The 124,590-nt window shown below is 38.5% G+C and overlaps 4 protein-coding genes and 1 non-coding gene across 13 annotated transcripts; 3 read left to right on the top strand and 2 right to left on the bottom strand.

The window, feature by feature from the left end:
* Positions 1-4,794: 4,794 nt before the first annotated feature.
* TRMT1L (tRNA methyltransferase 1 like) lies at positions 4,795-28,647 on the bottom strand. Of its 6 annotated transcripts, XR_004973423.1 has the most exons (17): positions 28,086-28,518; positions 24,466-24,576; positions 22,925-23,038; positions 22,228-22,292; positions 20,347-20,476; positions 18,623-18,746; positions 17,749-17,828; positions 15,572-15,821; positions 14,958-15,170; positions 13,505-13,695; positions 12,014-12,092; positions 9,673-9,839; positions 8,949-9,011; positions 7,740-7,866; positions 7,388-7,636; positions 5,028-5,105; positions 4,795-4,940 (listed from the first exon to the last, which is right to left on the bottom strand). XR_004973423.1 is itself a non-coding variant. In XM_036344631.1 (16 exons), coding segments are annotated over exons 1-16 (2,157 nt in total). In that variant the 5' UTR covers positions 28,279-28,518; the 3' UTR covers positions 4,801-5,104. The 6 variants fall into 6 exon arrangements, 5 of the variants coding, with proteins under 5 accessions (XP_036200524.1, XP_036200526.1, XP_036200523.1 ...); XM_036344631.1 differs by having other exon boundaries at positions 4,801-5,105; XM_036344633.1 differs by lacking the exons at positions 4,795-4,940; positions 5,028-5,105; positions 28,086-28,518 and adding an exon at positions 28,534-28,647 and having other exon boundaries at positions 6,635-7,636.
* Positions 28,645-94,953, top strand: SWT1 (SWT1 RNA endoribonuclease homolog). Of its 4 annotated transcripts, none has more exons than XM_036344627.1 (19): positions 28,645-28,817; positions 32,430-32,513; positions 34,086-34,166; positions 36,245-36,303; positions 41,385-42,126; positions 43,456-43,515; positions 44,902-45,031; positions 45,794-45,895; positions 46,221-46,409; positions 52,415-52,508; positions 54,402-54,547; positions 56,920-57,083; positions 58,856-58,994; positions 64,477-64,625; positions 68,204-68,391; positions 70,054-70,185; positions 78,095-78,161; positions 81,114-81,178; positions 91,850-94,953. In XM_036344627.1, exons 1-19 carry the CDS (start codon positions 28,701-28,703, stop codon positions 91,977-91,979), a joined length of 2,838 nt encoding a protein of 945 aa, XP_036200520.1. In that variant the 5' UTR covers positions 28,645-28,700; the 3' UTR covers positions 91,980-94,953. The 4 variants fall into 4 exon arrangements, 3 of the variants coding, with proteins under 3 accessions (XP_036200520.1, XP_036200521.1, XP_036200522.1); XR_004973422.1 differs by lacking the exon at positions 91,850-94,953 and adding an exon at positions 73,221-73,250 and having other exon boundaries at positions 28,648-28,817; positions 81,114-81,142; XM_036344628.1 differs by lacking the exon at positions 28,645-28,817 and adding an exon at positions 30,986-30,997.
* Positions 32,692-32,883, top strand: LOC118673855. The gene has a single exon (XR_004973517.1). It is a non-coding gene; the product is annotated as a U2 spliceosomal RNA (small nuclear RNA).
* Positions 94,954-97,345: 2,392 nt separating the features above from the next.
* On the bottom strand, positions 97,346-117,349 carry LOC118672658 (influenza virus NS1A binding protein). Its single transcript, XM_036342223.1, has 15 exons — positions 117,210-117,349; positions 111,850-112,078; positions 110,809-110,937; positions 110,457-110,626; positions 110,030-110,105; positions 108,678-108,851; positions 108,224-108,349; positions 106,778-106,885; positions 102,982-103,111; positions 102,534-102,758; positions 101,972-102,093; positions 101,749-101,875; positions 101,535-101,666; positions 101,229-101,402; positions 97,346-99,434 (listed from the first exon to the last, which is right to left on the bottom strand). The coding sequence occupies exons 3-15, from the start codon at positions 110,917-110,919 to the stop codon at positions 99,181-99,183; spliced, it is 1,929 nt and encodes a 642-aa protein (XP_036198116.1). The 5' UTR covers positions 110,920-110,937; positions 111,850-112,078; positions 117,210-117,349; the 3' UTR covers positions 97,346-99,180.
* LOC118673268 (verprolin-like) lies at positions 116,815-117,948 on the top strand. The gene has a single exon (XM_036343862.1). The coding sequence runs from the start codon at positions 116,830-116,832 to the stop codon at positions 117,946-117,948; it is 1,119 nt and encodes a 372-aa protein (XP_036199755.1). The 5' UTR covers positions 116,815-116,829.
* The last annotated feature ends 6,642 nt before the right edge of the window (positions 117,949-124,590 follow it).

Below are 124,590 nucleotides of genomic sequence, written 5' to 3'. Positions count from 1 at the left end.
TGTTTTGGGGGTAGGTACTGTTTATCATTACTACCAGCTGAGATTTTATAAAGTATTATCTAAATAAATTCTGTAACCACCATCTGTGTTGAGGAACAAAAGGTTCATCAAATGTGGTGAGGCCTTTGGATACATTATCATTTAAAAATTTACTATGGTAAAATACATATAACCAAATTTACCATTTTAATTTTTTAAATATACAGTTTAGTGGCATTAAGTACATTCACAGTATCATGTAACCATCACCACTATTTCCTGAACTTTTTTTTTATCATCCCAAACAAACTCTGTATCCATTCAACATTAACTCCTATTTCATCCCCCCACTCTAGCCCCTGGTAACCTCTGTTCTACTTTCTCTCTTTGAATTTGACTATTTTAGTCACCTTATGTAAATGGAATCATAAAATATTTGTTCTTTGTTTCTGTTTTATTTCATATATTATGTTTTGAAGTATCATCCATGTTGTAACATGTATCAAAATTTCATTCCTTTTTTTGGCTGAATAATATTCCATTTTATGTATATAAACATTTTGTTCATCTGTTGATGGACACCTACGTTGATGGACATTTTTTGCTGTTGTGAATAATGCTGCTATGAATATTTTGTGTGTGTATCTTTTCAGGTCTCTGCTTTCAAATCTTTGGAGTATATAGGAGTGAAGTTGCTGGATTGTATGATAATTCTGTGTTTACTTTTAGGAATCCGAAACTTTTACAGAGTGGCCATAGTATTTTACATTTCCACCAGCAAAGTACAGCAAGGATTCCAATAGCTCCACATCCTCACCACTTGTTTTTGTCTTTGATAGCTACACTAATGGGCATAAAGTGTTATCTTATTGTGGTTTTGATTTGCCTTTCTCTTCTGGCTTTTGATGCTAAGCATCTTTTCATGTGCTTATTGGCAATTTGTATATCTTCTATGGAGCAGTATTTATCCAAGTCTTTTGCCCATTTTTAATTATTTTGTTTTGTAGTTCTTTATATATTTTGAATATTAATGATCTGATACATGATTTGCATCTAGCTTCTTATCTGTGGGTTGTCTTTACACTTTCTTGATAGTGTCCATTGATGGACAAAAGTTTTAAATTTTGGTGAAATTCAATTTGCCTTTGTTATTGTTGCCTGTGCTTTTGGTGTCATATCCAAGAAGACATCGCCAAATCCAATGTCATGAAGATTTTCCTATGTTTTCTTCCAAGAGTTTTATAGTTTTAGCTCTTACATTTAGATTTTTATCCATTTTGAGTTTTGTATATGGTGAAAGGTAAGGATTCAATTTTGTTTGCATTTGTTGAAAAGACTGCCCTTGCTCCATTGAATTGCTTTGGCAGTCTACTCAAAAGTTAATTGACTGTATGTGAGGGTTTACTTCTGGGCTCTGTATTCCATTGGACTATATGACTCTCCTTTTGCTAGTACTGTTGTTGGAGAAATAAGTGGGCCAGATTTTCCTGTTGCTTGTGGGTATGGGTTGGCTCTTGCGACATTTTGAGAAGATGAATTTTCTAAGATTCTTATTGGTGTGGACTTAAATTTCTCTGGTTGCAAAGTCGTATGCCTCTTTAACCCAGGCCTGAAAAAGGTATAGGTAGGGGTCAAGCAGAACACAAAGGAAGGCCAGTGTCCAGAACTTCTGTTCCATGGTGGAACTGGTTCTATACAGCATTAGGCTAGTCCTTAAGTCCATTGTGTGAAGTCCATTGTGTGAAGTCCATTGTGTGAAGTCCACATGGCCCTGGGCCTCGTGGGCGAATGCAGGGGAGTGCATACCATGCAACAGGAGTCTCAAGAGAGTGAACTTCCTTTGTCTAGGAGTTTAAATACTCAGGTTGTGTGCCCCATTCTGGCCTCTGACTTGTTCCTAGGTGTGACTGACAGGTAAGCATCTTTCAAATCATTCAGACCTTATTGGGCATGCATCTAAACTGCCTTTGTCCAGTCCCTTCCTCCATGGTCAGCAGGGAATAGACTTGGAGAGTGTTAAATTACAGCTTTCTAGCTAAGCTGTATAAATGGCATGTCTGTATTATCTAGTCTTCTCTTTATTTCTTTCCTGTTAACAATAACCAGGCTATTACAATGGTGTCAGTACCATACTGTTTTCATTACTATAGCTTTGTAATAGTTTTACATATTTTAATCCTCTGAACCCTATGAGGAAGATAGTATTTCCCTTGTATATTTGAGAAAACTGAAGCTTAGGATTCTGACTTGGATAACTAAATACAAAATAATTAAAATGCCAGATGAGAAAAGGAATTTTTTTTTTTAAATCCTCACCAGAGGCCATTTTTCCGTTGATTTTTAGCGAGTGGAAGGGAAGGGGAAAGACAAGAGGAAACATCGGTGTGAGAGAGACATGGATTGGTTGCCTCCCACACGCACTCTGGGGATTGAGCCTGCAACCGAGATACATACCCTTGACTGGAATCGAACCTGGGGACCCTTTAGTCCACAGGCTGATGCTCTAACCATTGAGAAAAACCAGCTAGGGTCCTCATGCAGGAGGCAACCAATCAATGTATTTCTCTCACATCAATATTTCTGTCTTGCCCTGCCTCTTGCACTCTCTCTAAAAATCAATGGAAAAATACCCTTGGGTGAGGATTAAAAAAAACATGCAAATAAAACCCCGGCTAGGGTGAAAAGGAGTCATTTTAAAAATCCCCATCACGTTTCTATTTAGAAATACTTGGCTTTTTAAAATACTAGAAACAGTATAAGAAAAGAATATTAGTGTGCAATTGTTGTAACTATAAAAATGGCTTCCTTGAAGTGCTTCTGAATTAATGTAATTAATTAACTATGAAAACCTGCTCTTCCATAAAAGCATGAGAACTATAAAAGTTGTCAAAATCAACTTAATTTATTCAGTAAAAACTATCAAGTTTTGTAGCATTTTAAATTGCCCTATACCCATTTTCTCAGTTCCAGGGTAGACCTGAAAATGAATAGCCTTGTAACTATAGTAGCTGTGAAAGCCAGCAGTTTTGTAGCCTGAGAAGTGGGTTGAAGCTCCCCCTTAAGCCAGTTAGATTGGACCTGTTTGGTGCCTCACTGAAAAGCTCTATTCTCAGAGCTACTCTTTATTTGACCTGATACCCCTCACTCTCTGCAAACAGCCCCATCTTCAGAAACAGCTGCAATTATTTAATGTGGCAGCTGCCTTGAGGCAGTGCTAAAAAGAGGCTGACAGAAACAGAAAGGAAAAGCCGAGGGATGACATACCTGTAAAGGTTTGGAAAGGCTCCAAGATATTCTTGGGACTCTAGAGGGCGACAGGCATGTGCAAGGTTGCATGCACACCCAAGGACAAAAGGAGGCACCCATCGAAGCTATAGCAGAACTTGAGGCTCTTCAAGCAGGAAGTGAAGGTGAAGGCACAGTGTAAGCTTCATGTTGGAGTGTTGAGGGCATATTTGAAAACATTCTCAGAGCACTTCATGAAGGCTGGGAGAGTAACTGTTTCAGGGCACCTAATGAATTTTCCGTCCAACCTTTAGCTGACCTTTAAGCTAACAAAGCAGAATGTAGTGCTCATATACAGCAAAGAATGCTCACTTTGCAGAATTAGTCCAGGTAGATTACTAAAGAGCAAACTTGACAAATCCCAGGGATGTGAAGGGATTCTTTTATCCAACATTGCCCAGTCATATTTCAAATATCTAGTTTCCAACAAAAATTTGCATGTCATGTAAAGAAACAGGAAAGTGTGAGAAAGCCTAGGTGTTGGACTTAATGAAACAAAATGTTTAAATCAGCTTTTAAAAATATGTCCAAAGAACTAAAGCCATTTTAAAATAACTAATTTGAGAACAGTCTTTCACCAAGTAGAGAATAACAATAGACATTATACTAAGAGAACTAAATAAAAATACTGGGTTGGAAATATACAATAAGTGAAATAAATCCAACAGAGGAGCTAATAGATTTGAACTTTGAACACAGGAAGAAAGGAACAAGGGAGAGACCTGTGGGACACCATCAAGTGTACTAAAATGTATAATGGGAGTCCCAGAAGGAGAGGAAGTAAAGGGGCACTTTATGCATTTGAAGAAATAATTCAAATTTCAAAATTTGGTAAAAATCTACATCTAAGAAGTTCAACAAAGGCTAAATAACAGAGAAACTCTTGGAAATAGCAAGAGAAAAGTGACCCATTGCATTACAAGGGATCTTTGATAAGATTAACAACTGGATTCTCATGAGAAGTCATGCAGGCCAGGAGGTAATGAAGGTGTTGAAAGGAAAAGGCAGTGAACCAAGAATTCTACATGAAGCAAATTCTCAAAAGTTAAAGATATTAAGGTATTTCATCTGGAGTGTGGCATTCTGAGAACTGAAGAATTTTGTAAAGATATGGATGAATCTGTATCCTAAATCCTTTACTCCAATGAACCTCACTTAAAATGGATGTTTCCTGTTTTGGTGGATGACCCCTTCAAGGAGTTAGTTACCTTGCAAAAAGCATCCCATCTGTTTTATCCCTACAATCCCTCATCTTCAGATCCCAACATGTTCTGGGGACAAGTACAAAGTGCCTCCTGAAAGAATGCTTTTTTTTTTATCCTGTATACCAGTGGTTCCCAAACCTATTTGGCCTACCGCCCCCTTTCCAGAAAAAATATTACTCAGCGCCCCCTGGAAATTAAATTTTTTTAAACTTTAATAGCAATTAAACAAAGATATATGTATTAATGTTTCTACCTTTTTCGTAAAATATAGTAAAGGAAGGTGTAAATTAGAAACATTGAAGTTTGAAATTATGAAACTATTTATTGAACTCAGAATAGAAAGGTAATACAAAAAAAGTTAAATGCACCTGTGGCCATCACCGCCCCCCTGGATCGCTGCAGCGCCCACCAGGGGGCGGTAGCGCCCACTTTGGGAATCACTGCTGTATACTGATGATTTATGGAGAATACCTGTGGAAATAGATTCCGCGTATGTTAGATCTTGAAGTAAGAAACAATCTTAAAATTGGGTCAAATTATCAGTATGGGTACACTTACACGAGAGAGTACATCAGTTTGAATAGCTGGGAGTGGTTCTGTTTACTTGGTTGAAATTTTGACTCAGCAGTGCTTCATCTAAACGGGCGATGAGGTGCCAAAAATTCCGATACATCATAGAGAAAGGAAATCAAAGACTTAGAAGGGGAAATGTTGGAGAGGATTTATGTGATTGGAGCGACTATCATCATTGAGAAATGCTCTGGTGAGAAGAGAAGTAGCACTCTAAAAAGCTGTAATATAGTCTGACAGGACTTTTTGGCCTTGGCTAATTGGTCATATGATCCAAAGGACCAAAGTGGTCCCATTTGATTTATCTAACTGAAAACTGCAGGTCACTACAGCTACTATAGAGATTAAGATCCCTTATCCATTTCCCAGGCCTGATTTAATTCACATTTCCAGAGCCTTTTGAGAAAGGACCCTGCTGTAAGTTTGTATTATGTATATTCTTAGCCTTCTCCAAAGTAACCTGTGGCCATTTACCAGAGCAGTTATTTTTACACCAAGGAAAGAACTCCCTAGACTTTTTGAAATTATTGAACTCCTGGTCTTAGTCTCATTTCTGCAAAATATTCTCTGGTGATTAATGAAGTTTTAACCAAAATCCACCACAGTGGCACCCAAACCCTTCAGGTTACTTCTCCCATTTCCTGAGTCTATGGTTAGAGTATTAAGATAAGCAACTAGCAGAGCCAACACACTGTAAGAACCAGTTTCTTGTGTTTACCATATTTTAAAGGAGTGATACAGCTGCCTTTATGTTCCAAATTGTTATGCAAACAAGGTGCTAATGTAGAATTAGATGGAATTTAAAAGGATTTCCTCTTTAGATTGATGTAGTTCCAAACTACTTCCTACCAAGTAGTGAAGTTAATATAGAAAAACATGTATTTTAAATAAGTTATTTGCATATTTTATATCAGATTAAGCTCTCGTAAAATTCAACTTCATCAAAAATGTTAAGCATTTAGCAAAATTTTAAACTGATATTCAACAACATACACTAAGTCAGATGGGCCAAGTACTGATTTGCCTTTGGATTTGTAGTAATTTTTATTTTTAGTTATTTATATCTTTATACAAACAAAGTAATACCATTTCTTTTTGTGCTCATCTGTGAGTTTAATTGTAATTGGCAAGAATTATAGTTTTATTATGGTCATAATAGAAACAAATGCACTTCACATATTTCATTATTTTACCAAAATGTATGATTCCATTAATTGAAGGGGAAAAAATCCTCCAGGACTATGCTGTAATAAAGATTTTCCCTGGATTTTTGTGTATGTCACTGGAGTGCAGTGTATTAAAAACCTTCAGTTATTTCTCCCCCTTCATCCCCACGCTTCATGCTTATAAAAAAGTTACTTCCTTTAACAAAGACTTCAGGATAAATATGGATTAGATCCTTGAGACAAAAATCCAAACTTTATACTAAATCCTTTCATCGAAACTCATTCAAATGAAGAACAGTATTTATTAATGGAAACAAGATTTTTGTTTCAACTAATTTTCATAATTATGTTAGCCTGGTCTACTTTATACAAAAAATGAGCATATACACACAAACCAAACAACCCCCCCCCCCCCCAATTCAAACCCCCCCAAAAAATCTACCCCCAAAACAAAAAATCCTCACTTTGTAAGTGGGCAAGTTTTACATCTGAGGTAGCACAACCAAGCAAATGAATATTTACATGCATTAACTGAGGCACTTGAGATCACCCAATTTGTTTATAACAAAATCTCTTGAGAATTTCAGTGCTTGTGAACAATTATAATTGGAACAGTCACCTCAATTTACTTTGGCAAACTATTACTCTCAAGTGTAGTCATCTAGACCTGAAACTTAGAAAAAAATGGATTTCTAGCTCAGGCAAGTATTTAATTTCTCAAAAACTAAAAATTAAAAGATTAATGTGGGAGAGATGTGAATTCTTAAAATCAGGAATGTATTTTAACTTCGTAATTGTGAAATATATTAGTGACCTGAAAGGATACTGTTCTTCCTATTCAGCATCAATTTAAGCAGAGATGTAACTTACGTGACATACATAAAATTCCAAATACTTTGCATGTGAGAATTTTCTAAGTTATTAAATAGTAGGTGATCTCAGTCAATCTTGGCTTCATATGAAATGTTTTCCTTACAATTCTAAGTTTTCTTTAAGAAAAACTTGGAAAGCCTAACTCCCAAACCAGTTAAGTTAGAAACTGCTACTTTTAAAATGAAAACAGCACTTTTATTTTTACACCACTGAATTGAAAGAATAAAAAAAGAACTACAGTTGGTATGGAGAAGTATTAGACAGATGATCTATAAAGATGTATGGGAATAAACACTTCTCTACTTTTACCATCTTCTGCAATTGCTTGCTTCTGCTTTGTCATTCACTGACATTTCAACCCTGTCAGCTACTGTATCTTCTGATGTAGATTGGACATGGCCCTCTGACTGTCCTCCAGTGTAGGTGGGGGTGCTGTACTTTAAAAGGATAGATTTAAACTGCATCAGAGGTGCATCTGTACGAACACCCATTGGGTCAAAATGAGTTCGGCTTACTCTAAAGCCTGCTTGAGAAAGATAGCACAGAAACTTTTTTAACCTGCAGCAAGAAAAGGGGAAAAAAAATGAGGTTATAATTTTATTTAAACCATTGTGTCATTAAATTATAAAATATACACGTTGCCATTGACTGGCTATCTTACTTTGGCATATTCATCCCTTTAATGCTGTGTCTGTGGATGTTGTAATAAAAGGGAGGATGTTCGGTACTGGAATCAGCCTTTTGTTTCTTGGCTAAATTTGTGATTGTTTCAGTACATTTTCTTTTTCCTGAAACACACAAATACACACACACAAAGTTAGCATTCTCTTAAAAATTACAAACCTAATACTTTTATAACTCTATGCTATCTCAAGTCTAAATCCTCTGACACACACCATTTCAACCTATCCAGTCTTAATTCTTAAGAGAACTCATTGCAAGAATATGATATTTTCATTTCCACTATCCTTAACTGATGTAATTTTAGTATTTAACTATTTGCTGAGTCAGAACTTACTTTCTACCTTCTTGAATGTCAAGCCTCAATTCTATTTTCATCTGAAGAAAGCTATTTGAATTCTGGGCCAATCACCTCACAGACTTCACTACTATCAATACTACTCAGAGTTTAAGTTCTATCTTCTTTGATTGTTTCATGTGTGTAGGTCTTTTCTGTGTGTAAATCCGCCGCCCCGCCCCCCCCCCCCCCCCCGCCAGATTATATTACATTATCCTGGGGATAACGCCCTTCTGTTTTTATACTTGTACTCTCTACCGAATGCCAATATTTGATAAATAGGTCTTCAATGAATAACCTGTCCGAGGTTATACAACAAACAACACAAAGCAGAATGATGCTCTTAAATCTAATGCTCATTACTGTATACCATACTGCCTTTTTCTTACCCCTGAAAAAGAAATTAAGTGTGCACACATCCCAAATTATAAGAAAGGCCATACAATACATTCTTATGACTAGAGAATAGACCTTCTGGGTAATCAGTGGAATTGTTACGCATCATATGGTGATGAAAAAGTTTAAAAGAATAAGAATAATAAAATGTAATCAATTCTATCAAACAGAATTTGATCTTATTTTGGTTCACATCATTCTTTCAAGATATTACAGTTCTCTCAAAGGGATGCATTATATATTAGAACTATGAGTGCAGTACATGTTCATAGAAATTTTGAACTGTGTAAATGCCAGATAAACAAGTTTTACTGTAATTAGGTTGTCAGTATAATAAAAAAAAAAAATGCACTGTGAAATAGGCAACCAAAGAAATCTCTTCCTACTCTTTTGCTGTCTGATTTTTGCACTGATACATACACATGTACATACACATACACACATATACATACATACCTTGTGCAATGTAATTATCTGTTGTGGTATCATCTGTAGTTTTAATAGATATACCACATTCTTCTAAAATAAAAACAAATGGGAATCAAAATATTTTACGGACGTTATCAAGTAACAATTCAAAGTTTAAATAAAAGCTTATTTCTAAATTATATCCACACCGCTTTTCTGAATATATAGATTCTATGGCAAAACAGGGCAAGAATTACATTTTCAATCCTCTACAACAACTGCTGCTTCTAATGACTTATGAGAAATGCTAGGATGTCTAATCGGCCCACCCTCAGGACAATGGCCAGATAAAAACGACAAAAGCCTATTTATACTAAAGAGAAAACGGAAAAAAACCGTAGTTTTAATGAGTGATAAGTGTATATCTTAAGTTTCTGTTGTCTCAATGGCTACACCTCTCAGAATTCCCTAGGGTTTCTCTTTTTAGAAAGCAGATAAGTGTAATAAAATCACAATAGACAGTACTTTTAATGTACTAAAATTTAAAAAATACATACTTTTATCTTAATAAAATCACTATTCCAGGTTCTGAATATAAACCTGAAGAAAACTATGCAATTAAAAATAAAAATTAAGCAGGTTATGATCAGACTCAGAAGGGATTTAAAAGCACACTACTTATACTCCTTTTGATTATAACATCAAATAAAGTTTAAAAAGATAGAGTATTTTGGTAATTTGTAAGCTAGTAAACTAGTGTTAAATTGGTTACCTTGCTTGGTGAGATTTGAAGGTGAATGAACTGAAAACTGACTTTGAGGAGTACACTCTGACTCAAAGATTAATGTCTTTATTAGGGGCTGAATGTCATCTAAACCATGGTGAAGAGATTCAAATAGCATTCTTTTGAGAAATCCAGTATTGAAGAGGGAGCTTGACCTAAAAGAAACAAAAAATCCCAAGAAAATACAGAGAATTGGGTTTGAGAGAAATGTTTATCTTAAATAATAAGATATATAATTAATTATATGATTGATTAAATACTGAAATTAAAAAGAATTTATGATTTAACTTAAAATTGTTTATTTTCTATTTCTCCATTCCTTTTTATCATGTTAGTTCTCCAAACTAGTGTTAGTCAAGGAAATTTCATTCACAGTTAAATCAATCCTCATAATGTGTATAACTCTGTGTTACATATAGGTGTGGAATATACACCAAAGTATAAAATACAATGTTAAGCCTATAAATCTAGACAGGGATGTAATATAATGCAGAAGTTTTAATGCATATTCCTGTAACAGTAAATACATGCATAAAATCTCTAGAACAAAGTATATCCTTAATGAATGGTAGCTATTATTACCAGGGGTAGCAAATACATGTGGAAAGCTATATGATTTTAAGTGTTAAATGAGCGATCAATGTAAGATTTACTAAAAAGGAATTTAGAAGTAATTTGGGTTGAAGCATTAAGGAGAGACTTCAAAGAAGTGGGGAAAGAGGAAGAGATTCTGGATGAGAGTAAAGATAGGACTATGGCTTTGAGTGAGGAAACCATAAGGCATGGGAACTCAATCCTGGGAGTGAGACAACCCAAGTTCTTGCCCTGCCTGAGCTGCCAAATTTTGGAGGTCAATTTTAGCCAGCACTTAAAAGCACTTTGTTTTAATTTTCTCATCTGTAAAATGAAGGACTTGGGCTAGATCTTCCTTCTGGATGCAGCAGCTGTTAATAATTCGTTTCCCCAGTTCTGAGGTCAGTGAGTAGGATCAACATGTAGCAGATGACATAGGAAAGAGAGTACCAGAACGTAAGACTAGCTAGATCATTCTTAATCTAAGGGTATTAACATAGGATAAAGATGGGGTGGTGAACACACAATACAACATACAGATGATATATAACTGGAGGCCCAGCGCACAGATTCGTGCACCAGTGGGGTCCCTAGGCCTGGCCTGTGGGATTGGGCTGAAACCAGCTCTTCGACACCCCCCGAGGGGTCCCAGATTGCGAGAGGATGCAGACCAGGCCGAGGGACCCCACTGGTGCACGATTGGGCCGGGGAGGGACACGGGAGGTTGGCCAGCCAGGGAAGGACTGTGGGAGGGCTCCAGAGCGTGTCTGGCCCATCTCGCTCAGTCCCAATCAGCCAGACCTCAGCAGCAAGCGAACCTCCCAGTCAGAGCGTCTGCCCCTGGTGGTCAGTGCACGTCATAGCAACTGGTCAACCGGTCAACTGTCTGCACCCTGGTGGTCAATGCATGTCATAGCAAGCGGTTGAGCAGCCTTAGCTTATCATAAGCTTATTAGGTCTTGGTTGGTTGAACTGCCGACCAGCCGACCGGACACTTAGCATATTAGGCTTTTATTATGTAGGATTGTACACCTGAAACCTATATAATTTATTAACCAATGTCTCCAATAAATTAAATAAAAAAGTAAAAAATAACAAAAAAGTTAACTAGACATGAAAAAAGATTAAAAAAGGGCATCAGCACAAACATTTACCATTTGTGTTAATGTTTAAGTTTAGTAGGTGGCTAAACCTTGACCTTGTAAATTAATGAAGTAGATATCTGCAATGATTCTTGTCACAATGTTGTTAGGAATTGCTGTGTACAAAAGCATGCATACATTAAAAATTTGCAATTGCGTCCCATCTAAACAACTTTACCCAAAACAAAAGGCATTTACTTGCATTTGCCCTTTTTAAATTAAATTCCTTAAAGACTTTTTATATTAGTTGGCTCTTCTTTAAAAAGTTACTGTGATCACTTTTTAACCACACCCTAGAGTTCTATAATTATCAAATAAAAATAAAAAAGCCTAATTCTTACTATTCAGAAATGAATTATAGTTTGCAGAACAGCCAGGCTTCTCTCTAATTCCACTGCCTCTGAGCACTGTCACAAACTTGGGGGAATAATGTTATAGAAAAATCTGAAAACAGAAAACACCTCAGGCTCATAGGGGGAGAAGTCATAATTATTTGCTTAGACTTTAAAAAGATTTGATCAAAATTTGCTTGTCTTTTACATCATCAAAAGTCAACAAACAAAATCAATATATAAATCAATTCTGAATATATTATCATGCTTGGGCACACATACCATAGAGGTCCAAGTTCTATTGCTGTCTTTCCAGGCATGCTTCCATGACAGTTACAGGGCAGCTGTCTATACGGGTTTTCTGTGAAAAGATTCAAAGAAATCAAAGCAGAGATGACAGATACATAGTAGTAATTGTTATACTCATAATAATTTGCAGCTACTATATACTGAGAATCTACTATGTGCCAGATATTGTGCTAAGTATTTTTATAAAATCTCAATTATACAGATCAGAGGATTAAAGCTTAAAACAGATGATAGAAATCCATGTCAAACAGATTAGAGATCTTTTAGTTAGTACATGAAATTAAATAGGAGAAGGTCTTACAAAGTCCACAAGATATCTGTATTTTAAAATCAGTGATTGTGGTAAAATTACATGCAGTAAAATGTATATATTTTATGTGGAAAGATTAATGAACTTTGACAAATATATATATATCCATATAACTGCTATCCCATCAAAATAAAGACATTTCTCATATTAACTCTTCTGCAATTGGGAAGAAAATAATTACCCTGTTCCCTAGACCTGATTCATAATCAGCCCCAAAATGTAAGCTAGAAGAATCTAATTCAATGTAAAGAGCAATAAGGCCTGATAGAATCACAAGGAAATTGGGGAGGTAGTTTCCAAGATGGGGCAATATTCTAGTATGAACTTTTCCAGTTCACTTAAGGTCCAGAATGGTCATTTTAAATCAGACTCTCTGCAACAGATTTCGCCCAGGCTGTTCCTAGGTGGATCATGCACTTGTTTGAAATGGCTGGATCGGATCAATCAGTCTTAGAGATACCCAGAATCCAAGGCTGTGGTGGTAGGGATACTGGTCTTTAGCTTCTTGCTATCTGATATCAATGTTATTCAGTGCAATTAAATGGCATAATACACAGTGTGAGATCTTATTTTAGATTTACTTAAAGGCTCTGTCACTGTTTTTCCTAGGGCAACTGTTTCTATATCCTGGAAAAGCAAAAATAGAAACACCTTTATAAGGGCAAAAGCCAAATTATTTTCCTTGGTTCCCAGGCCTGGCATATAGTAGAGTCTCAGTAAATATTTATTGAATGAATTTTATAACTGATGGCTTTTATATTCAGCCAGAAACAGAGAGGTTATCCTAACTTATGTTCCTAAAATTAGTGACAGTGGAAACTAAGTTATTTCTAGATGTTTCAATAGAGGAGGGCAGAGCTGGAGAGTATAAATTGTATAGCACCAGTAAATAAACTCACACAAATGCCTTTTCTGTTGATGAAAGGAAGTCCAGGATAGGAAATAAAGTTAGCACTGTCATCTTTAAAACCAAAGGACAATATGTATAATTAGGGATGTGATAAAGGCTTATTTATTGGAGGCTTATACATAAATTAGACACAATTTATTGTGTCAATTAGGGGGAAAAGGAAAAATAGGTAATACTTTCAACAATAAAGATTTTTAAAAAAATAAATTAGACACAGTATACAGTCAAAAGAAACTTGAATTACCTTCTACCATATTACCATCCTTCTGAAAAATTCTCTCTTCACACCACTGACAATGTATCAGATACTGTATCTTCTTGGCTGTTTCATCTGCAGAAGTAGGCCCCCTCAAAACTCTCACAACGACCAAGACAAAATGTTCCAGAGCCACTGCAAATAGTACTTCTATGCCTTTGTTACATCGAGCTGCAGCTCTGGAAAAAAAAAAAAATTAAGTTATTTTGGGTGCTTATCATTTTTCTTTGACATTATATTTACAATACTAACCTGGACAGTAAACTATGGGTAGGTGAAGGGAAAATAAGAAAAATTCAAGTCTTGGCAGCATACTTTTAAAAGATAATTTCTATAACTCTTACACAAAATGAAACACAGGAAATAAAGGATGCTTGCCGGAGTCTTCAGTAACTAGACATTTTCTTTATGACAGCCTCTCAATAGGACTACAGGCTCTGGTTTTCAATGTCACTTTCTTTGTTGTCATCATCACCACCTTTCTGCCTTTTTACCTGTTTTTTCTATAAAAGCTTCTTTTAAACAATGTTTACTGAATACTAACTATATGCAGGGTAGTAAGCCAGCTGCTAAATATTCAGGGAAAAGTGAATAGGCAGTCCTCGCTACTATTAATTTTACACACTTCTGGATTAAATTCTACTTGATGCAGTATTTATGTACTTAGTTTTCTCTCTGCAGTTACACACTAAACTTGGCTCATATATATTAATTAGAATTTGTTAGTGTAAACATTTTTAAGTAGGTCATGGGCATGTATAAACTGAACATCAGAGTTTTCAATTAATTAGGAATAACACAACATCTATTTATGCTGAGGTAGGAATTTCAATCTAAATGCTGTGAAATTAGTTTTGAGGCCAGTAAGTGAGCTGGCTGATTATCCATTATATATACTTGCAATGTCTATTTATATAGCATAAGAGATTCTGAACAAGAGAGGTGCTCAAAAAAATATTCCTTCAAATGTTTAGAAATCTAGATGAGAAAGAGCTTTTTTTGTAGGCAAGATTATTCTGCAGAATCAGGTTATAAGCCATCATTTTGCAAATTATTTGTTTAAATAAAGATTAGATGAACATAAAACAATGTTTCTCAATCTAAAAACAATCTTTGCCTTCCCTTTTCATTATGCTATCCTCTCATCTACCCTACATTGTTGAAATAACTGACTTAAAATTAACTTTCATTTTTATCTTTCTTACTACATTAATTGCTTTCATAATATTTTTAATTGGAGAGTAAACTGACTATTTTAAGCACAAGCTTTCAAATCAAATTTTAAAAGATACAACATAAGATCACAAAACCAAGGAAGATTATAGGTATGAAATACAGGATTTGCATTTTGTGCATATTTATAAAATGAGCGAAGCACTTCTTGAATCTGTTTTTAACATATGCCCAAACATTAGGTGTTACACTGTTGGCAATTCTGTACCTTGCCACTGCCGCTACAACAATTCTGGCTGCGAGTTCCTTGTAATATTCAGTTCGGACAATGTTACAGCCATAGTGTCGCCGGGCAACATGCTGTGCCTTGGCATATAAAGAACTGATATCTGTAGAAGTCACTGATACTATGCCAAGGTTTCTTATATTTCTGAATGCAGAATCTAGATAGTTCACGGATGTTCCAAAAGGGTCTAGGTGTCTAAAATCAGAAAGAATATAGACATATTTAAAATCATACTGGTAATAAAAATTATATGATTGTCATTATTTCTAACAATAAAATTCCATGTGTTCATAAGTACTTTACAAATCTATTTTAAATACATAATTCTGTTTTAAAAGTAATAACATTGACCTTATGCTATGTTAGGTAAATAAAAATAAGTCAGGATTAAAGGAAAATTGTCATGCCCAGGCATTTTATTTCAGGTGCTGGAAAATGTTCTTATTGCATTCCTTAGGCCAATGCTAAAAACAAAACTCTATTTACTGAAATAAACAAAAAGCAACAACAAACTGTCTTAATTTTTATTACCCCCCCCCCCCCAAAAAAAATTCCAGACCAGTTTAGAAAGTGACACAGCAAATTTTTTCACTTACATGAAATCAAAAGATCTCAAATGCATCAGTACATTGGCATCCATTTTGGTCACCTTAATATTACCAAGCTTTCCTTCTCCTTCTTCAAGAATGTCATCACCCTCTTCTTTTTCTTTACTGTCCACCACCACTTTCAATTTGTTTAAATGGCAGTTTTCCTGAATCAAGGTCACAGAGTTTTCATTCAAGTCATTAATGGTAACCTTGACTGCATTTCCAAGATGTTTTGCCCATTGTAATCCCATTATCCCTTAGGAGAAATGGGAAAGAAAATATGTTTTTAAATTGTAACAAAAAAAAAAGTTGTATAACAATAATATAGAATATAATTCTATAAATAGTTTCAAAATCTTAGTATTTTCATAAGTAATTCTTTTTCTACTTTCTCACTACAAAGCCTCTGAAGAAAAGTTATCAAACAAAAAAAGTTTTACAGATTTTCATTAGTATTTCTTACAAAACTTTTCTATGATCCCAGTTCAAATAAAATATCTAATTAGGAACAAGAACACACATGAAAGATTAAATCTCACTGGAAAAGTAATTATGTAGTAAAGGAAACTAATTACTTATAAAGCTAGTATGAAGGTTAAAAGACAAAGGTAGTAAAAATAACTAGGTTTATAATAATTAGTTAAGGGATATATATATATATGATGTGAGATCAAAAACAAAAAGTGGATTGGGGACAGTAATCATGTTGCATTTTATAATGGGATCAAACTTAAGTTGCTATTAACTTAAAACAGGTTGTTACAGATAAAGCTTTATGGTAACCACAAAGCAAAAACTTATAGTAAATACACGAAAGATAAAGAAAAAGGAATATAAACATGCCACTAAGCAAAGTCATCAAACCACAAAGGAAGAGAACAAGAGATGATGAAAGGAACAAAGAGGAACTACAAAAACAACTGGAAGACAACAAAATGGCAATAAGCAAATGCCTATCAATAATTTTATGAGGCCAGCAATACCCCCATACCAAAATCAGGTACAGTATGCCACAAGAAAAGAAAATTACAGGCCAATATTCCTGATGAACATATTGTAAAAATTCTCAACAAAATATTAGCCAACTAAATTCAACAATACATTAAAAGGATCAAACACCATGATCAAGTGGGATTTATTCCAGTGATACAAGGCTGGTTCAACATCCAAAATTCAGGCAATATGATTCACATTAACAGATGAAGGATAAAAATCATATGAGTATGTTAATAGATGCAGAAAAGGCATTTGACAAAATTCAACACTGATTTATGATAAAATTCTCAAAAAGCAAGGATAAAGGGAATGTACCTCAAAGGCCATGTATAAGCCCACAGTTAACATACTTATGGTGAAAAGTTCAAAGTTTTTCCCCTAAGATCAGGAACAAGACAAGGATTGCCACTCAAGTAATTATCTCAGACACATACACAATAGGTATATAGATTGATGATTAGGAGACATATTAACTGAAATAAAGTCTTCGTCTGGATTCTGATTTGATAAAAAAAAAAATGAGATAGTTGGGTATATCTAAACATTTAAAGAATTCTTAATTTTTTAAGGTGTGATAAAAGTATGGCTGTATTTTTTAAAAGTCCTTATCTTTTACAGATCTAACAAATGTTTACAGATGAAATGAGATATTTATGATTTGTTTCAAAATGGGATGGAGGATGGGGACATGAGGTCTGAGATAAGTGCATAGGATAGTTACAAGACTGAGTGTGAGTTGATAATTTGTGAAGTGAGTGATGGATACAAAGGAATTCATTTATTATATCCTCCACTTTTTTATATATTAGAAATTTTTCCACAATAAAAAAATTTTTATCTTGGATCTTCAATTTTTTATTATTTTATTATCATTTTTCAATCTTTACCCGAGGATATTTTTCCATTGATTTTTAAAGAGAGTGGAAGAGAGAGGGAAAGACAGAAATATCGATGTGACAGAGACCAGGGCTCAGGCCGAGGTGGAGCCTGTAATCAAACTGAGATACGTGCCATCGCCCGGAATCAAACCTGGGACCCTTCGGTCCACACGCGGACACTCTATCCACTGCTAGGGCAATCTTCAATTTTTTATATCAAAATAGTCTATGATAATCACATACATTTTCTAAGAAAAGATAGTGTACAAATCTAATTAAGCTGAATTCCAAAACAGCTTCATTACTGACCAGTGGCTCCAAAGGCATCCAGACATTCCAAAGGTTTTCGCTCCTCAGCCAGAGCAGCCAAAGTACAGAATATTAGCTGCCTAAAAGAGAGTATAATAATCTGAAATGACTTTACTCTGCCATGGCTTCCCCATTATAGCTTTTATTTTATTTAATAATAGTGTTGGCATTCCTATTTGGAAAAAAACAAAGGCCTAATAGCATATTCCCTACTTAATAGTATGAGAACTAGAAGCTTGTGAAATTAAACTATGAATCAATTGGGTTCTATTAGTAAACATTCACTATGAAAAATCATTTTATAAGCAAATTTTATAAATAAAAGTTTTATAAACAAAATTTTCCCACAAAAGCATTGTTCATTAATTCTATAAAGTTAGGTCTACTTTACTCTCGGAGAAAGAAATTGGTCTGGCAAAAAAAAAAAAAAAAAAAAGAGAGAAAATAATCATTCTGAGAAATGCTAAGATAGATGATTTTCATTCTGTACCTAGTTTTAAGTTTCAACACATTAGACCAGCCATTTTCAACTGTTTTCATCTCATGGCACACATATATTATTCATTAAAATTCTGTAGGCAACCAAAAAGTATCTTGCTGATCGGACAAAAATAAAAGTGTCATTTTGATTCATTCACACTGGATGGCTATTATTGTGAAGGCTGTTGTCATTTTTTTATTTGACAATCTAAGGGAAAAGAGGTCAGTGTCCCTGACTAAATAGGTACTGCATATTTTTAAAATTCTTGTGGCACATCAGTGTGCCTCTTGCGGCATACTAGATGAAAATCGCTGCACTGGAACATAAAGATTAAGAGAGGGTATGTTTGTAACGATTTGAAACATCCCATATCCTTTTCACAATTTAGCTTACCGATTTAGTTTCATTTTGGGATTAAAATAGGAATCTGTTTTCTGTGGTACAGAATAATTAGGACAAACTTGTACATCTGTGTCTACCTCTTTCAAAATTTCAGTAGGTGGTTTAGCAGCAGAAGCTAAGATAAAAAAAAGATTTCAAGTTAAATACAAAATATTATTAAATATCTAAAACAATATACACTTAAAAAGTAACTTTCCTTTATAATAATGTGTTAATGTAATTAATTGTGTTAAAAACTGATCTACTCAGCACTGTCTCTGGAAAAAAGTATTTACTGAATTAAAATTTATCAATTCAAAATTGTAACTGCCTACTCTATCAATAATGATACCTAGTTAAGAGCAATCAACCTAAAAACAAACAAAAAAAAGCAAAAGAAAGAACAATCAACCTAAGATAGCATTGAATCCTAAAATACCTTTATTCCTCATCAAATACTATATTACATTTACATGGGTTGGCTGCTAAAGATGTTATTGTGAGATAATTGTTAGAAAAGTGGTATCTTTATATGATTACATTCATTAGCCAGCATGAGAAAGAATCATTGTATTTCCTGAACATGCTAGATTTCAGAACACTTTCCCATAATTATGATTTAAATCACAAATTACATTAAAACAGATATAAAGTAAAGGGAAAAATTCCTACATTTGCTATACATTTGAATAATTTAGCTATAAACCCAAATGAAAAGCTGATGTATTTAAGTATGTTTTGCATATTTAAGAAATGAGACACATATAATATGTGTGGGGGAAAATAACAGACTATATTTGGATTTCTTGATTATATTACAATCAGAATGTTAACTAAATAGCAACCATACTTTTCTTTTTACAATGCCAAGTAACAGCACCCTCTCCCAGCGTTGTTAGACATCTTCTCTATCCACCAAAGTGGCATCATGTACCTCACAAGGTCAGCCTTTCTCAAACCAGAGTCAGTGAGAAAATTAAGCGCTACGGAAAATTATTTTAGTGGCTTTTTTCAATTCTTAAAAGAAAGGTACATAATACCATTCTAGATGTATAGACATTACTTCTTTACATACAGTGGGTGCCTTAGGACAGTGGTCGGCAAACTCAGTCAACAGAGCCAAATATCAACAGTACAACGATTGAAATTTCTTTTGAGAGCCAAATTTTTTAAACTTAAACTATATAGGTAGGTACTTTGTTATTAACTTAATTAGGGTACTCCTAAGGCTTAGGAAGAGCCACACTCAAGGGGCCAAAGAGCCGAATGTGGCTCACGAGCCGCAGTTTGCCGACCACAGCCTAAGGGCAATGAGGGCTTAATTCTTGAGAAGGGCTGCCTCAGTAATAACTACTAATAACTTGATACCACTCAGGATAATAAGCGGTCGTTATGTCATTTTACATACTTTTTCTAGTGTGTTTTGATAAGTATAACACAATTACTGGTGCAGGAACCATCATTAGTAATACAGTCCTATAATCTTTCATTAAGATACCTGTATTTACTTGAGCATCGGTTGCTTTTTCTACCCACTTGTGAAATATATGGTAACTGAGGACAGAAAAACATTGTTGGGAGGCTCACAGAAAAAGGAAATCTGAAGTAAGGGTGTAGTAGTCAGCTCAGTGACTTAGTTAAGTCACTATCATTATCTCATCAATGTCTAAAAAGAATAATTGGACCATTGTTTAAGGATTTACTTACTAACATGTTAATAAGATTGCTCAACTTACCAGCAATATACCTGGATTTAGTCTCTCCTTTATTCACATGGCGCCTAACATGTCCTAGCATATCAGTCCTTCTGGTGATTGTTGCTGAACAAATGATACAATGATAATGGGCGCCCATTTTACTGGATATCTAGCAAACAGAGTATTTAATTTAATACATAAATAAGTTACTAAGACAATGAAATAGAACTTGATTCAAGGTTGTAAATTTACGTATGCGTCTTGGGTTTAATGGTATAGAAGACAGTATTAATTTTGCCATGTGACATATACTTTTTAATTTAATTTTATAATAGACTACAACTTTAATTTCTAAGATTTTCCCATTCATTCTAATCAACAAATAACTGTATCCTCTTTTCTATAAGCAGCACTTACAGATGGTATAATATTAGTAGCAGTGTGCTGGTAGATGTTTAACTGTCTCACCAGGAAAATAAAGTTCTGATTCGTAGAGTTTTCAGCTTTCTGTAGTATAAATACTCTACAATATCAAGAAAATATATTCTTTAATTTCAAGCTACAATTGTGACAAATTTCAAGTTACCAATGTGACATCACTGAACATGTATTTGGGAAAAGACAGCATTGCCACCATGTAGATATTATATACATAACTGTAAGAGCATAGATAATAGAAATATGCAATAAAATAATTAGGAAGTAGTGAGCTTTGAGTATTCATCACCTTTGTTTTTAATACAACTTATTCACTTTTAAGTTCATATAATTTAATTTTTTTACATATGTTTTTATTGACTTCAGAGAGGAAGGGAGAGGGAGAGATAGAAACATCAATGATGAGAGAGAATCATTAATCAGCTGCCTCCTGCACGTCCTCTACTGGGGATCGTGCCCTTAACCAGAATCGAGCCCTAGACCCTTCAGCCCGCAGGCTGATGCTCTATCCACTGAGCCAAACCGCCTAGAGCTAATTTAATTTTTAATGATGACCACATTTAGTAACCAGCTTTCAAGATTTCTGAAAATTAATGAAACATCTATTTTTCCAAGCAAAGAATTCTCACTTTATAATTCCTCACATAGCTGAGGACCAAAAAACTACTCCAATGGCACTCCTACTTTTGCTGTGTCTACCTCCTATTTACTTGGAATCACATAGCAAGTTGAGAATATTCAAGAACATTGCAAAAGATTCCTATGGTACTGTGGTTATCATATTCAAAATATCTTGGATAAGGTTCATGGACAAGCATTGTCCTGACTACTGCTTAAGAAATGATTTTTTGTAATACTTTCAACAATAAGAATAATAATAAAAAAAACACAACAAAAAGAAATGTTATTTTTTCTCTAGAAAAATTAATAATAATAATAAGCTAATATGTACTCAGGATAGAATCACCAAAAATACTTTATAATTTTTATTCCCCAAAGGTCAAATCTATTCTAAAAATGAACATATGTACTTTTAAAAAAAGTTATCAAAGATTTCAGGAAGTTTCTTATTCTGTCCTTTGGCAGATTAATGGAAGCACATAGGAAGGATGGTAAGAATGAATCAACGCATTTATTAAATCACAGAAACTGAAGGTTCTTTTTCTATAATCAAGATTTATTTTAAAAGAAAAAAATTACTTTCTATTTAATTCTCCATTCTAAAATTAGTAAATAATTTTCCTTTTGAACACAAGACAGCAATATATCGGACTGAAATTAAAACTATAAAAATTTCAATACAGCAACCCTTTTTTTCATGTATTTTATATTTTTCCCAATATGATGATCTGAAAACATTCAGATACAAAATCTTAAAGTTAACCTCATTGCTGAATATAAACATTTTAGTATTAAAGCAAGTAAAAACTGCACATTCTTTAAAGAGGGCTAAATTTCAAAATAAATCTAACATCTGATTACCTGTTCTCCAATAATATTTGGTTTCACTGGTCGACAAGGTAAGTGGCAGATGCACATTCTGTAACCTAGAATGAAGGATGGATGGTTGTCATACCACGGTTCATTAAATATTCAATTTTCACAAAATTATTGGCAAATTTAATAAGAATAACATATTATTTTTGTATTTGTAATATCATTTATTAATTTACTTAATGAGATAGCCTTAGTTTGCTTGTTATATATGGTACAGTATAAAAACAAATATGGGTGATCCGAGTGTGAATTCTGGTTCTGCCAAGACTCTGTGTTATCTTGGATTAGCCACTTAGCTTCCTTAGAACTGAATTTTGTCATCTATTCTCTGCCACTTGATTTTTTCTTAGGCTTCATCTTCTCTGCCTTATGCTAATTTGCACTACACAGACTCTTCATTTATGACACTGTCCAAAATGTGGATCCCCCAGGGCCATGCAGAGTACATAGTACAGAACAGATGCTTCATAAATGTTTGCCAAACAAAACTACTTGTGTTATATATTGCTATTGCCTAGAGAGCAACATGATCTTTTACTAATAAACACATTAAAAGAAGGGTTTGAATCTCTCAAATTTTTAAACTTAAAACATTTGATTAAATTCACTATAAAATTCCCAAACTGGTATCAAATCCTGAATTTCATTTACATCACTTTTTAGTAAGCACAAAAATACTAACCTTCAAATTCAACTGACACTTTCCAATGTAAATTTTGAAGGTGCCGACGAAGCTTATGGCTATTACAAGCTCTAAATTTTTCCTTAGGACATAATGGACAAGCTTGTTTATTTCCTGATAAAGAAAAAAGAACCGATAAGGCACAGAATATACTACCAATTGATGCTTCAATTCAGTTACAAAAAAAGTAACCGAGCACCTCAGTCCCACCCCACTTCTTACATAATGTCTTCCTTAACTTCAGTAAGACATCACCCCTGTCTCAGCGGGTAGTTAACAAAAATTGTTTTAGCACAGGGTGATTTTTACCCTAAAACTCCCCTCTCTGTGACTAGCTGCTATCCTTACTGCTACTGAGAACAAAACGGATGAAGAATGATAATCTATGTATCCTTCCGGCCAAAGTGCCTGGCAGAGTCACTCTGTACTTTGCCCAGGGGAAAAGGCAGAGGCTGTCACCCTCCCAGAGGGCCAGGAGCTGGGTAGAGAGAGTAAGTAGCTGCTGTGGCATTCTTCTACTCTGGCAGCAACAAAAACAGTTAACATGTGGAGTTAGAAAAATGGAAGAAGAAACTCAAAGTAGTAGGAGGAATTTAATATGATTGGTATTCTGAGACTGGAGGCCATGATTAGAAGCACTGTATCCTACTACTGAATTTGTGAGGTCTTCCTTCTTTATTAGTATGTCCTTGAAAAGATTTTGGATCATCAAAATAAAAGTCTTATTTAATTAGAAATGTATCTCAAATAAAAACATTGATAGTGTACCAAAGAATTAAAACCTGAATTAAAGTTCAGACTTAAAGCAATAAAAATATACAGAAACAATCAATAACCCACTTAATAAATTTTAATCCAACAAATACCTTTCACGTATAGCACACTGCAAGTATAGACACTATTTTTTTAAATATTGGGCCTACTTCAAAAAACCATGAGGTGATCTTAAGGATGGAATCCAAGCACTAAGGATGGCAAATCAGAAAGAGAGGAGCTTAGGGCATGGACAGTACTGTGGACTCTTGTACCAGCCCTAGATTGCTTATCTTGGTACTTATTTTACATGAGAGAAGATAAGCCTCCATATTTTTTAAGGCAATGTTTTTTTTTAAGGCAATGTTTTTTTTTGTTACTCCTAGCCGAATGCAATAGAAATACACATAGAATACACATACCTTCATGCACTGGTAGGATCCCTAGCAGCTGCTAGCTGCTTGCCGGGTACTCTCTCCCTTTCCCTGGCTGGCCCCGCCCCCTGGTTGAACTCCCAGAGGAACTTCTGATCCAGGGGACAATTTGCATACTATGCTTTTATTATATAGGATTATATAGGATGAGACTGTAATTTCCCTGAGTTATGAAGTAACTCATTCCACAGAACCTTTGCATAGAGATGACTATCAGTTTCCTGCATAAAAATATTTACTACTCCTCTAGTTCAACAGAATATACAAGTCTATTTCTAGCAAATTTTTCACGCTAGATAACAAACCATTAGAAATTAAGAAAACACACACACACAGAGACAAACATGGAAATACCTGCATCAAGATGATCTGAGTTCAATGAACTAGCAGAGTCAAAATCCCCTTCATTTACAAAAGCTAACTTCTCTAGATCAGCAAGCTGCCTCTGAATTGAGATGTGTCTCTCTGAAAGAAAATTTAAAAATTAGAAAATTAAGCTTTAACAATCTATATTCCCGTTCCATTATTAATTAATTACTTCACCTAGAGTTTGACAATTTTATTTCCTATAGCATAATGCCCTAATACCTAGATGGAGAATACTGCTGGGACTCAGTTTATAAATGACAAGTGTGCCTCAGAATGCAAACAGGATAAAACTACATTTATGCAACCTGACAGCTTTAAAATTTACTTATTCAATATAATTCTTTAAAAATGTTTCTATTCTGTACAAAACACTGAAGAAACTTAAGCCATGTTTCCTATCTTCACAGAACTTTCAATCAGGTAGGAGAGATTAACTGATGCTAATGATATGCTAACTATAACACAAGGCAGAATGAAAGAATACTTGGGGTGAATATAATGTGGAGATACTGAGTAAGGGGCAATTAATTCCAACAAGAGCCTCTGAGAAGGTCTTTACTGAAGAAGCGCATTAAGGTATGAACAGAATTCAGTAAGATTTGGTGGCTGGCCTTATGAACTTAAGTAATCTCATGAACAAAGGAATGTGGTATAAAAAATACAGCCACTTCTATCCCACACCTGGCTAGATGGAGTCGGTAGAAAAACATGCAGCCTCAATGTAGTACAGATAGTAAAAGGCATAAATTCTATGCAAGTTGGTTTGATCTTTTTTCGGCAATGCTAAGTCTTTGCAGGTTTTTGAGAAAGTGAATATGATTTGACTGTGTTTTAGGAGGGTATCTCTGGCTATAGTACCAAGGATCAATAATTGAGGTAAGAAACAGATAGGTACAGGAGACTAGAAGGTAAAACCAAAGGAAAAAAAAAAAGCAAAGAAATTGGGATGTGGGTGTAAAGTAAGACTGAAGAGTAAATTCAAGAATGAATCTAAGATTTCAAGTTTACATGGTTGAGAATAATGGTACCATTAACCAATAAAGGAAGAAGAAAATACTTTTGGCAGAAAGGAAGAGGAAAGGAAAAAAGGGAATTTAGTTCTTGACATAGTGTGTTTGATATACTACTGGTATTCATGTGGTCAAGTCCAGTAGGCAGTTTTGTTTTCGGAGTTCAGGAGGGATTCTGAATGGATATAAATAATAAATTCATATGTTAGGTGAAACTATGAACACGAGGAAGAAAGCCTAAGGAAAAAAGAGAAGAAAAAAGTCAAAACCCAGGCCCAGAAACACATTTTCAGGTTTCTCAAATATTACACATCCTTCAAATTACATACTTCTAAATTTTGAAAGAGAACCATTACAAAGTGGGGGCCTGAATATACAAGACTAGGAGGTGATAACTTTTAGGGACAGATCCCCAATGAGATCGGAGATGATGGGATAAGCCATAGGCTCTCTAATAGTCATATATAATTAGGTTATACAATTTAGAACCATCAGCCTTTTAAATTTTATTCTTGACACTGCTACTGTTCTGCCTAATTCCTCTCTGAGCTTCACTCCCAGCTCCTTTGTCTAATTCGTGGCCTTGTCTGTCTTCCCCCATCAATAAGCAGTAAGAAGGCAGGGGCTAGGTCTTATTCATCTTCGTAATGGCTAAGTGCCTAGTGCAGTAACTTGCACACAGCAGGCACTGACGTTTGTTAAATAACTTTTAAACATCACTAGTCTTTTTGGATGCAGCAGGACATTCTATAATTTTGGAACTTAATACAGTATTATTAGCCATTCCTTCTTAAATTTATTAAAATACAAATTTTTTACCTTACTTTTAAATGAGAAAAATTTGTTATCATAAAGGCTTTTGGCTTCCATGGTTCAAAGGTCTGTATATACGAAACAAGATATAGATATAGATATAGATATAGATATCTATGTAAAAGTGTGCTTTTTGAAATCATCCTAACTACTAAATAGTACAAAATAAAAGGAAGGGGCCTGGTAAGTTAGAAGAGAAAATGGAAAATCCTGTGGTCCACTACTGAAGAAAACTCCCAAAGACCTGTCTAAATAAAGATTCATGATATGCCTTACACCTCTGAAATCACTTTGTGGCTCAAGACAGTAGATATCAGGCAATCTGCACTTAAATCTACTCAACCTTTCTGGAACACACTAATAATCCAGAAGTCAAGAGAAAAACCCCTTATTAAATCAGATGCTAGAAGGCTTTGTTTACAACTTCTTCTGTTACTTCTTCCTCAATTTTCAGTTCTATTTCAGAGGTGCCATCTTCATCTTGTCTATGTAAGACAGGCGTCTAAGGACTACCAGGGGTGGGCAAACTTTTTGACTCGAGGGCCACAATGGGTTCTTAAACTGGACCAGAGGGCCGGAACAAAAGCATGGATGGAGTGTTTGTGTGAACTAATATAAATTCAAAGTAAACATCATTACATAAAAGGGTACGGTCTTTTTTTTTTTTTTTTTTTTTTTAGTTTTATTCATTTCAAACTGGCCGGATCCGGCCCGCGGCCGTAGTTTGCCCACGGCTGAAATAGACCATCAAGAGATAATTTTTAAAATGCGATTAATATATATTTCGAATGCATTTCCAATTTCTCAGTTGTTACCTATGTGTCCCAGGTTTCTCAAAGATTGCATTCTTTGAATTACATACTTGTAAACTTTAAAACACATGAATAAATCTTCCCAAAGTACTTAACATATTCTTGATGAGGAGTTAGAGAAAGCATGCATTCCCCTAAAGCTGCTACACCACACCCGATGAGGGAGACTACTCAGCGAACCCCCTCTACCCTCTACCCTCTACCATTGTACAACTGGCCTTATTTTGCACCTACCTAGCTCTGACCTTAAGATGAGGAGGGCCTACCTTTGTCCTCAATGGCCCAATAAATCACCACTTAGAAAACATGCAAGCACATTCAGAAGCACTAACAATAATATGGGCTATACTTTTCAACAGTTGACTTCTGATCTAATGAAATACAAAACTCCATTGGTATTTATGTCCGAGGGAAGACATAAATCCATAATTTAGTAGACTATTCACCCACTCGTCACCCTCAAATTCTTTTTGGAAGCAAACTGCTGTAGAAAATGAAATGAGAAAAACTCATCTTATTTTGTGTGTGTATGTCCGGACATAAAACCTAGTTGAGAGCAATGGTTTCTAAATCTTGACAGCTAGGATCTGCTACAGTAAACACCGGTTGCCTCGGTTACTATGTTACATTTTCAAAGGACCCCGTGACGGAAGCTTCAGAGAAACTACCAGATCAGGTGGAACTTCCTATTTTTGCACCAGAAAAAGACCCCCTTTAACGAAGAAGCCCTCAAGCTCATTTTGCAGCACCCCTGGCCCCCACATAACCTTCATCGCAATGTCCTCGAGGCTGGTGGACATGCCTTCTCCATTCGGTGCCCGTTTGCCGCGCAGCGCGGGTCCCTCCTCCTTCCCCATCGCCCTACCCCTTCCTTTCCCATGAAAGCCACCCCAGTGAAGAAGGGCCTCCCCCGCAAGACGCACTTTCTCGCTTCTCCTGCAGCAGAAAGACCTGGGCCTCCTGCACTTACTGCTTTCAGCTTCGTCAGGGGCAGAGGCTGGGGACGGGGACAGGGCCGGGGCCGGGGCCGGAGCCAGGGCAGGGGCTGGGGCTGGAGTCGGAGCCGAGTCCGGGGCCGGAGCTGGGACCCGAGCCGAGTCCGGGGCCGAGGTCGGGACCTGGGCTGGAGCCACCTCCTCCTCCTCCTCCGCCATATTCTCCATAGTTACCGCCTCCGTGCGAGACCCGCGCGGGGAGCAGGAGTGAGCTCCCGGCGGGGTCAGAAAACCGGCTGGAATGCCCCGAGGGCTGGATCCGAGGAGTGGGAAAGCTAGTGGGGAGGGCGGGCTGCGTGCAATAGACAAAAGAGGAAGAACCAGTGAGCAGCGCCTGTCAGCAGAAGAATTAAAAGCCAGAGGCAGCGATTCACGGTTCTATCCGCTTCCCTTTCCCCGAGGCGTTACGACGCCACCACTCACTGCGCAGAAGCGACCTGGGGACGGCGACCAATGAGGTCAGAGAGTTCTGTTTCCACTGTGCGTACCGGTTCCAGCCGTCAACCACCCAACCGAGCCAAGACTACAATACCCAGCGTGCACCGGTCCGACGGGGGGAACTTGGCGTTCCAAGTCCTAGGAGAGAGTGAATGCTCCCGAGTAGTAATCTGGAGCCGAGTGCAGAACTACATTTCCCGGCGGGCCTCGGGTTCAGGGGTCTCTTTCCCCTGGCGGGGCCTCTGGAGTCGCCACCGCCGCCGGCGCTGGTAAGGTGGGGAGCTGGTGGGGGGGATTCGTTGACGTTCTGCTGGGCAGGCTTCTCCGGTTAGTGCGGGACCTTGGCGGCAGCCGGCCGTCCTGGGGGCTCCGGGGGCCACTCTGAATGTAAGATGGGGCGGGCGATAGGTGGGCGGACCCGGGGTCCAGCGGGCTCCGTGAAGGGTGTGGTACTGGCCCGGCCCTGCCTCTGGGGCTGCCCTTGGCTCCGCGTAGGTTCTAGTCCCCGCGGTTTAGGAGCCGCTGGCGAGTTCGCCTGTCAGCCCGGCCGCTTCAAGTTGGTGTCCGCTCCGCATTTCGCACCCTCACCCGCGCCGGGACCCGATCACTCTCGTTTTGTTTCTACGTTTGCTGTAACCTGCGTATTCCCGGTTTCTTCCGCGCTGCGCCGGGGTTGTAAGCGTCCGGTGACTAGGGCCACCCGCCCCCTCCCCCCTCACGCTGGTATCTAGGCTTTTAATAACCAGAACTCTGAGTGTGTTGAGCTTCGGGCAGTTGATGGGTGCCATGCGGGTTCCCTGGGGCACATCCCAGTGAGCCCCCTCCCCCACTTGGTACTTGTCTTCCTTGGACTCGGGGCCTGCAGGAGCCTGAGCCGCCCGCACTGAGCCCGCGGGGCAGGCACGGGGGGAAAAACAAGTTTTTCGGCCCTTCTGTCCAGGACGGGCTCGAGCGTTCCAGGCCACAGGAGAGGGCAGCTGCTTTGAGTCTCAGGTGCAAGACAATTAAAAAAAAACAAAAAACGGGGTAAGGACACATTAAAACTTACGAGGTGTGGCTCACTCTATTTGTCCATTATCCAAGAATCGTTGCAAGACTGGAGGGCGAGTGGAAAGCTTGATTCGGTGTGCCCGGCTACTCCAAATCATGATTCCAGTGGTTGGTTCTCAACCTTCTGGCCCTTTCAATACAGTTCCTCATGTTGTGACCCAACCATAAAAGTATTTTCGTTGCTACTTCATCACTGTCATGTTGCTCTTGTTATGAATCGTAATGTAAATATCTGATATGCAGGATGGTCTTAGGCGACCCCTGTGAAAGGGTCGTTCGACCGCCAAAGGGGTCGCGACCCACAGGTTGAGAACCGCTGGCACTCTAATCATTTCATACCAGCTGGAAAACAGAAGATGACAAGGGTTAGGTTTTAGCGCGTACATTCTATGGGAGCTTTAGCAAGATTTGTTTTTCTTTAATTCTTTATTGTTTAAAGTATTACATATGTTTCCTTTTTCCCCCATTGACCTCTCCCCGGCCACCTCCACCTCCCACATGCCCTTACCCCCCTTGTGCCTGTGTCCATTGGTTATGCTTATATGCATGCATACAAAAAAAAAAAAAAAAGAATTTGTAAGCACGGTTGCTGATCTTGAGACATCCTAAAAAGGAATCTTCCGAGTTTGAAGAATTATATTAAGTGAGTGTATTACTAATCTCGTGCTGCCTAAATTATCCCAAAGTTTAGTGGCTTAAAATGATAAACATTTTTTTTACACCTCGGTTTCAGTAGGTCAGAAATTCACAGGTGGCTTTTAGGGTGTCTAGCTCCGGGGTTTGTCATGAGGATGTGAAGATACCTGGCAGGGATGTTGCCATGTAAAGGCTTGATTCGGGCTTCAGGATCAGCTCCCAAGGTGGCTCACTCACATTCCTGGCACTTGGTGGTTTTTTGGGAAGAGGTGGGCATCTCCATGGACTCCTTGAATGTGCTCATGACCTGGTGGCTGGCTTTCCCTAGAATGAACAGTTCAGGACAGAGAAAGGCAGAAGCCACAATGTCTTAGGTGACCTAGCCACATACTGCCATTTAGCAATATCTTACTGGAAACACAGATCAGCCCTATTTATTATGTGAGAGGAGACCATTCTGGAGGCTGACTAGCACAGGAGGTCTTCTCTCATTTAGTTTATATTTTGATTTTTACAAAATCAATGTGAATTTCACATTTTATCCATATATATAAAAGGCTAATATGCAAAGTGTCCCCTCAGGAGTTCCACTGGGAGACTGGGAGTTTGATCACTGGCTATGACATGTGCTGACCACCAGGGGGGCGGCGTGGAATGAAGGAAGGCCCCGATTGACCCTGATCGCTGGCCAGGCCTAGGGACCCTATCTTTGCACGAATTTTGTGCACTGGGCCTCTAGTATAAGTATAAAGCACTTGTCATGGTAAATATACAGGTGTTTTTCCTTTAATAGTTCACTATCTGCAGTGTTGTTTTTCAATTTGTCTTTAGGATAAGAGGTTTAAATTTTAGCATTATTTTGTTGTTATTGTTTTAAATATATTTCGATTGCTTTCAGAGAGGAAGGGAGAGGGAGAAATAGAAACATCAATGATGAGAGAATCATTGGTCGTCTGCCTCCCATTGGGGATCAAACCTGGGCAGGTGCCCTGATCAGGAATCAAACTGTGACCTCCTGATTCATAGGTCAACGCTCAACCACTGAGCTACACCAACCAGGCTTTCCTCTTCATATTCATCAAAGCATTCTAAAAGTTTGCTTTTATAATCGATCATTCTTTCGTAGAACTTCACTTACTGTGATCATGACGGACCAGAAGTAATTGCAGTTGCTTGATTTCTAGCCTTTCGGTCTGTCGTCTCAGTATGTGTTACTACCGGCAATAAATGCTCCTTTGGGCTTTGATCCTAGCCCCCTTTTATATTTTCCTGTCCCAACAGTCCTGGTGATGTTCCCAGTTTGGGGCCTCTATGTTCCAGCACAGGATGCTTTCGGTATACGATAAGTGTTTATGATCACAAGGAATGACTGTATTTGTCTTAATGCTTTTGGGGGGGATGGGGCAGAGGTTCAGAAACGAACAGTATTGACTTGATTTGGAGCAGGGCTGGAAAGGTGGGACTGGTAAGGGAAAGTGACAGAGCCTGAAATGGGCCAGAGTTGGTAGTGGCTCAGAATTAGAGTAAATATTCTAAGGAAGAAAACAATCACGTGTTCTCTCCCTCAGCAAGCATTTCTGAGCACCTCCTACGCTTTTAATACTGCATACTCTTCAGGGAGCTCAGGGTAGTAGGAAGACAACCATGTAAGCCAGTATTCATTTAGGCCCTGCTCTGCTCTACTTGGTGCAAGGCATTTTAATATCCATTGTTTCATTTAAGTCCCTCAAAACCCTCTGGGATAGGTTATCTCTGTTTTACATATAATGAAACTGGGACTCAGAAAGTGTGTGTGATTTGCCTGAAGTCTCACTCAGTGAGTGACAGTGGGTGTGTCAGGAAAATGAAGACTTAGGACTAATTGGTTTTGAGGTGTAGGTGGGACAAAATCCAGTAGTCCTGCAGGCAGTAGAAAATGATGATCAGATGCTCGAGAGAGAAGTCAGGGCTACGGGCATAGTTTGGAGAGCCATTCCTAAAGTGAGATAGATGAAGTTGAAGGAGAGGATAGATCATTATGAGGGAGAATCCTCATAATGGAACAGTGAGAGAATCCTATTATCTTAAGAAAGGTTAGCAAATGGAAATAATTTTGTAAAACTCCAGTCTTTAAATAACTGAAAGAGAATAATTTCTAATGTATTTTTTGTGGTGGTGTTAAAATACACATAATGTGTTTTTAATGTTTATTTTAGCTTTTCAAAATGTCCAAAGAAACTTGTGAAAAAGGAGAGACGTCTCAGAGAAAAGATACCACCTCATTACCCAACTTTGATGAAGTAAGAATTCTTTTATTTACTAACCCAAGGACACCCTTTTAACAGTTTATTTTTGTGTAATGTAAGGCATACTCCTCCATTTTAAAATGACATATGTAACTCTATCGTTCTGCCCTTCTGGCCCAGAAGTCATTTGCTTTTCCCATTCTCAACTTTTGTTATTTTATTTATCCCTCACATCGCTTCTTGGCCTTTTGGCTAAGATCAAGTGTAGTATCTTCTTATCAGTTTAATATTTATCCCTCACAACTCCATCAGGGAGGTACTGCTATTGTCCTAGTTACATAAATGAAGAAACTGAAGCTTAGAGAGGTAAGTAATTTGCCTTGGCATTCCTGACTTCAATTCTGAGCGTCCTCAAAATCCTCCTTTTCATAGAAATAACTCTCCGTTAGACCATTTTCCACATCTTCCTTCTGCATTTACTCAGCATTGAGGTTATTTTTCCCATTGACTTTTAAAGAGAGTGGAAGGAAGGGAGGAAGGGAAGAGAAAGAGGGCTGGGGATTGAACCTGCAACCCAGGTACGTGCCCTTGACCGGGAATCAAACCCGAGACCCTTCAGTGCTGTGAGACACTTCAACCACTTCGCAACACTGGCCAGGGCCAACAATTCCTAAATTGATCTCCTGGCTTCTACCTTTGCTTCCTTGTGTTCTCAACACATCAGCCAGAGTTATCCTATTAAAATGGAAGTCAGAGCATATCACCCCTTTACTCAGTACTTTCTAGTGGTTTTCCACCTCATCCAGAGTGAAAACTAAAGTCCTTGCTGGGCCAACCAAGTGACCTACTCGTCCCATCTCTTCCCCCTTTCATTCCAAACCCTTTGTTTCCTCCACCCCATAGCTTCCTTGCTGTGTTCCAGCAAGCCGGCATTCCTGCCTCAGGGCTTTGCCCCTGCTGCTCGTCCCTGTGAACTGAAAACACTTACCCTACATAATCACATGGTTTGTTCCATCCCTTCTTTAGGCCTTTACTCTTCAAAATTGCAGCTCCCTCAGCCCCCGCCTCCCAATATTTCCCGATTCTTTTCTCTGCTTCCTCCCTCATCCTCCATAGCATAGTGTGACACACTGAATACGTTATTTGTAAACTCCTGCTCTAGATTTTAACCTCCAGGAGGGCAGGGACTTTTATAGTTTTTTCATTACTCTGTCCCCACTGTCTACGTCTTTTGCATATGGTAGGTACTCACAATATATTTGTCTTGGATCTGTTGAATCAGTACCCAGGGACAAAGAACTGGATATATGGGTTTTATTTATAGAAGACTGGTTCCACCATGGCTGAGACACCTCCCAGTGCCCTTACCTGCGCCGTCAGATGGCCTTCTGCTGTAACACTTGTATCCTACCTCATCGCTAGTTTTAGAGCACCTAGCTCTCCTGTTTCTGGTTGAGTCTCCCTTCTAGTTGGGTTACCCTTCCTCTTAACTATTTGTGTGCCTTTGAACATTGTTCTCCTCTGAAATTTATTATTAATGTAGAAAGAATGTTGATTTGTAATAGTGATGAAATAATGCGCTTTATTTTGTGCTTTTCTTTCCTTTTTTCCAAATGCCATTCTTAGGATAAGAAAGAAAAAACCTCAACAAGTTCCACTAGCTCATCTTGCTCTGTAAGATCAATTTCATCAGAGAAGAGAAAACTGGTGAGTGTTTAAATACTATAAATAACTCGGAAAATTATTTATATTAAAGTTTGAATGTACACTTAGGCTTATAATATAAATTCACCCCTATTTTTTCATTATTTTTTTTTTTTTTTTTTTTTTTTGCTGTGTGTTTATACTTACTTTTTGATAGCCAATGGAAAGAAAACCAGGTTGATTTTTTTTTCTTCCTTCTACTCACCAAAAACCATTTATCAAGTTCCTTATTTCTTTGTGCTGATAGATCCTATCGTTTGGGATTAGACTACATGGATATAAATTTAGACATTTTTTAAGTCTTTTCCCATATATGGTTGTATTTATCTTTACAATTTCCTTTTGAAGTAGCCAAGGCAAGTAGCCAAGTTCTCAATGTCCTTGGTAGGTTCTGGGACTTTAAATGAAACAATTTATAATGAAATCAATTGATACAAATGAAGCTAATTGATACAAATACAGTTAAGTTCCTACAGCATCTCATCAATGTTATAACAAAGCAATGAAGGAAACAATGTTATTCGAGGACCTGTTGTGCCCAGTGACAAAGCCAAGTTCAAAGTTCTTTCCATCCTCACACAAATAATTGGAAGTAGTGATAGCAGACGAAACATGTGAAGCTGGTGCATGGGTGATTGGTGAAGTGTACTTACTTCATTCAAGTTGAAGTTAGGTTTATGTCAAGATAGCAACAGAGTTGTGGGTAATACGAGAAATTAGTGAAAGTTCCATGAATGCAGAATTGTGTTTTTAAGAAATTGTTTTCATATAATGAAACTGCTATTTCAACTTACTGTTACTATATTAACCTTTTTAAAACACTGATTTCATCATATTTTGTCTGTGTTAAAAACCTTCACTCATTTTTTAGTTTGTCTTTCAGGATGCTCTTAAATTTGATCACACCCTAACTCTTCATTTTCCTTTTTTCTTCTGCCTCAAAACTTCTGCTTCTAGCTAGGCTGGTTAATTTTGTCCCTACTGAATTTGTTCTAATCGTCTTTAGCTTTTTAGAATGCCTAGTACTCCTAACCAAGAATGCCTTTTTCTTTTGCTCATTAATCTTTATTCAATGCATATTCAATCTTTAGCATATATTTTGCCCACTTTTGTTCCAGGTATGTTCTAACTTTTGGTGGTTGATGTTTTAAAAATATACATATATATATTTTATTGATTTTTCACAGAGAGGAAGGGAGAGGGATAGAGAGTTAGAAACATTGATGAGAGAGAAACAGCTGCCTCCTGCACACCTCCTAGTGGGGATGTGCCTGCAACCAAGGTACATGCCCTTGACCAGAATCAAACCTGGGACCTTTCAGTCTGCAGGCCGACGCTCTATCCACTGAGCCAGGTCGGTCAGGGCAGTGGTTGATGTTTTAAACACTTTACAACTTATTGTCTCCTTTTCTGCTTTGATGCTTAATTGTTTCCTTACATTAGGCTATTTGTACTTCTCTTCTACTTCTCTTTATTGTTTTACTATATAAACCAGGGGTCCTCAAACTTTTTAAACAGGGGGCCAGTTCACTGTCCCTCAGACAGTTGGAGGGCCGGACTTTAGTTTAAAAAAAAACTATGAACAAATTCCTATGCACACTGCACAGATCTTATTTTGAAGTAAAACAAAACGGGAACAAATACAATATTTGTGTTTGCATGTGGCCTGCGGGCCGTAGTTTGAGGACCCCTGATATAAGCTCTTTCGGAAAGGGACTATATTCTGTTTCTCTCTTATTTTTCTTGTGTCAAGCCCTGTTTCATCAAAGTACATAGACAGGGTGGCAGAAGAGAGAGTCGACTGATCTGGTTTCAAGTCATGGCTCTGCTGCTGCCCTGCCCTGTGACATTGCAGAAGATAATTTGCTCTCTTTGAGCCTTGCCTACTTTATCTGTAAAATGGGGATGATAAAGATGTCCATTTCACAAGTTTATTGGAAGGATTAATTAAACTATTGTGTCAACCAATTCACTACCACATAGTCATGGGAAAAAATTGTCTCCCAGTCTCTTTCCCCTGTAACTGTAGTGCCACTGCACACCTTATATTTCTTTAATGATAGATTTTTTTTCTCCTCCAGAAATCAGATTGTATAGACGTTGTGAACTGTAATGTAAAAAGAAGACATGAACTGAAAAGGTAACTTCCCCCCTCCTTACTCTTTTGGTCTAGAATTGTGAGACTAAATATTTAGACTTGAAAAATCCTTTACTTACTTTGATTAGTACTGTTTTTTTGTTTTGTTTTTTTAAAATATATTTTATTGATTTTTTACAGAGAGGAAGGGAGAGGGATAGAGAGTTAGAAACATCAATGAGAGAAAAACATCAATCAGCTGCCTCCTGCACACTCCCCACTGGGGATGTGCCCGCAGCCAAGGTACATGCCCTTGACGGAATCGAACCTGGGACCCTTGAGTCCGCAGGCCGACGCTCTATCCACTGAGCCAAACCAATTAGGGCTGATTAGTACTGTTTTGAATGCAAATATTTCTAGGTGCATCACAGATAATGACTTTTTGAGTTTTGTTAATATAAGTTCAAGGAAAAGTGGAGTGAAATAAAAAGTCTATCAGAATTCTACACTATATAAAAGACATTTTCAAATAGAATGTAGATTAGAATGTAGATTTTGATCTCAAGTGATTTGATTTTTCACACCTTTATAAGATACACTAGAGGCCCGGTGCACAAAAATTTGTGCACTCGGGGGGGAGGGGGGGCCCTCAGCACGGCCTGTGCCCTCTCGCAGTCTGGGACCCCTTGGGAGATAACGACCTGCTGGCTTAGCCTGCTCCCGGGTGGCAGAGCGCAGGCCTAATCCCTAGGTGCAGCCCCTGGTTGGGCTCAGAGCAGGGCTGATTGGGGAGTTGGGGCGCCGCCCCCTGTCATGCACAGAGCAGGGCGGATTGGGAGGTTGCGATGCCACCCTCAGTCACTCTCAGGATAGGGCCTATTGGGGGATTGGGGCACCCCCCTGTCACACTCAAGGCAGGGTCGATGGGGAGGTTGCGGCGCCACCCTCTGTCATGCACAGAGCGGGGCCAATCAGGAGGTTGGGGCGCTGCCCCCTGTCATGCACAGAGCAGGGCCCATCAGGGGGTTGGGGAGCTCCCCCCGTCACGCACAGAGCAGGGTCGATCAGGGGGTTGGGGAGCTCCCCCCTGTCACTCACAGAGTAGGGCCGATAGGGGAGTTGGGGCACCGCCCCCTGTCATACACAGAGCAGGGCAGATCAGGGGGTTGGGGCACCGCCACTGTCACACTCAGGGCAGGGCAGATGGGGAGGTTATGGCTCTACCCCATCACACACAGAGCAGGGCCCGTTGGGGGGGGGGGGTTGGGGTGCCACCCTCTATCACCCACAGAGCAGGGCCAATCAGGGGGTTGGGGCGCCGCCACTGTCACACTAAGGGCAGGGCCGATGGGGAGGTATGGCTCTACCCCATCACACACAGAGCAGGGCCCGTGGGGGGGAGGGGGTTGGGGCGCCACCCTCTATCACCCACAGAGCAGGGCCGATCAGGGGGTTGGGGCGCCGCCACTCTCACACTCGGGGCAGGGCTGATGGGGAGGTTATGGCTCTAACCCGTCACACACAGAGCAGGGCCCGTGGGGTGGGGGGGTTGGGGCACTGCACCCTGTCACACACAGAGCTGCAGGGCAATCATGGGGTTGGGGATCTCTCCCCTATCAGGCACAGAGCAGGGCTGATCAGGGGGTTGGGGCGCCTTCCCCTGTCACGAACAGAGCAGGGCAGATAGGGAGGTTGTGGCCCCGCCCCCTGTCACACACAGAGCCACAGAGCAATCAGGGGGTTTGGGCGCTGCCCCCTGTCATGCTGATCCCGGTGCTGGGAGGCATATTACCCTTTTACTATATAGAATAGAGGCCTGGTGCATGGGTGGGGCTGGCTGGTTTGCCCTGAAGGGTGTCCTGGATCAGGGTGGGGGTCCCCACTGGGCTGCCTGGCCAGCCTGGGTGAGGGGATGATGGCTGTTTGCAGCTGGTCACACACCCTTCAGGGTGGTGGTCCCCACAGGGGTGCCTGGCCAGTCTGGGTGAGAGGCTGAGGGCTGTTTTCAGGCTGGGACTGAAGCTCCCAACTGCTCCTTTTTTTCTTTCTTATTCTGTCTGGGCCACCTTTAGCTCTGAGGCTCCAGCTCTTAGGCCTCTGCTGCTGAAAGCAGGTATCTGGTTTGTTTCGGTTCTATAATCGAAACTCTGTATCAACTCCAGCTCTGAGATCCCAGCTGGCTGAAAGCTGGTTTCTGAGGTTTTGTTTAGCTTCTATATTCGTTACAATGTTTCTTAAACTGCCCGCTCAGAGGCCTGCAGCGGCAGGCGAGGATCGTTGGTTTCCTCCGTCACTGAAGCAAGCAAGCCTCATGTTCAGTTTAAGCTGCCTGGCTGCCGGCCGCCATCTTGGCTGGCAGTTAATTTGCATATCACCCTGATTAGCCAATGGGAAGGGTAGCGGTCGTACGCCAATTACCATGTTTCTCTTTTATTAGATAGCATACCTTCATTACGTAGAGTAATAGAAGTTAGGAGGCTGATTAATAAAATTTGGATAATTATCTTTTTAAAAAATACTTTTATTGATTTCAGAGAGGAAGGGAGAGGGAGAGAGAGAGAAAAGCATCAATGATGAGAGAGAATCATTGATTGGCTGCCTCCCACACGCCCCCCATTGGGGATTGAGCCCACAACCCAGGCATGTGCCCTTGACTAGAATCAAACCGGGACCCTTCAGTCCACAGACTGATGCTCTATCCACTGAGCCAAACCAGCTAGGGCTGGATAATTATCCTATCCAATAAAAGAGTAGTTTGCAAATTGACCATCACTCCAACACATAAGATGGCCTCCCCCATGTGGACACAAGATGGCCAGCAGGGGAGGGCAGGTGGGGGGGACCAGGTCTGCAGGGGAGGGCAGTTAGGGGTGACCAGGCCAGCAGGGCAGGGAGGTTGGGGGTGACCAGGCCTGCAGGGGAGGGCAGTTAGGGAGCAATCAGGCCAACAGGGGAGGGCAGTTAGGGGCGACCAGGCTGGCAAAGGAGGGCAGATAGGGGTGACTGGGCCAACAGGGGAGGGCAGTTGGGGGTAACCAGGCCTGCAGGGGAGGACAGTTAGGGGCGACCAAGCCGGCAGGGGAGGGAAGTTAGGGGCAATTGGGCTGGCAGGGGAGCAGTTAGGCGTTGATCAGCTGGCAGGGGAGTGATTCTGGGGTGATCAGGCTGGCAGGAAAAGCAGTTAGGGGCAATCAGGCAGGCAGGCAAGCAGTTGGGAGTCAGCAGTCCTGGATTGTGAGAGGGATGTCCGACTGCCCGTTTAGGCCCGATCCCGGTGGGATCGGGCCTAAACGGGCAGTCGGACATCCCTCAAGGGTTCCCAGATTGGAGAGGGTGCAGGCTGGGCTGAGGGACACCCCCTCTTCCCCCCCTCCCCCGCACAAATTTCGTGCACTGGGCCTCTAGTTACCTTTTGCTTAAGTTAAGGGCACGTTTTCTAGCCTTTGGTTATCCCATAGACTTGTCCACATAGTCTTTGTGAGGAAGAAGAAAAACATTTTAAGAATAGAATATAAAATTTTTAAAGAATGCATTGAAGTTCTGCCCCAACTGGTTTTGCTCAGTGGATAGAGCATCGGCCTGCAAACTGAAGGGTCCCAGGTTCCATTCTGGTCAAGGGCATGTACCTCGGTTGCAGGCTTCTCCCTGTCCTGGGTCCTGCTCAGGGTGCATGCAAGCGGCAACCAATTGATGTGTTTCTCTCACATCAATGTTTCTCTCTGTCTTTCCCTCTTTCTTCCACTCTCTCTAAAAATCAATGGAAAAATATCCTTGGATGAGGATTTAAAAAAATCTAAATTTATACAAAAAATCCATGATGAACAAAATTTTAATTTAATAAAGGCAAGTCCCACAGCATATCAGAACCTGAAACAAAAAATATGCACCTAATTAAAATAAAAAAGAATTCAGTGAAGTTGAACTCGGCTTCAACATTTACTCAAAATCTGTTATTTAGTTAGCTTCAGCCCTTGCAATGCTGAATAGTTGAATGCCTCCTTAAAAATATCTGTGCATTTATCACATATTTGATAGACTGACATGTTTCTTAGTCATTTCTAAAATTTTAACATTTATCTTGTACTTGATGCTTTGCTATTATAAGTAATCCTGAATTGAATCTCTTTTTTTAGTTTATTACTTTTTTTTACCATGATAATTTCTAAAATGAAAATTACTGAGAAATCAAAGAATATGAACATTTTTAGAATCTTTAATTATATTTTCAAATTCCTTTTTGGAACTGTAATCATTTTGTATTTTTACCAGCAATATATGAGAGAGGATCCATTTTTCAACTCCTTGCTAATATATGTTATTTTAAAATCTTTGCTAATTTGATAAAAGAAAATGGTATGTTCTAATTAGCATGTCTGTGATTGCTAGGAAGTCAGATTTATTTTCCCAAATGTTTATTAGCCTTTCCCTTTTTCTCTTTCATTCTTGTTCTGTTTATGGGCTATTCTAGAGTCTTAATATTTTTTGTTGAGCTTTTTATCTTCTAAGGCTAATAAGCTGCCATATACACACACACACACACACACACACACATACATATATACATATATCTACATATGTACATATAGATATACAAATATTGATACACATGTGTATCTGTATATGTATATATATTACATCAAATTCCATTTTCCAGTCCTTTAAGTTTTATTAATTTTTAATATGCTAAAATGTGAAAGTAAATAGTCATTTACATTTATTATTTTCCCTTGTGATTTTTCCCCATGGCTTTTAAGTTTAGGAAGTTCTCTACTAAAAAATCAGACTAAAAAAAATAAATTAGATAAATATTTTTCCCCTGTGGTTTTTAAGGGTTTGATCTGAAGTATAGCAATTATGATAATAATTATTTTGCGCTTAAATGTTTAATCTATTTGGAATTTATGTTCTTAGGTTATTTTATAAAGATTTAAATTTGTTGTGTTGTTCTCCAAATAGCAAACCAATTATTCCAATACCAGTTGTTGAGTAATCCTTTTTATTTAATTCCTAATGTAGTAATTTCTACTTTTTATGAAGTATGTGTCAGGCTAGTTCTGTTATTTCCTAACTAAAATGATACAGTTTAAATTATGTATAATCGTGTACAATTGTAATGTAACCTAGGTTTCTGTGCTGCTTTACAGACTGAATGTAGACACTGACACTCTAAGAAAGAGACCAAAAATCAATTCGTCATCCCAAGAACCTATTAAACTTCAAGAAGCATCATATTCAAATGATAATCAAATTATTTCACAAAGTCCTTCTTCAAATGGAACTAAAAAAGATATAAGTAATTGTGTAGATTTTAAAGATAAAGACATTAAATTGATAAATGTTAGGAGTAACCTTGACCATGGAGTTATAAACCTTAGCATTCCTAAAATTGCCAAAGATGTGAAACCTAAAGCTGAAGGCCAGGCAAATGAAAAACTACGGCCTCATTTACTTGCTCACAGGCAGAAGATGAAAGATCTCAAGAAAGAAAGGCACAATAAATACAGAGACAGTTTTGAAAGGTGTGTTTTGGAAAAGTGCAAGAGAATCCAATTTTCTCAGGATTATAATTCCAACAAGATATTTAAGGAACCCCAAGATCCTAGAAGAAGGAAGGTCAGTTTCAAAATCCCAGTAAAATCCCACGATACCCACCAGAAGCCTGTAGAAGAAAATATTTTCCTCTTAGAGTCCAGCAAGTCGACAACTAAGCAGAAGAAAAAAGGATGCCTCGAAAACTTTCAGGTTTCATTAAATTTGATGAAGCAAAAAAGTAAACATTTGTTTTCAGATTTCACTTGTAAGCAGGCTGTTTGTGAGTGGAAAGGAAAATGTCATCTTGAGCATCAAGAAAGTAATGATTCAAGTTCTAGTGAACACCAGACCCAGGTAAAGTACTACAGAATAGAGAATGTAGGTTTTAGCAAATAGTAATATTCTTCCCATTACTACTAATGATCATAGAGGACTGGTTCAAGTTTAGTCAGGAAGATATGTGCTGGTTCCTGTATTTGACCCCTTTAATTCCACGTCTTTAGGAAGATATCCTGGCAAATATCAAAGATCCATAATAGAAGGGAATGCGTAAAAATGTAGAAACACGCAATTACAGATAGTCCTTTAAAAAAAGCACTATTACCCTTTACGTTTTGGCTCATTGGATAGAGCACCAGCCTGCGGACCAAAGTTTCCCAGGTTCGATTCTGGCCAAGGGCATATGCCCAGGTTGCGGGCTTGATCCCCCCAGTAACTGGTGTGCAGGAGGCAGCCAGTCAATGATTCCCTTTAATCATTGATGTTTCTATCTCCCTTCCTCTCTGAAATCAGTAAATAATAATAATAAAAAGCACTATGGCCCTGGCCGAATGGCTCAGTTAGTTGGAGTGTCGTACTGTACACCAAAAGGTTGGGGGTTCGATTCCCAGTCAGCACATACCAAGGTTTGGGTTCGATCCCCAGTTGGGTGCATTCAGGAGGCAACCAATCGATGTTTCTCTCTTTATATATCCCCCTTCCTCTCTCTAAACTCAATTAAAAAAACATATCCTCTGGTGAGGATTAAGAAAAAACAAAAACTCTGTGGCAGTCTCTTTTACTCTTCTTGAACCCCAGGTACTATAGAACACCCAGAAAGATAAATATTAAGTTGTAGAGGAGACATTTTTGCATGATTACTTTCTAGTTATTGGAATTAAAGTTCTTTATAAACTGTTCCTTTGATTTCAGCTTTATCTGACTTAAAGTCATTTAGACATAGAAGCAGTAAGTAAACATTGTTCTTATCTTGAAAATACTGTCTTCAGCATGTGGTTGACAGTAGAGAATCATCTTAGTATTATGTTGTTTTGTTTTCCTCACAAATTTTTCAGTACATAATAATTTTCCTAAAATAATGATTGTTCTTTACAAGGAAATAATTGTATTTTCTGGAAGTAGTAATCCTGGTATGCTTTCCTAAGAGAAAATACTCCTTTTGTTGCCTAGATTTTATAGTCCTTTGATACAGACCTTTCACAGATTGCACTCTATCTCCAGCTTTACAAATTAATGTTCTAGAAATTATGGTTTATATACTACTTTTATAAACTTAGTACTTAAAAGTCTAAGGTAGAAGCTCATCATGGTTATCTGACCCCAATGTCAATGTTGCCAAGGTTAGACAATCCCACTGTAGGCATAAGCTTCATTCTAAACTAATAAAATTACTTTTCATTTCAGAGTTTTGAAGCACAATGTTCTTCAGTGTCATATGAAAGTATTCCAGATACAGATCAAGAGGTTAATAATATACTTACCTACTTCTAATGTTTTTAATGAAATTAAGTCAAACAGTTTCTATTTTAATAAAAAATAATGATTTTATATGAAGTATATACGGGTAATATGAAAATAACACCAATATCTGTCCTAAATCAGTATGTAAGTTCTTATGAAGTCATGAATAACTTTTTGGAAAAGTGTTTACATTTTCTTAATCACCTTTTTGCTTTTGTTTCTAATCAACTTGAATCTGTTTTTGAATAAAGAGCATAGAGCCCATTGCCCACAAGTTACATAAATTTTGATTTAATTATATCAGGCTTTTGCATGCTTTATGCCTAGACTTGCCAAAATGCAGTTGGATGCTAACATTTTTTTTACCATTTTTAAAAAATCTGAAATAAGATGAAAATGTTATTCAGTGAAAGCAAGAGTACAGTCATATTTATTATTTTTACCTCCTGCATCATTTTCCCAGCTAGAATCTCCTGATTGAACGTCATAGAATTATTGCATATTTTGTGTTCCCTAGTCCTGAATTGAAATTAGATTTATAGAACAATTTATTTTCCTATTTTTAAGAAGACTTTAAAACCCATATTGATTGTGATGGATTTTTATTTATGACAGTCAGTTGTATTTTTCTGTCTTGTGGGCAAGTAACCCTTGATTTTCCCCTTTGCTCTAAAGCTATATTTAGATTTTCGTTTTTCTTAGAAATCTCAAGCAGAGCACTCATCATCTAGATATAAATACATTTGTCTTCTAAAATACTTATAGTAAGAATGGGGATGAGAATAACTTAATGTGAGGGTCTACTATGTACTAGGCCAGGGGTGGGCAAACTTTTTGACTTGAGGGCCACAATGGGTTCTTAAACTGGCCCGGAGGGCCGGAACAAAAACATGGATGGAGTGTTTATGTGAACTAATATAAATTCAAAGTAAACATCATTACATAAAAGGATACGGTCTTTTTTCTCAATAGTTTTATTCATTTTAAACGGGCCGGATCCGGCCTGGCCTGCGGGCCGTAGTTTGCCCACGGCTGTACTAGACTCTGTGGGAGGAACTTCGTAGCATTTTATTTAATCCTCCCAAAAATAGTAAAAAGAAATAGATATTTAACATTCCTATTTTGTAGATGAACAAACTGGGACCCAAGGTGGTTAAATACTTTGCTTGCCTAAGGTTACCGCAATATTAAGAGAAGAGCTTTTTTAAAAACCCTGTATATGTTTATAAGTCTGTATTCTTTTACCATGCTACATCCATATTTTTGTCAATGTTTTTCTTCCCATAAACCATCTCATCTTAAGTGAATTAATTAAGAATTCATTGCTTTCTAATTAATCTGCAGAGTAAATAATTGAAAATATTTTACTGCGGGTCTTTTACAATTTAGATGCAGATAGTAGAAGAGCTTCATGCTGCACGTGTGGGGAAAACTGTGGATTTGCCTGTGGTCCCTCCTCCTGGAGAGTTATCGAGCATGGAGATTGACTTGGTAGAAGATGCTGTGCATTCCTCTGCTGGTATATCCGATATCCATATGATGACCATATTTATAGTCTCCTGTGCTTTCTTAAGAATGAATATGCCGACATTCAATTTTGATAATATTTGGATGAAAAATGTTAAAATGTGCTCATTTGAAATTATAAAGAACGGTGTATTTCTTTTAGCTACAGGAATAGGTCTAATATTTGTCTTATCATCATTTGTTTTTATATTTCTCACATTATTAGGCAGATATATCTTCTGTTTCTCCTTTTGCCAAGGGGCACTAATCAAAGTCAAGTTGTTTTTTATTTCTGCTATTAATCATAACTTTTAACAACTAAGTAAAAACACTGATCAGAAATAATGCAGATTGCTTGAAGTTATTATATGCCTGGATTTCTTATTTATATAGTAAAGTTTTGATCATTCTTACTAGTGGGAGAAGATAATGATAGATATTATTCAAAATCTATTAGTATTCTATTTTGAATTGTATATAAAAATAGTAATGATATATCACATTAACATTGAATTTTTCAATTTATTGTTTTCATGTATATTAACCTGATTCTCTCACAATGGCCCTATAAATTTATCCATAAGCAATTCATAATATTCTACTGGTAGACTTAATTATTACTGTTCTCTTAAAAATTGGAATAAATATATTTTTGATTTTGTTGTCTGAAGGACTGCTTCTCTTAATGCTATCAAAGTTCTATGATATCAAAATTTTAGTTTTTAAAGAAGTCTATTTTAAGTGTCATGAAATCCTAACTTGTCTTTTTCTCTAGCAAGTACTGCTTCAGACAAACATCTTCTAATTGTTATTGATACAAATATTCTGATGAATCATCTCAAATTTGTTAGAATTTTGAAGACAACAGAAATCCCAGGTATTTATGAAACATATTTACTGATTCTGACTTTATTTGAGTTGATATTTTATGTTAACAGTAATATGGGTAATTCTCCTTCCCCTAGCACATTTCCTTTTGGATATACTATTAAGCATATATTATGCATAATCAGTTTAAGTTTAAAAAAAAAAAAGAGGTCCTTCGAAGGTTACCTAGCTATGGACTCTTCTTTAATTTCCAATAGTATTTACTTTTGTAACATTCTTTTGACACAACTGTTTTTTATTTCCATTTTTCATATATGTGTGATTTAGTAACTAAATATTTCTTGACTTCTAAGACATCTTTTTTATTTTTTTAGGCTTTGACAGGCTTGTGTTAATAATTCCCTGGGTAGTTGTACAAGAGCTAGATCGTATGAAGGCAGGAAAACTACTGAAATATGCCCAGCACAAAGCTATACCTGCAGTTCGTTTCATCAATGACAGTCTCAAAAGTCAAGATAGAAAACTATGGGGTCAATCAATACAACTTGCATCTCAAAAACTTTGTAGGTATTGTTCTCTCGTGTACTTCCTGATTAAGATTTGTTGGGCTTGATTCATTACTGGAGGGAAATGGTGCAAAACTTATAAAAAATTTATAACCATTGCCATGTAAAATGGCAGGACATAGTGATGGGTTGGGGTATTCTATTAGGCTTGGTTTGGGGATCTTTGATTTTTAATTTTATGCTTCTCCTAGACCTTCTTAGGTTATGTCTATATTTCACAGATAGTGACGTATGGTTCTGTGTGCATAGTTGTATATAATATACTACTTTGGATTCTTTTTTAAAAAATACTATTATTGCCTTGGCCGAGTAACTCACTTGATTAGAGTGTTGTCCCGATAATGCCACGATTGTGGGTTTGATCCCCGGTTAGGGCACATACAATAATCAACCAATGAATGCACAGCATAAATAAGTGGAACAACAAAAATTGATGTTTCTCTCTAAAATCAATTAAAAAATAAAATTTAAAGTTAAAAATATAATAAGAACAATATCATTATAGAGTGATCAGAGCTATAAGTGATCTAAGTTGCTAATCCATCACTACATGCAGTTAATACAGTGCAGAGGCAGGCATTGTCTCCTCTAGTTTGTCAGAATCTGTAATAGGGAGGTGTCTTTATAATAAAGATCTGTAGGTTTTCTCTTGAGTTTAATTCATTTTTAAATCATTCTAGCCTTAGAGCCTTTATGTTGTATAGAACTTTTTTTTGCGGGCGGAGAGGAATGTGTATGTAAAGAACACTGTCTGTCGCCTCTGCAGAGTTTATACATCCATTTACAAGATTTATTTAATTCTTAAAAATTTGTTTCTTCCCAATTCAGAATTATTTATATATTAAGATTTACATTATTATAAATATCATGGACTTATATTGTCTACATACCCGTATTTACCACAAGATATGAAAGAATTCATTCTAATATAAATATAATTATGGTATTAATGCTGAGAGGGCTTTTGGCACAGCTGTTTAGTCTTAGATGTTTGAAGAAAAGGGGCCTCCACCATTTATTTATTCATTCCATTTATAAATATTTATTAGTATATTCCAACTACAATACTTATGTACTTTAAATAGGAACTTCATGTGATTTGTTTAAGAGCCTTCAAAGGAAAATCTCAAGTAAGTATCACTTATTAGAGTTAAAAAAATATTAAAATGTTTGAGTACATTAAATTGAACACCTTAGATGGTCTTTTTCTTCTTTTTATTATGCAAAATTTCAAATGCAGAAATAGAGAAAATAATATAATGAATCCCTTTGTACTTATCACTCATTTTCAGTAATTATCAGCATTTGCCATTCTTGTTTATTCTCTCACTTCCTTTTTCTCTTCTCCCCTAATTCCTGGAACTTCTGTAATAGTTTGAGGTTAATCCCAAATATCATATCATATTATTTTTATCCATAAATACTTAGGTATGTGTTGCTAACAGAAAAGATTCTTTTTTAAACAACCACACAATTAACAAAATTAACCCCTTATGTAATCCATAATTTCAGTAAGGTCCCAGTCCTTAATAAGATAAAGGAATTTTGTTACTCAGTCTTTTTTTTAGTTTTTTGACACAAATGACATTTGATTATATAATAATACTAGAGGCCTGGTGCACAAAAATTTGTGCACTCGGGTGAAGGGGGGGTCCCTCAGACCTGCCTGTGCCCTCTCACAGTTTGGGACCCCTCGGGAGATAACGACCTGCTGGCTTAGGCCTGCTCCTGGGTGGCAGAGGGCAGGTCCAATCTCTGAGTGCAGCCCCTGGTCGGGCTCAGAGCAGGGCCGATTAGGGAGTTGGGGCGCCTTCCCCTGTCATGCACAGAACAGGGCAGATTGGGAGGTTGCGATGCCACCCTCAGTCACGCTCAGGGTAGGGCCGATTTGGGGGGTTGGGGCACCGCCCCCTGTCACACTCAAGGCAGGGTCGATGGGGAGGTTGTGGCGCCACCCCCTGTCATGCACAGAGCAGGGCCCATCAGGGGGGTTGGAGCTCCATACCCTGTCATGCACAGAGCAGGGTCAATCAGGAGGTTGGGGAGCTCCCCCCTGTCACTCACAAAGTAGGGCCGATAGGGGAGTTGGGGCGCCGCCCCCTGTCACACTCAGGGCAGGGCGGATCAGGGGGTTGGGGCGCCGCCCTCTATCACCCACAGAGCAGGGCTGATCAGGGGGTTGGGGCGCCACCACTGTCACACTCAGGGCAGGGCAGATGGGGAGGTTATGACTCTACCCCATCACACACAGAGCAGGGCCCGTTGGGGGGTGGGGGTTGGGGCGCCGCCCTCTATCACCCACAGAGCAGGGCAGATCAGGCGGTTGGGGCGCACCACTGTCACACTCAGGGCAGGGCCAATGGGGAGGTTATGGCTCTACCCCATCACACACAGAGCAGGGCGCGGGGGGTTGGGGCGCCGCCCTCTAACACCCACAGAGCAGGGCAGATCAGGCGGTTGGGGCGCACCACTGTCACACTCAGGGCAGGGCCAATGGGGAGGTTATGGCTCTACCCCATCACACACAGAGCAGGGCGCGGGGGGTTGGGGCGCCGCCCTCTAACACCCACAGAGCAGGGCTGATCAGGTGGTTGGGGCACTGCCACTCTCATACTCAGGGCAGGGACAATGGGGAGGTTATGGCTCTACCCTGTCACACACAGAGCGGGGCCCGTGGGGGGCGGAGGGGTTGGGGCCCCACCCCCTGTCACACACAGAGCTGCAGGGCAATCAGGGGGTTTGGACGCTGCCCCCTGTCACGCTGATCCCAGTGCTGGGAGGCCTCGCGGCTCCGCTGAGCCCGGTGCTGGGAGGTATATTACCCTTTTACTATATAGAATAGAGGCCTGGTGCATGGGTGGGGCTGGCTGGTTTGTTCTGAAGGGTGTCCTGGATCAGGGTGGGGGTCCCCACTGGGGTGCCTGGCCAGCCTGGATGAGGGGATGATGGCTGTTTGCAGCTGGTCACATACCTTTCAGGGTTGGGGTCCCCACTGGGGTGCCTGGCCAGCCTGGGTGAGGGGATGATGGCTGTTTGCAGCTGGTCACACACCCTTCAGGATCGGGGTCCCCACTGGGGTGCCTGGCCAGTCTGGCTGAGGGGCTGAGGGCTGTTTTCAGGCTGGGACTGAAGCTCCCAAAGGCTCCTTTTTTTATTTATTTTTTTTTTATTCTGGGCCAGCTTTAGCTCTGAGGCCTCGGCTGCTGAAAACAGGTTTCTGGCCTTTGTTTACCGTCTGTATTTGATACAATGTTGCGGTCCGGCTGGCTGAAGCCCCGCTGAGTAAAGCAGGTTTCTGGATTTTTTTTACCTTCTATATTCGCAACATAGTTGCTTAGAGTTGCAGCTGAGAGGCCGGCAAGTCAGGCGGGGAACATTGGAGTTCTCCGTCACTGAAGCAAGCAAGCCTCCCTGCTCGCATCAGCTGCCTGGCTGCCGGCCGCCATCTTGGCTGCCAGTTAATTTGCATATCTCGGCCCTAATCTGTGAGTGACAGGGGGATTAGCCAATGGGAAAGGTAGCGGTCGTACGCCAATTACCATGTTTCTCTTTTATTAGTGTAGATAGATAATTATGTCCATTATTTTCCAGACCCTTTTCCAAACGCTTTACACCTAAATCTCATTCAAACCTTATAGTACCATGGAAGATAGTCATATTGGCCCCATTTTACTGATGAGGAAATGAGACAGAGAGATTAAGCACTTGTTCTAGATAGAAATTTCTTCAATAGATTAGCTTTGATAATTAGTTTAGAAGAGTTCATTTGAGAATAGATATTTTGGCCACACTTACTATTTTTAGATGCTTACTACGTTTCTTTTGACTTTTCCATTTTCATGTGCTTTTTTGATGCTTTGACCTCTTCAGCCCGTGCTTTTTGATGGTTAAGGAGGACAAATCATAGTAGCTGTCTTAAACTTCTGTGTTGTTTCAATTTCTGGATGTCTTCCTTGAACTCCATGTTTCACTTTAATGTTTGAATCTTATTTGGCCTTAGTTTTGTTAAGTTGCTTTTAGTTATAAAGTTGTAGATATAATAATAGATTATTTGTGTAATTGTCTATGTCAGATAATATATAAAGTACTTAATGGTTTATGGCCTCAAGTAGGTGATAATTCTTGTATCCTCATATGAAAAGCTTATACAGATTGATTAGAAAAACTAAATATGCCTTTCCCCAAGTGAATGAAGATTAGTAATAGGTAATTCACAAAAGGAAGAAATACAATTAGTCAGCCCTTTGTTCATTGCATATATCTTCCTGTCTGTTGGCTATTTTGAATGTTGTTAATTTCTTTAACATTTTTTAAAATTTCTTTTTATTGCTTCTTAATTTAGAAAGTTACTTTCCTCCAACACCTGCTAGGAACACTTACATTGCTTTAGTGCTTTGGGAATTATGAATTAGTAACTTTTCAGGAGAGCATTTATCTGTGTATATCAAGAAGCCTAAAATATAATTCTCTTTCTAGAATCCTAAAAAAATAATCAAAGATGCTCACAGTGACTTATATAAAAATGTTCATCACAGCATCATTTATACAGCAAAAAATTTGAAACAACCTAACAATTGAAGTTACATTTAATTCTATACTATATGAAAGAATACTATATTTTGAGAAATGTTAATGGCATAAAATTAAAACTTGTTGAATAAATATTTCATGAATATTCTTGTGGTTTTAGGTGTGTTTTCCAGCCCCAGGTATTTTAGAAAAAGTGATAGAATAGATATTCTTGAACTTTGATACCTTTAGAACAGTACATTATAACTTTTAAACCTTCTTTTGTCTGTTGGATTCAGTGACTTAAACTTATCTAATGATTTCGAGCTGCCGACTTTGCATTACTGTGTTATTTTCTCTGTGAGCTAAAAGAAGGAAAATTGGCTGCTGTAGTATATGTCTGTCTGCCTCAGTGATTGTCTGATTAAAGAATTGAATTAAATCTCCTTCAGGCTCATGTTCTGAGATCAGCTGAGTTATGTCTAGACTTCACGATAAGATTATGAGCTCCTAAACAGTTTGTCTTTGCATATCCAATTACTTAGCACAGTGACCTGGCACAAATTCAGTCCTGTATAAGTATTTATTGCAGAAATGAATGAGTTTTTTCATTTGAATGTTCAGAGAACTAAGTATCATATGGTAAAGTTTGAGGGAAACAAAACATAATCTGGTAACATTGCTCATTGGCTAGTATGTTTTGAATTTTAGTGTGTAAGGGACTTCCCAAGTGCTTAACTCAGTCTTTGGGTCCAGGCTCCAAAAATTATTATCCAGAAGTGGGTCTGAGAGTATGGTCATGCTATATCTGTATTATTGGCAGGCACCCTGGGAGTTCTGAGGCAGGTAGGATAAGGACCTAGGAGAAGCACTGTTTTTGGTTCTATTTCTGCACATTCCAATATTTCCATTAAAACCAAGCTTTTACCACCTGTTTTAAAGCTTGGAGAATGCCAGAGGACACCCTGTCATCCTCTGTTAAACATTTGTTAGAGATTATTTTTGTGTTCTCTGCCTTCTCCTGTACATCTCTAAATGTTATTGCTTTAGAGAATAAGGAAAAGCAGACCCATGAAAGTGGTTCTGTTCTGGTAGAATAGTTGCTTATAATCTTTACAGATCTCTTTTAAGTTGACATCATTTTAAGCATGATATAATCATAATTTACTAATAATCTCTAGTTGACTGAATTGAGACTAGAATTCATAGCTTTTGGTTTCTAACCCTGATCATATTTTTTTGAGTTTATTTATAGGTATATCCCATTACATTTTAGTAGAAAACTAAAAACTTTTTCAAACTCACAACTATATGCTACCTGAGTTCTAGATCTAAAATTCTTAAGGTATTACTTTGCTATGTCGTATCTTCTTTTTATTTACAAAAATTTTTTTGTTTTATATGTTTTTGGTATATATGTACAGTCCAGATTATACATATAGTACCCAGATTTCTAGTATGCTGAATGATAATTGCTTTTACTAAATTTGCAGATGGATTCAGTGATGAGAACAATGATGATCGCGTATTAAAATGCTGCCTTCAATACCAGGAATTATTCCCTAGTTCTCTTGTTATTCTGTGCACGTGAGTATCGTGGTCATTTTCTTCTTTTTTAAAAAAGTAGCAAAAATTGGCCCTAACCTGTCTGGCTTAGTGGATAGTGTAAGCCTGTGGACTGAAGGGTTCTGGGTTTGATTCTGGTCAAAGGCACATGCCCAGGTTATGGGCTCGATCACCAATGTGGGGCTTGCAGGAGGCAGCCAATCAGTGGTTCTGTCTCATCATTAATGTTTCTATCTCTCTCTCCCTCTCCCTTCCTCTCTGAAATCAATAAAAATATGTTTAAAAAAAGTAGCAGATTGTACCAAAGAATTTTTAAAAATCATACTGAATCTATCATACCAACGATTAAAATAATGTATACTTTATAAGTCTGCCAGTAAGCATATTCAATTATATTTCATGTTCTTTTTTTGAATTTTATAAGGTTATTTGAGCCAAACTGATGACATATGCTGGGGACCAAGATTCCTCTTTTATTTTTCTTATTGAGGTATAATTGACACATAGCATATTAGTTTCAGATGTACAACAATGATTTGATATTTTTTATATTATTAAATGATCACCACATTAACACATCCATCACCAAACATAGTTATAAAAGATATTTTTTCTTGTGATGAGGACTTTTAAGATCTATTCTCTTAGCAGTTTTTGAATATGCAGTACAGTATTATTAACTACATTCACCATGCTGTACTATCTCACATTTTTGCTATGAAAGATTGAAATCTCAAGTAAATGAAGTTTCATTTCAATTTAATTTATATATAATATTCAAAAAACTTTTGAAAAGCAAGGAAATACCATTTTAATATCCCAATGAAATAGTTTAGAAATAAGACTCTGACATTTTTTGGTTATGAGGCAGAAGGTTAATTAATTGGTACCTGAGAAAGGAGTCATTTATGTTGTAGTTGTGTCCTTGGTGCCTGGATTCGAGTCCTGGATCTACCACTTAGCAGCTCTGTGACTTTGGAAGGTTGCTTAACTTAGTTTCCTCTGTGTAAAACAGAGAGAGAAGAAGACCTGCCTCGTGAGGTTATTGTATTTAATCACATAATATATATGAAGGACTTAGTGCCTAGTATACAGTGTGATCTCAGAGGTTTTTTCCCTTTCTCTCTTCTTCCTCGCTTTCCTCCATTCTCAACTAATATTTTCATAACTTAGCTCTGAGTTATGAAACTACGATAATGCTAACCAAGATTGCATTCATCATGCATTTTAAAGGCTCTGGGAAGCATTTATTGCAGTCTGTTGAGGTCTTGCTTCCAGGCATATACTCTGTTTAGCTCAAATAAACTTTAAAAATTCAAAAACAGAAGAGAGCGAAAAGGCTCTGAAAGAACTGAGAAGAACAGTTTTAATTTCCTTTTTTAGTCTGAATTTTAATCACTGCAAAACAGAGTTTTTACAGTTTCATGATCATGCCTAAATTCTCTGAAATGGAGTGATTATGGAAATGAATGACTCTTAAGATTTTTTTTGTAATGGGGCTTTGTCAATTACTATTTTAGCTCTCTTTAGCTCTCTTTTGGTGTTAAAGGAAACATCACAGATTTCTATCTCTAGGTTTTAAATTATTTGGTTTTTTTAAATCTATAACATTTCATCTCAGAGTTTGTTGAAGGCTGAAATAGAATTATTAATATGCGAATTATTTTGAATTTAGATTAGCTAACTTTGAGCACTCAATACATAATAATTATTCTCTAAAGCTCATATGATGTGATTCTATTGTGTGTTAATTCTTTATTTTCTTTACTTAAAAAAAATTGGTCTCTTGTTAATATATATGCTGAGAATTACAAACCTCTGATTTAACCCTATGTATTTTGAGTTGCCAACTGAGTGATTTATCTTATAAAAAAGTAAAAAATAAAATATTTTTTTCTCTATAACCAACCTTAGGGATGATAGAAATTTAAGAAACAAAGGCCTAATAAGTGGTGTGAAGTCACTCAGTAAAGAAGAATTGAGTACAGAGTTCTTAAATTTGTCTCTGAACACAGTTACATGTCATCAGCCATGTGTATCTAAGCAACAATTGAAAACAGGTAATATTATTATGAATAACTAGAAATGTATCTTATTTTATATACTAAGATTATTGATAACAGTTGTAATTACATAGAAAAATTTTATCTTGTACATTTAAAATAATATTGGAATATTTGCTCACATAGATGTTAGAGATGAATGAAAATTATAATGGTAATACAAAAGAAAACATAACAGTATTGCCTTCTACATATACTTTTACAAATTAACTTGAATGTTTATTGTTCACACACAGTTTACATATTTATAATTATTTTGTGCATACTATTTTGTAACTTGCAGAGTATACTTTTTAAATTAATAATGGCTTTGGGACATATTCATTTGAAGTAGAAATATTTAGTTTTATTTATTTATTTTTAAAATATATATTTTTATTGATTTCAGAGAGGAAGGGAGAGAGAGAGAGAGAGAGAGAAACATCAATGATGAGAGAGAATCATGGATCAGCTGCCTCCTGCATGACCCTCCTTGGGGATAGAGCCCACAACCGAGGCATGTGGCCTTACTGGGAATCGAACTTTGACCTCCTGGTTCATAGATTGATGCTCAACCACTGAGCCACGCCGGCTGGGCTTTAGTTCCTTTTTAAAATTAGCTTCATATTCATAAACTTCTATTATTACTGTAAAAACTCAATAATAGAAAAACTTGGCTCTAGTACTAGTTCTTTTTAAATTAATAGTTAAGACAGCTAAAGGCTTTTTTTCCCCATGACCAAAATAATCTCTTTTTCCCCAGAATAATCTCTTTTATAATATAGTGTGATATGTGATGGAGTATTATATTAAGCCTGACATAATTTAAAAACACATACTACCTTTTCCTTCTGTAGGGAAAATAATTATTGAAATCTCTAATATTGTCTATACTTTTATATAAAATGATACAAAAATTCATATATACATTTGCTACTTATTTGACCTTTCTGATAGTAAAATTTCTTTAGTCATAATATTCAAAATAGCATTTAGAAGGAATAACAGGACATGTTAGTTTATAGTTTTTTGGGGGTACCATGCTTTTATTTTGCCCATTATGTTACTGTTATTTTAAATACTTAGTTTGTGTTTGTAGAGATAAGCCAGTTAATATTTTGAATTTTACAATAAATTATAGTTGTTTTTGGGTATCAATTAAATGATATAAATTAAAATAATAAAACTCATTTTAAAAGGGTTGGGCATAAAGGTAGTTAAATCAGAGATTTTGGTCCTTTCAAAACAGTTTATTGACGTGAGCTTCAATTGGAAGGATATACTATTTTTTGGAAGAAAACACATTTTGATCCATACTTCTTAATTTTCTATTGTATATAGAATCAAAGCATTCTCATTATTTTTCTTTTTGAAAATATTAAAATCAAAATTATAGTTAAAATATCACACACATTTCTTTTGTTTAATCCTCAGCTGAGGACATTTTCATTGATTTTTAGAAGAAGGGAAGAGAGGGAGGGAGAGAGAGAGAAAGAGAGAGAGAAACATTGACCAATTGCCTTCCGAATGCACCCCAGCTGGGGTCAGGGATCAAACCCAAAACTTAGGTATGTACCCCTACTGGGAATCGAACCCGTGACACTGTATGGATGATGCTCCAAGCAACTGAACCACACTGGCCCTGGCCACACACATTTCCTAAATTTTTATTTCATTGACACTATTTAGTTACCTTTTGTCAAAAAGATAAAGCATTTGCTAATATAACATGGTTTATGTTGAATCAAAAACAACTATACTGGAGATACGTTTCTAAATACTGATTTTAAAATAAAGTATTGGTTCCGACCCTTGTAGCTCAGTGGTTGAGCGTCAACTTATGAACCAGGAGGTCATGGTTAGATTCCTGTCTTGCCCCGGTTGCAGGCTCAATCCTAGTAGAAGGTGTTCAGGAGGCAGGAGATCAATGATTCTCTCTTATCATTGATATTTATTTATTTTTAATTCTCACCTGAGTATATTTTTCCACTGATTTTTAGAGAGAGGGAAATACAGAGAGAAATATCGATGTGAGAGAAATACATGGATTGCTTGCCTCCTTCACGAGCCCCAACCAGGGCGCAGGCTTGAAGAAGCCTGCTACTGAAGTACGTGCCCTTGACTGGAATCACACCCAGGACCCTTTGGTCCGCAGGCCAACGTTCTATCCACTGAGTCAAACCGGCCAGGGCTCATCATTGATATTTCTCTCTCTCTCTCTTCCTCTCTGAAATCAGTAAAAATATATTTTTAAAAAACTATTAGTTTCTTTTATAGGTAATTAAAATACTAATTATATACATAAAATGCTTATTATGGCCAAATACTAACTACATATGTAAAATATTTACTGTTAGTGTCCTAAAAAAAAGCTTATAATTGTTTTAAAGAGCAAACACCTTTGGGAAAGAGTAATGAGGAAGAATCTGTAAATTCTGGACTGCTCATTCTGCTTGAAGGCATAGTAGCTGATCTTGAAAAATCTCTTGGAACAGCCTTATCTTCAATATTAGAAACAGAAATGAAAATTGCTTTTGGAAACCTCTGGATGGAGGTAATTATTTCTACTCTATTAGTTGAAAAGTTCTTTTTTATTGCTAGATTGGTTACCTTATTTTAAGAAATAGTTCTTGGTAAGCTTTATAGTAATAATGTATATCACATTATATTTTTTCTTGAAGTTGTTTTTTAATATATATTTTATTGACTTTTCAGAGAGGAAGGAGAGGGATAGAGAGTTAGAAACATCGATGAGAGAGAAACATCGATCAGCTGCCTCCTTCCTGCACACCTCCTACTGGGGATGTGCCCACAACCAAGGTACATGCCCTTGACCAGAATAGAACCTGGGACCCTTCAGTCCGCAGGCCGACGCTCTATCCACTGAGCCAAACCAGTTAGGGCTCTTGAAGTTTTTGAAATAACATTTTGAAAATTAAATGATAGAAATTTCCAAAAGATTGGGACTACTAGTATATTATATTAGTCATTTTTTTAGTGAACAAATATTTATTGTGCATCTACTGTGTCAGACGCTTTGCCCCCATAGAGCTTCAATTGTATTCAGAAAAACTTCTCTCATGTTAGTTTGAGTCAAAATGTCTTGTATAGGGAATTCCCCTAAGTAAGATGTATTCAGAAAAAGAAAGGTATATTTTGGCTTATGTCACATAAATATGAGAATCGGTATAAATTTGATCATATTAGCAAGATATTTTGAATTTTCTTTAGATTTACATCTTTTCTCCAATCAGTAAAACACCACATTTGGCAATGGTGGCTTTTTTAGTTTAATGCTTGTTTGCTGTTCACATTTATAGCTAGGAGAAACATTAGTCCCCATCAATTGTAGATTGTGTCTTTTCCAGGTATTCGGTGAGATACTGATACTAGTATTTGCTTATAACGTGTTTGCTCTTGATTATATTATCAAAATTCAGAAGAATGATAACATTCTAGAACGGTTTACTTAAAGTGGATATTTCATAATAGAATCTAAGACAGTAATTTTATATGAAGGACATGCTGACATTTTGTAGTACTAAATGATCAATCTTCTTTATAAACATCTTTGTCAGAGTATAGCAGGTGTCAATTATAATTGACAACTTTTTCCTATAAGAATTTTTTCACCAGTTACATGAAACTAATTAGATTGGATTCCTCAGAAATGACCATTTTAAAAAGTAGATTGTTGACCTTTGCTAATTAAAATTATGCTTCTCATTAAACCTATGTTTTCTTTTTGCACACGTAGTTTCTGAAACTATAAGGATTAATATTGATATCAGTTTTACAAAGGAACTTGTAATGGAATCATTTTAAGATTATGCTTGGCTTTGAATAACACATCTTTTAGTTTAAAAGGAATTCAACTAATTATATTTTTCTCAGAAATATATATTGGTATTCCTGAATAGGTACAGTTGACCCTTGAACAACTTGGGGTTTTGAAGTTATGACCACTCATGCAGTTGAAAATCCACATGTAACTTTTGACTCCCTAAAAACTTAACTACTAATAGCCTACTGTTGACCAGAAGCCTTACTGAGAACATAAATAGTCAACTAACAAGTAATTTGTATGTCACATGTATTATATACTGTATTCTTGCAATAAAGTAAGTTGAAGAAAAGAAAATAGTAAGAAAATCATGAAGAAGAGAAAATACATTTACAGTACTGTACGTATTTATTGAAAAAACTGCACATAAACTGGACCTGCACAGTTCTAACCTGTGTTGTTCAAGGGTAAACTGTACTTTTTTAAATAATAGGAATAATAAATAAATCAGTATATGCTGATTTTTTCTAAATACTTTTTAGATGCTGTACTTGAAACCACCGTGGACTCTAATGCATTTAATACAATGCTTTAAAAAACATTGGTTGGCTGTCTTTGGATTAATTATGGAAAATAACTTGCTTTTAACCGTTGAGAGCTTATACGACAGTCTCTGTAAAGGTATGAATCTTTTGTTTTCAGCAGTGTTAAAGTGGGACTAGCAGATATAGTACGTGGAATGTGAAGATAAGTTAATAAAAATTTCGTCAATTCTTAATTGCTTATACTTCTCATATCTAAAGGGAATTTGTGGCAGCTGGATGCATGGAGCTGCCACAAATTGCTTTCCCAATTAAAGGTGGAGAGGTTGATGGGAGTATGGCAAGTGGTGAGGCTTTGGCCTTCAACCCCAGCTTTAGTGAAGTAGCTTTCTTTTATCTGTTTATATATGGAGATGCCATGTAGGATATGAAAAAAATGTTTCTCTGATAAGAATAAAAAGATGTGAAAAGCACTGATCTGATGCTATTAAAGCCCATGTTTTGCGGTCAAGGAAACTAGTCCTGAGAGGGTAAATGATTTGTCCAAAGTCAAACAGCTAGATTTGTTGTGTTATACCTTTAAAAAGCAAAGTAAAAACCCAGGGGATTTGAAGTGCCTATCAGCTCCTTATAGCTTATACAAGGTAGATTTTGCATGAATACCTATTTTTCACAGTTACCATTTTTAAAGAAAGACACTTTTCAGGCATTGTGTTTAACTATAAAAGTTATTTATTAGGGGTATCCTATCTAATAAAAGAGAAACATGGTAATTGGCGTACGACCGCTACCCTTCCCATTGGCTAATCAGGGCGATATGCAAATTAACTGCTAGCCAAGATGGCGACCGGCAGCCAGGCAGCTGACGCGAACAGGGAGGCTTGCTTGCTTCAGTGACAGAGGAAGCCAAGCTTCCCGGCCTGCCTTGCTGGCCTCTCAGCTGCACTCCAAGCAACATTGTAACAAATATAGAAGCTAAACAAAACCCTGGGCTTCAGCCAGCAGGATCGCAACATTGTTTCAAACACAGAAGGTAAACAAAGGCCAGAAACCTGCTTTCAGCAGCGGAGGTCTCATAGCTGGAGCCAAGCCTCAGAGCTAAAGCTGGCCCAGAATAAAAAAAAAAAAAGGAAAAAAGGACAGGTTGGGAGCTTCAGTCACCCACCAGCTTGAAAACGGCCCTCAGCCCCTCACCCAGGCTGGCCAGGCACCCCAGTGGGGACCCCCACCCTAAAGGGGGTGTGACCAGATGCAAACAGGCATCATCCCCTCACCCAGGCTGGCTAGGCACCCAAGCGGGACCCCCACCCTGAAGGGGGTGTGACCAGATGCAAACAGCCATCATCCCCTCATCCAGGCTGGCCAGGCACCCAAGCGGAACCCCCACCCTGATCCAGGACACCCTTCAGGGCAAACCAGCCGGCCCCCACCCATGCACCGGGCCTCTAGCCTATATAGTAAAAGGGTAATATGCCTCCCAGCACCAGGATCAGCGGAGCAGCGAGGCCTCCCAGCACCGGGATCAGCGTGACAGGGGGCAGCGACCAAACCCCCTGATCGCCCTGCGGCTCTGTGTGTGACAGGGGGCGGGGCCACAACCTCCCTATCCGCCATGCTGTGTTCGTGACGGGGGAGCTCCTCAACCCCCTGATCAGCCCTGCTCTGTGCGTGACGGGGGAGCTCCCCAATTCCCGATGGCCCTGCGGCTCTGTGTGTGACAGGGCGCGGCGCCCCAACCCCCCCACCCCCCATTGGCCCTGCCCTGAGTGTGACAGTGGCAGCGCCCCAACCCCCTGATCTGCCCTGCTCTGTGTGTGACGGGGCGGTGCCCCAACTCCCCTATCAGTCCTGCTCTGTGAGTGACGGGGGAGCTCCCCAACCCCCTGATCGGCCCTGCTCTGTGTGTGACAGGGTACAGGGCCCCAACCCCCCTGATGGGCCCTGCTCGGTGCGTGATAGGGGGCAGCGCCCCAACCTCCTGATCAGCCCTGCTCTGTGCGTGACGGGGTGGCGCCGCAACCTCCCTATCGACCCTGCCTTGAGTGTGACAGGGAGTGGTGCCCCAACCCCCCAATCGGCCCTACCCTGAGCGTGACTAGGGGTGGCATCGTAACCTCCCGATCCGCCCTGCTCTGTGCATGACAGGGGAAGGCGCCCCAACTCCCCAATCAGCCCTGCTCTGAGCCTGTCCAAGGGCTGCACCTAGGGATTGGGCCTGCTCTCTGCCACCCGGGAGCGGGCCTAAGCCAGCAGGTTGTTTTCTCCTGAGGGGTCCCAGACTGCGAGAGGGCACAGGCCAGGCTGAGAAACCCCCTCTCCCCCCCGAGTGCACAAATTTTTGTGCACCAGGCCTCTAGTTATTATATAAGGGACATGGCACAATTTGCTGGACATGACTTCAAAGCAGTTTTACAAGATACATATATAGCAAAATATTTTTTTATATCTTTTACTAGTGGCATAATTTAGTTGGTTCTATCAAAAGAGAGAGTCCATAAACCAGGTGTGATCTTGAACAAGATTTAATTTCAGAAATATGGGGTATTGAGTTACTAGCCTCCATTTGTCTGTTTTTTCCAGGGGTGGGCAGTGTTTTGCTCTTGCATGCAGCTTAGAGGTAGTAGGCAGCAGCTCTCATTGGCAATAGGGAAAGAAGTGAAGACATGGTAACTGTTTCTTTTGCTAAAACATCATTTTTAGAATTCTTAAGTGCATTATTTATTGATCCTTGCTCTAGAACAGCGGTTCTCAACCTGTGGGTTCCGACCCCTTTGGCGGTCGAACGACCCTTTCACAGGGGTTGCCTAAGACCATCCTGCATATCAGATATTTACATTACAATTCATAACAGTAGCAACATTACAGTTATGAAGTAGCAACAAAAATAATTTTATGGTTGGGTCACAACATGAGGAACTGTATTTAAAGGGCCAGAAGTTGAGAACCACTGCTCTAGAAGAATCTGCTGCCTAATGTTTACTGACTTGTGAAGAATCCTATATAATAAAAGGGTAATATGCAAATTGACCCTAACAGTAGAATGACTGGTCACTATGATGCACACTGATCACCAGGGGGCAGATGCTCAACGCAGGAGCTGCCCCTGGTGGTCAGTGCACTCCCACAAGGGGAGCTCCTCTCAGCCACAAGCTTAAGCCACAGTTGGACATCGCCCAATGGCTCCCGGGCTGCCAGAGGGATGTCTGACTGCCAGCTTAGGCCTGATCCCCCGGGGAGCAGGCCTAAGCCAGCAGGTGGACATCCCCCGAGGGCTCCTAGACTGGGAGAGGGCGCGGGCTGGGCTGAGGGACCATCCCCCCAAGTGCATGAAAATTCATGCACTGGGCTTCTCGTATTAAATAGAATGTTAAAAGTACCTTCTGCGCTAAGATAATTTTGAGTAAGAGAATAGCAGATTTTGTTTACTATCTTTAATTGTATCCTCACTATTGAATATCCCATCTAATAAAAGAGTAATATGCAAATTGACCATCACTCCAACACAAGATGGCCGCCCCCATGTGGTCAAAGATAGCTGCCCCCATGTGGACACAAGATGGCCACCACAAGACGGCTAGCAGGGGAGGGCAGTTGGGGGTGACCAGGCCGGCAGGGGAGGGCTGTTAGGGGCAATTGGGCCAGCAGAGGAGGGCAGCTGGTGGGACTGGGCCGGCAGGGGAGCAGTTAGGCGTCAATCAGGCTGGCAGGGGAGTGGTTAGGGGGTGATTAGGCTGGAAAGCAGAAGTGGTTAGGGGCAATCAGGCAGGCAGGCGAGCATTTGGGAGTCCTGGATTGTGAAAGGGATGTCCGACTGCCCGTTTAGGCCCGATCCCAGTGGCCTAAATGGTCAGTCGGACATTCCTCGAGGGGTCCCAGATTGGAGAGGGTGCCGGCTGGGCTGACAGATACACACTCCTGTGCACGAATTTTGTGCACTGGACCTGTAGTACATATATATTTAACTTCAGTATACCAAACAGGAATCCGTAGATCAATGCATAGAAAATTGTGTGGAAAATGACTAGTAGCTTTTTCTGACTTATTATCCATATTAACTTTGTCTTAAATAATTATTGTTCTTACATAAGCATTAAACTATTTCAATCACATAGATTTCTTTTTATGTTGTGTCTAAGTACTGACTTTATCACTGTTATTTCTCTTTTGCTCATAATCTTCATAAAGAATTTTTTAAGACAGAAATAAAGTGATTAATTCAAGGATATAAGCCCTAATGAACATAGACTAGAGTGGAGAAGCACCCTTAGAAAAAGTTGTGCCCAGTTTCTCCTCCTCAGGAGTTTCCTAGGTTCATGGAATCTCCATTCTGTCCTGTGTGTAGCATTTCTCCCATCTCTCTTTTCCCACAGGAATTTAAACTAGTCATTGACTTTAAAAATAATTGAAAGTGTTTTGTAAGGAAATATACTATTTGTTTGGTAAAAGGAAAGCTAGAAGCTTGGCTGTTACCATCACATTAGATTAGAATTTCTGAATATTCTGTAATTATTAAAATTTATCTTTAATTTTCATTTGACCTTTCAGTATTTTACAAACAAACACTTGCTCTATAAATGATACAGGGGAATTCTTTATTTTTTTTAACTCATAGTGCCAGTGCTGGTGTTTCTGAATATAACAGTCGCTGAAACTGAACATTAAATAAAACACATTGTAAAATGGTTATTTTGAATGCCTTGGAAAATTGTTAGTATGAGGGGTGGGAACAGCTGGGGAGAGATCAATGGGGTAAAAAGGAGACACGTAATACTTTAAACAATAAAGAATTAAAGAAAAGAATTTGAAAAAGAATTTGTTAGTAGCATTTTATCTTAATAATGGAAAAATTCTTTTTATTTTGAGTTTTGGTGACAACAGAAAGTTACTTAATCTCATTATTCATAACTTTTTAAATCTTTGAAATTATTGCCACCATCTCTTCTAATTGGTTTGAGATTTTAATGTAATTTTAATTCCTTGAGAGAAAGTTATATCTTTAAATTACTGGTACTATTAGATGAACTCACTTTCCTAATTTACAGGGGGGAAAAATTGCTAGCTTCTCTTGCCCCAAGCGTACTGTTACCAAAATTATTTATGTTTTGCTAAATGTCATACACAGAGAGAAAGCAGGTTATTTTCAATAAATCTAGTATTACATTTTATGTAATGGAATTTGAAGGTAAATCACTATATAATAACTGAGTTGATTATGAGAGGTACCACATATAACTTATGTGCTTGCTACCAGAGTGGGACTCTTCTGATGCCTCCATAGTAATTTGTATGTGAAACAGTCTCAGTTTCGAAAACTCTGTAGTTTAACTTATTTGTGTGATGACTGGCTCTCTTTTCTGAATAGCATGTCTTTGAATTGACTATGTTGTGGGAACTCCTAGAATCTAAATGCAGAATAGCAGAATCACCTCCAAGAACTTTGTAACTAAGTCTGTTTAATTGCTGCTTTTTACACCAGAGAGATAAATTAGGAGTGACTTGTAGATGTAAATGTGTACTCTTCTTAAATCTCATAATTAATATTAGGTTGGTTTTCCAAAAACATTTTTTGACTTGTATAGTCATTCTTACATATTTATTTCTTCTTAATTTTGTTTTCCCAGCTAACAGTGCAGTAGATTTTACAACAGTGAAATTCCTACTCCAGGATTCTCAAAGCCTATTACATGCTTTCAGTACAAGGTCAGATTATGATGGTGTTCTTCCACAGGCCTTTGCTCAAGTAAACAAACTTCTCCAAACATTTACAGAGGTAAGACGCCTTTGGAATGCCGTTTAGAGTAGCTAATCACATACATTTTAATGTATTTAGCAGACAACAGTAGGTAAAGGCTATTTTAATTTTCATTTATTCTAACATACTGAAGGCATTAAGTAAAATAGTAAGTGAAGCCCTGACCGGTTTGGCTCAGTGGATAGAGCGTCAGCCTGCAGACTCAAGGGTCCCAGGTTCGATTCCTGTCAAGGGCATGTACCTTGGTTGCGGGTGCATCCCCAGTGGGGAGTGTGCAGGAGGCAGCTGATCGATGTTTCTCTCTCATCGATGTTTCTAACTCTCTATCCCTCTCCCTTCCTCTCTGTGAAAAATCAATAAAATATATATTTTTTTAAAAATAGTAAGTGAATTGAATGTTGAGTAAACAGTTCTTATTACACGTTATAAAACACATTGTTATATGGAAGTAGTATCATAGCAGTTGTTGGGGATTTTAATTATTTTATTTATTGGATAGAAGAAAGCTATGCACTGTTGTTTGAATACTCATTTCCCAGTGCTGTAGACCATGGACCACAACATGCATCAGAATACTTTGGATTTTTTTTTTAAACATGCAGGTGCCAAGCCTCTCTCAAATCTCACTGACTCAAATTTCTGGGAGTGGTGTTCAAAAATGTTGTTCTTGTTTTACTTTTTATTCTGAAATAATTTCAAATTTACACAAAAAATTGCAAGAGTAGTACATAGAATTCCCATTTATATCTTTTACCCAGATTTTTCAATGCTAACATTTTATCACATTTGCTTTATTGTTTTCCCTGTGTTCTTACTACCTTATCTTTCACATTTTTTTTCTGAACTCTTTGAAAGTACATTGAAGATGTGAATCCCCTTTACTCCTAAATACTTATATATATATACACACACACACATACACATATATACTTATATACATATGTATATTCTAAAGAATAAGCATACCTTATGTAACTAGTATAATTAATCAGGAAATTAATATTGAAGTAATATAATTATCTAACCTGTTTATCTTATTCAGTTTTCACCCATTCACCTATCAAATTTCTAACAAGTATTTTCACATTATTCTTTTTTTTTTAAATATATTTTATTGATTTTTTACAGAGAGGAAGGAAGAGAGAGAGAGAGAGTTAGAAACATTGATGAGAGAGAAACATCAATCAGCTGCCTCCTGCACATCTCCTACTAGGGATGTGCCCGCAACCAAGGTACATGCCCTTGATCAGAATCAAAGCTGGGACCTTTCAGTCCGCAGGCCGACGCTCTATCCACTGAGCCAAACCGGTTTGGGCTTTTCACATTATTCTTATGCTGTCACCCTAGCCCTGGTGTGTTTTACCCCTTTTAAATTGACTGTGTAAGTTTTGGCCTTGGTAATAATCTATTTCTACAGTCTTCTAATTTTAAATCTGGAAAATTCTGGGAGTTTTATAGTCCAGAAGTATCTCAAAGAACTCAGAACCACAATTACTAGCTAAAATTATTGATTCTCTTTTTTCTCTTGAGTTATTGAATTGGCCAGATTTTTCCCAGTGATTTTTCACAGTCACATAGGTCCCAGTAACTATGAAGTAAAGAAAAGATTAGATGATACTAAACTTAGTCATAGTTGGTGAGGGAAGAACTAACTTGCTTAAGAGAGTATCTCATGGAGTAAAAGAAGCATCTTTTAAAATATATTTTTATTGATTTCAGAGAGGAAGGGAGAAGGAGAGAGAGAGAAACATCAGTGATGAGGGAGAATCATTGATCAGTTGCTGGGATCAAGCCTGCAACCCAGGCATGTGCCCTTGACCAGCATTGAACCCGGGACCCTTCAGTCCGCAGGCCGACAAGAGCATCTTTTAAATGAACTAATAGGAAATATGTGATAATTCTGGAAGAAGGAATCAACTTAAGGGGCAAAATGATCTTTTGGTTTAAGATAACCAAAACATAGGTAGTTGTCTTTGTTTATGGCTTTTAGAATTAACAATAGGAAAGAATAGATCTGGAAAGTTAGTGGATTGCAGCTTGAGTATTGTACTTGAATTGTGTAGGGAAATATATGTTATTCTTTCTCCTCACAGAACTGAGCCCTGAACCACATCTTCAGTGAAACAAATATAGTGAACAACATGGAAAGTTCAAGATACCCATGGGCTTTGCAGTTTGTGATTTAAGTTTATTGAGAGTCAAAACTTAGGATTGATTGAGATAAAAATAATAATGAATATCAAGTCAAGGTCCTTCCATCAATGGAAATGTAAAGATGAGAAGTACCATGAAAGCGTGATGTTAAAATTTATTGTCATTTATCAGATAATGGTATGCCCATTATATGTTGCACACTGAGTATTTAAAAATATTGACTTGTGCTCAAAGAGGTTTGAACTATTTAAAACACATGTCTAGACTTTATAGACATCCTAAATTTCTCTTATTAGTACCATTATTTTTCTGGGCATCTAGGTTAAAAAAAATCTTAGAATTCTTGAATGTAGTCTTTGGCAAGTTTTTAAAAATATTTCTTGTATACTCTTTTTTCCTTTTTATTCTGCATTTTCCTATCTAATTCAAGTTCTCAGCATTCCTTTCCTGGATTATTTCAGTAGCCTTCTAACTAGTTTCTTGTATTCTTTCTTTTTTAAAGAATACATTGCTTTTTAGAGAGAGAGGAAGGGAGAAGAAAGAAACATCGATGTGAGAGCATCACATCGACAGGCTGCCTCTTGCACACCATCAACGGGGATTAAGCCCACAACCCAGGCCCTGACCTGGAATTGAACCAGCAACCTCTTGGTGCTCCAGATGATTCCCATCCAACTAGCCACACTGGCCAGGGCCTAATCAGTTTCTTGCCTCGACTTTCTTCTGTTCCAGTTTGTCTTAGAGTGCTATTCTGAATATATCATTTCTTGAGAAACCTTCAGTGGTTCACAATTGCCCACAGGATTAAGGCTTATATTCTATCCGGATTTTTTTTTATAGCACTTTGAATCTCATTCTTCTTTTTTTTTATATATATATTTTATTGATTTTTCATAGAGAGGAAGGGAGAGAGATAGAGAGAGTTAGAAACATCGATGAGAGAGAAACATCGATCAGCTGCCTCCTGCACATCCCCCACGGGGATGTGCCCGCAACCCAGGTACATGCCCTTGACCGGAATCGAACCCAGGACCTCTCAGTCCGCAGGCTGACGCTCTATCCACTGAGCCAAACCGGTTTCGGCGAATCTCATTCTTCTTAATGGATTATTAGGAACTTAGAGGCTTGCATATACCAATTTATCATTGCATCCTAGGTGTCCTTTCTCTATTTCAATACCATATGTGCAGAAGAGTTCAAACAGTATTAAATTGATACTAGCATGCTAGCTAAGAAAGTTTGGAAATATTGTTTGATATAAATGAAAAAGGGAATTTTTTTTTTTGTTCTGATACTTTTCTGGGATTATTCTGTATGGAATCAAAAGACAGAGAATAGGCAGCACTTTCCAGAAAGCTAGAACATTTGGAAGCACAACTGGCCTTCTTTTTCTCTCACTAATGAAGGACTAGCTGCATTTTATGTAATACTTATTTCTCTAGGTCAAGGTAAAACGTAATCAAAATCCTTCAGAAAATACAGCGGGTAACAAGCAAGAAGATACTTCTCCAATGAAGTCTGACAACCAAGAAATCACCATTTTCTCGGGCGCTCGTCTTTCCCCACCCAACAGGCATCAAGAAATCTGGTCTATCTTAGAGAGTGTTTGGATTACAATATATGAGAACAGGTACGAAATGTCTAAGAAGTGTTGAATTTTAGGGTTGGCCATCATTACCGATATTCATTGAACCGTTAGAGTCTGAATTGTGAGTTTAATTAACTAGATTACCTTATTGAGGGTCTTTTGTCAAATTGGTACCTTAAAAACAGTGATGCTTAAATAGGGGTGTACATCAGAATTCCCTCAAGAGTTCTGGGTAATTTCTGGATAATATAAGTGAAAAGTGCTGATCTTGCTTTATCAGTGTAGTTATTAGAGTCTACTTCAGTGATTCTCAGGCCTGATTGTGTACCTGAGTCACTGGAGAGTTTTCAGCATATTTATGCTCGACGCTTTCGCGTAGAGGTGCTCATTTGAAGTTCCGGTAGACCCCATGCACAGTCATTCTTCCGAAACAACTAGAGTACCTACGCACTTGGTACCTGCATCTCCTTGCCCTGTGCTCTCGTGATTCAGTAATCAGTTATGAACTTATAGCACACCAGCTCAGGTTTTTGCATCTTTTCTGTTTATGAGGAATTTGGGTAAGTATTAGGTACTATTAATGATGAAGATCTCATGGATATTAATAATGCTTATCTCTAGTTGGTGGACTATGGGTACTACATATTTCCTTCCTTTTACTGAATTTTTCATATTTTATATGATGTCTAGGCTTTAAATGTATAAAAATTTTTTAAAGATGTGTCCTAAATAAGTTTATGGTTTTTATTTTTAAAGTAATAAATACACAAAACCAGTTGTATTTCTATACACTAGCAATGAACAATCCAAAAAGGAAATAAAGAAACAATTCTACTTACATTATCATCAAGAAGAATAAAATACTTAGGAATCAATTTAACCAAGAAGGTGCAAAATTTTTACACTGAAAACTACAAAACATTTTTTGAAAGACATTAAAGAAGATCTGTGTAGCCGAAACCGGTTTGGCTCAGTGGATAGAGCAGCGGCCTGCGGACTGAAGGGTCCGGGGTTCGATTCCCGTCAAGGGCATGTACCTGGGTTGCAGGCACATCTCCAGTAGGAGATGTGCAGGAGGCAGCTGATTGATGTTTCTCTCTCATTGAAGTTTCTGGCTCTCTATCTCTCTCCCTTCCTCTCTGTAATAAATCATAAAATATATTAAAAAAAAATTAAAAAAAAAAAAAAAAGATCTGTGTAAATGGAAGAATCCATTGTTCATGGAATGGAAGTTTTAACAAGAAATTTGGAGGACTCATACTTCCTGATTTCAAAACTTACTACAAAACTACAGTATTCAAAACAGTGTGCTACTGGCATAAATTAGACACATAAGTTAATAGAATAGACTTGAAAGTACGGAAGTAAATGCATACATCTATGGTTGGTTGATTTCAATCAGGATGCCAAAGCCATTCAATAAGAAAAGAATGGTATCTTTAATAATAGTGCTGGGACAACTCAATAGCTACATGCAAAAGAATGAAGTTGGACTTTATACTACATAAAGAAATTAACTCAAAATGGGTAGATGACCTAAATATAAGAACTAGAATTATAAAACTCCTAGAAGAAAACAGTTTATATAGAGCAGCATTATGAGAGATGAGTTATAAATATTTTATGCATTAGAAATGGAAATACTTGGATTCCTGTAAACATGCAGGTGTACATATGAGTATCTTTTCTTTTTCTCTATTTCAGCACAGATGTGTTTCAAAGATTGGGCCCAAATTCAGCTCTGACTTCCTCAAAAATACCATCATTTGAAGAAGCATTTATATATCTTCAAAAGTTAATGGCAGCTGTGAAGAATATTCTTGAAGGAATTCAGAGGTAAATATGAATTAATTTTAAAGTTTTATTTAATATCTTTTTTAATTTATTACCTTTCTCTTTCTTTTAGGCATATCAGCTTTTTCAGACTTGCTGAGAGTCTTCCAGCAAGTTTTATAAACTAATATAGTATCCAATAGGGAGGGGAAAGTAGGTTTGCAGTTATGAGTACCCAGCGGATCTAGGCATAAGTTTACGAAAGAACAGATTGAGGTAGTACTGACCTAAGAACACTTCTGTCTACATGGAAAGAGTATTGACCCTAGTTCTACAGTGAAACCTGAGGATAAGCATTTTTACAAACTCCCCAGGTGATTCTAACATGGAGCCAGGGAACTTGTTAAAAGTGCAGAGTTATAGATATTACCCCAGAATTATGGAAATCACAATATCTGTAGATATTTTGTAAAAGATGGAAGTTGTATTCTTAACAAGCTTTTCAGGGGATTTGTGCGGGTGGTCGGGGACCACACTTAAATCCAGTATCCTAGAGTAAGTAAATCAGAACCTCTTGAGCTACCAGTAGAGGGCACTATTAATAAGAAGTTTGCTCCTTTTAGTGTGTCATTTACATATCTTTTGCTTATTAAGCTTCTAAAAAACGAATTTTCTTACCCAATCTTAACATGGGAACAAAACATATATTGGTATAATCATACATGATTTCTGGGGAAAGGAATCCTATAATCACAGCAGCTTTTTAGATTCACTGATGATTTAGCTGCTTCAGAGAATGTGATGTTTGCATTGGAGAGAATATTTTATTAACTCAATACTGTAAATTCCCTGCTATTAAGTCTTATGTTAAGAAATGCTAAAGCCAGCAAACACTACATTTTTAGTGAAGCAGATTGGATAAATAACTGAGTAAATCAGTGGGGTTAAGCATCAGTAAAATAAATGAAACGGGGGAAATCAATTAAAGGTGCTAAATAAGGGCTATTATAATAATTTAACTGAAACAGTAAGTATGTAGTAAATATGTTGGATAAAACTAGATGATCAGTTCCAATTCCATCCTACAGAGTCGTTGTACAAAGGATACAGAGTAGAACCTAGACCAGGGGTGGGCAAACTTTTTGACTTGAGGGCCACAATGGGTTCTTAAACTGGACCGGAGGGCTGGAACAAAAGCATGGATGGAGTGTTTGTGTGAACTAATATAAATTCAAAGTAAACATCATTACATAAAAGGGTACGGTCTTTTTTTTTTTTAGTTTTATTCATTTCCGGCCCGCGGGCCGTAGCTTGCCCACGGCTGACCTAGACTTTAGGATTAGTCTTATCTATTTGTGCCTCTAAAGAACTTTTAACACCGTGGCAGGCCAATCATCTGCTCCTAGTGAGAAGTGATGCAATCAGTGTCCTCAAGACTGTTTTTCAGTAATATAAAAGATTAAGTCCAACTCAGAACAGTGCTGTCAGTCCTAGATCATGCTGTCTATTGGTGTTTCTCTGTTAGAATATGTAGAGCCAAGAAACCACTCTAGGTATTTATAAAATTTAATATACACTTTACATACTTTTAAAAATATATATTCATTGATTTCAGAGAGGATGGGAGAGGGAGAGAGAGATAGAAACATCAGTGATGCGAGAGAATCATTGATGGGCTGCCTCCTGTATGCCCCTACTGGGGTCGAGCCTGCAACCCGGGCATGTGCCCTTGGCCAGAATCAAACCCGGGACCCTCAGTCTGCTGGCCAATGCTCTATCCACTGAGCCAAACTGGCTAGGGCTACACTTTACATACTTAATTTCAGTGCTGTTGGAAGGACTGGAGGAGCAAAAAGAAGAGGTGTTTTTTTTTTAAATGCATTTTGAAACTTTCTGTGTTTTTGTGTTCTCTATACCGCCGGTTGCCAACCTTTCGGACCTCATGGAGCACCAGTGGTCTGCGGACTACCAGTTGGTGACTGCTGCTCTATTCTATAGAGCACAATTCATGATTACTATAATTATTTTTAAGTCAACAGTTCCTCCAGATTGCTTGGAAATAGTTGTAAGCAAGAGAAGGGATGTGATCCTGTAAAATATTTTGTGTGTAGAATTAGGGGCATTTTTCAGTGTGTTCCATGAAATTAAGCTGTAATGACTCTTCTTCCTTTACATAGTTAAGCTCTGGGCCTAATTAATACAAGGAACCCTGCCCAGTTCCCAACACATAAGATCAAGACAGACGTAAGATAACTACTGTGCACCTTCACATTACAAAGGGGGAAAATAAGAGGCACAGGGGTCTGGAGTAAATCTAAAATCCAGGTCAGGCCCTTGATTAGGGCTCAGTCCTGCTGCCTGGGAATGACTTACAGCTGCTCTTGACTGCTCGCTGGGTTCTTAATTTTGGCCTTGACTTTTACCGTAAAAAAAGCAAACTGCAGCGGAGGAGCATTCTCAGCCTGTTCTTTCCCGTAAAAGGTAGGAAGAGTCCAAAGACCCCTTTCCATTTCATATTGTCTCTGTCCTGTTTCGTTCCAGTGATGGTACTTTTACCAGAACGTGCCAACTAAAAACTGTTTTCTATGAATCTTATCGGGGTTCACTTCATTAGACAAAAACCACAACCACAACTTTCCTTGAAATGTATTTCTTTGGAATAAACCCTTCCCCTCCTTGGGTTCCCTGTGAAACTGGTATGGGCAATGCCCTTAACATTTTTGGAAGTCTTGTTTAACAGACAGATTTGTGAGGCATGCTCTTAAGCCCCTTAAAGGGCCTTCGGTGTTTCTGAAAAATTCTACAAGGCACCTTCTTAGGTCTTCCTGAGGTCTCAACAAAAAGCTCTACAGCAGTGGTTCTCAACCTTCCTAATGCCGCGACCCTTTAATACAGTTGTTCATGTTGTGGTGACCCCCAATTTCATTGTTACAAATTGAACATAATTAAAGCATAGTGATTAATCACAAAACAATATGTGTTTTCCGATGGTCTTAGGCGACCCCTGTGAAAGGGTCGTTCGACCCCCCAAAGGGGTTGCGACCCACAGGTTGAGAACCGCTGCTCTACAGTAATGCTGTTATTATTTTTTACCTTAGAACCATGTTTTCCTGCCATACCTGTTAAAGGTAAATATTGAATAGTACTTAAACTTGTAACATAAGAGAAATGTAATTGTTACTTCAGGAACTTTGGTTACACTTAATGCTTTGGCAATGAGTTTTCTAGGCTTATCCTTAGATGTATTCTATCACCACCACGTCACTGTATGCCCTCCATTTGTGATCTCATCTACTCCGATCTCTTTGAATATTACTGTACTTTCCATCTTACCTCTCTTCTTGGTTCAGTTGTGAATTTTCAGCTCATACTCTGCTTAAACGAAACTCACTGTTTTAACTGGTATCACCTGGTTCCTTTCTGTTTTCTTCCTCTGTGTCCATTAGATCAAATGCTTGCTGATACTTGACCAGTTCTGTGATTGATGCTAAAATTTCCAGTTGTGTTTGTGAGCTTTGCAATTTCTTTGTAATGCAGTCAGCATCTGCTTTATAGATTTTGATGTTATGGTATATCTTCCTGGTGAATTGGTTCTCTTTACTGCTAATAGTACTTTTTGCCTCCAAGTTTATTTTGTAGTAAGTATGTTAGTATTGCTAGATGAGCTTTTTTGTGTCCTTTTTTGTTATTTTTTTCCCTTTATCTTCAACATTACAGGTCATTATTTTTTTACATGACATAAAGCTAGATTTCTCCTCATTTCACTGGTGAGAAGCTGAGGTGCAGAAAAGTAGGTAACTTGATCAAAGTCACATTACTAATTCAGGGGTTAAAAGGAGTGTCAGACTTTGAGTAAGTGTTCAATAAGACATTATGTGTTATTGTTGATGCTGTTACAAAAGAAACCAAAGTACATTCAGATCAGGCTTGGTTTGTAAGTCGTTTGTGAGCTTCAGATTAAATCCTACTTCGGATACCTATTTCCCAATTCTGATTCCAAAATTCTAAAGTGGAATTTCAGTGATAATAAACAACTTGAAGGTAGGCAACCGTGTCTTTTAATTTTGTTTTATATTCTGTAGCTTGTAGAATACTATACATCTGAAAAATAGTATGCATATAATAAATACTTTTTGATTGTTATGAATTTTTCGTGAAAGGACAAGTGTAGATATATTTATAAAGAAAAAATAGCCATTTACTGAAAAGTATTTTATTTCCTCTAAGGGCTAATTCTTTCATTTTGTTATTCTTTTTCAAAGTTGCCATCAAAGGGTAATTTCATTCAAAGAGTCTTTTGTCTTCATACTGGTATAAAAAAAAAACAGTGAGAAAGGCTGACCTCTCAAGAATTTTGTGTGGGGAATTAGTAAGGCATAAAAATCCATAAACCATTTCTCCCCATTTTATTTTTTATGTATTTACAATAAGCTGTACTTCTAGTTAGTAAAAGTTGGCAACTTTTTAAAATATCAGGCCAAATTCCATTCTCACAAACTCAACGTTCATAGGACATGATGAAGTTGAAGTTCAGCCCTAAATTGAGTGTATTTTAATAAAGGTTGTCTAGTCTGTTTGTGGCCCAGTTTACCTCAAAACATTCTTTGAGGATAACAAGTTTTGTAGCCAATCCTTTTATATATATTTTATTTCTAAGAAATAATATGTATTGATTTATTTTGATTGTAACAGTAATATATATGAATGATGTTGACATACTAATAAACCTTTCTTCATTTGAATATAATTCTGTGCTGTTTATCAAGTAATCAAGTGTTTACATTTGGAGAAAATAACTTCTTTCTTACAAACTTCAAATTCTGGCATTTCATCACAGAAATAACTTGTAAACTAGTTTGTTAAAAGTAGCAATTAAAAAGTGGGAAGAAAAGACTCAAATAGAGAAGAATGCGATATTCTTCCTTCATTATCTTCCTGTGCTGGGTCAGGATTTTTTCTTTCCTGGGCTTTTTAGAACTATGATGCTTTGGTCTACTCTGAGTCTTTGGTTTTTGTTCACTGTTGTTTCTAAGGGCCTGGAATAGTTCTTGACTCATAGTAGGTCTCAAATATTGGTTGAATGAGAGAATAAAGGAGTCTTATTCTGATCTGGGCATTTTGAGCTTTTTCACTTACCACATACATTGTGAGGGTCAGACGTTTTCCAGTAGAGTTTGCCTCATCTAGACTCTGTATGCTGTTATTTATAGTACAACTATGCTTTTGTGATGGTGAGAGGAAAGATCTTATAGACCAGCGGTTCTCAACCTGTGGGTCGCGACCCCTTTGGGGATCGAACGACCCTTTCACAGGGGTCGCCTAAGACCATCGGAAAACACATCTATAATTACATATTGTTTTTGTGATTAATCACTGTGCTTTAATTATGTTCAATTAGTAACAATGAAAATACAGACTGCATATCAGATATTTACATTATGATTCATAACAGTAGCAACATTACAGTTATGAAGTAGCAATGAAAATAATTTTATGGTTGGGGGTCACCACAACATGAGGAACTGTATTAAAGGGTCGCAGCATTAAGAAGGTTGGGAACCATTGTTATAGACGAAGAAAGCAGTGTAGTCCAAAAATGCAACTCTGTAGAGACAGAAAATAGATTAGTGGTTGCCTACAGCTGGGGTTGAAGGTGAGAAAAGATAATGACTATAAATAGGCAAGAGGGATCTTTTGTGGGTGAAGAAAATGTTCAAAAATTGGATTGTGGTGATTGCTGTACAGTTTGGTAAATGTATTAAAATTAGTGAATATTATGGTATGTAAGCTGTACCTCAGTTAAACTGTTTAAAATATAAAGCCAGATTGGGAGCTTAAAATTTCTCCAATTATTTGCTAATTGGAAAACTAGGATGACGTAATTCTTTTATTTCTTACTTTGGATATGGCTTGTTGTGATAGATAAATAACTGATTTTCCCAAAACCAGTTTTTTGTAAAGCATTTCAGGACAGAAAAATGTTAATTTTATTCACTAGTACTTTCTATTGTGCTTATCAGCTTGGAATTTATAAGGCTTCTAATAAAAACATCTCATTTCATCTCATTTTCTTACCCTGTTTTTAGATATTTCCAAAGCTATAAAAATGACTAAGTGTAAATTATTCTACTTTGCTGATAGTTTGTTTACACTAGTTACATGGTTAAAACACACTATTTCTATCATCTTTCTAAAAGATTGGTTTAACTTATTAAATAGCTTTGTTTTCATTTTTTTTAAAGCAAATTATTTATGGACCCCCCCAATGTATTATAATTATCCTCTGTCTTTTTTTTTTCAGTTAGGAGATTATTTGTATTTTAAAATTACTTGAGAGAAAAAGTTTCTATGAAATGGTATTCTTATTTAGATTTTTGTATATTCTTAGAGATATTCTGTATATTTCTCCTCCAAGGGAGTATAGCCTCTTTAAAAACTCAACTGTGTCCTGAAAAATTTATGGAAGCTCTTCAACAGTCTAAAAAAAGGCCAAGTAGATTAAAGATATAATAAGGTTATTAGGTCAGTTAACTCCAACAATATCAACAATAACTCTGACAATATCAAGCATTGGCAAAGGTAAAAGGACCTAGAGACAATATTTTTTCTTTTTGACTTTTTATACTACTTTATTTAAGCCAAACTGACCACGTATGCTGGGAGCCAGATCTCAAAGAGATGTTGTAATTAAGGCACTCAGAATTTAAGAATTAGTTGAGGTGGCTTGATTTTTCATTAGTTAGATCTTTATGCACTTATTCTGTAGCTTGAAACTATTAGATGATGATAATAGTTGTTATTACTGTTATAATTGATATATAGTGTTTGCTGAATACCAGACACTGTTATAAAGGCTTTCCCTATAGTAGTTCATTTAATTCTCACAATAACCCTATGAAGTATGGAATGTTATCCATATCTTTTAACAGATAAGGAAAATAGCTCACACAGAACTCACCCAAGTTCACACAGCTCAACAGACCCAGGCAGGCATGCTACTAACCACTATACCATAATGAAAGGACTGCTTTCCTTTTTTTTTTTAAGAAAAAAAATTAATATTGAAAGAATTAAAAAATACATAGTATAAGAAAATGAGAATTAATACTTTACTGCTAGAAGGAGAAATAAGTTATTCTGTCTTTATCTTTTCCTTGTTTCCATTTATTTTGTGTTTTTATGTTATTTATATATTTATAATTTTTTGTTATTTTTATGATTCAGTATTAGCATTGGTCTGATTACTAATGCATTTTCATATAATGCTATGCTGATAGTTCAAACAGTTTTATTTGAATTTAGTCACAAAATCTGCCCAACCAGTTTGGCTTAGCGGATAGAGTGGCGGCCCATGAACTGAAGGGTTCGATTCTGGTCAAGGGCAGTCGAGGTGCATGCAGGTGGCAACCAATCGATGTGTCTTTCTCCAACATTGCTGTTTCTCTCTCTCCTCCTCCCTTCCACTCTCTTTAAAAATCTATAGAAAAATATCTTCAGGTGAGGATTAATAAAAATAAAAACACAAAATATTTTATTAGTATATGTGTCTGGCAGTTTAATTAGTTGTCTGTTGGATAGGTTGAAAATTTCTCTGGGAGATCTTTAAGCTTTATCTGCAGCTTTAAATGATAGGGAGTACAAATGCACTTCACATTTCTATGTACCTTTTGAGAAATCTATACCTGTGAACTATTATTTCACAAAATACTTCTGGTTATTGATTAATTGATAATACAAATACCAATGTAAATATGCAAAAATATTTTAATAAGTCCTCTGTTGAATTAAGCTCATGGTTTTATAATTTTTAACTGATAAAAACTAGAAAAGGTTGTAAACATTCTAATAAGATTATTATACAACAAGTTATCTCTTGTAGTATGGATATGTTTTGAGGAAAAGTTCAGGTATTGTATTTTTTTTTTAACCATTCATTCCCCTTCCTCTGTTTTTATTATATTTTATTTTTTAGGATTTTGGCCCCCAACAGTAATTATCAAGATATTGAGACCCTCTATAACTTCCTAATCAAACATGAGGTATGAACAATACTTTAAAATGTTTATCACATTTCCACCATAAACAAATTTTAATATAAATTAACATGATAGAGTTCTAAAATGTAATGGTATGCTATTTAATTGATATTTACTTTAAATTGTTGAGTGCCACAGAAGGTTTCTGGTGACATAATTTGTTTTTTTATTCTTTAAGTAAAAACATACAGTAGAACCCTATAATAATACTAGAGGCCCAGTGCATGAATTCGTGCACAGGTGGGGTCCCTTGGCCTGGCCGACTGTCAGGGCCAATGGGGGCCAGCCGGCCCTCTCACGCATCCTTGCTGATCCAGGGGGAGAATTCTGTTGATCTTCAGTTTCTGTTAGTCTAACGCTCTTTGCACATGTTCCCGTATATGTTTGCTTTCCAAGTGCATGTGTCTTTAATTTTTTAAACAGTCAGCCTAATACTGCATAACCATACTATGTGATTAGGATGATTTCTTCATTTGACATGATTCATATTATTATTTCATGATAATTTCAAAATTTCAAATTGAGTCATTAATTCTAACTATGAAAGTATATTTGTGGAAATAATATGATAATTTTAAAATCACACCCTGGAAAATTATGGGACATGCTTAGTGCTTTCTGTTGCTGAGGTATTGGGAGAAAATACCTAACATTAGTTAAAAGAATATGTGGAATTGATTTCCAGATTTTTAAAATAATTTCTTTTAGCAGAACTTCCTTTCCTATATCAATTACTGCATTGGAGACATTTGTCTTATAAACAGTGATAGGACCATCTAAAGTTTTAAGATGTTTGGCTTTTATACGTAATCTTTGCCCTTTGTTCTTGAATTTTTTTAAATTAATAATATAGCCATGTCAATATTTGGCATTCATTGTAAATAGTACAAGAATTTAATAACACTAATTCCACAATATGTCATAATTCTAATAAGGTTCACTGACAAAGGCATCTTTTAACTATTTGTTCCCTGGGGATTAAAATTGTACACTTGAGCATAAAAATGATATTTAACAGTGTAATTTAAAATGTCCCAATGTGAATGATCAAAAATGTCTTGAATCAAAATTAATGACTATGATGAAACAAGATATTTCAGGCTAGAATCTGTGATATAGGTGATGAATTTGTATTTCAGTTTTCCTTTTTAGTAGTAAATTATCTGTCTTTTTTTTGTAAGTCACCTATGACCTGGAACCCTTGTACCCTAGCTGTATTCTGGGATAAGTGTCCAAATGTCTGTGGATGATAACTTTTAAAACTAAAGCGTCATGTAGATACTCATTTTTCTAAAAATACACTGAAGGCTTAAGGAACTATTTTTTATTCATATTATACAAGGTTCAAAAATCTCAGCTGATTTTTCTCAATAATTGATGGACAATACATGATTCCCTTCATTCTCTGATCAGACACCTGAAATATTGTTGACATTTGCTTGCCTAAGTTTGGATATATTATAGGTCCTGGTATGTTGGAGTAATAGTGAAAATAGTGAAGGCCCTGAGACCAGAGAAGAACATGTAAAGAAGGAGAAATTGGACTGTTTGATAGTTTAAGTACATATTTTAGGACATTTTTAGAAGATACTTTTAAAAATTGTAAAGTACCTAAGAAGTTAATTATGATAAATTATATACCAATTTAATACATTTATTATAAATATATTAAATATTATATATAATTAAATGACAAATTTTAAGTAAAATTTTGGGATTATATACATTTAAAGTGTTATATTTAAAAACTATGTATTTTTAACTTTGAGTGAATGAAACATTTTCTACACAAATGTGAATTTTTTATGAAAATACTGAAGAAGCTGATGGAACTTTTACAAATAAGCAATACCCTTAAATCTATAGAAGACACTCATGATATGAGTCTTTTAAGTAGTATTAATGAATGCATACCAGCTAATATAAATAAATTGAATAGGAGATAGTCTCATTTAAGTTTCCCTTTCACTAATTCAGAAGTTCTTAAAATTTAGGTATTGTGCTGTTTGTTGAGTTATCTGGTAAAGGGAGTTTTCCTCTACAAATTTCTAGATTCTTCCCTACACATAGTAAAATATAATCTAAATCAGTAGCGAAACCTCAAGAAATACAGAATTGCTTTTGTGCGTACTACAGGTGACACCACTAGCTTGTGTATGATAAAGGACTTTTAGTATTGTATGTTATGTCTGGATTATAATACGTATTTATGAACTTAAACACATTAGTTTACCTATTTAGACCTCCATAGTCTGAAAAATGCATTTCTTTAGAAAATGTCTGTAAATCACACTTTTTCCTAAACAGATAGATGTTCCCATATAGTTTATAACCTTCATATTTAAATGAAAGTGAAGGTTATTCAGTAATAATTTTTGAAAGTGTCAGCATAGTATTCAAATGTTGTTAGAGTTGAATACTTGCCTTTTTCTCTCAGCTTGAATTATTTCTAATGTTTAGGATATAAACAAGATGTGGCTGTTTCTGCTTATATAGTCTACTCCAAATCCACTTCAGCCCTTTAAGTTTTTAGTATTTTAAATTTTATTTTTTTATAAGTTATTTACTTTTCCTAGAAAATAAATATTGAAAATCACAAATATTTTAAGAGGTCAGGCTAACTGAAGCATGAATTGGTTTCATGGAGTACATTTTTTCCCCATTTGATCTACAAAGCAATTGTTTGTTGAGATTTTTTTATTAACCTCAAGGCCATCTCACTACCAGTCCTATGAACAGATTAGGTTGAAACAATAGGACTAATATTTTTACATATAGTTCAGTGTTAGCATTATGGTCATTGAGCTTCTGATTCTCAGTCTTCTGTCCTTCCTACGCAAGAACTAGAAACTTGACATTCTGTTTTCTCAGAATGTGGGCCACTCTGTGTTCTTACTACTTGTTTAATATTAAATTAATATGCATTTTTAATAACTATATCTTGATTCTTTTCAGGTAAATAAAAGTGTCAAATTCACTGCCCAGGAACTTTATGATTGTGTTTCACATACTGAGTATCGGTAAGTCATATCTATACATAGGTATACTGGTGATGAAAAGGTTTTTTTGTTTTGTTTTTTATGGTTCAATACACTATGAGTTTTTACCTTTATTAGTATAAAAATATTTCATACATACAAAAAGGCTGTGTGTGTGTGTGTATGGGTTTAAAATAATTGTCAAACTTTTGGCCTCAAGACTCTTTTATATTTTAAAGTTATTGGAAGTCCTGACTGGGTAGCTCACGTGATTAGAGTGTTGTCCCAAAGTGCACCAAGGTTGTGGGTTTGATCCCAGGTCAGGGTACATACAAGAATCAACCAATGAATTCATAGATAAGTGGAACAAATTGATGTCTGTCTGTCTCTCTCTGTCTCCTTATCCCTTTCCTCTCCCTCCTCCTCTCCTTCCTACCTCCCTCCTCCCCCATTCTTCTATTCCTTCCCCCTCCTTCTCTCTCTAAAATCAATAAATAAAAAAATAAAAAAATAAGTTATTTAAGACCCTCAAAGAGCTTTTGTTTTTCTGGGTCATATCTATCTGTATTTACTATATTAGAAATTAGAATTGATAAATTTAAAATACTTATTTAAAAATAACAGTAGTTAATTAATTACATGTTAAGATCAATAACAGAATTATGAAAAGAATTTTTCCCAAACCAAAAGTGTTACTGACGAGAGTGGCATTGTACATTTTTGCAAATCTCTTTATGTCTGGTTTAATACAAGAAAGCTGGGTTCTCATAGCTGTTGCATTTATTCTGTTTCCATAATCACGTCATGTATCACTGGGAAACTTCTGTATGCTCTTGCAAGAATGAGATTGCAAAAGGCAAATCATGTCTCAGTCTTGTCAAGAAAATAGCTTTGGCCTCTTTGACATCTCAGACACTTTGAAAGAGGCTGGCATTCCCCAGACCATGTTTTGAAGAACAACAGGTATAAAGAATACTCAGTTGACAAAATAGACCTTTGCCCAGTCCTATTTGTATCCTCCCTTCCATCCTCTCAGTGATTTTGTGTTTCTAATTCTCAACCTTATCTTTATGGTTTTACTACGTATTATTTATTATTAAAAATATGGGGCCTGGCCAGTGTTGCTCAGTGGTTGAGTGTCGACCTATGAACCAGGAGGTCATGGTTCGATTCCTGTCAGGGCACATGTCTGGGTTGCAGGCTTGATCCCCAGTGTGGGGCATGCAGGAGGCAGCCAATCAGTGATTCTCTCTAATCATTGATGTTTCTCTTTCTCTCTCCTTCTCTCATCCTCTCTGAAATCAATAAAAATATATTTTAAAAAATATTTTAAGTGTTTCTAGTTTTTTTTTAAAGGGATTAATTTAGCCCTAACTGGTCTGGCTCAGTGGATAGAGCGTTGGCCTGCGGACTGAAAGGTCCCAGGTTTGATTCCGGTCAAGGGCATGTTCCTTGGTTGCGGGCACATCCCCAGTGGGGGTGTGTGCAGGAGGCGGCTGATCGATGTTTCTCTCTCATCGATGTTTCTGACTCTCTGTCCCTCTCCCTTCCTCTCTGTAAGAAATCAATAAAATATATATTTTTTTAAAAAAGGGATTAATTTAGCAGTATCACACACTATATATTCTTTAAACAAATAATTTGGTTTCTAGCATTCATATGTAACAAAAAAGGACTAGTATAAATCTGATTCTTGTATACACAGGGTATATGTTTGAATTCTCCATCCCTGGGCCCAGACAAACAAATCCTGAGGAGCAAAAACACATTTAACCTAAATCTTTCACTGTCACCCTTACTCTTTGAAAGTCAACATTGAGATTCACCATGTTGATGCATGGAGCACAATTAGTTCTATTATAACACGACAGGTGCATTCCTAGTATCACCCATGCTCTACGCAAAATCATGCAGTAGAAACCTCGGAGTGCGCAAGAAAAAAATGGGGCTGGAGCATATCACTCAAAGATGTAAGGGACACATTGAAAAATCAAAATGGTATCCCAGATTTACACATGTTAGTGGTTAGAAAGTATATAAATGCTAGAATAGATTTAATACTTTACCTTGTAAAAGAGCTCAGGTTGCTTATAGAAGTGGTTGTTGGAAGGCCGCAGTTCATCGGTTAGTGTGATGTGCTGGAGGAAGGGTTATCTAGAATTGAATGTAAAGTCATAGCACTAAGTGTGATTGGATGTATCCCATAACACACAGGAAGCTGAAGTAGCTGTTTGAGGTGTGTGCATGAGTGTGTTTTGTCTGTTCCTAAGCAGCTTGGGTCAGCTGGGTACAGTTTTCTATGTTCATCTAGCATCTCTCACTACTGAAATTGTGCATAGGACAGTTATGTGCTCAAATTGCTCTTTACTATATAAGTGGTGTTGGAACAAATATTTGCATTTGGAATAAGTGTTGGAGCTGAACTGACTGCATTTTTTATTTTCATTGCTATGTAATATGCCACTGCAACACTAAGTCACTTTTTTTTTGCTATTTATAATGTGGTTACAAAATTTTATGTGCAGGCTCAGGGACTAAGTTAACTATCAAGGTGCTTCTGTTAAAACTCTTAATTGATAAATTTGATGGTCAAGATGCTAGGACAAATGTCATTACGCAGTACAGCTATGAAGTTCACTCATTAGATTCAAATAAATTTTCCCAGAAAATCTGAAGGCAGTGGGCATGCATGATGTTGTAACTGGGGGAGAGAATGTGTGTTTTTTTTACTGTAATCTTCAGACTATCAATCAGTTATACTCTTATTTATAGATCTTTACAACCAATTTACATGTAAATGTGTACATGAGATTTGTGTTAGACTCTAACGTCTATGAAGCTTAGCCATATTTTTGAAGGTGTAGAAACCCCACTGTAGATAACTTGGAGCGCAGAGCCCCTTGCAGAATGGTTCCATCAGATCTCTAAAATTAGCTTAACTTCCCCATACTGTTGGAATAGTTGGAAGGTTTTTCTTTTTTGGAGAGGGTGTTAGGAAGTAGGGAGGGTACAGGGATCAAAATTAAATGGTCAAAGTTCTAATTTGTTTTCTTTCCACTTACAATTCCAAGGATTTGAACTATGATATTAATAAGCTCCTTCTTATGCCCAAAAAGATGATTTTGAAATCAAATATACCTAATATCTTGAATGCATTGAAAGATGGCAATTGCTCTTTAGCAGGCTTTTGATTAATAGCTTTAGATTTGTTACTCTGCTGTTGTTTTGAAATTATTTGCCCTATCTATCTCCCATATTAGCCTCTGGTATAGTCCACAGCTCAGTTTTCAAATAAGCTGCCAAAGGAGACAGTGGTTTACATTAGACATGGGGCCAAATGCAATAGATAGTAGATGGCAAAGTTTTCCTGTGGCTCAGAGATGAAAATAGATGAATGACTTAGCTTGCATACATAGCTGGCCACCTTTTAGAATGTTAAGAAGAGCAATTACTTAAAATGTCTGAATTTCCTGTTCTTTGTTTTTTAATAAGTGTTAGTTGTGAGGAAGTAGACTGTTTACATGCCCAACATCATATTTACTGCAATAGGGATGTAATTAAGTAGTTGAAGAGCATAAAACTTTTTCTAGGTTCTGATAAACAAGGAATTGAGGTTTCAGTTAACAGTAGCTTTGATCCAAAGTTGAATTCCATGATACTGGAAAACCTCCGTGTTCACTGTCTATAAACAGTTAACTTTTCTGTCTTCTGTAGTTTATAGACTCTTTGTTTAGCTTTTGTACTTGCTATCTATCTGTGTGCTGTTCACCCTGAGCAGATGAGGAGTTTGCTCAGAAAATCCAGGATGGCCTGGCAGATGTGGCTCAGTATTTGAGCACCAACCTATGAACCAGGAGATCATGTCTCGATTCCCGGTCAGGACACATGCCCAGATTTCGGGCTCAATCCCCAGTAGGAGGCATGCAGGAGGCAGCCGATCAGTGATTCTCTCTCATCATTGATGTCTCTATCTTTCCCTCTCCCGTCCTCTCTGATATTATTTATTTACATATATATATATATATATATATATATATATATATATATATATTCATTCCAGGATGGTAAATTAATGAGATTATAAAACAGATTACCAAGTATATATCTTGTGTAGTGTCTTATATGTATGAGAAATAAGTTAGGAGTAGGTTTAAGTCACTTGGTTTGCCCTGTAAGTTCTTGACAGACTGTTCTGGCATGTTTGTGAGACAAGTCCCTAAGGTCATTTTTTCTAGATAAAATGCAAGCTAGTTTGTGACATTAGCCTCATAAAGCACCTGGCATGTCCAAACAATTTACTACCTAAGATGGCTGTATATCAGAAGCTTTCTTTTGCTGTCAAGTGCTTTCAGGAATGACTGCTTTCCTACTCCAGGAACCAGGTCCCTGGTAGTGTCTTCAAGTTTACATTCAAGCTGTAGTTGTCTTAACTGTGGGTCCAGGACCTGAGTGTCAGCATCACCTTGGAACTTGCAAGAAATGCCAACGCTAAGGCTCCACCCCAGACCTCTTGGATCAGAAACTCTGGGGGTGGCGCCCAGCCAGTGTGACAGTCCATCCAGAGCATGGTCAAGTTTGAGAACCCCTGTGTTAAATTAATGACCTGATCTGTCCAAGAAACCTCAGACAGAAAAAGCCTTAGAAAAAAATAATCTAGAATTCAAATTTAGACCTTTGATGTTTCTCTCTTAATTAGAAAAGAATTACATTATTTTTGTGTCTATAGATGCAATAATACTTTGTAGTACATTTGACTATATTATTTATGAAAGAAGATAATACAAAAGTATATACTTTTTTCTTTTTTTAAATTGAGGTAATAGATAACAAAATTAACAACCATTGTAAAGTGTGCAATTCAGTGTCATTGAGAGCATTCATTCAGTTGTACAGCTGTCACCTCTGTCTAGTTCCAAGACATTTCCATCACCCCAGTAGGAAATTCCATATCCATTAAGTGGTTATTCTCTGTTCTCCCCTCCTGGCCCCAAACCCTGGCAACCACTAAGCTGCTTTCTTTCTCTGTGGAGGTATTCATTCTGGGTGTTTCTTGTCAGTTGAATCATACAACATATGACCCTTTGTGTCTGGTTTTGTTCACTTAGCATGGTGTTTCCAAGATGCATCTCACTGTAGATATATCAGCACTTCATTCCTTTTAAAGGCTGAATAATATTCCATTGTATGTATAATCACATTTTGTTGATCCATTCATCTGTTGTTGGACATTTGGGTTGTTTCCACTTTGAAACTAGTGTGAATAGTGTTGCCTTTGTTTAATTCTTTCAGTTCTTTATAATTTGAGAAGGGTGTATACCTACGAGTAGAAGTCCTAGGTCAGATGGTAATTCTGTGTTTAACTTTTGAGGAACTTCCTGTTTTCAAAGCAGCTGCACTATTTTACCTTCCCACCAGCAATGCACAGGGGTTCTAATTTCTCTGCGTGCTCACCAACATTTATTTTCCATTTTTTGGTTATAGCTTTTCTAAAGAATTTGGAACTTTATCTCATTGTGAACTAATGATGTTGAACATCTTTTCATAAGTTTGTTGGCCATTTGTTTGTCTTTGGAGAAATATCTATTCAAGCCCTTTGCCCATTGTTAATTGGGTTGTTTTTCTTTCTGTTGTTGAGTTGTAAGAATTCTTTACGAGGAATCTGGCTCCAGGCCGAAATCTTAATGTGTGAACTTTTAGACCTGACCATTGACATTTATATGGTTTTTATCTGGCGGGCTCCATTGGGAAAAGCTACCTTCTCCATACCAGATTCTGTAGATAGCCAGTGAACTACAGCCTTCTCGAGGGGGCTGCAGGCAATGCTCAGGCCCCCTGCCCCTGGCTGGGCATGCTCACTTGCGTACTTGCATTCCAAGTCCAGGCAAGTTCATTTGGAGGCCTCGGTTGGGGGGGCTTTGGCTGAGGCACCTCTGCTGAGGCCTTTTTGGAGGCCTTGGCCATAGTATTTTTCTCCACTCTGACTCAATGCTTTTCTACTCCTAGCTCTTCTCCTTTGCTGTGCTCTGAATATTTATGTCCCCCCAAAATTTATATGTTAAAATCCTGTTGCCCAAGATAATGATCATACTTTGGGAAGTGATTAGGTAATGACGGTGGAGCCTCAAAGTGGGAATAATCCTATATAATAAACTAGGGGCCCGGTGCACGAAATTCGTGTACTGGGTGTGTGTGGGGGGGTGTCCCTCAGCCCAGCCTGCCCCCTCTCACATACTGGGAGCCCTCAGGCGTTGACCCCCATCACCCTCCAATCGCAGGATCGGCCCCTTGCCCAGGCCTGACGCCTCTGACAGAGGTGTCAGGCCTGGGCAGGGGACCCTCATTTCCCCCCATCACTGGTTCTGCCCCCAGCCCAGGCCTGATGCCTCTGGCCCAGGCGTCAGGCCTGGGCAGGGGACCCCCAGACCCTCTGATTGCTGGCTCTGCCCCTTGCCCAGGCCTGATGCCTCGGCCAGAGGCGTAGACCCCCATCACCCTCCGATCACCTGATCAGCCCCTTGCCCAGGCCTGACGCCTCCACCAGAGGTGTCAGGCTTGGACAGGGGACTCCCATCTCCCCCCGATCACTGGCTCTGACCCCCGCCCAGGCCTGAGGCCTCTGGCCCAGGAATCATGCCTGGGCAGGGGACCCCCATCTCCCTCTGATCGCTTGCTCCACCCCCCGCCCAAGCCTGACGCCTCTGAACCAGGCTTCAGGCCTGGGCAAGGGGACCATCATATCCCCCCAATCCCCAGCTCCACCCCCCACCCAGGCCTGAGGCCTCCAGCAGAGGTGTCAGGCCTGGGCAGGGGACCCCCAGCTCCCCGCGGTTGCAGGCTCCGCCCCTGCCCAGGCCTAACGCCTCTGGCCTGGGCGTCCGGCCCGGGCAGCGGGGACACGCAGCTGCAGCGGCCCCGCGATCGTGGGCTCCGCTTTAGGCCCAGGCAAGGGACCCCTAGCTCCTGGGACTGCCAGCTTTGACCGTGCCCAGCTCCCATCGCTGGCTCCACCCCTACTTCCTGCTATCACTGGCCAGGGCAGCAAAGGCGCCTGATTCTCTGATCATGGCTGGGGGGCAGGGCAAAGGCAGCCCCAGGGCCGCCTTTGCCCTGCCCCCCAGCTCTTAGCTCCCCCCTGGGTTTCCAATCACTGTCAGTGGCAGGGGGCTTCTTCCTGCTTTCCCTTTCGCCTCCTTGCATTGTGCCTACATATGCAAATTAACCACCATCTTGTTGGCAGTTAACTGCCAATCTTAGTTGGCAGTTAATTTGCATATAGCCCTGATTAGCCAATGAAAACGGTATCGCCGTACGCCAATTACCATTTTTCTCTTTTATTAGTGTAGATGAGAAACATGCAAATTAACCGTCCCTCTGCTACACTCAAGCCATGCCCACCAGCCAATCAGGAGCCAGTATGCAAATTAACCCAACTAAGATGGCGGCAGCCACAGAGCTGGAGTGAGCAGGAGGCTTGGGTTGCCCCCAGTGATGGAGAAAGCCAAGCTTCCCGCCTGCCTTGGCCTGCCCTGGGCTCTGCTCAAGGCTATAAAGTTTCAATTATAGAAGATAAATAAATCCCAGAAAAAAAGGAGAGGCTGGGAGCTTGGGTTGCTGAGGGGTGTGGCCAGCCTGAAAATGGCCATCAGCCCCTCACCCAGGCTGGCCAGGCACCCTAGTGGGACCCCCCCCCACCCCACCCTGAAGGGGTGTGGGCAGCCTGAAAATGGCCCTCAGCCCCTCACCCAAACTGGCCACACCCCCATGGGGGTGAGGGTCCCCACTGGGGGGCTTGGCCAGCCTGCAAACAGCCATCAGCCCCTCACCCAGGCTGGCCAGGCACCCCAGCGGGACCCCCACCCTGATCCGGGACACCCTTCAGGGCAAACCAGCTGGCCCCCACCCATGCACCAGGCCTCTAACCTACATAATAAAAGGGCAATATGCAAATTGACCCTAACAGCAGAACGACTGGGAATGACTGGTCACTATGACACACGCTGACCACCAGGGGGCAGATGCTCAATGCAGGAGCTGCCCTCTGGTGGTCAGTGCGCTCCCACAGGGGGAGCTCTGCTCAGCTACAAGCCAGGCTGCCAGCTGCCAGCACAGCAGTGGTGGTGGGAGCCTCTCCTGCCTCCTCAGCAGCACTAAGGATGTCTGACTGCAGCTTAGGCCTGCTCCCCACTGGCAAGTGGACATCCCCCGAGGGCTCCGGGCTGCCCAGGGAGCGGGCCTAGGCCAGCAGGTGGACATCCCCCGAGGGGTCCCAGACTGCAAGAGGGCACAGGCCAGCTGAGGGACACCCCCCCCCCCCCGAGTGCACAAATTTTTGTGCACTGGGCCACTAGTGTTCTTATAAAAGAGGGCTCTCACCAAAATGTAGCTATGCTGGCACCTTGATCTTGGACTTCCCAGCCTCTGCAAGTGTGAGAAATAAATTTGTGGTTTAGAGCCCACCCAGTCTATGATATTTTGTTTTGGCAGGCTGAAAGGACTAAGACACCCTTAGCCATTTGGGTCGATGAAGAGGCAGGACCTTAGTTCGGGGCTCCTCATTAGTGAGATACTGCCCCCTCTCTGCACTGCATATTGTCTGAGCCTTGCCTGGCGTCATTCTGTGGGGAAAACGGAGCATTAGGGATCTGACACCTTCATTTGACCCCTTACTTGCAGTCGCAGTAAATGAATCAAGTCTTGATTGTTACTTTTGGTTTGGCTTGTTGACTGTCAACCAGCTTGGCACCTGGCAGCGTGACATACATGTTCTGGATATTAGACCCTTATGAGATATATTAATTTGCAAGTTTTTATTTTTTTGAGAGATTTCTGTTTAATCATATTTTATGTTACACTTTACCCCAAAATAACATTGCCAGATAAGAAACCAGACAAAATATCGAAGACATAAAAGAGAACAAGGATCTTTGAACTAAGCCATGCAAAATTGTGTAAATGTCAACCCGAACAGGTGCTCGGGGCAGAGCACCAGGTGGTAGAAGGGAAAAAAAATTGCAGTCACCTCATCAGAATTGATTTTATCAAAAGTGCGTCTGGGTTATTTGCATTTTTTCCTTAAAATGTGAACTGTTTATATTGTCCTAAAGGGACAAAACAGAATTTTTGCTGGGCAGTTCATATAAATTCTTGCATTTTTACTTTTAAAAATTTTTTTATTTTTCAATTACAGTTGAAAAGCTTTAATTTTGATAGCATCCAATTTGTGTGTTTTTTCTTTTGTGGCTTGGGTTTTTGGTGTCATATGTAAGAATCCATTGCCAAGGCTAAGGTTATGAATACTTACCCCAAATATTTTTCTAAGAATTTATAGTTTTAGCTTTAACAGGTCATTAATCCATTTTGAATTAATTTTTGTATGAGGTACGAGTCCAACTTAATTCCTCTGACATGTGGATATCAAGTTGTCCTAGCACTGTTTGTTGAAGAAACTATTCTTTTCCCATTGAATGGCCTTGTCACCCTTGTCGAAAATCAATTGACCATGTATATCAGGGTTTATTTCTTGACTTTCAGTTCAGTTCCATTGGTCTGTATGTCTGTCTTTATGCCAATACCACACTGTTTTGATTAAAGTTGCTTTAGGGTAACTTTTCAAAATTGGAAAGTGTGAGTCTTCTAACATTTTTTTTTTTCTCAAAATTTGGCTATTTGGGGGTCCTTTAAATTCTATGTGACTCTTAGGATCAGCTTTTCCATTCCTGCAAAAATGATTGTTGGAATTTTGATAGGAATTGTGTGAAGCATGTAGATTGTTTGGGGAGTATTATCATTGTATTAAGTTTTCCAATGTATAAATATGGGATGCCACTAATTTAGGTCTTTAAATTTCTTTGGCAATGTTTTGCTTAAGTGTATTCCTAAGTAGAGGGAGCTAGTGATCTTTACCAATTGGAGATGGCTGGGAGTAATCTTAGTGCCAAAGAAATAGTAATTGTCATTTACACAATAAAAGTAACTGCCTTTTCTTGAACACCTAATGTGTCAGATGCTGTGTATTCTTTATGAACTTAGGTAGACAATCTCTAGATTTAAATAGGTTTCAATGGGATCTGGACTCTAGGCACTTGAGAGTCCAAGTAGGCTTCATCTTGGGTAAATTGTTCGTAGGCATGGCATATATTAGGTATTACACTGCTTCCACCTCTGGTTTCGAATAATAAATATTCATTTAACTGCTAGATAACTTATTTAAGCAATTTTAAGAGTTGAAACCCTGTCTTCCTATCCCCTCTCTAGTGTCTGTTCCTAGCGAGAAGCATTCTCTTAGAATCTTCTAGTCTACCTGTTCTTTAACTCTCAAACTAAACAACACAAAAATATGTGCTCTACTTCCCCGCCCCCCAGCCTTGCTTACCACTCAGATTAGAACATGTTAACATCAGCCCAACATCTGGGAGAGGTCCTTCAGAAACCATACAAAGGACTTTTTTTAAGCATCCAATTTGGCTTGTTGATAGCAGGTCTGCCAATTTCCAGAATTCCAGGATCAAGATCTTCATGTTGATTATCTGAGAACTATTCTAAGTGCTTATCCTCCCATGTTTTGTCTGTGTTAAGAAACTGTAACTCTTGGTATTCTTCTCTCTCAAATATCAAATAATGTATTTCAAATCTCAGCGCTATCCTGTTGTCTGAAGTTTTTTCATTTACCTGACCAGCTCTCTTGCAGTGATTTAACATTTCTTTATTCCCCAGGGAAAAGTTAACCATCGGATGCCGCCAGCTGGTTGAGATGGAGCGTGCCATGCAGCAGTGCAATGCATCTGTGTATATGGAGGCCAAGAGCAGGGGGTGGAGTGAAGACATGCTCAATGATAGGACCTAATCTGGTAACTCGAAAGGATTGCATTTGTCTTCAAGAACAACAGAGTAGCTTTCAACCTTTTGAGCCAAACCCAAGAGACTTGTAAGAAATCTCATTTGTATAAAAAGGTGATTGCTTATTACTGACAGTCTCATTGAGGTTCTCTAAAAAGCCTAATGCATCCGTTGTGGGATAAACTGTGAACTCAACTCTTCTGACGTTGACAATACTTTCCTACCTCCACTCCTGATACTGAGCCAGAATGTTTAAGGAAAGGAGAGCTGCTTTTCACCTTAGGGCAGAAGCCATTGTGGCCCCTGAAGAAGGCACAGCATTAGCGTCTCTCTCAACCCTGAATATATGGTTACATGATCAGGGACACTTCCAAACTCCAAGAAAAAATTAGGACATGACCATACTCACCATTATTCCACAAATGAAATCTTACCCTGGACTGTTTTATGATTAGCATCTTCCATGTAGACCTGGTGAATGCAATGCACATCCCTTCCACTTCCCCAAGGTGCTGAAAATAGAATTGTCACTTCTGCTCCAACTTTCAATAGCACCCTTTCTTCTGCCCTAGGCTTGTCACTTAACGGTGCATTTCTAGCGAGGAGCAGGGAGACCCCTATACAGTTTCCCCTTACATGTGAAGCAGCATGAGGTAATGGGATTAGGTGGCAGTGACTGACGTTTGCCTCTAGGTAAACCAAGTGTTTAATTGACTTATTTACTTATACTGCGAGTTGGAAGTCCTTGTTTTTTGGAGTATATTATGCTTTTGTTAGTAAATTAAACCTAATTTGGTATTCTATTATAAATGCTTTTTTTAAGTAATAAATTATTTTTAGTAAAATTTAACTTTTCATTTTACTTCCAAATTGTATTTCTGAATGTGTGCAAGGTGTGATTATAAAGAGAACCTACTCACAATGCTCACTAGTAGTCTGTGCAGGATCCACTGAGCTTTGTTCGCACCCGAAGTGCTGGGGCTCACAGTGCTGTCTGCTTTACACCAGGGGAAGAAGCCCTCTGCTCCTCAGGAGCCAAAACATCCCTTCCCGTGGACCAAATGAATTTTTTTCAGGTCCTAATCCATCAGCTGCTTTTGGTTATTACTGTTGGGTTTCGGCTCATCTTTGTTCCCTGTCTTTCTATCCTGTCTTTTAATCTATGTTATGCATTTCAGAGCGTTTCTTTTCACTCCTATTAACTGCTACTTCCTATTTCACTCTTATTTATGTGCATTTTAATTTTACCTTAGTCTGTGTGTCTTTTACTTTGTGCATTAATTTGTCAATTAGTTCAACATTTCTTAAATTTTATTGATCTGTGAAAGTGTTTTCTTCTAATGTTAGGTTTGGGATTTTTTGGTCTTTTTTATTTTTAGAAACATTCTTTTAAACTTTTTTAGTCTTTGTTTCTTTGAAATGTCAGGTCCCCCTCCCCCCCTCCTTGCTGCCTTCTCTTCTAATCTTTAATTTTGTTACAGTCAGTCTAGTAATTGTCTGTCACTGTGCACACTTGTCACAGTATTACTGTGTTCCCCTTCACCTTTTCAGTCATTCCCCATTTTTCTCCCCCCGGCAACCATCAGTATGATCTATTTATATGAGTCTGTTTTTGTTTGGTTTGTTCATTTGTTTTTTTTAGATTCCATATACAAGTGAAACCTTACAGTATTTTCTTATTTTACTTGGCATAATACCCTCTAGGTCCATCCATGTTGTTGCAAATGACAAGATATCATTCTTTTTTATTTCTGAGTAATATTCCATTTGTTTATTTTTGCTTTTGTTTCCCTTGCTTGAGGGACATATAAATTATAGAGGCTAATGTCAGATAGTTTACTACCTGTGTTAGCTTCTAGGAGCGTTATGGTTTCAGGTCATACTTTGTCTTTAATACAGTTTTAGTTTTTGTGTAAGTGTAAAAAAGTGGTCCAGTTTTTTTTTTCTTTTGCATCTGTCTGTCCAGTTTTCCCAGCACTTTTTGAAGAGGCTGTTGTTTCTTCATTGTATATTCTTACCTCCTTTGTCATAGATTGACCATATAAGCAAGTTTATTCCTGGGCTGTTCTGCTCCACTGATCTAAGTGTCTTCTTGTCCCAGTACCATACCGTTTTGATTACTGTGGTTTTGTTGTAGTCTGAAATCAGGGATTGTGGTACCTCCAACTTTGTTCTTGTTTAACATTGTTTTGGCTGCCCGGCCAGTGTTGCTTAGTGGTTGAGCATCAACCTATGAACCGGATCACAGTTCAATTTCAGGTCAGGACACAGGCTCAGGTTGCGGGCTCATCCCCAGTGGGGGTCGTGCAAGTCAGCCAATTGATATTCCTATCTAACTCTCTCCCACTTCCTCTCAATAAAAATATATAGTAAAAAAAAAAAAAAATGGTTTTGGCTATTTCAGGGCTTTTGTGATTCCATAGCCATTTTAGGATTATTCTAGTTCTGAGAATGCCATTAGTATTTTGATAAGGATTGCATTGAATCTGCAGGTTGCTTTCAGACATGTGTTTTGATGAATAAGTAGATCTTTAGAAGAGCAACTTCAGGTTTTAAAATCTCCATTCTTTAATATGTATGGCTATTATATTTTGAGCAGAAGCCATCATATGCATGCCATGAACCAAAGTGGACTGATGGGGAAAGTCACACCAGGGTAAGGGGTGCCTACTTTATACTCTTGGCTATGTCGTAGTGAGGAGCTGGTGATAACTTCATGAGAAGCATCCATGAGGATTATCCTATCCAAGTTCCTGGCACCACTTTGCACTAGACTTTTCCAACTTACTTTTCCAGAATGCTATAAATAGAGCCGTTTGAGGCTGCCTTTTCATTTAGCATCCTCCTGCAATCCATCCATGTATTAGTACTTCAATTTTTATTCCCAAGTAGTATCCTATTGTATGAGTGGAATTTATTCATTCACTAGTTGGAAGAATATTTCAGGTTTTTTAAAATATATTTTATTGATTTTTTAACAGAGAGGAATGGAGAGGGATAGAGTTAGAAACATCGATGAGAAACATTGATCAGCTGCTTCCTGCACACTCCCCACTGGGGATGTGCCTGCAACCAAGGTACATGCCCTTGACCGGAATCGAACCTGGGACTCTTGAGTCTGCAGGCCGATGCTCTATCCACTGAGCCAAACCGGTTAGGGCAGAATATTTCAGTTTTAATTGACAATTGTGAATAAAGCTGCTTTATTCACACAGGTTTCTGTGTGAACATGGGTTCCTTGCACTTGGATAAATACCTAGGAATGGGATTATTGTTATAGGGTATTTCTCTAAGAAACAGCCAAACTGTATTCCAAAGTGACCTTACATTTTCTGATTTGTCCAATAATGAGTTCGTTACTCTGCATCCTAACCAGAATTTGGTATTATTGTTTTAATGTGACATTTTGCTTTTTACATATTCATAGTGATTTATCATAGTGAGCATAATTTCATGTTCCATTTCATGGAACCCATTTATCTCCTTTGAAGTGTCTATTCAAATCTTTTGCCCATTTAAAAATTGTTTTGAGAGTTCTGGATTCAAATCCTTTATCAGATGCTTTTTTTGTTGTTTTCAAGCCCTGTGCCTTTCAAGACTTGATACTTTTGTTTTAGAAAACACTAGCGTAATGTAAAAGATGGATCTTTTCATGACTTGCAAGTAGCCTTTGATAGATGCCTTCCATTTAATATAGCAACCCCATTCTTAAATTGCTGGATATTTCACTTCATTTCATAAGTTTCATTTTCATTTGAGTTTGGTATCTTGTTCTTTTCTCCAAAAGGCTAAAATTTTATCAATCCCTTAGCCACCAGTTCAAATGTATGTCCTTTTTAGATTCTCCTGTTTTCACAAGATACCAACCTTGTACATACCGTTTCATAATTGAGCTTTTGCTTCTCATTCTTATTTAACCTCCAACAAGTGATGAAGCTATTAATAGTGAAGTTTAAATATTTTGTTGGCCATCTATTAATTTCAAGAATCTGTGGCATTCATGAGTATATCCCTCTCCATAAACTCTACTTGTTGATCAATGTTTCACTTTAAGAGTCTTCAGAAAGGATTTATTATGAAGGATATTGGTGCTTCACGTAATTTCTTTTTAACCTACAGATGATCTTTTTTGATTTTTAAAAAGTGAGTAAATTTAACATGTAAATGTGTAAGTTTAAGGTACAGTATTGTGTTATTTATATATTGTAATGATTGCTGTGTAGTTATATTTATCACATTATGTAATTTATATTGTCTATATTCATTATACTCTACATCAGATCTTTATGGCTTATTTGCTACTTGCTGCCAAATTTGTATGCTCCAACATACCACTCTTACCCCGCTCCTGCTAATCACCATTTTACTGGTTTCTACAGGTTAAACTTTTTAGATTCCACATGTAAGTGTTATCATTACAGTGTCTGTCTTTCTCTGACCTGTCTTGCTTAACATGATGTGTTCAAGGTCCATCCATGTTGTAGCAAATGGAAGAATATCCTTTCTCATGGATGACTTATTTAACAAGTCTCCTGTTTATGGGACCAAATTTGTGGCTTGGCCCTATTATTTAAGATTCATATGTTGGTGTTTCCTTGCTTATTGTTCTCTTTTACACCCAGTTAATTTACCTTGTATCTTATGTCTTAGTAAAAAGACTCTTCAAATCCTTTTCTGGAACATAGTAGGATACAAATAAATGCCTGACACTAGTTTTCTGTGACTCATACTTTTTTTTTTTTTTTTAATATTTTATTGATTTCAGAGAGGAAGGGAGAGGGAGAGAAACATTGATGAGAATCATTGATCAGCTGCCCCCCGCATACTCCTTACTGAGGATCAAGCCCGCAACCTGGGCATGTGCCCTGACCAGGAATCAAACTGTTACCTCCTGGTTCATAGGTTGACACTCAACCACTGAGCAACACTGGCTGGGCTGTGACTCATACTTTTCTAAAGGTAACTCTGGAGCTGCAAAAATACCCTAATTGTACTTCCTCTTTTGCCTACTTCAACTTTAAGAATTCTGAGGCCCAGAGAGATTATAGGTATTAAGCAAGAATTTTAGCACTATATCATGTTCCCAAATCCAGGGGCTCCTCCTCAAAAATATGATCATGTAAGAAATTCTAAAACACGTTGAGTAATGGTAAAGCTTTTATGGCATACAAGCCAAAAATAAAAACTCTTCAAAAGTCACACAAAAATATCATGCCTGAGGTATACCAGGTATAACCAATTGTTTTGTTAATTCAAACAGGTATTTTATAGTTGTGCTACTGTTTTAGGGACCTAGTACATCTTATGCATTATGACAAACGAACTGCAACTGTGGTTATTATCAATATTATTTCTAAATCACTCCAAAACCCATACTGTTAAAAAATTTTAATTGGAAGCTTCTTATATTCAAAACATACTTGAAAAACATATTTTAGCCACCAGAATACCTATTTGGCATCAATGGTAATGGAGGAAAACTTTAACCCAAAGTAGTCTCACATATTATTTGCATTTAAGTGTTACCTAGGAACTGAGAATTTCAAAGATTTTGCTGCTTAAACTTAATTTTCCTGTGTTAAATAGAACATATACAGAGTCATTAAAAAAAGAAGTTATCACATTGGGCTCAGATTTGCCAACCTAGTTTTAGTTCAGAACAACCAACAATAGATACAGGCAGGAACTAGCCTCTAGGTGAACTGACTTCCTTTCCTGATGGTTTTTGTGTGATAAAGGGAAGGTGTCAAAGTGCCAGTGAAATATGCAGAAAATACCTCATTTACTTCCTAACCCAGAATAGCTACCACTGGATAGTCATCTTGTCCCAGCTGGCCCATTAGATTCCTGTGTGCCTCTTTTAGTTTAGAAAACACTAGCTTAATGTAGTGTTTGTGTCTCTCTGTGAGAAGAAACCTTAAAACCTTACATCAATCCTTATTTCAGATGTAAGATGACAGGTGAATATTTTTTCCCAAACACTTTAAGCTCATTGCTATTGGAAAAAATAAGTTTCCCCAGGACTTTCAGTAATGAATGAGCACACAAACAACATTTGCATATTAATCCCATGGTGCAAAGATTTCCTGCAAAGTACCTTTAATAGTTTGCATCAGCAGCAGGCAATTGGATGTGCTAATTTTGGCACCGTAAGTTATATGTATAGCACTACATACTAGATACCAAGTCACCCAACCAATATTTATCTATATGAATAGAAAAACTGAACAAAAACATAGTTCTAATAAAGGCTGCATTCATAAATCCAATACAATTTAAATTAATTGTTCTCACAAATCAAGGGCTGCCATTTGGGATTTTGTTAATGATAAAAACAGGAATTATAAGATAAAATATGTCACTGTTCTTTACTGTTACATATTAAGTGGCTTGCTATACGAAATACCCTCAAAAAGTAATATTTAAAATCAGTATTTCAAATAAAAATTACAGCTATGTTACTGTTCAGCAGCTCCATTCAAATAAACATTGGTACTTCATTCTCAAAAATATTATTGTGGCTGAGGCAAAAGCCCCGAACCTTGCATTCTGCTGTGTAAAACAAACACCTCCCTCTGCATACTTTAAGTCTACCATTCTACTTCAGTAACTTGAATGTGCCACATCCTACTTCAACGGGTAAAGCACTCTGCTGAGAATATAAAAAGTTATAGAAGGCAATCATACAAGATTAAATCTTGGTAGGCATGTCAGCTTTCTTTTAATAAGAAAAAGTCATTGCCATCTAGTTAAATAAGTATCTTCTGTTATAGAGTGTTCCAGTTATTGAAAAAGGGCCCTTAAAAAACCCAAATGCCTAGATCTTAATACTCTACCCCCTCTTGCCCTAATACACATTTGAGGAAAGCCATTTAATGTGCAAATTGGCAAAACAAATGTGGGGGTGAGGGGACTTCTTGAAATGATGTGCCCAATCAATTCTTGGTTTATTCTTTTACAGTAACAAGTTCCAAAAAGTAAAATAACCAAAGTAGCCCTAAAAATACACAAAACAGATCTTCAACTTTGCATTCCTTTCCCAATAACACAAAGAGTATGTACAGCATGTTTAATAATATGCAATATGCAAAAGCTTTGTGTTGCTGTGAGCAACCTCTAGACCCACCCACCCTCCTTATTCACAAATGTACCTCTACTAAACACAATTACATCACTAAGCCTGTTAGTTTGAAAGAATCTTCAATTTGTTAAAACTGAAAAATCTTTGTATAGGGGCTCCACTCATTTGACTCAAGGTTATAGACTTCTACAGTATTCAGAAATTCATTGCCATCAAATCCCCCCACTGCATAAATGGTGTTCCCTACAGCTGCAATCCCAGCATTGCTCCTTGCTGAAGTCATGTTTCCCATCATCTTCCATTCATTTCTAGTTGGATCATACATCTCCACACAGCTGATGGCGTGAGAACCATCAAAGCCGCCACCTACAAATAGTTTTCCTAAAAGAGAAATGAGATAAATAAGTCTAGATAAAGAGAGAACCCTGAAATCTGCTAAAATCAGTAGTTTTAGAAATGCCTCTTCATTCTGTCAGAAATATTTATTGCAGTGCATGAATTCGTGAACCAGTGGGGTCCCTCAGCCTGGCCTGAGGTATCGGGCCAAAACTGGCTCTCCAACATCCCCCAAGGGGTCATGGTTTGCATGAGGGTGCAGGCCAGGCTGAGGGACTCCAATGATGCCTGATCGGGGTAGGGAGGGATGCCGGAGGTTGGCCAGCTGAGGAGGGATTGCAGGAGGGCTCCAGGGCATGTCGGGCCTGTCTTGCTCAGTCCCGTTCGGTTGGACCCTGACAACAAGCTAACCCACCGGTAGGAGCATCTGACCCCTGGTGATCAGTGCATGTCATAGCAAACAGTGGAGTGACTTTAGCATATCATTAGCATATTATGCTTTGATTGGGTGAATGGACAACTGGACACTTAGCATATTAGGCTTTTACTATATAGGATGCCCACTAGGGTGACAAGCACTCTCTAGAGATGGGGGATATAGATAGAATAAAACCAATAAAAACCACCTGCACACGGAACTTAGGCAATTTAAGGGGAGGGCAACATTTAACTAAAGTGCAATTCTCACAACAATTCTATGTGGTAGTTGCTATTATTGCCATTTCACAGATGAAACAAGGCACAAAGAAGTTGGACAACTTGCCTAAAGACACAACTAGTAAGTTGCAAACCAGAATAGTTCTGTGCACTGGAACTTTTGTATTAGTCTAGTGTGTAACAACTAAAATTTAAAAGAAGTAATAGAAAAGCAGATTTCAGAAAACTGAACCCTTTCCAATTATATAAAATGATTTTAGTAAAGAAATATATTCTTGGAAACAAAGTTGAGAGTTATGACTTTTCAAATATACATGCAGAGCAGTTAACATTTTCAAACAAAATGTTAGCATTAACTTCTGTTACTTAAATTTTTTTTATTACAGATTCTCAAATTCATCATTCCTACCTGCACCCATAAACAATTAGGTCCTCACTTAATGTTGTTAATAGGTTCTAGGACTTTAAGTGAAAGACATTTAACGAAAGTAATTTTACCATAGGCTATAAACAAGAGTGGAGTTCCTATGGCATCTCATTTATGTTATAAAGAAATGTTATTTGAAGGGCTTGCTGTACTTGTAAAATAATTGAGAAGGCTCATAGAGGCTACAGATCATACTTTTCACCAGCTGAGCCACAAGCTTATTAATATTCTGCTTTTGTTCCAAAAACAATGTAAAATTCATTATAATAATTGTATGTAAATATACTGCATATGAAAAGAAAGCTGTGTTTGTATAAAAACTTAAAAGTTTAATGCCTTGGAAAGACCTCTTAAAAATAGTCTAGAAGTTTTACTTCCAATTAGGTATCAAGTAGACAATTAGAAAAATAAACTAGATCTAGATGATTTGCAAATCAAATACTTTAAAATTCTTGCTCTAAAGAAGTAAACTCTTCAAAATGCATTTTGAGTATGGTTTATGAAAGAAAATGACTTACAACTTAACTCAGTGAACTTATCAAAATTGACATATTTACTTTATATCAAGTACTGAGTTTCTGATAAAGAAAGGCATTTCTAAAAAAGAAATCACCAATCCCCACTGCATCAGAAAAGATGGCAGCTTCTGAATTCTTAATTATACAAGCATATAGTTGTCACTGACATTCTCTTAGAATTTTAAAACAAACTTTTGCCATTTCCTACTCCTCACCTCTCCAAACCCCAATACTCACCGTCCAGAACAGCTACCCCAGCTCCTCGTCGAGCCACATTCATGGGCGCAATTAAAGTCCAAGTGTTATTTTCAGGATTGTAACGTTCTACGGTGTTCAGGCAATTCCAAGACTCTGCACCTCCAATTATGTACAAATAACCACCAAGCTCACAGACTGCAGACTGGTGTCTACCTATAAAATCAAGTCAAACCAAAATTATTATTATATCTCCCAAAAATGTGTGTACTACACGTACTATTGATTCAGAGGTCTTTTTAGGAAAAAACAAAAAGAACAACTTTAAGGGGGAAAAAGTGAACTTACGAATATTCAGAGGAGCACAGCTTGTCCATGATTTCGTTACAGGATCAAAAACTTCACAATTTTTCAGTCCTTTCTGACCATATGGATCAGAGCCACCAAGGATGTATAATTTCCCATTTAGAGCACACACTCCTATGTGAGTATAAAATAAGGTTACACATTGATAATTTGTCACATTTAAACACTGACTATCTTAGGAGAAAAGTGTTATTACCTGCATTACAGCGGTTAGTTCTCAATTCTGGAACAGGAGTCCAGTCATCTATGTTTGGATCATACATCTCTCCACAACTCAGGTCATCTGAGTGGCCATTCGATCCACCAACCACATAAAGCTGGCCCTAGACCAAAAGTGAGAGATGAGCATTTCTGCCATTCTCAAGTTATGAGAAAAAGCCAAATAAGGATTGCTTCTTCCTGAAACATAATGCACTGACCATCAGTACAGCCATTTGAAATCGGGCTCTTGGTGTTCTCATGGGAGCAAGGAAGGACCAATGATCTGTATGTGGATCGTAGCATTCAACTGTTCGAAGACATTCCTCTCTGTTATAGCCCCCTAAAAAAAGAACCATAAAGATTTACATTTACAATATTAAACTGGATGAGGGTTTCTGGTCCAGAATGGCTTAGAAGTAATCAGCACAGCGAGAAAAATAATTTTTATCCACAAACTTATAAGGCCCCACTAGTTTGTTTCTTAATTAAGGGCTTATAGGTATCATTATGACTAAATGGCTTGGTGTTGGTCTGAAAATTAGAACAATTTACCCACTTTATAGTGTTTCTTAAGAATCAGAGACACTACGCCAAAGGTTAGACAATACAACAGTATTTACTTATTTCTCTGTTGTCTTACAGTGTGGTAAAGTGGAGTGCCAAGCAAGAAGGCATATTAAACCCTCTCTTCCAAAGTATGCATGTCACAAAGTGTAAAATGCCCGCTGAAGGTTTGGCTGGTTGGAGGTTCCGATAAGAAATCACCCTCCTTGCTCTTACCTGCAGCTATGAGTTTGCCGTTCATCTCCGCCGTCCCCAGGCCAGACCGTGCGTAATGCATAGGCGACATGGGCTTTTCTATCAGCTCATCAGGCTGCATCTCAAAGCTTAAACTTTTAGTTAGTTTTGGAGTACTTGTTGGTGAGCTCTGTGGGCTGTTTCGCCCGTGAAGGAAAATGACACAGAATACACCATCCAGCACAGCCAGGCACAAGTAAGTGTTATCTGTAAAAGCACAAGAAGTCAATGCTTAGGATGCAATTATTATTACATTTGGCTGCTATGCAATCCTGAATTGGACTCCAGATTCCAGGCAGGAACAATCTGCTATTGTATTCCAAACTTAGTTGCTTCTGAGTTTTTTCCTCAATTTGAAAGTACTAAAATGGTTCCACTCCTTAAAAAAATAACTACATTTTAGACACTATTGTAAGTATAATGCACTTACTTGAAGTCTTTTCTGAAGCAATGATTTTCCACTCGTGCTTAGGGCTTTGTACCGGGGCATTTGGAGAAGGGAGACATCCAGTGGAACTGCTACTTATCGGCTTATGGCCATTCTCACGTGGTGGCTTTTTCTGCAAAATCAAAAGGCAGCTACAGAAACCTAGCCAAAGACCATACCTGGTGTACCTGTGTTGCTATTTCACAACACTGAAAAAACACTTAGTATCCTTCACCTATGCATGACAGATATAGAATGCCTAAATTTAGCATAGACCAACATTTCCAACTGGCACAAATTACAGGTATGTTTCCATCATTTAGTAACAACTACACAAATTGCCTGGTTAGGAAAAGCTCAATTCAAACAATTAAGAAATATATTGTGGGTCAAGTATCAATTCCTTAATGGAGGGAAAAAAAGGAAGTTCTCCACCCCATAACCCACATCAACTCACATACTCTTTATTCTTAAGTACAGAATAGTCTAAAAGAAGTTATAAATTTAAAATGGCATGAATTAACTGAGAACACATTAACCCACTGTCTTCATGAAACTCACACCTAAATAAATCGTATGCACTGGTATGTTCACACAATGCCAGCAAAAAGTGAGCAGACATAAATAATATCCATCCAGTCTCTCAAAGTATTTTACAGGAAAAAAAGTGGTAAATACAAGAAACACTTAATAGTATATTTCTTTAGGACTACCTTATAGGTATTATAGAGCGGTTTTCCAGACAAATAAAACTACATCAAAACAAACAAAATAGTAATCAGAAATGAAACAATAATACTAAAAGAGCCAACCATTCACTAAAGTAGAATACCCAGGAACACTAAAGGAGGGAGAAATGGGCAAAGTTGCAAATTTTCATATGATAGTAAGAGAATTACACTGTGTTCTCATGTGTGAGCTCCCTTTGATGATTTTCTTCCAGTTACTTTAGCCTATGACACTTCCAAACGACATGATCACAGAGACTTGGAAGAGTCAACACTAACTACCCTGAGAGGAGCTGCCAAAAGAACAGGTACCACTTACACCTTCAGTGTCTGGCCAAGTCTGCCTATCCACTGATTTTGGTCCCCAGGGTCAGAGTCTCATGGCAGGTAAAATTTTTAATGGAAATTGCTATTTCTAGTGGAAGCAAAAAGCCATGTAACAATAGAGAAAAAGATTGTGGAGCTACTTAAAGCTGTGAAAAAACGATTGAAGTTTGGTCTGCGCCCTTCAGCAAGTGTGGTTACAGCATACGTAGACTATTTTGAGAAAGGGTACAAAATGTACCATGTAAATGGTTACTAAATTCCATATGGACATGTATTATATTCCTAGGTATCATTAGGCACTTTTTCACATCATCTCTTTTACTCCAATGAGGGCAATACTACCTACCCATTTTATAGATAAAAATACTGAAACTTGGAGAAAATATGTATTGCCTAAGGCAGTAACAACTAAAATAAAGATTAGGAATTCTAAGTATAAAGCCACTCTTTCTACTATGACAGACTGCCCTCTGGTACTAGAATTATAAGGCACATAAAACCCCATCCAACCTGGGAAGAAGGGATCCAAAATATCACAAATTGACCTTGCTCACGTTAAGGGTTTTTATCACACCGAGAAAACTGTTCTAATGTTTAGAGAGAAAACCAATGTGAGAGAAAGTGCAGTAACAATGAAGACTGCTGGTGTTCTAGAATCAACACACCTTATATAGAAATGCTGGTTAACACCTTTCTATTTATTTTAAACATAATTCCTCCTAACTTCAGACTTTCCCACATCTACTTTTACCACCCAGCCCACTCACTGGCCCATGCTTTCTTCGCCTCTGTCTGCCCAAGAGGTGGCCTCTGGGGATTGTTTCCTTTTCAGCCTCTCACGCTACGGGTTTCTTAACCTTAATACTCTGGAAATTACAACCACTCAAGGGTTACTAGTAAGTGGTTTCCTAAAACTAATGTAGGAGAGGTATCCCTGACCTTCTCTCCCATGACTTCTGCAGCAGACACTTTGGTCCTTCTTCAAAATTTCTCCTCCTGGGTTAACCAGCCTTTAACACACTATGTGATTCTGGCTGTGCTACCTTCCTAATGGCTGCTACTCAACTTCTGTCCCTATTCCTGAAGCCTAGTGTGTCCCTTCATTCTTTTTCCTTCATGATCTCTATTCATGGCACTACCTCCTAAGGAGTCATGTGTCAGAATCCCACTCACTCTCAAATTCTTAATTTTCCTCATCTGAACAATCATAAAAAACGACAGTCTCAACCTTTCTAACCATAAATGTCTAGAGTCCATCCTTTTTCCTTCGTGCCTATACAAATTAGTCTCATGAGCTTTAATCTACCTTCTGTACCTGGTTATAAAAATAAAAGTTTAATGCAATCATTTTGTAAAGTTACAAAAAACACAAATCAGCTGGAATCCCACAATCCACAGGCTACCACCTGATAGTTAAACATTTGCCTAAAACATGATTAATACACAGATCTTTGGTCTATAGAAATACCATAATTTAACCCACCCCTCTGCTGTTGTGAAATACATCTGTTCATATCATTTTATTCCCTTGTCTAAAATTCTCTGAAAGTTCCCCACTATTTGTACGATAAAGTATAAGCCCCATACAGGTGACATTTACCTACATCCCGTCTTGTGACCTGCAATTCCAAGTGTATCATCCTTGGAGACTCTTTGCTATCTGACACACTTCTATCTGCTATGCAGACTCTTCTAATCCTCCATGACTCTTGTGAAATTTCCCCAGTTTCTCTCCTCTTGACTCCACTAAGCCCTACCTTTATACCTTAAAGTAGATAAGTCTTATAAGTCTGTATTGTTTTACCTACTCCTATAAGGTCCTACAAGTAGAAACGGTCTCTTACACATTTTTATGTCCCCATATCTAACACAGGGCCTGTCACACAGGCATTCAACCTTTGTTTATTCAAAGAGTTCTTTTGGAAAATGTTAACTTCACACCCAAAACTTTTTCTGAAAATAAAGATATTCAGCCGTTAACACAGAATACCTGACATCACCACCTTACAGGTTACACCTGATCATTTGTCTTCTAATCATTAAAGGAGAACACCCCTTAAACTGGGTCCTCTCTGCCTACTTTATCCCTCATAAATACAATGTTGAGCTAAAGGCCAAAAGAGGAATACATACTATAGGTATGTAAACTTCGAACATAGGCTAACTAGCCTATTGTTTCAGAAGTTAGGATGAGGATAGTGGTTTCCTTTGGGGGTAGTGTAGAGCAGTGATACAGAAGGGGCAAGAAGAAAACTCCCAGAACACTAGAAATCTTCTCTTCTTGACCCGTGTAGTATTTAAACTTGTGTGTTCATCATTATGTGACACTTAGGATTTGTGCAAGTTTCTCTGTTATTTGTCCATAAACTAAAAAAGTTTACATCTGAGATTTTTAAAAAAAATTTGGTCTATTTAATTGTCATTCCTGTTGCAAACAACTATTTTTCTAACTAAATAACTTCTACATTGCTTAATCTTATTTGCAATTTTTCTTACTATTTTTTAAATGCTATTGAGAAAAATTCTAAATGGGGTTTCCTAATTTGTTGAGTTAATTGAATTCTTTTTTATGTGGCAAAAATGGTCGTAACTCAAAGGTATGCTTGTTTTCTCCCAAAAATGTTTCTGTCCAGTCATACCAGTGAAATTCTTCCACTTTCCTTTATTAAAGGAAAATTTCAGTATACTATAAAATGCTCTAATCAAATTTCAACCTGAGGTTACCTCAGATGTGCAATGTGTACCTGCACAAACTGAATGTGGTCATCATCACTGCCAAACACCTCAGCCTGTCCATCTAGTAGGTTCCCATCAAGCAGCTTGTGATCAGCTGAGTAGTACAAGGTTTGAACCTGCAAAACAGCAACAGAACACCCATGTGGCTACTGTCTCCATGGCTACACTTCTAGTCCGCAGATCACACAACCGCCTCAAGGTAACCTCCAGTGTGCTTCTTGAGCTTCTTGACATCTTACTCTGGCAGGATCCCGAAGCAAAGAAAATACATGTCATGGTGTAAAAATTTTAAAAATAAAAAAATACAGAATCTTCTAATCCTGGCTGAAGAGTCCTTGGCTTGATTGGCATGAAAGAAATCTTCATTTTTTTTTCATAGCTTCTATTATATAGCATTAAGAAAAAAGGCACTAGTACAATATATAAGGTCTTAAAGAGTATACATATTTACAATAAAATACTGAATATGGTTTACACCTCTGAGGATAAGTGGTCTAATTTGCATAAACATATTTCTGTCCTATAGGCAATGTCAAGAAAAACAAATTCAAAAATTCAAACAAGCTGTAGAGTGCTTCCTTTAACAGATGCAAATACATGGCGAATGCATCTGACTTTAAAGTGGAAAACCATTAATTTAAAGATCGCCTGTTAGCCTTTTCAGAACATAATGATGACAGTATTTTTAAAGGTCTAACAGATTTGGTAAGCCATTAGTGAACCTGAAAGGCTTAAGTGGAGGGATAAACTCAAAGTCACTCCACTGTTCCATCTGCCTATTTTAATTCCCAGTATTTCTCCATTAATTTTTTTCTTTGCGTGGTTTTTAAACGCCAAAGTTGAGTGACTACGTATGAACAACACCATTGAAAAACACAAAGCTTTAAAGAATCCTGTAAAGGAGTAAACACCATTAAATCATCATCGTTCTCTGCCCACAGCGGATTTTTCTTAGGAGAACTGGGGCAGGACTGCTGCTTCTTTACGTGTCAATACACTTGAGGTTTCTTCTTGTTTCTTCAGTCTTGGGTATCCTAGTTTTGTTAATAAACCTATGGGGAGATAAATCAACGGGGAGGAACAACCATTAGAAGCTTTTACCTACTTGTCAATTTTAAAGCAAAAACCTGTGAAGAAAAATTAAGAATCTACAGAAAATTTCAGTGTACCACCTCCCATTTCTAAAGCAAATTACATGCTACTTTAAAGAAAGTTAATAGCACATAATAAGCAAAGAAATTAAAAAAAAAAAAAAAAAAGAAAAGCAGAAGACCAAACTGAACAGTTCATTCAGCTCACCTGGACACCCCCCCTGTTTCTCAGCTTAGGGGTACCTATAGCAAAATTTAAATTCTTTAGGGTCATGGTTATAAAATAAAAGTGAAAGGGAATCCTTCATGTTATAGCAAAATAATTTTTAAGAACTGTTGAATCCCATTTACTTTAAAACTAACCTCTTCCATCAGCTCTTCCAGACTGTCTCCATTCTCCCAGATGCTACGCTGCACCCAGTTGATTACCTTTGTATACAATTTGCCATTGCTGGGCAAGCAAACATTGTCTTCAAGCATTACCTCCAACTGGATTTGGAAAAAACACAAAACAGTAACACATGGATCAGTGTTCACCCTCCAATTTTCAGCTTAATTCTCAATTTCATAATAAAGCTGTCAAGATGCCCAATTGCATTCCATGCATTTACCCTAACTTGTGAATTAGAATTAAGTAGTCAAGAAAACAAAGAAAGTAAACAAACTGACTGGCAGAAAATCATTACACTGGGAAAAATAACTATCATTTCAATGTACTGACTTTTTCATAACCATCACTCACTTTCTTGAAACATAGACAAAGATTCCATGCCTGGAGCTAAGTAGTATATATCTCTTTATAGATTTTACTCCTTACCTTTAGCCGTGGAAGTTTAAGAAACTCTTCCTCTTCAGAAATTTGTAACAAATGCTCTTGAATATAAGCATCAACCTTATTCAACAAACGGGAGTCTCCCATACAACTTGCAAAGTTCCGGTAGGAGATGCAGCTGGTAACATCCATTCTAGACAGTAAGTAATCGCCACAAACCTTGGAAAACAAATAGTATTTACATACGTTTTATTTAACAGGCATTTCATACTCAATAAATAAGCATTATGTAAAGATATAAAGATGAATAAACAATCACTGCCATAATAGAACAAGTTTAACAGTGGGAAGAAACAATTTATACTATATGAATAATGAACAGCAAAGAATGCCATACAAATGTGTAAACTGGGTAAGGAAAAAAGTACTAAACTGAAATGCTATGCTAATGCATATGAAATGTTAAGACAAGTACAATTTTCAACTAGAATAATGAGATCAGGCTTCATGAAGGCAATATCTGAACTTGGCTCTTCAGGACAGATGATGGTGTAGAATGCAGATAGCAAGTAGGGTAGATGTTGCAATTTAGTTTGACTGGAGCAAAAGATAATTAGGAAATACTTTTGGAAAAACAGCAACTACTTAGGGAAAACCTAGTGCTAACCGGAGGGCTATGTACTCTAAGCCAGGGAAGGGTTCTTAAGCAGAGGAGTGCTATAGAGGAGGGGCCAGGAAACTTTCTTAAAGGGTCAGATAGGTGTTTTAGGCTTGTGGGCCTACTGCCTCTGTTACTGCTACTCAACTGTCCCTATAGGTGAAAAGTGGCCATACATCATATGAAAATGAAAGCTATGTTCCAAATAAAACTGGACAAAAACAGGCAGCTGTTGGGAGGGTTGCCGTTTACTGACCCCCACCATAGAGGATTAAATGCCTTTCCTCATATGAATTATTAAGCACTTCTCAATGGTGTTAAATTCTAGAAGTAATACTTTTAAAAAACCAAGAAGAATAAAAGAACAAAGAATTGCTCTGACTGGGTAGCTCCATTGGTTAGAACATCATCCCGATATTTTTTTTAAAAAAGAAATGAGCAAAGAATTAAGGTTATGTGAATAATTTAAGAAAAACAATATTTTAATTCATGCTATCAGAGACTAACAGACACTCTGCCAGAGAAGACTGTTGGAAAAACAAGATTTTAGCCCATATTATCCGAGAGGAGGTGTGACCTTGCTACATTACTACACCTGTAGTTAAAATAGCATATTCAGTTCTCTAGAGGAAAAAGAAGACTCTTAAGTTCTTGAGACTAACTAATAACAAGATATGGATTCTAAATAATAAGACTCCCTGACAACAGTAGTCTTTGTGGATTACTTCTGGTACTCTACCTGCTTTACTCGGTCCATCTTCAGCTTTTTGGCTGCAGAATAAACATCTTTTACTAATTCCTTATCAGCTTTCAACCTATTTTAAAAAAAAAAAAAAAAGGTCTTTATCATTTCACATACCAAGGCCTTAAAACAGATTCTTAATTTAAACCTAGAGCAGGGGTGGGAAACCTTTTTTCTGCCAAGGGCCATTTGGATGTTTATAACATCATTTGTGGGCCATACAAAATTATCAACTTAAAAATTAGCCTGCTATATTTGGTCAAACTTTTAATTAACTCACCTCTATTGCCTTGGCAGGGCCAGACCAAATGATTTTGTGGGCCTTGTACAGCCCGCAGGCCGGACATTCCCTACCCCTGATCTAGAGAAACGTGGATTTTCCTGATGACATTTCTGATTAAATGAATGACTTCAAAAAACTTACTGTGCAGTGTAGGCATAATTCAACAAGACTTCAACAGCTTCTGGATTGAGATCATCGAACTTAACATGAGAAACTCTATGAGGATCACTGTCACTATTGAAGATTTCAAATAAATATGGACTGCAGCAAGCCAGGACTGCTCTGTGTGCTAACATCTCATGGCCGCAGACCTAAAATTATGAGGAATTAAAGTCAGAAACATTGTCGACTACGAACTTCTCTAGCTAATCATTCTTTTTAAAAGTTATTTCATTAAATGCTTCCTATGAATGAGGAAATAAGTAAATCCAAGATCTTTCGGCTTTTAGTAAAAAATACCAATTCTGTAAGTTCCCAATTAAGTTTTAACTACCTGAAGTCGAACATCACAGAACTGGCCACTTTTCCTCAGGGCATTTAATTTGGCAACAGAAGACTCAATGAAATTTTCATCTTCAAACATTAAATATCCATTGGGAATCATTTTTCCTTATAAATTTGCCTGAAGGACAAAAAGAAATGGTTATTTTACTTGCGAACGGTGATTTTTATATTTTAAAGAGTAACACAATTATTTTTATTTTCAAATTCCATCCTATCAACAACGAAAACTTCATCATACAAAAGCGTCACTGAAACAGCACTGGCACTGAGTGCCCAGGTCTCTGTGCTCCTACGCTTCGGCCGTCTTTTTAAGGGCTCATACAGTACGGTGTATCTCAGCAATTTTGGCCATTTCCATGTCTATTAACACAGTCGTTGTAAAGGGAAAAGAAATGTAAACCCAGCCCTATCCAAACCCCTCCCACAAGCAAACGAAAAGCTTGGATAGCTGTGAGTTGGTCCTCATGTGTAGGTTTTAAACTGTTATTCCTTTACCCACAAATGAGAAAAACTGATATGTAAGATGAATTTAAATTCTGTTCTCTATGCAGGTTTCATATATCCTAAATCACTTATAGGAATACATGATAGAAACTTAGTTCTTTTAAAGTTTCCACTTCACCTTTTCTTGTGAACAACTGACTAATGGGCTATACAAGATGGATCATTAAAAAGCAGTAATAGGCCCTGGCTCAGTTGGATTCCAGTCAGGGTACATGCCCAGGTTACAGGCTCAATCCCTGGTAGGGGGCCTGCAAGAGGCAGCTGATCAATGTTTCATTCTCACATCGATGTTTCTCTCCCTCTCTCTAAAAATCAATTTTTAAGAAAGGCAAAAATAGGAGATTTCAGTTTGAAGTAACTTATTCAAATTCAAAATAGAAAGAAAAAGAGAAAAATGTGTTTTTACTACAAGCAATTACTAGCTTCTTCACCTTATAAAAATTATAAAAGGCTTTTAGTGTACTTGGTACAGTGTTCAGAAAAGCAAGGTGTCTTAATGCTGCATTGGGCATGAATATTCACTTACCTTCTATACTGGTGAGAAATGTATTTCTGGGATGTCTTAAATAATTCAAGGACAAAGGAGTGTTAAAACTCAGCACTTCTTTGAGGTATGAAGACAGGTGGTTGAAGTGAAGGCAGAGGTGTCTTAAGCTCTAATGGTGATTCCAAAACTATCAGGCTTGGAAATGATGTAATCAAGTCCTTAAAAGCTATAGACATGAATTTCTTCTGTGATAATCATGCGTCATAATCTGTAACAATGAAAAATTTTAGATATTCAGAATGTCATTGATCTAGGTAGATTACATCACACAAAGTAAGTTGTGATCTTGAAGAGATTTTGACATAAATGGCACAGAGAGAAAATAACATACATAATGTGACTATTTATAAACATTTTCCATTTAATCAGCAACTACTCAGGTTAATTTTTTTTTAAATCCTTTTAACATAGAAACAAGTGATCTTTCTGTTTTCACCAGCCAGCAAGCAACTTGGGCATCATTCCCAGACATGTACACAATATTACAGTCAAACCAGATATACTATTCCCCAAAATGTGCTCTGTACTTCTGTACCTTCTTGGAATAACCTTAATCCAACCTCTGCCAGATGAAATTTTAGCTCCAGAGAGCCCCTTCCAAATCCCCCCAGGTAAGTTTCCCCACATACTGAACCCTCTCTGAAAAGTATGTGTCATCTTCCAGCTGGCCTGTTCTGGGTTGTGTTTCTGTTGCCTGCTTATCTTCCTTGATTCAAGGTCCCTTGAAGGTAGAGCCTCTACCAAAACAACTTAGCCAGAAACTTAAATATAAAGATTCACCTGAACTGCTATTACACCACTAATTCAGGAAACCAGAACTAAGAAATTACTTGAAAGATGAGGATAATTTTTTAAACAGACATCTTAAAATTACCTAAACTTTCCTTATACATTAATCAAACCTACAATTCTAAATCTAGCAATCATGTTAAGGTAAATAATCAGTAGAGTCTGGTCCAGTTCTAATTCAACAAACCTTTTGTGTTAAATTCAACACATACACGATCTGTAACAGAGTGTGATCCCATATGACCTAACTGTGTAACTTAGGTCTTATTTCACAGAAACCTGAGTATTCTTCTGACTCAGGACTGTGGTGTAATATTGATTTCCTCTGCTCTACACTTTTATCTAGATTAGTTAATTCAGCTTTTCTTAAGAAACCAGGTCTAATAAAATAAATGTTTTCCAAGTGACACAATTCTCTATACATATAGAAAACACTATATCTTAAACTGTTCAACATTTTTTGCCAAGACAGCTCAAATTAAGAAAATTTTTGTACATATGGTATATAGAGGCCAATCCACACACATTTGATAACTCCTCACTTTAATTTCATAAGCTGCTCTTAAAACAAGGGTGGAAGGCGAACCGCCCTGCAAATCTGTTGATATGATTAAAATGTGCCCTTTGAAAAACCAAAAACATTATATATGGAGGTTTATAAATATTTTAAACTTTGGCAAATTTTATTCACCATTTGTAAACTAGTCTTAATCTAACAATAAAATGGCACCTACTTATATTTAATAAATTGGAAGTTCTACTTGAAATTTATTTTTAAAAACAAAATCTGATGATTAAAATCACTTCAGTCCTTTGGGAGAACACATTAGAGAATTTTTGGAGCAACTCTTGGAATATGAATTTGTACAGTATTATTAGTTTTACAATAGAGTGAGTCCCACTACATTTAGTACTTGATTTTCTAGTACATCAAGGCCTTAATATGAACATCACTTTAATGTCTACTCTAAGTACAACCTTACTTGATTTTAAAAGCTAGTCCAAGTCCACTTAACATTTAAGTTAATGTAGCAAACTGTATTCAACTGCGTTCCTCATATATGTCCCTACTCTCACCCACCCTCAAGTGAAGGGGTTATAGCAAAACATGTCTTTCAAAAATTCACATTGGCTTTCACTAAAGTAAGACTGAGCAAACTGAGAGTTTTAAACTATTGCAAAAATTCACAGAAAAATCTTACTTTTGGTCTATGAAACTCAAGCTCAAAAACCAGTGGCATAAAAAAGTAGGGAGAACTTTTTTCCTTTGACAAGCCAAACCAAAAGTCCCACCATCCCAGAGTTTCTGTGAAAGTATAAAACTTAGACTTTTGTTTGATATATATTTAAAATATACATTTGACTAACCCACTTTTAAAATTAAAACCGGGATCAAATACAATATATTCTGGTAAATATACTTCAGTTCCTTAATATGGCCAGTTCAAGAAAAGGGAGAAGACTTATAAATGAATAATTAAACTTCTTTAGTAACTTCCAGAAATTCACGTTACCACAGCCCCCAAAAAGATGAGCTTAACTGAAATACAATTTAACAGGTCTTATCAAAGAGTTTAGAAAAGGTAGGCACAATATTGCCTCTCCCTGGCCCCCTACCTCCATTTTTCTCAGCCTTCAAAGAAGAGCAAGATAAAACCTTATTAAACTTTAAAGCATCCTTAAAACTTTGAAGCAAATCACAAACATTTAAGCTTCAAGGCAATCCTTTGAGGGTAGTCAACTCACATAAAATATCAACCAACTCCATTTTAAAGGACTTTATAATAATATAAAGTAAACCAATGAATGAATCTTTTAAAACCAGAAGTTATAGATTCCCAGTGTCACCTATGAAACTACTATCACCATCCATCCATATCAAAAGTCACCAGACAGACCCACTTGGCTCCATGTTTTTGACCTCACTGTTCTGTATTTCTTTCATCCCACAAACATTCATGGCACCAGGCATATGGCAGGCACAATCTGGAATGGGGTGCTCATGACACATTAAGTTAACTCCACTCCTCAGCCTTGAACACTATGCAGACCAACCTGACGGACAGCTCAAACAAAAAAGGGAAAATGACAGCACACACATTCCAGAAACTGTAGCTATTTCTGTTCAATAGATTGCAGTTCGCAGGAGAGGAAATGCGAGAAAAGAATGCTAGGTTTAAATAATGCTGGAGGCCACCAAAGGATTTTAGCAAATTAAGCATAGGACACTAGCAGAAATGTGTGGATAGTCTGCAGGAAGGGTAAAACATGAACGCAGGAAAATGAAGTACAGATATTATATACCCATGCTTATCCTAAGGCAGTAAGAATATTTTAGCTTGGATATGTGGCATCATTATCAAAATCAAAATCCCAAAAGGCAGAACAGTCATTTTAGTTTGCTGCATCCTGAAAGTTAGGAAAGGAGAGAGGAATTTGCTTTGGGACATTATAATGCTGAGGTACCTGCTGAGCATTAGGGTTGATACCACAAGTGTCAGAATATTGATACAGGTATAGGTTCTGAAATCGTTTACAAGGTGGTAATTGAAATTGAAGTGAGCATAGGCATGTATTTTCTGTGGTCCTAACAACAACAATAAATATCCAGAAATCACTCCCTTATTCATAATTCCTCCATTTACACTCTAGCACAAAAAGTTTGGAGGACCCCCAACTTTTAAGAATTCCTTCAGTAGGTTTGATTATACAGCCAAACTGTTGAAAAGTCAATGAAATTATTTTTAGTGGTATTTGATGTAAGTGACAACGATTAAGACATTTCCTTAACAAGAAAACTTTTTCAGTAAAAAACACTTACTTGCAAAACCACATCCAATTGCCACCTGAAATATCTTTCAAGCAAGGACTGCAAAATCCCACCCCAAAGTAAATGGCCAAAAACTCCACCAATTTAAAGCTAAACAAAACCTGGAATGTTTTGTCTTGGGGGGAGGAGAAAAGGGGGGATTAGAAAAATAGAACGATAAACTAAGAAATTAGTATCTATTAACCAGAGCTGCACTCCATTAGGAAAATACAAAGGAAAACCATTCTGGGTCTCTTTTTGGTCAGTGGCACTAGTCCTAGTCCTTTTTTACAAAACTCCAGCTACCAAATTATAGACATTTGATTAGTCTGCTTGGGGACATACTCTTCTCAATCGCATTCTAAACAGTCAGTGTTTGCCTCATCTCCGGGTGTACAAATACAACTAACTGCTCCTTGGCATCTTGAAGCCAGAAATTTCAGCAGGACTCTGCCTACGAACTTCATTAGTATTTTGTTATCCTTTAACCAACCGCCAGAGCTGGAATTGCTAAAAGAAAATACCGTCTGGTCCATGCTGTACATGCTCAACTGTTACGAATAGCACTAGGCTTCCAGAGTTGTTCTTTATTACAAGCAGACGATCCAACACACACACACACACACACACACACACACACACACACACACACACACGTCCTCATAGAACGGCTTGAGGCCAGGGTGTCCTAACCCTCCATTACTACCAGACTTTAGGACACCAAAAATGCGCCTTTTAGGCATCCGATGTCTACCCGCTATCGTTTTCAAATGTCAGCTGTCTCACACACAGATCTGTGCACGACGTGCTGGGGAAAAGTAAATCCATTTCTCAAGTCTTTGTGGTTCAAGTTTCCCTACGCCCATCTCTCAATCTGACACTGCCGGATACCTTCCTGGGCGCTTGTAAGCAAAGGCAAGGTGTGCAGAAGGCTGTGAAAGGTGCAACCCTCTCCACCGGTTTCTTGGGGCGAGCGCCCCGGTGACTGGCTGGCTGGCCCTGCAGCCCCAGGCCTCGATCCGCGCGCCCGTCCGCAGGCGGGGAGGCTGGGCGCCCGGCGCTGCACACCCCCGCCCGGGATTGGCCGGCCCCGCAGTCACTCAGCGCCGACACGTCAGGAGAGCCGCTCCCTCCCTCTTCCCGCCCCCCTCTCCCCGCGCTTGGCAAGAAAAGCGGGCAACGTGGAGCGGGAACAAAGGACCCCGCGGCCCACGGCGATCGGGGACGCGATGCCACCTCATTCTCGGCTCCGGGGCGCCGATGCGGGCCGGGCTCGACTCCCCGCCCACACGCGCCGGGTCCTGGGAGGTCTCTCGTTGGAGAGTCCAGACCCGGGCAGAACCACACACTAGGCATCGGTTATGACAGCGGGAACGGAGATTCCCCGCATCCTCCTCCCGGAAGGCAGGTCATCCCTGCCCCGTGGCGCCTGGACCCAGGCTCCCCGTGTTCCTCCCGCCCCGCTTCCCCTGCCCCAGCGCTCTCCGAGGCTGCGGGTCCCCGCCGCGGCCGCCAACGCCACCCGGCAACCATGGCAGCGCCCGAAGCACGGGGCCGCGCGGCGCCAGCCTCTCGTCCTCCGAGGGCGGCGGCGGCTGAGGTGCCTCCCCCACCCAGGGTATCTATCGGGACATCGCTCCGCGCCTCCCACCCTCTCCGCGGCCGCCCGCGCCATCCCCCAGTTCCGATCCCGGCCGCGCCCTCTCCCTCCGCCGCCGTGGGCGGGAACGGGGCTCTGTACCTGGTTCATGTCTGAAGAGATGGAAAAACTCATCTCTGGAGCTTCGACGGGGAGCGGCTGGAAGCGGGCGGTGCAGGCCCAACGGAAAGCGCCTCGAGGCCGCGGAGGGGGGAAGCGGTCGAGCGGGAAGACGAGCGATCGGCCCACGGGGGTTGCCGGGAGAGGGGAGCGCCGCCCAGGGATCGCGGGGACTCGCTCGCTGGCTCGCTGGCTAGTACGGCCGCGCGGAAGCAGCCGGCGGAGAAACTGCGCCCCGCAGCTCCGACAAACCGACCTCCACGCGCGTCCCGGAGACACTGCCGCCGCGGCGCCGCTCGCGCGCGCCTCACCCCCTCGCACGTCACCACGTGCGCCGCCGCCGCCGCCGCCGCCGCCGCCCACGCTCCGCGGACGCTCCGGCTCGAGCCTGTCGGCGAATCACAGGCGAGCACCCGCGAGAGGCGGCTCGCGGCCCCGCCCACCCCGCCCGGCCTCGCGCTCGCGCTCGCGCTCGCGCGCTCGGTTTCCTTGCAGCGCCGCTCAAGTAGGTCAGCGCAAGGTGATCCCTGCGAGGGAGACCTTGCTCCGGGTGCGCCTCCGTTTCCTTATGGCGCCCGGGTCCCTCCTTCCCTCGCCCCGCACCCGCACCCTCGCCCGCCCGCTAGCACTGCCCCAGAACTGGCTCCCTCCAGCCTCCTCCACCTGCTCCGTTCCCACTAGAAGCGCCGTCACCGGAGAGAGACAGAGGGGGGGAGATTAGATCCCTCCAGGTGCATCCAGGCAACTGCCCGTGACCAGCGCCGGTCGCCCTGCACCTCAGCGTCCCGCTGCAGTCGCCTTTGGCCCTTCCCTTGGGTGGAGGGTAGAGGGGTGCAGCGAGGAGGCATGGCGGTGGCGAGGAGAAAGAGGCACGCTGAGAGAAGGGGTGCGAAGATTCAGGAACTTAGAACTTATTGGGAAGGCCCGAAAAGGCACGATAACTGTATCAGTGTTGCTATAGAAACCTGTTTACTTCTCCTTTTCGTCCCCACCCTAACCCTACCCTTACCCCATCCCCCCTCCCCGCCCCGGTATGATGAGCGTTTTGTCTGAGCGCAGCTCTCCTCTCCAAGACGCTGAGTCGGTTCTCTGCGGGTCGTGCCCGCTTTTGGAGATAGAAAGTAGTCTGGAGAATGGGGAGTCCCTTTCCTAACCGTCTGGGGCCTTTTAGACCGGATGCCGCACGTAATTACCCCGCCCGCCCACCGCCTGGCCCTGGGAGGCGACCTGTGCAGCGAGCGGGATGTGCATGGGCCCGCAGAGCAACTTTCCGTGGCTCCGCAGGGCTGAGGGTTTCCTAGGAAGCTGAGGGGGCGTAGAGGGGTGAACTTCAGTTTAGGGTTTGGCACCGGCTTCCAGGTTAATGTTCTGTTCGCTTATCCTGGTTTCCCAAGGGCGCTCAAGGGCCCTGAGCCTAGCCTTGTTTGTATTTGATCGCTCAGCTGCGGGTGCAGACAGTTCTAGGAGCTCTTGGTCAAGGCTTCCCACCATTCTTTAACATGAACTATCTGGTTTACGCTCAGAGAAGCAGGAAAGGCAAGCGTTGCAGCCCTTCACCTGCACCAGAACCTGTTCACAATGTTTTATTCTGAAATCTCCAGGCAAGCCTTGTTTCCTTTTGTCCCTCCTCCCAATACCCACCCCCACCCCATGCAATTGTGGGAGGAAACAGGAACTAAGATATCTATTAGAATTATTATTCTTTCTTTTTTTAAAAAAATATATTTTATTGACTTTTTTACAGAGAGGAAGGGAGAGGGATAGAGAGTTAGAAACATCGAAGAGAGAGAAACATCGCCCAGCTGCCTCCTGCATACTCCCTACTGGGGATGTGCCCGCAACCAAGGTACATGCCCTTGACCCGAATGGAACCTGGGACCTTTCAGTTCGCAGGCCGACGCTCTAGCCACTGAGCCAAACCGGTTAGGGCTGATTCTTCTTTCTTAAGGAGAAAAAGACGGATATTTGCCACTGGGCTCTTGCTCTTTAATAACCAACAGCAATATTCATTTGTATTGCAAATGAAACTGCTGGAATACTTTTAAGTTCTTCTAGTGCTGTGGGCTTCATACTTCCAGCGAGAGAGTGAGTATGAATTGGCTGCTTGGGGAAAGCGCATGACTTTGTGGCCCGCTGGACGCATGGTCCCCCTTGCTGTACTCTAAATAGTGCCTTTGGTGACCTGGCACAGTCAACACTTCCCTTAAAGCCACAGTGTGATCCGTCAGTGCAGCTTGGCCTTGTATGGAATGTCATACTGCATGCTCCATGAATAATGGCATAATGTATACATTCCATTTGTCTTCCAGGCAACTCCAGAGTTAAACCTCTCTATCCAGTTACCGTATAATCCAGATGAAAACCTGAAAGTGGAACATGGTAGGTAATTTCAGCCTTGTAAAGTAACCAGTTATGAGATGTTGCTCTTCATGTTTAAATTAGACAATATATATATTTAGAGAGGGCTTAATAAAAATAAAAACGATCCACTATTTTGTGTCAGGCACCAAGAAAGATAAATAAGGAATTGGTGCCAATGTGCAATGTTTCCATTTTCCTCTCTGATCCTGCTTCCAGTGTTGTCCCAGTTCTAAACTCTAACTTGTGTTTTATCCTTTATGTATTAATTTGCTAGGGCTATGGAAACAAAGTACCAAAAACTGACTGGTTTAAACAACAGAAATGTATTGTCTCACAGTTCTAGAGGCTGGAAGTAGGAGGTCAAGGTATATGCAAGGCTATGCTCTCCCTGTAGGTGCTAGGGAAGGTTCTGTTCCAGGCCTTTCCCCTGGCTTCTTATAGTTCCCTGGCTTGTAGCAGCACAGCTCCAAACTTTGCAGGGCATTTGCCCTGTGTGCCTTTGTCCAAGCTTACCCTTTTTATAAGGACACCGATCATATTCTAACTCAGTATGACCTCGTCTTGTAAATTTACAATGACTCTACTTCCAAAAAAGGTCACATTTGGAGGTATTTTTTGGGGGCGGGAGGGTGGAGGGGTTAGACCTTAATATGAATTTTAGAGGGGACATAATTCAACTCATAACACTTTAGTTCAATGTTTCTCAAGATTGGCCCACTGACCATATTTGTCAAAATCATCTAGATGTTCTTTTTAGAAATGAAGGTCTCTAAGCTTCATCCTAAGACGAGTGGTTTTCATAGAGGGGGAGTGCTTTTTGCGCCTTGGGGATATTTCGCAATCTTTGGGGCAAAGGTGGTACTGGTATCTAGTAGCTGTGTAATGCTGCTAAACTTCCTACAATGCACACGGCAGTCTGTCCAACAAAAGATGTTCCCACATAAAGTGGCAATAATGTCAAGATTGACAAACCCTAAATCTACATTTTGCCAAGCATCCCAACTTCTTAAAAAAAATTTTTTTTAATTCATTTTAGAGAAGAAGGGAGAGAGAGAGATAGAAAAATCAATGATGAGAGAGAATCATTGATCGGCTGCCTCCTGAACGCCCCACACTGGGGATCAAGCCCAAAACCTGGGCATGTGCCCTGACAGAGTTTCAAACCGTGATCTCCTGGTTCATAGGCTGACTCTCAGCCACTTAGCCAGACTGGCTGGGCACATCCCAACATTTTGTACCCACACTAAAGTTTGAAAAGTACCACACTCCTAAACAAGAAAATGCTAAGTGAGTTCACCATCACTAAATGTTGAATGAACTTCTTGAAGAAGAAAAAAAAGATGAAAAACCTGAATAATAAAATGTATCAGGGATCGCTGTGAATGTAAATGGATTAAATGTTCCAATCAAGACATGTTGGGTGGCTGAATAGAGAAAACAAAACTCACACATGCTGCCTATAAGACACTCACATGGAAAGATACACTCGTTGAAAGTATCAGTGGGCCTAGCCGGTTTGGCTCAGTGGATAGAGCGTCGGCCAGCAGATTGAAGGGTCCCTCCCAGGATCAATTCCAGTCAACGGCATATGCCTGGGTTGTGGGTTCAATCCCTATAGAGGGCATGCAGGAGGCAGCCGATCAATGGTTCATTCTCATTATTGATGTTTTTATCTCTCCTTCTCCCTTCCTCTCTGAAATCAATAAAATATATATTTTTTTTAAAAAAGAAAGTATCAACAAAATGAAAAGGGAGTACACTGTATGGGGGAATGTATTTGCTAATGATACACCTGATAAAGAGTTAATTTCCAAAATATATAAAGACTCACACAACTTAACAAAAGTAAGACAAACAATGCAATTAAAAAGTGGGCAAGGGGCCTAAATAGACACTGCTCCATAGAGGACAGACAGATGGCCAAGAGGCATATGAAAAAAATGCTCAAAGTCACTACCATCAGAGAGATGCAAATTAAAACGACAATGAGGTATCACCTCACACCTGTCAGAATGGCTACCATCAAAAAATCAACAAACCACAAAAACTGGCAAGGATGTGGAGAAAAGGGTACCCTAGTATATTGCTGGTAGGAATGCAGACAATAGCTAAGATTTGGAAACAGCCCCCAAGTGCCCATCAGTAGATGAGTAGATAAAAAAACTGTGGTACATTTTACACAATGGAATATTATACAGCTATAAAATTCCATTTCTCTTACCCTTTACAATAGCATGGAGGGACCCGGAGAGTATTAAGCAAAGCAAAATACGCCAGTCAAAAAAAGACAAGTATCATATGATCTCACGCATATGTGAAATCTAATGAACAAAATAATAATAAAAAAAAAAATCCAGAGCCCTAGCTGGTTTGGCTCAGTGGATAGAGCATCGGTCCGTGGACTGAAGGGTCCCAGGTTCGATTCCAGCCAAGGGCACATGCCTGGGTTGCGGGCTTTATCCCCAGTGGGGGATGTGCAGGAGGCAGCCAATCAATCATTCTCTCTTATCATTGACGTTTCTATCTCTCTTTCCCTCTCCCTTCCTCTCTGAAATTAATAAAGATATATTTTTAAAAAATCCAGAGACATAGAAGCATGGAACAGACTGATGAATCTCAGAGAGAAGGTCAGTGGATGGAGGGGGTGAGGTGGGAAGAGATTAACCAAAGAGCTTATATGCATATATGCATAACCCATGGACACAGTTAAAAATTGCTGCTTAGCCATTCGCACGATTTACAAGTCTTACTCTAACGTTTGTATTAAATTGGTAGCTCATTTACATTTTAAAACTTTGATGCCACATTACATTATTTTTTATCAACTGTCTACATTTTCTGCCATTTGCCTATTGAAAACTAGCCAGTCTGTGGCTTGGCACAGCAATGCTTTGCCTCCTCCAATCCACTAGTTCTTATTTTCTGAGCGACTGACTTGTCTATTTCATCTATTGCTCTCATACCTTGCAGTCACTGCTGCTATTCTCTCAATTATTTTCTCCTCTTTTGGCATTTGGAAATATTTTTAGGTTACATTAGTGTAGTCTTAAGAGCAGAAACAAGAAAATGGTAGTGTCATAAAGGGCATAAGAACCCAGGGGAAAATCTTAAAACGTCCATGAAAATGGGTCACTGGAAATTGGTAGGTATTGCAATGTATAACAGATTGAGAACTTGATGCCTCTAAAAAATTGTTTCCCTTTTAGAGAGAATCTTCCATTTTCCTGGTAAGACTTCAATACAGATTTTGCATCAGAACAGCCAAATTGTTCAGATATTACTTTTTTTTTTAATCCAGAGATTATAAAATCAGAATTCTTTTTTTTTATCCTGCATTATCCTTACTGGCTATTACATTAGCCAAGCTGACTATTTTTCTAATGACCTTTTGCTCGTTTTCTAAAGTCAACTGCTGAAAATTTTGAGAACAATTTTAGCCTCCTCTTTTAACAACCAAAATCCCCTAGTAGTTTCTGTCTCTTTCAACAATTTCTTCGGAATGAAAACTTCTCATGTCATTCAAACATTCTTCCTGTGATATTATATGACCTTCAGATTTGCTGCTGTCTTTGGACTATGTGGCCAACAACTGTATATTCAGCTCTTGAATTCTAATGAGCAACCTAAGTTTCCCAAAAGCCTTCATCCAAAAACAACATTGAAAAAATAATTTGATTACTAAGAGTAGCAAGGCATAGCATAAGTAGACTTAATAGTAAGCTGAGTTTTTAATGTGGACATTAAAAGCAAATGTATAAACAAAAGTGCATAACATGTGGCACAATGTCTACATTTCATTCCAGAAAGAGATCTTTTCTTATGTTCACATCCAAAACTTGTTATCTGTGTGTGTGTGTGTGGGGGGGGGTGTTTTAATGTTTCTATTGATTTTTAGAGAGAGAGGAAAGGAGAGAGAGAAAAATCAATTGGCTACCTCCTGCATGGTCCCCACTGGGGCTCGAACCCTCATCCTGGGCATGTGCACTGAGCAGGAATAGAACCAGCAACCTCTTGCTACATAGATCGACGCTTAACCACTGAGCCACACCGGCAGGGCCAAAATTTTGTATCTGATGGATAAAAGTTACACAATATAATTCCATTGGGCTAGCCAGCCAGTGGTCATTGGAAATTGTTAGGTATTGCAATGCATAACCGATTGAGAACTTGATGCCTCACTTAACATATGAGGTCCAGAGACTACTTCAAAGAAAAAAAAAATCAGAAAGGACAGAGCAGTGTGGTTGTAACATCACTTCCCCCTTCTTCTATAATGTTTCCTACTGCCGGAAGGAGACTGGGGTGAAGCACAATGAGAAAGTGATGAAATTTTATAAGGTTCTAGTGAACTGGACTTTCCAAGTACTGAAGACACAGTCGTAACGTTGTTATCTAAAGGTTCCCTGAGAGTAAGCCCTCTTAGCCACGCTTCTCCAAAAGTGGTGCCCTCAAGAACAGAATTGCCAAGTGAAATGTTTTCTTTCCCAATCATCTCTGATGTCTTACTAGAGAGAAAAATGTGAAAGAAAAACTGTGTATGCTACCAAATCCTTATGGTGAAAAAGGCCTGAGACACCCTTCTCCCTCCTCAACACTTCTCTCTTCTCAATATCCTAGCTATCCTTCAAGAGAAAACTATCACCTTACCACTACCAAGAAGTGGACTAGAATAATGGAAGGAGTGCGAGCCTTGAAGGCACTCCAAATCTTGGCTTGGGTTGCTTAACCATTTAAGGAAGACCTCTTGTCGTTTTGGTGAATCTGTTTTCTAATCTTTAAAATGGGACCAATAATACTCGCCTCACAGAATTTATATACACAGCACATGGTGGGTGATGAGTAAATATTTATGTATTTCAAGGCCTCCCCCAACTGCTCCAATATACATAACTTCTCTCCCATCACCCTGAACCCTGGAACATCCTCCTAACACCCGTTTGTCACTTCGGCCATCCACCACCGGGTACTTTTATACTTGCAGACTTAAGAGATGAGTCATTTG

The sequence above is a fragment of the Myotis myotis genome, unplaced genomic scaffold (assembly GCF_014108235.1).
Source record: "Myotis myotis isolate mMyoMyo1 unplaced genomic scaffold, mMyoMyo1.p scaffold_m19_p_18, whole genome shotgun sequence".
NCBI lineage: Eukaryota > Metazoa > Chordata > Mammalia > Chiroptera > Vespertilionidae > Myotis > Myotis myotis.
The sequence above is the reverse complement of the archived record's forward strand: the minus strand, read 5'-3'. Positions and strand labels throughout refer to the sequence as shown.

Coding starts and splice junctions, on each gene's coding strand:
- TRMT1L (XM_036344630.1), bottom strand. CDS start 28,278: ATGGAGAATATGGCGGAGGAGGAGGAGGAGGTGGCTCCAGCCCAGGTC. Junction 18,747..20,346: donor TAAATCCAGGTATATTGCTG/GTAAGTTGAGCA, acceptor TTTTTATCTTAG/CTTCTGCTGCTAAACCACCT. Junction 17,829..18,622: donor CCCAAAATGAAACTAAATCG/GTAAGCTAAATT, acceptor ACTCTCTTTTAG/GCAGCTAATATTCTGTACTT.
- SWT1 (XM_036344627.1), top strand. CDS start 28,701: ATGCTCCCGAGTAGTAATCTGGAGCCGAGTGCAGAACTACATTTCCCG. Junction 34,167..36,244: donor CATCAGAGAAGAGAAAACTG/GTGAGTGTTTAA, acceptor TTTCTCCTCCAG/AAATCAGATTGTATAGACGT. Junction 70,186..78,094: donor ATTCTTGAAGGAATTCAGAG/GTAAATATGAAT, acceptor TTTATTTTTTAG/GATTTTGGCCCCCAACAGTA.
- LOC118672658 (XM_036342223.1), bottom strand. CDS start 110,919: ATGATTCCCAATGGATATTTAATGTTTGAAGATGAAAATTTCATTGAG. Junction 108,852..110,029: donor AGATGGACCGAGTAAAGCAG/GTAGAGTACCAG, acceptor TTGTTTTCCAAG/GTTTGTGGCGATTACTTACT. Junction 103,112..106,777: donor ACCACATTCAGTTTGTGCAG/GTACACATTGCA, acceptor TTGATTTTGCAG/AAAAAGCCACCACGTGAGAA.
- LOC118673268 (XM_036343862.1), top strand. CDS start 116,830: ATGACAGCGGGAACGGAGATTCCCCGCATCCTCCTCCCGGAAGGCAGG.